The sequence below is a fragment of the Tasmannia lanceolata genome, unplaced genomic scaffold (assembly GCF_043159265.1).
Source record: "Tasmannia lanceolata isolate RefF3 unplaced genomic scaffold, GAP_Taslan_0.1 ptg000011l, whole genome shotgun sequence".
NCBI classification, from domain to species: domain Eukaryota; kingdom Viridiplantae; phylum Streptophyta; class Magnoliopsida; order Canellales; family Winteraceae; genus Tasmannia; species Tasmannia lanceolata.
The window spans coordinates 23,655,806-23,798,248 of record NW_027518688.1 but is presented as its reverse complement, the minus strand read 5'-3'; the positions used below and the strand labels follow the sequence as shown (position 1 = coordinate 23,798,248).

General features: G+C 39.4%; 8 protein-coding genes, 2 long non-coding RNA genes and 1 pseudogene across 17 annotated transcripts; 6 read left to right on the top strand and 5 right to left on the bottom strand.

Annotated features, from left to right (window-relative positions):
* Positions 1–5,490: 5,490 nt before the first annotated feature.
* On the top strand, positions 5,491–9,303 carry LOC143886061 (disease resistance protein RPM1-like; annotated as a pseudogene). The gene is made up of 2 exons (XR_013253676.1): positions 5,491–8,344; positions 8,864–9,303. The product of XR_013253676.1 is annotated as a disease resistance protein RPM1-like (transcript).
* Positions 9,304–25,260: 15,957 nt separating this feature from the next.
* Positions 25,261–27,417, top strand: LOC143886287 (glucan endo-1,3-beta-D-glucosidase-like). Its single transcript, XM_077390219.1, has 2 exons — positions 25,261–26,666; positions 27,254–27,417. The coding sequence occupies exons 1-2, from the start codon at positions 25,310–25,312 to the stop codon at positions 27,283–27,285; spliced, it is 1,389 nt and encodes a 462-aa protein (XP_077246334.1). The 5' UTR covers positions 25,261–25,309; the 3' UTR covers positions 27,286–27,417.
* A 4,941-nt stretch (positions 27,418–32,358) lies between these two features.
* GLR3.3 (glutamate receptor 3.3) lies at positions 32,359–39,818 on the bottom strand. 6 transcript variants are annotated; one of them, XM_077390803.1, is made up of 7 exons: positions 38,550–39,435; positions 36,572–37,926; positions 36,177–36,454; positions 34,568–34,599; positions 34,072–34,478; positions 33,079–33,510; positions 32,359–32,729 (listed from the first exon to the last, which is right to left on the bottom strand). In XM_077390803.1, exons 1-6 carry the CDS (start codon positions 38,812–38,814, stop codon positions 33,079–33,081), a joined length of 2,769 nt encoding a protein of 922 aa, XP_077246918.1. In that variant the 5' UTR covers positions 38,815–39,435; the 3' UTR covers positions 32,359–32,729. The 6 variants fall into 6 exon arrangements, with proteins under 6 accessions (XP_077246918.1, XP_077246919.1, XP_077246921.1 ...); XM_077390804.1 differs by having other exon boundaries at positions 32,359–32,725; XM_077390806.1 differs by lacking the exon at positions 32,359–32,729 and having other exon boundaries at positions 32,840–33,227; positions 33,324–33,510; positions 38,550–39,440.
* Positions 39,819–44,569: 4,751 nt separating this feature from the next.
* LOC143886286 (uncharacterized) lies at positions 44,570–46,871 on the bottom strand. Its single transcript, XR_013253732.1, has 2 exons — positions 46,058–46,871; positions 44,570–45,962 (listed from the first exon to the last, which is right to left on the bottom strand). It is a non-coding gene; the product is annotated as an uncharacterized LOC143886286 (long non-coding RNA).
* Positions 46,872–52,959: 6,088 nt separating this feature from the next.
* LOC143886712 (putative protein phosphatase 2C 27) lies at positions 52,960–56,771 on the top strand. The gene is made up of 5 exons (XM_077390801.1): positions 52,960–53,049; positions 53,870–54,194; positions 54,392–54,592; positions 55,005–55,210; positions 55,928–56,771. Exons 2-5 carry the CDS (start codon positions 53,997–53,999, stop codon positions 56,481–56,483), a joined length of 1,161 nt encoding a protein of 386 aa, XP_077246916.1. The 5' UTR covers positions 52,960–53,049; positions 53,870–53,996; the 3' UTR covers positions 56,484–56,771.
* A 1,922-nt stretch (positions 56,772–58,693) lies between these two features.
* Positions 58,694–80,256, bottom strand: LOC143886711 (TLR4 regulator/MIR-interacting MSAP protein). The gene is made up of 9 exons (XM_077390800.1): positions 80,111–80,256; positions 69,278–69,304; positions 67,236–67,315; positions 66,328–66,400; positions 66,045–66,102; positions 64,147–64,198; positions 62,573–62,597; positions 61,513–61,604; positions 58,694–59,026 (listed from the first exon to the last, which is right to left on the bottom strand). Exons 1-9 carry the CDS (start codon positions 80,219–80,221, stop codon positions 58,981–58,983), a joined length of 564 nt encoding a protein of 187 aa, XP_077246915.1. The 5' UTR covers positions 80,222–80,256; the 3' UTR covers positions 58,694–58,980.
* Positions 69,277–79,534, bottom strand: LOC143886710 (uncharacterized). The gene is made up of 2 exons (XM_077390799.1): positions 70,125–79,534; positions 69,277–69,344 (listed from the first exon to the last, which is right to left on the bottom strand). The coding sequence occupies exon 1, from the start codon at positions 77,818–77,820 to the stop codon at positions 76,321–76,323; it is 1,500 nt and encodes a 499-aa protein (XP_077246914.1). The 5' UTR covers positions 77,821–79,534; the 3' UTR covers positions 69,277–69,344; positions 70,125–76,320.
* A 3,314-nt stretch (positions 80,257–83,570) lies between the features above and the next one.
* On the top strand, positions 83,571–84,827 carry LOC143886285 (uncharacterized). The gene is made up of 2 exons (XR_013253731.1): positions 83,571–84,239; positions 84,675–84,827. It is a non-coding gene; the product is annotated as an uncharacterized LOC143886285 (long non-coding RNA).
* Positions 84,828–104,429: 19,602 nt separating this feature from the next.
* On the top strand, positions 104,430–107,270 carry LOC143886709 (F-box/kelch-repeat protein At5g42350-like). The gene has a single exon (XM_077390798.1). It carries the CDS (start codon positions 105,155–105,157, stop codon positions 106,985–106,987), a length of 1,833 nt encoding a protein of 610 aa, XP_077246913.1. The 5' UTR covers positions 104,430–105,154; the 3' UTR covers positions 106,988–107,270.
* A 788-nt stretch (positions 107,271–108,058) lies between these two features.
* Positions 108,059–115,298, bottom strand: LPA3 (Low PSII Accumulation 3). 2 transcript variants are annotated; one of them, XM_077390796.1, is made up of 12 exons: positions 114,884–115,298; positions 114,180–114,210; positions 113,991–114,083; positions 113,744–113,806; positions 113,441–113,552; positions 110,155–110,240; positions 109,410–109,468; positions 109,208–109,310; positions 109,076–109,136; positions 108,778–108,860; positions 108,610–108,690; positions 108,059–108,378 (listed from the first exon to the last, which is right to left on the bottom strand). In XM_077390796.1, the coding sequence occupies exons 1-12, from the start codon at positions 115,204–115,206 to the stop codon at positions 108,319–108,321; spliced, it is 1,155 nt and encodes a 384-aa protein (XP_077246911.1). In that variant the 5' UTR covers positions 115,207–115,298; the 3' UTR covers positions 108,059–108,318. The 2 variants fall into 2 exon arrangements, with proteins under 2 accessions (XP_077246911.1, XP_077246912.1); XM_077390797.1 differs by having other exon boundaries at positions 113,991–114,073; positions 114,884–114,990.
* Positions 115,299–122,682: 7,384 nt separating this feature from the next.
* LOC143886707 (uncharacterized) lies at positions 122,683–130,298 on the top strand. Its single transcript, XM_077390795.1, has 2 exons — positions 122,683–122,996; positions 126,076–130,298. The coding sequence occupies exon 2, from the start codon at positions 126,202–126,204 to the stop codon at positions 127,741–127,743; it is 1,542 nt and encodes a 513-aa protein (XP_077246910.1). The 5' UTR covers positions 122,683–122,996; positions 126,076–126,201; the 3' UTR covers positions 127,744–130,298.
* The last annotated feature ends 12,145 nt before the right edge of the window (positions 130,299–142,443 follow it).

The window sequence follows — 142,443 nt, the reverse complement described above, 5'->3', positions numbered from 1 at the left end:
AAGGTATCTAAAAAGGCTTGGAAAGTCTACTAAATAAAGAGGGGAGCACTACTTGGACTGAGCAAGTCCCCTAAGAAATTCCGGTCCACAATAAGTAGAATAACCAAAACATGGCCTCATTTAAAGAACCAGATTCAACACTCCAGCTTTATCAAGTAAATATGAAAAGCATGCCATTAGATAATAGGAATATCAACGCATTCTGATCTGCTCTAATAGCCCAAGTGACTTAGAAATTTAGCATACAATAAAGATATCATATCAAGCTTTTTATAACAGACAACCTCCTATTACCACTTTCCAACCTATTTTCCACTATCACCATTACTCTTAAAGAGTGTATTGAATAGTCACTGAATCACAACATGAGTTATATAAACAAAAGCAATAAATATTTTACCAATTAAATGGTATTTCCACAAGAACTATGTATTTCCAAGACAACATGTTTCCAAGCTCACGTAACTGATCCCATTAAAACAACTCAGTAATACAATGGTTATTCTTAAGCACAACAACTTTCATGTTTTGGCTGAAATGCCTATGTTACAACGAACTGAAAACGAATATAATACACTAGTCTAGAACTTCAGCATATCCTTGTCTATAATTCTATTATTCATCAAAGTCTAAGCTTGTATCAGAAATCATTAAAAACAATCATTTCACGCCCTAATGCGTGGGTCTATGCTAGCATGAGACAGAACATTGCGCTGATTTTGAAATCAGAATAGAGTAGTGTAGATACCAGCCCTTATATAAGGAAAATGCACACGTTCTTTTTATATTCATATACCTAACAGACCCATATTCATTTCACTTATATTCTCACTTATGCTCAACAAGACAGGAACACAAACCAAAACTTAACCAATCAAAGTTAGAATAAAAAATACAGAGCTGTGAAAGAAGAGCATTTCCATAATTTCAAAACCTGCTAGATCAAGTAAAAAAAAACTTCAGATGCACATGTTCATAAAGTTTAAAACAGACCCAACAGCTGACTTAATATTATTAAAACAGACCCACCTGTGATATCTCCTATGCCATAGACCATCCCAAGAACCTCCTCTTATAACAGAAGTTTACCAAAAACTTGTTAGAATACACAAAGGAAATTCATTTGGACCGATTATTGAGAAGACATATTGGAGCTATACAAGCTTCAAAGCTAGATAAACCAAAGAAAGAAGGTGAAATCAACACCACTCCAAACCATTTTGTCTTTCAAAACTCAAAGAGTCTTTCTAAATGATTTCAAAAGCTTTCAAAGGCTTCAAAAGGAAACCACTCTACCCTTATTTCATTTGTACATTTCCTTAACTCATATGGATATTATAGCAATTCATGAGAGATTTCACCGTATCAATTACGAAGCAAGGTATCAAATATTAAACTCTTGAATAGGAGTCCTCTCAACAACTAAACTGAAATTTCCAATAAAGCAAGCATCATTCCCTAAAAAATCAACCAAATTGTTTGTCTTAGAAGGATTTGCTTTTAGAGGGGACAACGAATCCACATCATCACACAAGTAACTATTACATTGGTGAAATCCAAGGGAGTCCAATGCTATTTTGGCAACCAAACATGGAATGGGATGCCAAATCCAAACCAAATTCCAACGGCTGCCGAGCTTTTATGCAACCAAACGAAGAACTCCTGAGTCATGCTCTCCAACTATATTCCCTTTCCCAGCCACCTTGCCCTTCTCCCATCACTAGGTAAACTAGCATTGGAAGCAAAAAACTTTCACGGCTGCCAAACACGGCCTAATTAAAGTGTAAATATAAGCTTAAATTTGTTTTAAGCCCATTGAAAGAAACGGAGCCCACGTGAGACTTGTGTCATATGTGGTCCTATACTTTATCTTATGGGGATTTTTAGAGGGGAAATGATGTATTTGCCACCCTTCTTTTACTTGGGACAGTCACCGTAGTGTATTTATGAGTTATGTGTTATACTTTTATTTTCAATGCTTGAAGGGATTGTCCCAAGAAAAAAGGAGCGAATTTATCACTTTCCTTCTTAGATAAATCATACCATTACGTGTAAAAAAGGTCTAATGATTGAAGGGTTTAGGTTCATATATTTGGAGAGATCATATGGTGCACGGCCCCAAAAGACATTGGGGCCCTTCCGACATTGTTTGGGTGATCCAAACCATTCATTTGTTGGGCTCTGACAACGATAAGATGTGCCAAAAAAATCTTCTTCATTTGCCGATTATAGATGTTTAAAATGAACGGCACACATAGAAACCTCCATGGATCGAAAGGTTAGGAACATCCTACGGGGTAGAATTTCCGGGCACCCTATCTACATTAGGGCCCAATAAATGAATGTTTGGATCACACAAATAATATGAGATCCACTGTTTTTTGGGGCTGTACGGGCATGTACGTCCATCCACCACCGTGTAAATTCTCACATGTTTGGGGATGAACCCACATTTCTTGTGATGGCTGGCATAATATATACAACACCACATCTAATTTCGTTTACTTATGCTGGGTGTACTTGTTTTTTGTTTTTTTTTGTGAATAGGTGGAATTTTACCAGAAAGAAGAACCATGACCAAGGCGATCAAGGAGATGAGCAGTACAGAACAACAAAAACATAGGTAAAAGATAAATGTGAAGGCAATCAAAATATAGCAAAGCCTCTATAACCACTCCTGATCAAGCAAGGCGATCCACAACTCCTTTCACTCATCTCCAAACGTGATGAAAACCGACTAGGAGCTCTCAATCTTATATGACCCTCAATTTGATCCAAAATCTCGTCAAGGAGCTCTCAAAATCTCCAAGGATCGGCCATCCAACCATCTAATGACGTTTAGAAAATCTCCTTTCACTATGAGAATGACCAAATCATTTTGCAGCAACAATCTTATACCCTGGAGGATAGCCCTCACTTCTGCTTCATTCAAATCCATAAATTGTAAATTGTAGGGACTATTTATCTGATCAGCCACGTCTCAAAATTGTAAATTGTAGCACGGAGCTACCTTTCGACCTTTCAAAAATTATTTGTACATAATCTTATATGCCAATGGTTTTGAAGTCAACTATGATTATTTACAAATAATCGTTATAATAATTTTTGAAATGGCATAGTTAATTGCGTCCAATGAATCTCTTAGTCATCTCATCAATAACCCGAAAGATTTATGTTTGGAGAAATTTTAGGAATATTTTTCATTTCTAACTTTTCTAAGAAATTCCTATCTTGGTTAGATTGCAAGAAAATTTCTCTGATGGAAAATTATTTCAATGGAAATTTTTTTTCATCGAGGAATTATGTCTGATTAATTCAAAGGGATAACATCATAAACCGACTGTCCCTAACTGAAAAATTGAATAGGGTTGGTTTATCTGATCTTTTTTTTATGTGTAAGAATAAGAAATTTAAGATTTTTTTTTTCTTTCCTTGCTTTTGTTTTGGGAATAAGAACTAGGGTTTGGCTTCTAATCTTAGAAGAAGAAGAAGGGAGAATGTCGAAGGGAAAGTCAATACTGGAAGAGATGATACTGTTGCTTATTTCCTAGTTTTTTCCAAAAATACGGGAAGGGAAATCAAAAAACGGATTAAATGGGTTGGGGGTAAATTTGCCATTTTAAAATTTTAAACGGAGAAAATTGAAGTTCGTGAGTTTTAGGGACCTTTTAGCAAATATTTTCTAAGAGTAGGACTATTTAGCTAATATGCTTTTCTTAGGGACTAATAAGCAATTATTTTGCCATGTAGGGACTAATCAGCAAAATCCATAATTTGATTAAGGTGAAGCAGCCTCGACAGTTAAACAAAAGGGGTGGAAGTGAGATAATTTTCAAGAAAAGACAAATAATAAGGGTGAAAATGCCGAGAACGAAGGTGGATATATCATGTCCCTTCTCCTTTTCCATTGAGAAAAAAAATGCTAAAAAGAGTCATCACCATCAATATTTCTTCTTCCTACCGATGACTTTTAATATGATTAGTCCAGTTGATTGGGAAGTTTTGGCTTTGAGTGGGAGTAAAGGTAAAAAAAATCAAGATTTCTTATGAATGAAGCAACATGCAGGACGGGTCTACCTTGAAGAACACCATTCTCGGTTTTTTCATTCTCCGTCGCTAAACGGGTCTAGCTTGAATAATCAGTTTGGACTACTTACCTACCATCTTCCAAGTTGCTTACATTTAATGCGCAACGATTGACTTACTGCTTCCTCTTTTAATATGTTATATTATATTTTGCCGTGTGCACAAGTTAATGGAAATTGTCAAAGATCCTTATTAATTATATATTGTAATTTAAGGTCACAACTAAAAAATATATTATATTGCAGAAGAAAATAACTTCTTGTAAGATGTTTCCGGTAGGCTATATTACACAAAAAAGCTATTATAGTTTGCATGCCTGCGATGACAAATTGTTCAAAAAGATTATCCTAGTTTGCGTGTTTGCGACGGCAAAATATCTCAAAAAAAAATAAAAAATTGCTTCTTCTTTTAATATGTTATATTTTGCCATGTGCACAAGTATGGAAATTGTCAAAGATCCATATTAATTCCATATTGTAAGTTTATGTCACAACTAAAAAATAAAATATATTGCAGTAGAAAATAACTTCTTGTAAGATGTTTCTGGTAGGCTATATCAGTGTTCAAAAACTCCTTGACTCGACAAGTAACTCCCCCGAGTCGACTCCTTTTTGCCTTGGCCGCGTTCCGCATTGCACCACATCCGCATTCCGCGTTTTGCCCTACATAATCATTAAACTCCTTCGACTCTCCCAAGTTATGACCGCGTCAACCTCGTCAACCGCATTCTTGGCCGCGTCCGCGTTGAGTCGACAAGGATTTTTCTTGGCCGCGTTCCACGTCAAATCCGCGTTTTTAAACACTGGGCTATATTGCACTAAAAGGTTATTCTAGTTTGCGCGTCTGCGATGACAAATTGTACAAAAAGATTATTCTAGTTTGCGTGTTTGCGACGAGAAAATATCTCAAAACAAAAATATTGCTTCCTCAGTTAATGGAAATTGTCAAAGATCCTTATTAATTCTCTATTGTAAGTTTATGTCACAACTAAAAAATATAATATATTGCAGAAGAAAATAACTTCTTGTAAGATGTTTCATGTAGGCTCCGAGCTCAATCCCAGCTTACCTAACAAAAGAAATCCATGGAATCAGTTAGAGTAATATATAAGAAAGTGAATGGGCTGATCTCGGGGAGGTGAAACAAAAAAGGGATGGAAATGCGATCATTTTCAAGAAAAGGAAAATAAAAGGGATGAAAATGGCCACATTGGAGGTGGAAATATCATGTCCTTTTGCTTTTTACTTTAAAAAACCAAAGATGCTAAAAAATTACTTCCAAATGATGACTTTTGGGCTTATCATTGGTCCAGTTGACTCCGAAATTTTGGATTTGAGTGGGAGTATTTGGATGGTAAAAAATCCGCTTTTGACATTCAGAGTTTGTTTCGAAAGAGGAATAAAAGTCCAACAAGGGACGAAACCAGAAAGAGCAAAGTTATATCTTCTCTTTCCATTCTACTCTGTTTCAGAGGAACACTACGTATGAGAAGCAAGCAAGAACAGGAATGGGTTCTGAGCGTCTTGTGCACTTTCTTATCAGCGAGTTAGAGTCCCTGCTTAGGGAAGAAGCAAAATTGTTGAGTGGTGTCAACAATGAATTCCGCAGAATCAAAGACGAATTAGAGTTTGTGAAAGCCTTCTTAAAGGATGCAGATGCAAGGGCGGATAGGGGAGAAGGTGTGAAAATTTGGGTGAAACAAGTAAGAGACGTTTCCTATGACATCGAGGAAGTCTTAGACGAGTTCCTGCTTCACCTCACACCGCCTTCCGGACATGGGTTTCTCAAATTTCTTCGTCAAAAAGGTCGATTCATCAAGCACCTCAGGGTTCGCCATCGCGTAGCCACTAGAATGCAAAATCTCCAAACCCGGGTCCACGACATCTCCACTAGAAGAGGAAATTATACGCTCAGTAGAACAGAGCAAGGGTCAAGTTCATCCTCTACATGGGATGATCCGCGAGTGAATGCACTTTTTGTGGAGGAAGCTGAACTTGTAGGCATCAACAAGCTTAGAAATGAATTGGTTGAATGTTTAGTAACCGAAATGCAGGAACTTAAAATCATCTCAGTGGTTGGGATGGGTGGCTTGGGCAAGACAACTCTGGTAAAGAAAGTCTACGACAACGAAATAGCATCGGGGAGCGTGGAATGCTATGCTTGGATCACTGTTTCAGAGTCAAGTACAACTGAGGAGCTTCTGAAAAGCATGGTGAAGGAATTCTACAATTCGAGGAAGGAGCCAGTACCAGAAGGACTAGATTCGATGAAAAGTGCCCAACTAATCGACAAACTTCGAGAACATCTGCAATCCATGAGGTATGCGATTGTTCTTGATGATGTACGGCAAGCAAATTTATGGGAAGGTGTTAAATATGCATTACCTGATTGTCAATGTGGTAGTTGGATAATGATCACAACTCGTAGACAAGATGTAGCTAAATCATGCGAAGGACACATCTACAATCTCGACCCTCTGCCTTTCGAAGAGGCTTGGGATCTCTTCTGCAAGAAGGCATTCTTGGGGGGCGGATGCCCTCCAGATTTAAAAGAGTTGTCTGAAAAAATAGTCAATAGTTGCGGAGGATTGCCATTAACAATTAACACAATAGGTGGGCTTTTGTCGAAGAAGGAATCGTCTTGGGACGAATGGAATAAAATACATATAAGCGTTGGTTCGGAATTAGAGACAAATGACCGCCTTCAAAGCATGAAGAAAATACTGTTGCTTAGTTACAATGATCTTCCTTACTTCCTAAAATCTTGTTTCTTGTACTTGAGTATCTTTCCTGCGGAGTATTTGGTTAAGAGATTAAGAATTATTCAGCTGTGGGTTGCTGAAGGGTTCATAGAAGAAAAGCAAGGTATGACAATAGAAGAAGTTGCAGAGAGTTACCTAGAGGAGATCATCAGTAGGAGCATGGTACAAGTAGTAGAGTCTTATGATGATGGGAGGGTGAGAAGTTTTCGACTCCACAATTATGTACGTGAAATTGTTCTTTCCAAGGCTAAAGAAGAGAATTTTAGTGCAATTTCTGTTGAATTGGCAACGGGATTGCCTGACAAAATCCGACGCCTATCACTCCATAAGAATTTCGAAAGCATGCCTGAGAACATGGCCTTCTCCCGTCGTCGCTCATTTTTCATGTTCGGAATAGATAAATTGCCTAAACCCTCAATGTTTGCCTTTTTCACTAGGTTTAGACTAGTGAAGGTTTTGGATTTGGAGGATTCACCGATAGAGGAGTTCCCAAATGAAATTGTAAATCTATTCCATTTAAGATATTTAAGTTTGAGAAATACAAAGATTAAAACTCTCTCCAAGTTCATAGGAAAGCTTAAAAACCTAGAAACGTTGAATCTTAAAGGCACCAATGTATCAAAGCTGCCAGATGAGATCCTCAAGCTCGAGCATCTACGACATCTCCTCGTGTATCATTATACTAGTGAAGATTATACATCTTTTCATTACATGCATGGTGTTCAGGTCCCTACACAAGTTGGGTGCCTAAGGTCGCTACAAAAACTCATGGTTGTAGAGGTCAACCAAGGGAATGGCTTCATTAAAGAGGTAGGAAGATTGACTCAATTGAAGAGGTTGGGCCTATAAAACTGAGAAAAGAAGACGGGGCTGAACTATGTGCTTCCATCGAGAAGATGAGGGATCTCCGCTCCCTCTGTGTACAATCCATAGATGAGGATGAACATATCAAACTACAATCTTTATCATCGCCGCCTCCACAGCTTCGACGACTGTATTTGAGAGGACGTTTGGAGAGGTTACCGAACTGGATTCCAAAACTTCAACACCTGGTCAAGATAGCGATTAGGTGGTCTAAATTATGGGTGGATCCACTAAAATCCCTTCGATCTCTACCCAATTTGTTGGTGCTCGAGCTCTCCAACGCCTACGAAGGAGAAGTGTTACATTTCAGGGCAGGATTCCAAAAACTTAAGACGTTAGAACTTCGCGAAATGAGTGAATTGAATGAAGTGAGAGTGGAGGAAGGAGTAATGCCTAAACTTCAGCAATTGTACATTAATCACTGTGTGGAATTAACGAAGGTACCTTTAGGCATTGAATACCTCACTAACCTTAAAGAGCTCCGATTGTTGGATATGCCTGAGAAATTTATTGAGGGGCTGCGAGAAAGGGGAAGCGAAGATAGCTGGAAAGTTGTGCGCATGCCAGTCATCCAATCTCATTATTATCGGATATACATCGAACCGGTTCATGAAAATGTTTCATGAAGCTACGGTGAGCTTCTATTATTTTTCTTCCTCTTACCCTTGAATCTATTCTTTTTCACTGCTAAATTTTTCATTAGTACTTCCCTATGCTCAACAACAATTATTGAATTTCTATGTCTAAAATTTTTCCATGTGAGAAATCATCACGAATCATGTCGTTTTGTGAATATATTTTGGACCTATAGTTTATTTCTATTTTTTTATTCAACATGAAATGTACTGCTCTGTAGCCTCTTTTTGCGATTTTTCCTATCCTGATTTAAGCTGTTCTATCCTTTTCCTTATATTTTCGAACGAGATTTCTTCTCTCCTAAATTATGAACTTCTGGAAATGGAAGTTTGAGATCAATTTCTTTCTGGTGAAACTTCATGGTTTTAATCTTATGGTAAAGAATTAATTGCCCATCAAATTATTTCTCGGTTGATGCATTTAAATTTCTTACTGTAAGCTAATTTTTTTCCTCAGAGAATTTAATTCCTATCCTATTCTTATTTTGTGAAGAACTTAACCTGCTTCTAAATCCAGCCCCTCAAAAGCAGGATGTGGTGGACTCCTGCAGACTCGTCTGGTCAGTTCTTGAGAGGCTTTGTGAAGAGATTTGGTCTGCTTACAATTCGGTGGCTTAAACTCTGCCAGTTCTGTTTGGCATGCAATAAGTTATTGTCTCTATAATCATACTTATTCTGGTTGATCGTAATTGGAAGATTTCTCATATTTTCCGTATGCGTAGTTGAAGTGCCAACTGGTTCGTGAACAAAGAAGTTACTTCTAGCTTCTTCCTCGACCCACCCAAGGAGATCCATTGCTGGCTTAAAGAAGATGTTTGTGTTGCAGCTGGGCATCTTGATGTCATTTTTTCCTTCCCTGTTTCTTGACTGGAGGGGGCTTTTTTTATTTCGATTGCCTCGTTATTGTAGTTTGCTGTATCTTTGTTTTCTATGTATAAATTTGTATGGTTTGTTGTATCTTTGTGTTTTTTGTATTCCTTTGTCTCTTTATTCAATGCTTATTTAGCTAAAAAAAAATCCCATTCTAATTTTGAATTTCTAAGCCATCTAGGGATAACAAGTTTCAAAGTTCACACTTATGCCCTGTTTGTTTTGGATTTTGAGAACCGATTATGAGCCCAAAACTGATTATTGGACTCAAAGTCTGTCACCCAAGAATACCAAGCACATAGAGCTTCACTATCATTTCATTCATGAAAAGCTTCTCCCTGGATTGATTTCCAATGCTTGTCACCTCCCTATTGACTTCTTATTCCACTACTCTCTCAAGCCTATGCCGCGTGCGCATCCAAACATACCCGATATGAATACAATGGAATTGGTTTGGATTGAGCTGTTGTGCGCAAATCCACTGGACCGTCTGGGTCCGTTGACACCCAAGTAGCTTATAAATCAAAACTAGGGAAATGATGCCCGTACCTCCTTGTTTTGATAATGGCACTTGTCTTTTTGTTTTTTCTTAATTCCCATTAAGGCCTGTTACAATTCCAAGAAGAGCAACCCATCCATACCCAATTGGAAATTGCTTTACTGCTAGAAGTGTCATTATCAAGAGAAGGGAGTGCAGTTGTCGATCGAAATGCAAACCATCTAGAAGATCCCAGCCACTCATTTGTAGCCAATGAACATCAGAGGGTAAAAAAGTCATTTACTTATAAATTTAAAAGGTTTGATACCGTGAAAACACTTGAAGTGTAAAAAAAGTAGGTATGGCCCACTTTGTTTGATGATCCAAACCGTTCATCTGTTTGGGCACAACGTAAATAGGTTGTGCCCCAAAAATCATTTCTACAGGATGATCCTCACCCTACGATCTGAACTGATCTGAATATGGAGATTTCCAAAAATCATTTATGGAATCTACTACAGATCGGAGGGTTAGGATCATCCTATGGAAATGATTTTTGGGGCACAACATATTTACGTTGTGCCCAAACAGATGAACGGTTTGGATCATAAAAAAAAGTGGGCCGTACCTACCTTTTTAGACTTCACGTGTTTTCACGGCCACCCAACTGGTTCAAGCCGATTTTCTCTCATGTAAGGTTGGTCGGGTCGGGTTGGGTTAGGGTTGAGGCACTGGCCACTCAACCCAATGAAAAAATCCAAATTTTTTAGTCTTTTTATTGATTTTATTTAAGCTGACCCCAACTAGTTTAGGACAAAGGTTGAGTTGAGTTGAGTTGAGTTGGGTTTTATTGATTTTATTTACCCTGTTCATTTCAGATTGTGCCAAGCGATTGTTAGCTCCCATCTGATTATTGGACCCCCCGTTTATTTAAGATTACTACAACCTATTGTGAGTGCCAAACTGATTATTGGACACAAACTTACGTTTACATTTGAGTCCAGTAATTGATTATTACAATCTATTGTGAGTGCCAAACTGATTATTTTGAGCCAATAATCGGATAAGGGTTCACAATCTGAAACGAACAGAGTATGGTTACAATTGTAATAATCATAATCATTAAGGGTAAAACTGTAAAACAAAGGCCTCTCTCTCATTATTGTCTCCATTAACAATTAAAGTTAGGTGTTGTTACGGTGTGTGGGTGTGCGTTTATATAAGATTTTATATGTTAAGTGGGTGCATAGATCAGTAAGTGGGGCTCACATATGTAGATGATGTAAGGTGTGCATTTGTTGGTCTCCGTCGTGGGTAGGGCGTACCCCAAAAATCTTCTCTATAGGATGATCCTGACCCTTAGATATATTTAGACATTTAGTGTAAAATGGATGGATCAGAAAGTTAAAAAAGATTATGGTTTAGAAACCTTTGCAAATTATAGGGTTAGGATCATTCTATGGAGAGGATTTTTTTTGGGCATAACCTTTCTATTGGGTCCCGTGCATCATATCAAATTTCTCACACACACATATATATATATATATATATATATATATATATATATATATATATATATATATATATATATATATATATATATATATATATATAGAGAGAGAGAGAGAGAGAGAGAGAGAGAACATTTCATGCACACTTGTGTAGGTAAGTTACCTACACACTAGCTTAAAATATAGTGGGGGCCCATATTGTTTGGGTGATCCAAACAATTCATTTGAATGGTCCTCACATAGATAGGGTGTCTACAAAAAATCAGATCCATAGGATCATCCCAACCCTACGATTTGTGGAGGTAAAATGGACGTGTATAAACCTCACAAATTAGTCCATTTTTTGCCTCCATAGTTTGAATGGTTAGGATGATCCTATAGATCTGATTTTTTGTGGACACCCTATCTATGTGAGGATCATTCAAATGAATTGTTTGGATCACCCAAACAATATGGGCCCCCACTATATTTTAAGCTAGTGTGTAGGTAACTTACCTACACAAGTGTGTAGGAAATGTTCTCTCATATGTATATAGGTAGATATATACCTTTTAACACATATATCTTTTGGTTTTTTTACGATTGTTTCATCCACCATTTTAATTGTTAAGTAGAAAAAGAAGCCATGCAATGCATAGCTAATTCCTTGGAGTCTTTAATCTCCCTGAACGCAAACCAGATTTAGTTTAAGATGATCATTAAAAACTTGTAGAAAACAAATTTAAAGTTGGGTGATATTGCCACCCAGTTGTTGCTATCTTTCCATTGATTTTTTTTAAAAGATGTTTACAAAACTTTACCTTGGGTAAGGTTTCATCCCAGTATAAGAGTGATGCCGCGTGTTGTGCCATCTTTGCATAGAAGAAAGTGAGCAATTAGTTGGAAATTATCTGCATGAAAAATAAAGAACTGTATGGAAAATGTGTATATGTTATATATCAAGAGGGGTTGGAATAATATGGATCAATGGTATAATTAACCAAAGTAATGTGTGAATAATTAGAGGAAAGAATAGCTTAACTTGACCTGATCAAGAGCATTTTTTTAATTGAATTATTTCCTACGATAAACTAAATTATAGAATGGTTTTCTTGAAAGACAGGTTGGGGATGTGGTAGTTCTTCAAAGTAGAAAATATGTTTTCACATGTTGAAAGCCACTAAATATTTTCGAAGATGCCCCCACCTCTGTTATCAGTTAAAGACTACCTTCCCCCTCTTTTCTGCTCTTCATGTTTTTCTTTGTTTACTTGCTTAAAATGAAACCTTAATCTGCATTCAAAACATTCAAAGTCGATTAAGGACTTCATCACTGTAGATAAGCTATGAATCTCGATTAGCTTGACTTTTCGCCCTTATAGATCTTAAGTGTGCCCTATTATTTTATCTTGTCTGCTAAATAAATTATTGAAAAAGAAGTATCCAAAACCAATTGAAGACTTCCTCATTGTGGATAGCTTGTAATAATTGATTAGCGTGACTTTTTACCCTAATAGATCCTATCTCCTATGTTTTCCATATTATTGTAGGAGTAGCTCCACGGGCTCCAACAGCTCCATGGGCTCCATGAGCACCACAGGCTCCACCGACTCCACCAGCTCCATGTGCTTCATGTGCTATATCGGCTCCATGGGCTCCACCAGTTGGCTCCGGCTCCACGAGAACAACAGGCTCCATCAACTGAGTAAGGCGCTCGGCGAGAACCAACTGCTACATATCCCTTGACTATGCAAACTCCACCTTTACAGGCCACCTTTTGAAGCCTTCATGGAAGGAAAGGTGGAATCCATCAACGAACTCCTTTAATCTCCCAACCGAGGGGTTGACTATAACCCTTCAACTCTCTAAGCACAATCTGACGACGGGGAAGCCATAAGCAAACCCCAGATAGAGATATTGGCTTGAGTCTTCTTAAGCTTGAGTCTTCTTAAGCTGACGTAAAAGACTCTCTAAACAAACTTATATTACATCGGTAACCATCAGCGACCACATAAGATGTGTCCCATTTGAAAGAGTATAGAGAACTACCTCATTCCTTTGCACAAAGAAACATGAAATCAATGGAATGTAGATATGTAAACTCTAACCTTGACTTGAAGAAAAATCCCGAATCCTCAAGGTGCCTTTGGATGGAGAACCCCTAAGTGGCCTTCCCAATGAAGCATATTCTAGAGTGATGTACTCCTTGTGCGGTTTGGGAGGGTGGAACCAGTCGTTCGAGCTCCAATTTCATAAGTCCATCTCCGCAGAAGAGTACACACTCCCTCTTAGACCTTATTAGTATAGTACAAAGTTTAAAGCACCCCTTACGTGATGAGGGCCCCTAAATGCCCTATTAGCAAGCGAGTCGACAGGCTCCAGTAAATTATGCATTTACTTTTGCTCTTCTATAATTTTTTATAAAATTTTGAAAATGAGGAAGATAGTGTATAAAAATTGCAAGTAAGGCACTAGAAATTCATATGATTTCTATACTCGATGCATAGCAGAATTTGTCCAAAAAGTCGATAGAATAGTGCTTCATAGCAAAATGTGTCCAAAAAAAGTTGGCAGAATAGTGCTTCTGAATTATACTTCTAATGACAAATCTGATAATCTGTTATTCATTAGTTCATAATATACTGATTGGTTGCATATCTGACTTCATTTCCAAGACATATTGGTATCATATTGATTCATCTGCATTGTGAACAGAAAATTGTAATCCACACGTTTTCGTCTAGAATCTACTGAAATCAAGTGTAGTTTTAGTTCTGTTGCTATAATGAAACTTGTGAAGAAAAAAACCAGATCTGGTTCAGATATGTGTTACTGCATAAGAAGTATTAGATTGACTGAGATTTGTGGAGACACTCTGTTCTGAGTTCTGACACTGTGAATTGTTATGGCGATATTTCAGTTGTTAGAAGTGCTGAATATTTTGTCTTGACATTTCTGCTTGAAGCGTCATACAGGTTATGGTCCCCAATTGTTAAAATCAAGTATTGTTTTGTTCTCTTTTTGGACCGAACTTCATGAAAGAAATTAGATATCGATCAGCCCTTCTAAAAACCTCTAAATTTAGTTTGCAATAGAAAAGGATACTTGACTGAAAGCTAGGCTTCTTCCTAGATATTATGCTATATCAAATCACTGGGATCGGAGCAGGATTTCTAGCTGAAAATTGGATTGTTAGTCGTCACTTTTTGCTGCTAAAGTTCCTGCCATTCCCACCTTGATTCATAGATCTAGCCCAGATCTATAATATGACACAAGATTCATTGAAGTTCAGCAGAAATCTTCTCATTTGGATTTAATTTTGGTGGAGAACAACCAGCCAAGAACCAGTCTTGACTGAAATTTTATGCTAATTAGTATCTCTTCATAGAAGAACCAAAAGCCGATCTGAATTCCAGTCTTAGTTCTATGCAGAATTGGAATTACAAATCCTACTGCCCTTTTGGTTATGCTTGGGACTGTCTGAAAAGAAACTTTCAAGATCTGTTACTGGTCTGAATTCAGAAAACTAATTGTAACAGCCTCTCAATTTCTGCAGCGTCTTGGATAACTGATCTGTCACTTCCTGCTTCAAGTTAGGTTTAAGTTGGATTCAATCTCTTCTGCTGGACTGTTAGTTTGCAAGAACTGTTCAATCACTCACCAATCACAAAACTTTGCTTCCACCTGTGCCAACAGTGGTACCAGGTCTGCGGTTTGTTTCGATTTTACCCATGTTTTAATTCAAAGATTGCCTTCCCATTCCTCTTTTTTGCTCTTCCTCTTTTTCCCTGTTTGCTTGCTTTAAGTGAAACCTTAATCCATGTTCGAAACCTCCAAAACTGATTGAGGGCTTCCTTGTTGTGGATAGCTAGGAATCATTGATTAGCGTGACATTTTGCCCTTATAGATCCTTAGTGTGCCCTATTATTGTAGATATAGATGGTGTATGTTGTGGAAATGGTAATGCATTCTTCATTAGAATCTGTGAATTTTTTTTTATGAGGATAGGGATTTTGCTTCTCGAGTTCTCAATTTGGTTCTTAAAATTCAGGATTTTGCAAAAAAGAAGCTTACTTTCTAATGGTAGCTCTAGTTTTTCATTGAAATAGGAGGTTTGAGGCTCAAATCCTAACCTTTGTTGAACATTTTTGATAACATATGATCACGTAAATTTTAAGTTCTAGTGTACCTATATGTTTTCCAATTCTCATAGGCTCTTACAAATTAGAGGATGTTTACAAATCTTTACCTTGGGTAAGGTTTCCTCCTAGTATAAGAGTGATGCAAGGTATTGTACCATATCTGCATAGAAGAAAGTGAACAATTAGTTGGAAATTATTGGTATGAAAAACAGAGAACTGTATAATAAATGTGTGTGTATCAAGGGATGGGGATTTTGCTTCTGGAGTCCTAGATTTGGTTTTTAAAATTCAGGAATTTATAGAAAAGAGGACTACTTTCTATCAAAAGCTCTAGTTTTTCATTGAAATATGGGAGGTTTGAGGCTCAAATGATCGTGCAAATTTAAGAACATATGATCACCTTTGAACATTTTAAGAACATATGATCATGCAAATTTTAAGTTCTGGCTTTCCTATATGTTGCCCATGAATTGGATTGTAATCATTAACATATTGATATATGGGATCTTTGGATAGGAAACCAAGTTCGCCAGCCTTGCCAGCCTGCTCCCTTTATCAGTGTGCACTTTATTACTCTCACTTTGATTCAAGTTTTCATGCGGTTGCTTCTCCCTTAGTCTGAGCCTCCCTGATATGAAGGCCTTTAGCCATTAACGTTCTGTTATTTGTGTTATAAGCGGCACAAACAACTTGATGGTGCCTGTGGACCCCGATCCTAAGACAGAGGTGAGGGACGAGCCCCCAATAGCCTTTTGGATCATCCACATGTGAAGGAGAGCTCTACCAAGGAACTCTCGAAATGGTGCCACCCTCATAGCATAGCACGAGTGGCGATAAATGAGATACCTCTTGATCTAAGGATAAATCCTCAAACCAAAACGTACCTAAAATAACTCAGAGTCGCCATCCATGGATAGGCCATGGAACCCCAAAAATAAATCCTCTGTGCAATAGATAACCAGAAATATATATGTGCTCGTGCTTGGTTACGAATGGAGAAGGTCCGAAGAGCACCCCCAATTCGTCCGAGGGCAAGCACTTGGCCTCTTATGCCATTTTCATTAACTTCAAAGAATTTTGGGCAAATCATGTGAATTGGGAACAAATATCCCCAAGTGGACGTCTACCTAATTATGCATGACCGGGGATGAAATAATAAGCACACACAAAATAAAATAAAACGATGTGTCACCTAATGACAACTAGGTTATGAGTGACATGCCTAACTGGTGTCTAAGTTCTGGTGAACAAACACATACATGCTACAGCTAAAGGTATAAGTCTACACAAGAAAGTAAGAGAACACAACAAAATAACACAACAAATCATAAAACTCTAAACGATTTAACCCAAGTCCTTGGATGGTCTGATGTTCATCCAAAGAAGCCTACGTATCCCCGCCTCCACGAGAATCAGAGCAACGTAGTTCTTCGCGCATATTCTAAGCTAGGATGCCTAAGACACCTAGACCTCTATCCTATACTCGACCTAAAAGACCGGACTAATTCTTAAAGCTTCTTGAGCGATCATTTAGATTTCAGTGAATTGTAGATTTTAGGACACCCTATATGCCCTAACTAAATGCAGGTTAGCCCTAAGCTAATGCAAGTGGTTCCTACAACCTATGTATAACTAGGCTGTGTTTCCTAAGAAAAACAAAGGGCGGACTAACGCATCCTATTCTAGTCATCAGTCGGTGATGTGGATCGGCAATTGACCGGACGTAGGCGCTCCTATAACTCTAGGACAAACCCCTAACTCTAAAACAAGCACACAACAAATCAAAGATTAAACCCTAACTCTAAAACTCTCTATCTAGGACAAAGTCCTAACTCTAGAGGAAGATTTTTCGCAAACACGTTTATGAAATATTTTTGTACTTTTTAAAGAGTTTGAATGATTTATTTACAAAGTTTGGCTGGACTTGGGATATGGATCCCAAGCTCCACTACGTACCTCGTGGAAGTGGATCAAGCCAACGTAGTTCGAAGATCGAACTTTCCTAACTACCACTAAAACCTAACACTCCAAATGATTTAGGGCTTTCAATGTTTTCAAATGTTTTTAATGTTCTAAATTTTTGATGTTTTTTGAGATTTTGAAATATTCAACTTTTTTTGGATTTAAAATTTCAAGTGTTTTTTAGATTTTAAATTTGGTAAACTAATGTCAAAGACAAGAAAATAATAGGATCCCAAAAGGTAATGCTCCAATGAGATTGTGCTAGTCTCCAAAGAAGAGAAGCGGCGACAACACTAAGGAGAAACTCCGACCGGCGAGAATCCGACCAGAGGAGGGTTTGATGATGGTAGAAAGGTTTGGGTGAAATGGGTTTTGAGAAGAAAAAGATAAATGGAGATGAAGAAGAAGAAGAAGATGGTGGTCGGTCGAAGCTCCGGCCGGAGATGGGGTTTGTGGATGGTGGTTTGAGAAGAGGGTTTTAAGGGTGGTTAGGAAGAGAAATGAAGAAGATGATGGTGAAATGGGTTTGTGAAGATGGCTTTTGGTTTGGCAAAACAGAGAAGGTGATGAAGAGAAGAAGAAAGTGGAGGAGGTTATAGAAAGGAGGGTCAGATTCAATGGAGCTAGCCGGATTTGGGTCGGAAAGGGCCAGATTCCGGTGGTAATGGCCAGGGAAGACGACCGGAGATGGTGAAGAAAATGGTGGATTTGCAAAGATCAGAAATAGAATGGGTTTGGATGGAGATTAAGAAAGAGGGGTTTCCATGGGGATCAAGATAGCATAGGTTTGAGGGTGAGGGTGGAAGAGGGCTAACAGCTTTAATGGAGCTCTCGGTTGGAGCGAGGTGGGCTTGCCGGATTCCGGCCGGAGATGTGAAGATGTCAGCTCTCCCTTTTTCCCTTCTCTCTCTCTCTCTCTCTCTCTCTCTCTCTCTCTCTCTCTCTCTCTCTCTCTGCTATCAGAAAAATCCAAAAATTTCCTTCCCTTCTAACCCTAGGTCAGTTAGGTTTTGTAAAGATGGATGATAAATTTGACCTCCCCCAAACCTCCCTTGGACAACCACCTCCAGTGTATTTACGGCTACTCATTTGTACCACTAAGGGGTGCCCGGGGTAAAAGCGGAGAACACCCAAAAAGGAAAATGATATATATCACACCCCTTTCCTTTCTGGACAACCACCTAATGAATTTCTAACAATTTTTTATACTAAAAAGAAAAGGCTCGAGTAAAAACATGGGGGGGATAATTTATGAAAATATCTCATTTAGAAATGATCTCAACCCTCCAAATCCCCTTTATGAATCAAGTGCTGAGATGAGGGCCTTTTAACCCTAATATTTCATCCCAACTAATCCATGCCCTAAACCACTACTAATCCAGATTAGGCTCTAATCATTACTTGGAAAGGAATAAATGAATCTTTCTTAATTACAAAATTGCCCTCCTCTCGGATAATGCACCCCTCATTATGCTATACACTAATCGGCGTACCCATATATCTCCCTGGACAGCCCATTACAGTAAATTTGAACAGGTTTTTCAGATTCCAGCTCAACCTCTTTTCTGGCTAAATTGCCCCCCCCCCCCCCTTATAAATTTGTACTACGACACTTACCTTGGCTCGTTTACTAGGCAAACATACTCGGATTCCTACGAAATTTTACGGGAACTTCAGTGGGACCCTAACCTAGTTTGGGAACAAATTTGGGATCCTAGAACGCTAATTTAATAGGATTTTAACCAAATAACACTATCAAGGGTACGATCAAAATGAGGTGTCTACAGTGCCAAAATCTGTATCCGTGATCGTGCGGCTGGTAGGGAACCTCCGCTGGATACCTACAATCACTAAAAAGAGGGGGTCAGGGGGTCCGGGATTGATCCCGGACGACCACTTCAACACCCAAGTCAAATTTTAACCCAACCAGATAAATGAACAGCAAGATGATGGAGTGGATAACAAAGTTACCGAACTCAACTAGGGGTTCTTTCTAGGGTATGAATGATCAAGGATGAGCGTAGAGTCCGAGGAAGGGGAGTGTGGGCGTCCAGCAACTTTTCTCCTCCTTTCCTGTAGTTATACCAGCCTTAATGAGTAATTAAGACCTTCCTTTAATGATGAATATTCCTCTGGTTTGTTTTCCATGTTCCCAATGGACAAGGATCGATTGGTAGATAAAAAACCTCCTCTTTTGTAACGTGCTATCACGCACATATAAGCTTGTCTCCTCTGCATGCAACCTTTTGTCTTTGTATGCAATGTGCACTCTCCTCTTCATATGGGGAAAAGGCTTCAGATTCTCGGATTGGGTAGAGTGCCGGTTGCCATAGGAGATTAGTAACATATGTAGCTTGTTTATTATGCGTGTGGATAACATATTATCGTGATGATGGATAATCATGAAAGATCTTTTAGTGATAGAAAGAGGACACGTGGCGTCATCCTACTGTCATACTGTTTTCTACCCATCACAACCCAAAAAAATCAATTGATTTCTCAAAAACAAAATACAGAACAACAGAGATGATGATCTTGAAAATTATGGAAACCGACAATTAATCTGCCAAATCGAATTAAGAACTGAACTTTACAAATTAAAGAATAACTCATAGGGATGGAATGTTATTTAAACTTGGAAGCAAGAATGAAATCATATTTATATTTATGAACGAAATAAAAAAGGGCAGTGATAAATCGACCCCCTATATGTCTTTCTGTCTCTAACCTAGAGGAGAGAGAAAGACACACGGGGAGTCGATTTAAGATATTTGGGGGTCGATTTATCATTGCCCAATAAAAAGAATGAAATCATATTTACATTTTGAGGAATGATAGATGCAAAGGCTCTCTTTATGCAAGGGCCGGAGAAGGGCCCTTAAATAGATCCACATTTTTTACAAAGTCAGTTGAGAAACTGAATTCGGTTCCACTTAATGATGTAGATCTATTCAAGGGCCCATCTCCGGCCCTTGCAACATACAATAGATAATATGAAATGAGTGCTAAGATATCACGGGGGAAGAGAGAGAGAGAGATTGATATCAAGGGAAATCAGACACTTCACTCTTTGAGCTTCAATGATTCCATTCCTACATAGAGAATGATCCGTGGATTTGACGAATAGTAGAGAAGGAAAAGAAAATGAACACCCAAAAACAACCTAATGAAGAAAATATATGAAAGTAGCCTACGGAATAGAGGAAAGCCCTTCCAACTGAGTGAGAGACATCCACTTCTATCTTAACTTATGAAAGTTGCCTATGGAATAGAGGAAAGCCCCTCTGACGGGGGGTGAGACATCCACTTCTAGCTAAACTGTTAGAATTTATGAGACATATTGTCCTTTTTACCAAACCTGCTGAAGTAAAAGAAAGAAGAGGAGTTTGGCAAAAGATCACACAAGAAGGGAAACAGAGGGAAAAGAAGAGCAGAAGAAATAACAGGCATTATTGTGTTTGATACACTAACCACACTAAATCCATAGCATATCATAAGTAATGAAATTATTCACTAAAACATAAAAAAAGGTCACTAAAAACATATTATATTCCTACAAAAACATTCATTATCTTGACTTTTCACTTACTGAAAAAGAACACTCACGTGATGCACGGGGCGATAAAGAAAAAGTAAATAAAGAATTAAAAATGCATTAAAACGATGCAAAAAGGATTCTACTATACGATTGGCAAGGACCAAATGAAAGAAGTAGAAGTGGCAATTAAAACTTTGTCACATCTTCTAGTTCTTTGCCCCTATCTTATTGCCTATGAATGAATATCATAAAAAGCTTTGGAGTGGAGTGGTCACTATAAGGATCCGCCAAGACAACAATATTAGAGTGGAGTGGCGGACCTTTTGGTGAAGTTGATATCCCTATAGCCATTGATATCGTATGCAATAATTTGGCATATATGAAAAGAAAGAAACAATAAGATCTTCAAAGACCAAAAGGGAGGTTGGGTATGATCTTACTTAATATAAAAACTAACCTCATCGAAGTAGAAGGGGCAATGATACACCCGGCTATGATCTTGGGGAAATAATCAGAAATTGGAAGGTGATCATGCTTGAAAGAAAGAAGAAATCTAAGGTAATGCTTAAATGGAGCCCACCGCGTACCAAGTGGGTCAAATTGAACTTAAACGGTTGCTCGAAAGGTAACCCAAGAAGAGCGGGGATCGGAGGAGTGTTTAGAGACTCTAGAGGGCGAATGATACTTTCTTTTCAGGATCAACATGTATGTGTAACTCTAATGAAGTGGAAATGAAAGCTCTCTTATGGGGTCTTAGAGTGGTTTGCCGCATGGCTCCGGACCGCTAATCGTTGAAGGAGACTTATCAAATGCAATAACATGCGCATCCGGCAAAGCGGAAGGACCATGGGCATTAGTAGATACTGCGGTGGAAATTAGGGATTTGGTTGCCTTGATAGCCCTAAAATTTCAGCACATGTGCCGGTCCACCAATGAAGATGCTGATAAAATGTTAAAACATATTTGGATATTGGCTCTAGGACCTCCTTTGGAGATAGACGTCTCATTATATTGCTTTATTCGAGTAATTGTTTATCATCACCCCATGTTCACTTGGAGGGAACTTTTTGGTAATTGCTCGAATTAGTCTCTCTATTTGCACGTGCTCAATTCTTCTAAACAGTTATTGGCCACCTTCCCATGATCGGCTACCCCAACTGTGGTAGTGTCATGGTAACTCCGTCGTGCAACCGATTGCCTCAAAGATGAATATCTTCTGAGAGGTTTCGTCGAATAACTACCCAAACCATCCTTTTGGCTCGAGGTTATGCACTTTCTCCCATACGTTTGTCAATTGTTAGTTTGGCATATAACTTAATCGACTTAGTCCAAAGGGGCCCCACTTGACAACTCAGTCTTCTATGACCGACTAACCCAAAAAATGGGTGTAAACAGCTCTATTCCCTTCACAACTCCAGATGATTTGATGGTCTACCATCACTTTCCCCTTTTTCAGATGATGGGCGGTTAAGTTCTTAGAAAATTAAAACGGATACCTTTGGATCAGTGGCTAGGATCATCAACTATGGTGGCATTTTCCGTTCCCAAAACAAGGAAAAAATTGTTAGAAGGCCGGGTATCTTGGTCATGCAAAGGCATTTCCCTCTTGTAAACGAAGAGACAAGGAGTCAAAATTTCAGGAAAGAAAAGTAAAAAAATTTCACTTAGCCAAAAGTAAACCAACTTTGATTTTCCCTCCTGATCTAAAAAGAAATGGATTTAAATAATTTCAAATTTCAAATTTCAAATTTCAATAATTATGTTGGCACTTCGGAAACAAAATGACATGGAGAGGGCTGCGGGTCATATTTTTAACAACAATAAATCAATAATACCCTTCTTATTTACAAAGATGGGTTGTTTATAGCCAAGATATTGGTTCATTTTAACCTTTTGCTACTCATACTCACACTACCATGTTTTGATAATTGCACTAAGTCACATTGTCTTTTCTTTTTTAATTTGTTTGTGATCGAATCGGATCCACCTATGTCTTGGTCGGAAAACATCCCATTATCGGTGGTTCCATTTTGTATACCATTACCACATACATCAGATCTGCCGGACCCTTTTCTAAGTCTAGGTCAAGATCCAGTTCTAAACTTCTAATCCCTTTTCTAAGTTCTAGGTCAAGATCTAGTTCTAATCGAACCGTCCATCAGAACATCCTAGTGCCTATTTCCGTTGTACAGAGTTAGGGTTTAAGATGCATGGAAGGAAGAGGGAAGAAATTCGAGAGTATCGAGAGTCATCGATATAAAAAAATTGAGAAATAAAATATTATTTATCTTTTTTAGTATGATTTTTAAATGTTACGAAAATACTCCTCCTGAAATAGACATAAATTAAAAAGAAATTACGAAGGATAATTTTGTGCATCAATGCCCTTATACGGATCTATATTTGATGCTGCATCAAATTTGTGATTAGGTCTATTTTGCATCTCCAAAAACCTTGGAGCTAAGCACTGTTTGGTTCTACAAACTCTCGTTGGCCATTGGAATTTTGATAGAATTTCATATGTCATTCCTCGTATAGTTACCAAATATTATATTAACTCACAAGAGACCCCTTCACATATTTTCGAAGTAATTATTGCATGTCTACTGAGGTAGCATTAATGTCCCCTCCTCATAACTTTCAAACCAAATTCTATAAAAATAAATTTTTAATTGAAGAATCTTAGGAATGGTGCTTTTTTCTTTATTTCTCTCTCTTCGCCCTCTATATTAATAATGACACCCTTATTTATTCCCCTACTCTCCGAGTCTATGCTGTGCAACCGAAAACTACTTACCACTGTTCTATGAGATTATTGTAGACAAAGCAAATGCTTGTCTCCTCCCTATTGACTTCTTATTCCACTACTCTCTGAGAGTGCTCTACATCCAAAGATACCCGTGGGATATGGATACAATGGAAACGGTACCTTCTTGTTTTGTTAATGGCACTTGTCTATTTGTTTTTTTAATTAGCCATTAAAGCATGTTCGGTTTTAAATTTCAGTTTCGGAGTAAATTTTGGACCTTGCCATAACTGAAATTTTGGCCGAAATTCGGTAAAAAGTCTCCAAATATCAGTATTTTGGGCAGATACCGAAAATTTTGGAAATTTCTACCGAATTTCTGTAAAACAATAAAAAATAGTTTTTTTTATCGAAATTTGAGCCGAAATTTCGTACATTTTGGAAGTTTCGGTTTCTGTACGTTTCAATTTCGGTTTAAAACCTTGGTTACAATTCCTAAAAAAGCAACCGATACCCAATTGAAAATTGCTTTATTTTCAGAGGTGTGACTGTCAGGAGAAGGGAGTGCAGTTGTCGATTGAAATGCAAACCATGTAGAAGATCCCAGCCATTCATTTGTAGCCATGAAAATCAGAGGGTAAAAAAGGTTTGATAAAGTTATAGTGTATTTTAAGCATTCGACGAATGAGGGTATTTTGGTAATTTCGTTGAAGAGGAATAGTCAAGCACATGCCTTTCGAGCGCGTGTACGGTAAAGATTCTCTGCTTTTGTAGCCGTTATGATCTTCAGTACTTTCCCACCAAATACAAATTTTCAGCTTGACCAAATGCCTAATAATAAAGCACGGGATGATAAATTCGCACCCCTTATTTCACGTTATCAAGGGTGCGAATCATCCTACAGAGGGTGCGAATATATCTCATCCAAGCACTAATACAAAACTCAGACCTCTACTAATCTGATTGTATTCGCTTCCCTTTTCTTCCCTGTTTATGACTAATCTTTTCACACTAAGGCGGTGGCCCGGGGAATAAAAGGGGGCCAAATTATAGTTTCCCGACTGAAATTTATACGCCCCTTTTCTTTCACTGGCCACCCACTTGAGTGTATTTATGACTACTCTTTTTACACAACAATGGGGTGGCCGGGGAAGAAAAGGGGTCGATTATATAAATTCAAATAGAAGTGGGCCATATATGTGGGTCCAGAGTCTCATCTAGTGTTCTGACCATTGATCGGTTACCTCTAAACCTGACCATTGTGATTTCTCTCCAGCTGAATGTGGAGATTCATGCCGTTGCAATACTATCAATATATGCTATTCATAGATCCTGTGGTTAGGATTATTGGATAAAAGTCATTTTGTGTGTTCATGGTAGGCCCCGACAAGTGGAGATGATAGTGAACGGCATGGACCCATGGGGACCTGTATGGTGATCAGGCCCATAGAGATTGGTCCCACTTTCATCAGATGATCCCAGCCCTTGATCCAAAGGTGAAGAAAAATTAGGATTTTCTTAAAATTAGGGGAAAATAATATCCGAACTCTGATATTTGATAATGACACCCCTCTCAGCAAATTACACTTTTTGACTTTAGCTATGGACATCCAATCAGGAAAAACTTTAAATAATGAGTAGAGTGCCATTATCAAAGTGCCGTAACTTCACCTACATCCGATAATCTACATATATTCCCTCTAGACCAACCACTTTCACTCCCAAACATCCAAAAACAATGTCTCCTCCCTTCCTATTCCAACTCATGTCCATGCTCATCTTCATACAGCTCCTAACTCGTAACGTATCGGGTGTCGGTATCAACTACGGCACGCTCGGAAACAACCTCCCCTCCCCTAAGAAGGTGGCCGAAATGCTCCAATCCACCCTCATAGACAAGGTCAAAATCTACGACACAAACCCTGAAATCCTCACCGCCTTCTCAAACTCCGGCATCGACCTCATTGTCTCCGTCGAGAATGAAAATGTAGCAAACATAAGCTCCGATACATCCGCCGCCGATAAATGGTTCGCCGAACGCATCTCCCCATTCCTCCCCGCCACTTCCGTCATCGCCATTGCGGTTGGAAATGAATTTCTAACCAATTCTGCGCCCGCATCCGATATGGGAGTCTTAGTCCCCGCCATGCGTAACCTTCAATCGGTCCTCGTCTCACAGGGTCTAGACCGGAAAATTAAGGTCACCACCTCACATAGCATGGCCGTCCTCGCCTCGTCATTCCCTCCCTCCTCGGCCTCCTTCCTGCCGGACCTGATTCCGACCATGACGCCCCTCGTTGAGTTCCTCGCCGACACCGGTGCACCTTTTATGGTCAATGCGTACCCTTACTTCGCGTATAGGGACAACCCTTCAAAGATTGACCTAGAATATGCCTTACTAGGGAATGCAACTGGGGTACATGACTCTAACGGGTACGTGTACACTAACATGTTGGACGCGCAAATTGACGCGGTTAGATCGGCGATCAAAGCGATCGGGATCAATCGGACGGTGGAAATCATCGTATCGGAGTCCGGGTGGCCTTCGAAGGGAGATCCGGGGGATATCGGGGCGACGCCGGAGAATGCGAAGACTTACAACACTAGATTGATTTTACGTGGGGATTCGCCCGTGGGAACGCCCATGAGGCCTAAGGAGAAGGTGGATGTGTTTGTGTTTGCTTTGTTTAATGAGAATCAAAAGGAGGGGAGTGCAAGTGAGAGGAATTTTGGGATCTTTAATGGAGATGGGTCTAAGGTGTATGAGGTGGATTTGAGTTGCAATTTTTGTAGTGGTGGGGGAGGGAAATTAGGGTTTGGGGAGAATGTGGCTAGTGGGGCTCCGAGGGGTGCGTCCGTGTGGTGCGTGGCTAAGCCACATGCGGATGAGAAGGTGGTTCAGGCTGTTTTGGATTTCTGTTGTGGGCCTGGAGGGGTGGACTGTAAGGAGTTATTTGAGAAAGGGGGTTGTTTTGAGCCAAACAAGTTGCATGCACATGCTTCTTATGCCATGAATTCTTACTATCAGATGCATGGGAGGAACTACTGGAACTGTGATTTCAAGGGGACTGCTCTTGTTACATTTAGTGATCCTAGTAAGTGCATTTTTTTCTTCTGAATTAATGATATTTACACCCTTTTTCACAGCTTTTTCACCACTTTTTGTTTGGGTTTTTTTTTTCCTCCTGAAAATGACCATTTCAAGGAGAGAAAACAGAAGAAGAACAGTTACTTTTAGAAAAATGCACAAAGGGGTGGAAAGGTTGGTAAAGGATTTGGAAATATCATTTCCTTCTTTGTTTTTTATTAAGGATATTTTTTTGGGGGAAGTGATAAATTCTCCCCTTTTCTTCCCCAGGCCACCCCCCAAGTGTAAAATGGAGTAGCCATATAAATACACTAGAGGGGTGCCCAGGGAAGTAACTGTGCAAGGGAGTGGCTTGGGGAAGAAAAGGGGGCAAATAGATCATTTCCCTTTATTTTAAACTCTCTAGTATGCAAATAATGTCCCAAATATTCCTTGAAAATTATAGGAGCTTCTAACATCTAAATAGGAATATTTAAGTAAAAAGAGGAGTGCCATTACTAAAACAAGTGGGTGTGTATACCACTTTCTGCATATATATTGCATTGTTTACTCTTATTCATCGATTCAGTGATCCTTCTGTCTTTTATTTTTCAGGTTACGGAACTTGCCGATATCCTCAACAGTAAATATGTCACTATCGTGAATGAAAAAGGCTCTTCGTGGTGATGGATTTTGCTTAATCCTCTCTTTGTCTTCTACATTTTTCTATGTTTGTTTTAGTGAGAGATATTGAAAAGTCCTAAAGATTTGGCTGTCTATGAACCGTGTTATGTTGTTAGTATGTGGTTGATAGCTCGCTTTGTCAAGAAAAGGAGGGCCCCAATTCCTGTTTACAGGGGGAAGAGAAAGAGGAATGATGCATGATTTCCCCTTTTCTCTCCTTCATCAATGGCTTTAAGATTTTCAAAAAGCTCCCACCCTTTTTTTTTTCCAAAATCTTCAAAATTCAAACATAAAGTTCAATCACAGTTATTTGCTGGATGCCATTTGTGTGGTGTAAAGGATTCTACAGTGAGTTGGGTCCACTACACTGCTGAAGCCTGAAGGTGCCACCTGTGATTGATCTGACTCATGCAGTTAATTGGCCTTGCTTTGGGTCTCCTAGGGAAAATTACTCAGCAACGAACACTAGGGATGCCTAAAATGTCACATCTTAAAGTGCCTCTGGCCCTTCTAGGAAAGTCCTTTCACTGCCATTTTATATGATTCTCTTTTCCTTTTCCTGTTCCAAAAATAGTGGGAGACAGCTGGCCTCTTGATGGAATGTGAAATGCCTGAAGATGTTTGGTTGCCAAGTTTGTGCTCAAATTCCATCTGACTACCCAACATTAAGGGGACATCATTATTACAGTTTTTCCTAGGTGGGACTGATGTGGCGGGACTTGTCCTCTCCACTAACATTCAAATTTCAAACCTCCTTTTTGGAGTTTTTACATGAGAAAAAGAGTGGAATTTGTTTTTCTCATATAATCATTGTTTTTTTCTTTCTTTCTCTCTCTTCCACCCTCATTTTGATAATGACACCCTAAAAATTTCCACACATCTTCTAGCATCAAAACACCTTACCATTTTTTTCCTTTTTGACTACTAATCTTTTCCCAAGTCAAACCTACACAACTTCCATGCTTGTCAACTTCCCCTTTGACTACTTCTTCCACTAAAATCTCACAAACCAAACAGGGCCTTTAGGGAAATGATATCCCCCCCCCCCCCCCCCCCCCCCTTAAACGGATAAAATCTCCCCCTCTAACGGTTTCTGTGAGAATGGTTCACAGCTTGAGGATAAAGCCTTAGGGTGCTTTGATCCTTGTTTTCTACATATTATTCCCCTTTTTCTTACCGGCAAAATTAGCTAAAGAGTCAGCAACCTGGTTAACTTCTCCAAATTGATGTGACATTTTCAGCCTTAACTCTAAAATCAAAGATTGAAGCTCCTGCTAATAATATTTAATAGACCATTGGGGATTCTTCTTGTGACCGTATGGATCAAGGTTTTACTATCTGCTTCAGGTCAAATATTAGATTGACCAAATAATTTACAGTACCTCAGCGCATCTAACATACTTTCTAGTCTTTGTCTGGAAAGGAAAGTTAGTACCGTATCATAAAAATGAGAAAAAGCAAATAAAATCTCACCTTTATGGTTTATTATGATTCCTCCTTCACTTGGTAAGCCAGGTTTGCCTTTGGACGAACGTCCCGAACCATCTGTATGTAATTTGAACTCATTCTTTTCAGGATTAATCCACTTCACTTGACACGTCCTCAAAATTTTCAACTAGTTAGGCATCATATCAATAGCCTGAAGGGCCCAATCTCACCTTGCTTTGGATCTCTAACGGCTCAAAAATTCGTCAACCATCTAATGATGTGTAGTGTTTGTCGTTGAAGAGGGAGGTGGAAGACTACGTATCGCCACGTTATTGGGTATCAGAATTGAACAATTAATTTGAAATAGACAATTTAAATCTGTCCACAATAGAGTAGAGAGGCATGCCTCATTGTATTAAGGATCAATTACCGATGGGGCGCAAAAATTAGGTGGAATTATCAAGAGGACTCATGCTTTTCAGAAATTATCAACGAGGGACAAAAGAGGTCTTGTCATTAAAAGCTGGACAAAAATGTCATTTTCTTAAGCAACACGTTTTGCTTTTCCACTTTTCCCCCTTCTCTCTTCTTTCCCTCTTTTTTTTTTACTTTTTCATTTTCAACTTTGTTTTTTTCACCTTACAAGTCATCTTCTTCATCATTTAGCCACCATTGGAGGTGGGAAAACTCAAAAATTCGAAACGTGAGTTCATTCCCATCTATCTTTCAATATCTAGGTTTTGTTTTTCATATGCTTTAGGGTTTTGCATTTCTCCTTCTCCCTTTCAATGGAGGATGAGGAAGATGAATTGTACGGTAGAAAGAAAAAAAACGTGAAAATGAACGAGTGAAAAAAAACATGAAGTAAAAACGTTTTCATAAGGAACTTGATAAGCCCATTCGGAATTTGGTAACCCCATTTTAATACTAAATAACCCCAACCCCAGAGACTTGAAAACCCCCTTCCAAAACTCCAATACCCTTGGGCAATTTTAAGGGACTTAATAAGCCCATTCGTAAATTGGTAACCCCATTTTGATACGAGGTAACCCCAATCTCAAATACTTGAAAACCCCCTTCCAAAACTCTAGTACCCTCAGCCAATTTTCAGGGACTTGATAAGCCCATTCGGAAATTGGTAACCCCATTTTGATACTTGATAACCCCAATCCTAGAGACTTGAAGACCCCCTTCCAAAACTCCAGTACCCTCGGCCAATTTTCAATGACTTGATAAGCTCCTTCAGAAATTGGTACCCCATTTTTATACTAGATAACCCCAATCCAGAGACTTGAAAACCCCCTTCCAAAACTCTAGTACCTTTGGCAAATTTTTAGGAACTTGATCTCCCCATTCGGAAATTGGTGAGCCCATTTTTTATACTAGATAACCCCAATCCTAGAAACTTGAAAACCCTCTTCCAAAACTCCAGTACCCTCTGCCAATTTTCAAGCACTTGATAAGCCCATTCGAAAATTGGTAACCCTACTTTTGAGAGTTACTAACCCCCTTCCAGAGAATTGATAAACCCCTTCTACTACAAAACCCTCTGCCTATAGCAACTATTCTAATGGCATTATAATTCTGCTCATGATAGAAATAACAAAAGAAATGGATGTTATATTCATTAAATGTGCTTCATGTATTACATCCCAATTTGTGTATTACAAAAAAAAAATAAAAAATTTAAGTAAATCAAAAAATGTGTAGCCATCCATTCATGTATTACATCAACTTTTTCTTATACAACCACTTGTCTTCCAAAATAGTGAGTGAAGCCATCCATGCATTATCTCCAAAACTCACCCTAAAAAACAAATCGCTTAAACCCTAACAAGATAAATAAGAAACAATGGAATAGTGCAAAACCCTAAACAAAAAGAAAAGAAAAACGAAACCTAAATACAAAGAGATAGATGGTAAGAACTCAACATTCAAGTTGAACAAGGAGGAAGTTGACTAGTAGGGTAAAAAATCAAAAATGTGATAAAGGAGAAGTAAAAGAAGAGGGAAGAAGGAGAACACAAGGTCAAAACGTGTTGTAAATGCCAAAGGGTATTTTTGTCCAGCTTTTATTGACAAGACCTCTTTTGTCCCCCGTTGATAATTTTTGAAAAGCATGGGTTCTGTTGATAATTTTGCCTAATGTTTGTCTCCCATTGGTAATTGGTCCTTGTATTAAAGTGAGTTAGGATGTCCTTAACTTTCTTCCCTACAGAGTGAAACTACCTTCTTCATTAAATTTTTAAATATTGAATTTTGAGGTAGAGCATGTAACCTCCATTTTTAGATTAGGTCGTCCAAATTATCTGTCTGATTGGACTATCACTCAGCTAATTGGTCAGGGCATGCTGAATCAGAGGCCACTATGAGCAAGGAATACGATAATGATTATCCCCTGATCTAAAACAGGGTCAAATATACAAAGAATAATGAACTACACAGTTACTATGGCAGCTGAAAGTTAAATGAAGGATGAAGTGATATGTTTAAGAAAATTTACAAGCAGAGCGGTCAAAACTAAAGAGGTGAACTACTCATGTCAGTGTTGCGTTTGACTGATCTATTTCTCTTCTCTTGGAGTTGCTATTCGGTAACTGATAGAAATGTTTGGAGGCATGCCACTTCGAAGTAAAGAGATTGGATTATTAACGAGAAAGATGGATTTTACAATACCGGAATATCTGCTTTTCGAATAGTGAAACTGAAGTTTACACTAGGCCAAGATCTTACCACACCGGAATATCTGCTTTTCGAATAGTGAAACCGAAGTCTACACTAGGCCAAGATCCACAACCTAAATCAAAGAACAATCACTGACAAGATGTACTCCAATATTTGATAAAAGAAGATGACTACAAGAGAGAAATATAAGAAAAATAAGTCTTCAAAATATGGAGTAAATCGGGCAAGTGGGCACTTTGCTTCACATCGCAGGCTTGCAAACAATAGCTTAAATGGAGATCTTCCTAGTGGAAAATCTCTACAAAATAAAAGTAAATGAAGATTAGATTAGTCAATACGAAGTGGAGAATCCATGTTACATAGATTCTTCTAAATTAATGGGTGAAGAATCTGTGTCGGACAAGTCTAGGATTCCAATACTTCATGACTCTCTGAGACATTTCTAGATCTCTTTTATTTGTTTTTTCTGAATACTGCTACTACAACTTTACAATTACGGCATGTTTTGAGTTTTACCCATCCTAATAGTATGTTTCTTAAATGGAAATAAAATATTACATTGACTGTACCAATTAAAATTTTCAATATATTCTTATTTATCATAACCATATTTTTATATAAAAAAATAAAATTTGAAAATTGATTAAAATATTTTGGTGAATCCATGAATCGTTCTTTTTGAGGTTTGCCGAATCTGACACTCGATACCCGTGTCAGATTCCGGCACTCGTATCCGTACTAATGCAACATAGTGGAGAACTCATTAATGGCTTAGGTAAGTGGTAGTGGGCATGGAAAAAATGGAGATATAATGGCTTAGGAAAGTCACGTGGGTTTAGAGTTTCAAGGAAGGGTTTAAATTTGAAATAGGAGGGAAGTAGGAAGGGAAAAGATAAACATGTGTGACTCATACACGTGTAAGGTAGACTAACAAAATGACCAAAATGCCCTTGACACAAAATTACATTTTGTCCTCACTGTGTCTCTCAAAAATAAAAATAATATAGAAGTAAATTAAACAAAATGATTTTGCAAAGATACAGTTTAACAGTTATCTCAGCAAGTATAGTCTAAAATGGCGTGTCATCATTAAAAAGTATATGAAGAGAGCTACACAGCACGGAATACCCCATATGAGAAAGAAGGCCCCAGAACCTCTTGAAATGAAGCTGGTCTGATTCAATCTCGGCTGTATGCGAACTACGATCGCTTCTTGTCAGTCACTTGTCATGGATCCTTCAGAGATTATTGCCTTCTCTAATAGTATCAAAATGGACCCATCGAGATAACCTGTCTAAGGACAATCCAACCAGTCACGTCACCCCGATCCAGAAGTAAATGGCAATTCATGACACAAAACAGATATGTGCAAACCAGTTTCCAACAGAAAAACTAGAGCAGAGAGATTGAACTTTGGTTCTTTTGTTCATGATTCTAAATTCTAACTCTGGAACATAATCCTTTTATTTTCGTATAGACGTTTAACTCACTGATACATCAAAGACAATCTATTGGAAGTGGAATTCACATCCAAAGTATAATGAACTATACAGTTACTATAGCATTTGAAAACTAAATGAAGGATCAAGTGATCGGTTACGAAAATTTACAACTAGAGCAGCAAAACTAATGAGGTAACATACTCATGCTAGTGTCTCATTTGACTGATCTGTTTCTTTTCTCTTAGAGTTGCTATTCAATTCTTTGGCTTCCTTGTACCTTCTCTTTGAATTTTCTTCTTTCTCATCGGCGAAGGATAGAAATGTTTTGAGGCATCCAGACCCCGAACCACCTTGAAGAGAAGAATTGGGTTCTCTCTGAAAGTATCGGCTAAATTGGAGTATAATCATAATGAAGTATATGAAGAGAGCGACAAAGCACACCATACCACATATGAGAAAGAGTCCCCAGAAGCTCTTGAGATGAAGCTGATCTGATTCAAGATCAGTTGTCTGTGAACTACAATCACTTCTTGTCAGCCACTTGTCATGGATCCTTTGGAGATCACCGTTCTCTGATAGTGTCAAAATGGCAGTTGACAAGTCGACGGCTAAGGGAGAGTCCCGTGGGAATGCCTGATAAAAATGAAGAAACATCAAATCCTCTGCATTACCTGGACATGAAACACTTATGCCCTGTTTGTTTTAGATTTTGAGAATAGATTGTGAGTCCAAAACTGATTATTTGACTCAAAATTAAAAGTAAATTTGAGTCCTATAATCAGTTTTCGACTCGCAATCAATTCTCAAAATCCAAAACAAACAGGGCTTTAATCTCTTGGTTTCATGAACATAGACATGACTTTTGATGTAAGAGAATATATAACTATATTTTTGGGCCTGTATATTTTTGGGAAATGATTAGCGCTCCAATGTTTTGATAAACATGTGCTCACTTGTTTGTCGTGTAGTATTTAAAGGGTTTTAAGAGCTTTTTGAGAACCGTAATATCCTCTGACATCCCTTTAAATACTACACGACAAACAAGTGGAGCGCATGTTTATCAAAACATTGGAGCAAAGAAATCATTTCCCAAATTTAGTCATGTTTTATCACAATTAGTGATAGAAATACCATCCGATTTTCGAGTGTCCAAACAATGAACAGAAAGGGTCTGAAGTTAAACATTTTACTTACAAATCCCCACCCACTTTTGGTAAACTCCTGTCCTAAAATTTTGAATTTGCACTGGCGGGAAAGGAACATTTGTACATATGGAAGCTCGTCTACCACAGCAGCAACACCCCCATTGTTGGGCCCACGCTGGAGGGCGTCAGCATAGGCTTCTGGTGTCCCAAGAGAAACGAGTCTAGACGAGGAAATGCCGAGTTCCTCAATCAGATAATTTTCAACAAAGGAACCCACTTGAAATCCAATAGGCTCCTTGCCGTTAATCAAGCTCTCAATTCCCTTGATATGTGATGATAGCTGTTGGACGGTGAGGATTGAGGTCAGACTTGCTGTGTAACTCGACTGAACTATCAGAACCACAAACAACCATATGATGAGCACGAAGCGCCCAAGGGTGCTCACTGTGTTCTCTTCTGTAAAAGGAGAAGTCTATAAAATTAGAGAAGCTGCCTCTATGGCTTTGCCACTGATTGGGAGAAGATATTAGCATGGTTTCACTTACTATGGGCGAAAAACAAAGTTGAGAAGCTAAACCTGCAAGGTGAGAACACAAGTTTAAAATCAGACACCAAACGGTTCCAGGGCAAAAAGATTCAGATTCTATTTGAAGGATTATGAATTGGATAAATGCACATTACATTTAAGAAAAAGGGATATGTCCCTTTCCACAACATTATAGTTTTATTGGTCTAGAGGCAATATAGCAAGGGAAATGATAGCTGTACGGCTGCACCTCACAATTTATAAAATGTTTTTATCATTGGCTGTTGGTAGCATTTTGATAATTGTAAAAGCATTTAACAGCTAATTAGAGTCTCATAATTTGTGAAACAACCAATTACCCCAAAAGCTTAAGCCATTGGAGAAGGTGTTATTTAATCTTTTATACTTAAACACTCCCCCTCACATGTGGCCCCTCTTTTTTAGGGTTGGCCTACACGTGGCACATGTGGCGCCCTCTTTGTTGAAGTATAAATGATTAAATAACACCAACTCCAACAGCGTAAGCTTTGGAATAACTGGTTGTTTTACATGGTATCAGAGCAATTGCTTCATGGGAGGTCATGGTTTCAAAACCCAACAACTCCTTGATATTAAAAATCTATGTGTAGGGTTGACCCAACAGTGGGGCCACAAGTGAGGGGTAGTGTTGAAGTGTAAATGATTTAATAACACCAACTCCAGCAGCTTAAGCGTTTGGAGTAACTGGTTGTTTTACATGATTGAAACAAGGGAGCGTGGATATCATTCTCTGTAGTAAATATGCTTTGAAACAAGGAAGCAAGCATGTCATTTTTCTATGTCCAAAGAGCATTAGAAAAACAAATGATATGGCCTGTACATTTCTGATTCCGATAAATGTGAAAAAATTGTTTTAAATTAGACCTAAGATTCTAGTATTGTACATTTCCACCAAAACCATTCATAAAATCATCTGGTAGTTCTCTTCTATAGCTGTCTTAACATTTTCTTTTCCTAAACTCCTTCATCACAATATTGGATACATCAATGTATTTAGGCACCATCATGATTTTTTTCTTTTCTAAGACAAATTTATCTGCTAGGGGGAGAAAAATCAGACAAGATACTCTGTCATTCTGTGTAAATTAAGCAAAAATGATAACCAACTTCATGATTCTTGAGAAATTTCTGAAAGTTGGACCTTCAATAACTTGACAGATTACGAAGTAATCACCAATTACTGATTGTAGAAAGATTTTGTTTACATGAAAAGTAGAAGATTAGCTTATATTGGGAAGTTGGACTAATGGAATTTATTTGCCTTGAGATTTCTGTCATAATGTGATCAGCAAAAAGAAAATTGAAACAAATGAATAGCATGTTATCCAAATACAAATAAACTCACACAGAAAATCATAGTCTAAACAAAGAAGAAAAAAGCTACAAATTCAAACATTTCTAGCATGATCACATTATTTCAAAACCCCAGCTTGCAAGTACCTAGATCTGATGACATTGATGGGCATTAAAGTGTAATCAGAGGCAAGAGACGCGTCTATACTCAAAAAAATATTCTACACTTACTCTTCTTGTTCTTTTGAATGGTAATATTCTACACTTAGTGCCCATACTTTATTTTATATGCTTACCATAGAATAGTAACAACTTGTTTTTTAGGTGGACCACGGAACTCATCATTTATCCTATGCTCCAAAATCCACACAACTACTCCAACAACAAGGAAGAATGCCCCCGTGACAAACCACATCTCAACAGTAAATGGCCGCAAGAAAGCCCAAGCACTTGTGTTCGACTTCCTAACAGGGGCCAATACGACAAGGCCAGACTCAATAAAGGGCTGTGTAAAATCCAGAACCTTTGTTCGGCTTGTGACGATTGCAATGTCACCTACAACGGCATCAAAAACCTACAAAAGACAACGTATTATGGAATCATTGCAAATAACATAAACCATATATTTATAATGTACAGAATTGCTCTTAATGTCATTCATGTTAAAAAAATAATTGTATTATATACTCACACCCGTTGTAACCAAATTCACAAGCTCTTTGTAATTTGGGTTCTTTAGACCATCTCCGAAAGGGATGAATCTATAAGGAACAGCATATGGCAACAAGTTTACTGCAGCCAGAAACACATCTATGCAGAACCCCTTTACCATGTCAGTACCTGCAACTTGTGAAACAAATTCTCGATAACTAGCTCTATTGGGGATTCCAATGTTCAACTGCCTACCATTATTCGGAAAAACCCACCCACGAGGTAACGTAACTGTGTCCCCGGGCCAAATGACACTCAACAGATGTTGGTTCTCACTGGAACGATTAGGTGGCATCGTGTAGAGAGTTTCAGGAGAAACAACCGATAACCCAGAATAGTTAGACCAGTAACCAATGTTCCGGTAACCATTTCCAATTACACTAATGATATCATACGCAGGATGAATGAGGAACCCATCTGCATCGAACTTAATTCGGCCACTGACACCCATTATGTCAGTCTGCAATATATTCTTAAGAAAGTGCTTTCCTTCATCAAAGATGCTCATAGCTTCAAGGTGCAGGGTCCCACCTTCTACATCACTAAACCTTGAATCATTAGAAAATGATATGGTCCCACCCTCATTGAAGAAATTGTTAACTGCATGAGCGATTGTCCATACAGTATCATAAGCGTATAGGCCGTATGCATTCAACCCCAAATTATCAGTCCCCTCTTTACTAATCAATTTATTCCACCTAGAAACAAAAGCCTTTTTTCGTCCTGAATTTTCCGTATGTAGACGTAGTGTAAGAACACCTTGCATTGAATCTGTGGCCTCCGGAGGGAGTGTTTCCCAAGAATTTAAAACAGAAGACAACCAATCTGTAGCTATCCACACATACCCATTCCCCATCATTCCAAGATAATGTGCTACAGACAAAACCGTGAGCCCTGAGTCGGGATTCACATTTAAGACTATAACACGAGGTTCCATCAATTCCACCTTAAGCAGAATATCTATAATGCTACTTCTAGTCAGTTCGGGCCCAGGTGGTAATGCAGCTTTATAAGTTATCTTACAGCGTCTTTCTTCAAGTTTATCTCCTAGTGCAGCTACCCCATTTCTTCCATAATCGTCATCAATGAAGACTGCAATTACCTGTTTCCAACGATAGTAATCGACCACCTCGGCTATCGCGGTCATCTGAAACAGATCACTCTGTGTTGTCCTAACGAAAAATGGGTACTGAAGTGAAGACAGGGTGGGGTCAGTGGCTGCAAATGAGAGCAGAGGAACTTGGAGTTCATTTGCGACATGTGAGATTACGTGGGCAGTTACAGAGGATTGGGGGCCGATAATAGCCACAATATTGGTCTCCATGAACCGTAAAGCTGTTATCATTTATGAAATTCAAAGAGAGGATTAGATTTCATTATAAATATTGGATAAGTAGATAATAAGAGGACTTGCAATTGTGCATTGAAAAAAGATGGAACAGTGATTAATCTGTAAGATCTTACGTGGGTCTAAGATTAACAGTCTAAATTGATGAATAAGGTTAAGTGTGAAATAGCCATTTCAAAAGAAAAAGAAAAAGAAAAAGAAAAAGGGTTAAGTGTGAAATTACTGGAGTTAACCATTGACCAATCACCAAAGTGATTAGTAAAGGGTATAAGGGTAATCAGTACATCTCATCTTATGGAGAGATGGATGACTACTGTAGCCCTAAGTTCAACTACATTAGGATAAGTAGTTGGTTAATTTGATAAAAACAATTAGAGCTCTATTATGTGTGGAACTCTAAGAGGCCCATTTTTCGATAAATAAGGGGTTGTTCTCTGTTACCATCTAAGTGACCAAAAGTAGACCTTCCCCATCAGAGATCATGTCGACCAGAGAGGCAATAGAAGATCCAACCCACATCGATCTCCACCATGGCCAATCAAGATACGCAATGGATTCACAATTGAACTTAAATAATCAACCAAAATATGTTTAAGAAGAAAGAAAGTACTTTCAACAATGCCAAGAAATCCGCTGCAATTGGAGTCCTGCATTGTGAGAACCAGCTTTGTTCCAACAAGAACACTGGAATTTGCATTGATATCTTCCACAGCAGCATTAATGGCAAGCTTTGCAACTCTCCCAATGGTCGAGTCGAGAGCGAAAATAGCTCCGATGTGAACAACAGAAGGCCTTGAAGTAACATTTCTACTAGCCCCATTTGAAAATACTCCAAAACAAGAAAGCAATAACCCAAGAAGCCAAACCAGTTTCATATTGGGAAATGGAAAGTAAATTACCAAACTCAAATTGTATCACCAACTTATATATATCTGAAACAAAACCCACTCATCAAATAGAAAACGAGAGAAACAAAAAAGTCCACTAATAAAACACCCATGGAAATCAAGAACCACAAGTCAAAGCCCTATACAACAGAAGTGACAACCAGACGTTTTATAATATATTGGTGAGGAATTATAGAAACTCAATATCCACCAAGGAAGAAGGGATAATAAGAATAACCCGGAAACCAAAAGTTCAAAAAACCAATCAACCACTCATAAATTTAAAAAAATCTCATTAGAGGACAACAAGTACCCATCAAAGACCATAAACATTATCTCTTGAGAAAACAATGAGCACCAATGAAACCTCTAAGCAACAGAAACCATTGAAAAATGTCATGGGGAAGAGAATAAGCACTCATAAAGGCTTTAAGCAACAGAACCAAAAATCAATTGTTTCCAGTGTCAGATATAAACAGATTGATGAAGGAGAAGGTATGCAGAATTAAAACCCAAAAACCCACATCTGCAAGGAACTAAAACGATTCCAAAAAAACCCAGAGACCCAAATATTAAAAACCCAAAAAACCCAGAGCATTTGCGTCTAAGCCATAGAAGCTCTTTTCAAAAGAAGTCAAAAGCAGGTGCTTTCTGAGTGGCCTATAAAAATAAAAGAAAATAAACCTAGAATCAGACACATGCGTAAATATCACAACATTCTTTTCCTTTGCAAAAGAGATGCTAAGGAATGAAAACAAGGACAGACTCACGTGGAAAAGCTTGAATTGAAACAAAAAATGTGTAGTTCAAAACTCCAAATGTATCATGTATGGAAGTAGTAGCTTCTTACCTTTAGACAACTATTCCTTTTCATTTGTGAATTGATAATAAGTGCTGAAAAGAAAGAAAACCAAACTAATGGCTAAAAGAGGCAACAGAGTAAATTGGCTTGTTACTAAATTGCGGAGACAAATAGAAATGTCTTGTACGATCGGCTGACATAATTAAGTGGTTTGAATTTCTGAAAAAAAGTCATGGAGCTATAGGGTCACTAGAGTAGGAATATCAATAGTAGCATTGTAAAAGCAACACTATGACATAATTAGGGATGCAACTTCGGCCGCGCTCAACCCGAAATTAGGGGTGCAACTTCGGCCGCGCTCAACCCGAACCCGATGGGTTGAACCCGATTTCAGCTCGTGTTGTGTTGAAATTTCATCATTTATATATATATATATATATATATATATATATATATATATATATATATATATATATATATATATAGAGAGAGAGAGAGAGAGAGAGAGAGAAAAGTGTTTCTAGTCCGGCCGACTAGAGATCATTCTCTAGTCCGCCACCCAAAAACACATGGGTCCCACATATTTGGGTGATGCAGAGCATTCATTTGATGGACTCTGACATAGAGACGGTGTCCACAAGAAATTAGCTTCATAGGATCATCCCAACCCAATGATTTGTGGAGCTTAAAATTGACGGCTATAAACCGCCACAAATCTGTCCATTTTTTAACTCCACAAATCGAAGGGTTAAGAAGATCCTATGAAGCTGAATTTTTGTGGACATCCTATCTATGATGAGGCCTATCAAATGAATGCTTTAGATCACCCAAATATGTGGGACCCATGTGGGATGATCCTATGAAGCTAATTTCTTGTGGACACAGTCTCTATGTCATAGCCCATCAAATGAATGCTTTGCATCACCCAAATATGTGGGACCCATGTGTTTTTGGGTGGCGGACTAGAGAATGATCTCTAGTCGGCCGGACTAGAAACACTTTTCTCATATATATATATATATATATATATATATATATATATATATATATATATATATATATATATATATATATATGAGAAAACGGTTCCTACACATATGTGTAGAGAGTTCTCTACACACTAGCTTAAAATACAGAGGGGGCCCACATTGTTTGGGTGATCCAAGCCATCCATTTTAAAGGCCCTCACATAGATAGGGTGTTTACAAAAAATCAGATCCATAGGAGCATCCCAACCCTATGATTTGTGGAGGTAAAATGGATGTCTTTAAACCTTTACAAATTAGTTCAGTTTTTTGCCTTCACAGTTCGAATGGTTAGGATGATCCTATGGATCTGATTTTTTGTGGACACCTTATCTATGTGAGGGCCTTAAAAATGAATGGTTTGGATCACCCAAATAATGTGGTCCCCACTGTATTTTAAGCTAGTGCGTAGATAACTTATCTACACATGTGTGTAGGAACAGCTAGCTCTCTCTCTCTCTCTCTCTCTCTCTCTCTCTCTCTCTCTCTCTCTCTCTCTATATATATATATATATATATATATATATATATATATATATATATATTTCAATTTTTCATTTTGGACCAACCCCAACTTAACCCAATTTGGAATAGCGGGATTTGGAGAGGGGTTGGGTCTCTCGATCTGAGGAGGTTAGGTCAGGTTAGGATTGAGGGAATGCTACCTTGAGTTGAACTAGGGTTAGGCGCAACCCGGTCCAACTCGGCCAAGTTGTGCCCCTACAATATGTAAGGGCAATAGGGCATTGATGTGGGATGTTGATAATCATCTTGATGGAGTCATGTGTGGTACATGGTGATGAATGGCGACATGGGGATGAATGATGATAGTAGAATTGGATGCTTCATTGCGTGAAGGAAAGAATGAGGAAGAAAAGGTAGATTGTAGAATGAGAGGAGCATTTGTGGATGCTGTCTCATGGGCTTTATTAGTTGTCCGGTTAAGATTACGAAAGGACTTGGACTCATCTTCCTCAAAGGAGAAATAAAAAGCAACGTTTTGTTGGTTTGCATTGGGATATCACTCGATGGGACCCACGAACACATTTGGAAGGGAGAGGAAATAAAAAAGGCATTTCCAAGTGGAGGTGAGGGTGAAATCCCTAAAAATAGGAAAAAAAATCGGAGATGATGGTGAAATCCCTAAAACCGCAGCAGGAAATGCTATTCATACAGTAGTGGATTAGGGTATGCAACGAGTAGGAGTCATGATGAAGGGTCCTGGTCTCAGAAGAAATGCACCATTACAAGCCATTCGTAGAAGTGGTATACTAAAATCCCCAAAACTAGTATTTCCAATGATTAAAAATCTAGAAACAAAAAACTCTACTCGATGTATCATAAGTTGCTAAAAATCCATATACAAAAAAACCTACTCAAAACCACTTTTCCTTCAGCAGCAACTCATCACTCCAAACACTAGTTTTTTGGATTTTGTTTCTGATTTTTAGGGGTTTCATCCTCATCTCTACTTCGAGATAGCCCATTTATTATGAAAACAAATTTCTGGCAGCCAAACGTGCTACAAGTGCAAATCAACAGGCGAAGATATTCAAACATACAGAAGGGATCTAGCACCTAACATGAGATTTTATATGCTGTGTGCACGCAAGTCCAATATTTTTCATAAAGTATAGTGGGCCCACTTCATAAGATGATCTATATCCCGTAAATCATCATGATCCCGACCCTCCGATCTGTAGCGGTTTCTGTAATGTGCAGTCCCGCTATAGATTGGAGGGTCAGGATGCGGGATGCAGCCTAGTTATGTTATGTCCCAACAAAGGAACGTCCGGACGATCATCAAGATCATTAGCACTTCTAGAAATATGAGAAAAAAGAGAGGGAAATGATAACGGGGTTTGGATATATCACTCCCCAAAAAGAAATCTCACCCTGTAGGAAAATGTTTAAACACCGTACTTGGGAAAAAAAACATTTTTTTTCGCTAGCCCATCATAGAAGGCATTTTGCAGTTCAGCTGTTTTGTCTTGATTCACAATGTGGTTGCTCTCAAATGCAACAGGCCATCCGCGAAATGCCTTATGCGATGGTCGCTAGCAAATCCCTTCTAAAATAAGATACAAATAGCCGAGTAGGAAAGTGTTAATGAAGTGTTGGTTACCATTAATAAACTAGGGAGTGCAGATATCATTTATATTTATTATTTGAGAATTATTAGGCAAAAGGTCACATATACGATCAAGATCAACAGTTGAAGGCAATTTTTGTGTCCTACAAGATGAATAGAGGGCAAAGGGACATACCGTGCCAAGATTAAGTGCTACAAATATCAACCATTTAGAATTTTTAGCAGAATCCTAAATGAGGCATGATGGATCAGTTGTGGCCGAAGATCATCCAATCAAATGGATGGTTTAGATTATTCAAATGTAGGGTCCACAGTGCGGTAGTGAGAATACTTCATTCTATTACAAAAACTCGGTAGATTTTGGAATTTGGCTTGGATTTGGCATGTCATTCCATGTTTGGTTGCCAAAATATCATTTGGCTTCCCTTATGACTCCCTTGGATGTCTCCCATGTAAATAATTGCTTGCCTGCTGACATGGATCTTGTGCCCCTTCCTTGTGACTTCTAAACCAAAATTTTCCAAAAGCAAGGAATTTTGGTTGAATTTCTAAGGAATGATGCTCTCTCTCTCTCTCTCTTTCCTCTCTCTCCTCTCTCCCTATTTTGGTAATGGCATCCCTACTTATTCTCTTGCTCTCCGAGTATATGCCGTGCAACCAAAGACTACTAACACTATTCTCTAAGGTAATTCCAGAGAAATCAAAATGCTTGTCTCCTCCCTTTTTACTTCCTATTCCATTACTCTCTGAGCCACCCGCGTGCAACCAAATTACATTTAGAATGGCAGCATTTAGACTTTTTTGTTTGACTTTTCCTCAAAAAAAATTCATTTTCAAGAAAAATAAACAAACAAAAGGGTTTGGAAATGCTGGAAAGTGGGTGGAAATAGCATTCTCCAAACAAAATTTTGAGGAGTATAGTATCTCCCTGTTTGAACAACATGCATTGTTGTGTCCCATATCACTTGGATCTTAAATAATCACTTAAAAGTGATTAGGGCCTTCTGATTTTGACCGAGAACCAACTGTGAGACCCAAACTGATTAACTGACTCAAAATTAAACGTGAATTTGAGGCCACTAGTTTTGCTTCTTTGTAGAAGGGTAATAGGGTTTTATTTCTCTTATTTTGTTATCTTGATGGGTTAGAGGCAAGGTTCTATGTCCTCCTCTTGTAACTATTTTTCTTATTAATAAAATTTTAGGTGCCGCACCAGGTTCCTAGATAAATTCAGGTTAAAAAAAATAAGGCCACGAATCAGTTTGGGACTCACAATCGGACCCATTTATTCTTAACAGAAATTTGCGCTAATCTACGATGTATTCAAAGAGAAGCAGAGTGGCTCCACCATATTCACTTTTGCTCGTTTTGCCTTCTCTAGAAAAATGGGAATGAGAGGTTTAGAAGAACAGGCAAGCCAGAGTCTCTAAGGCTCCATTTGATTATTTTTTCTAAGGACTCCCTCGAACGGAAAGTATAAGTTAATAAGGGACAGTGTGAGAGAGAAAGAAAGTAGAGTGGAAGTGAGGTGATGAAAGTTGTTGTCATCCTCAGTAAGGAAAGTGAAGTTGGGTGTCATTATAAATAAAAGAAGGATCTAAATTTGGTTTTTCTCCTCATTATAAATGGGCATCTTTATCAAAACTGAGATTAGCAAAATCTCCACCAAAAACTTATTCTTTGAGGTTTTAACCAGAGTTTTCGAAGAAAAAGACCTGAAATTTGAAAAAATCCTTCCAAGCTGAATGCCTAGATGATACATATCCGAGGCTTTTATTCATAACAGATGGTATTTCTCCTGCTGAATTAAAATAAAATGAAAAATGCAACCAAACTTACCATTTAAAACTTAAGAACATTACATCAGAAGTACAGGATTTATGGAACTCATTAGGTTAGGCCCTAAAACCACTTTGGACCGTATCATTCCATCATGCTCTGCAACTGACATCGAGATGGCCAAACTCTGAACTAACTCTGATGACTTTCACTTTGGCTGTTGCAAGTAGCCTTTTTCACAAATCGCACTTTTATTATTGCTCCGGGTAGCATTTTCCACAAGTTGCTCATATGCGACTCGAACACGAGACATGGTAATAGCTTTGATACCAAATTTTGGGTACAAAATGGTACACGTTGCATGATCAAGATGTATAAGATCACTCTTTCTCTTTTGCTAAAAAAAAAGTCCCCGACACACCTTACCAAACAATGAAAACACTCACTCCATTCTTGCATAATGCATTGCATTTCACCCCTCTCTATCTTTGGGAAGAGTACCCTGTAAGATAGTCCAATGGACGCGACATAGTGCAATGGAAAAGCTTACCTTGCATACCCGCATGCATGTAAGGAACATAGAATAGGCAAGCTGAACATATTCTAGACCACTCATGGTGAAAATCGCAAGTAAAGGTGCTCCTAAGTTGCTTTCTCTTGTTCAAGGATGAAAAAGCTGAGTTGGAAACTCCCCAGTTCTGGAAATAATCCATCATCTAATCTCATATGTAGAAACCTCTGCCTCCCCAAACCGCGGACCTCCTCCTCATCATGTCTAGATCAATCATATATGAATCATGCTTGAATCAGTTTCTAGGGTGTTAGGCCTAAAATTGGTAAAAGATACGGCAGTGACGTAAGAGCTGAGCTGGAGGACCCGAGGAGCCGAAGTGAAGGAGCTGAGTCCTGCGGAACCGGAATGAAGGAACTGAGTCCTGCAAAAGAGCAAACGAGGTCAGAAGACCAACCCGGAGTCGTTACTCCGGACAAGCCCTTCGACACTCAAGTCAGTATGAGCAGGAGTGCAGAGCTTGTTTTTAAGAGTGGTGGGTGAGAAGTTATTACCCTCGATTCTGAGCCCTGGGAGGCCTTTTATAGAGGAAAACCGGGCGTGGTTGGATTACCTACCCCAGGACAGGTGTCGACCTGTTATAGGTTTAAATTTACCTACTCTTCAGGAAATTACCAGATTGCCCTTGTGCAACAGTTGGGCCTGTGGTGGGCCATCTCGGGGCCACGTGTCGACAGCTAACTGGCTGCTGTTTTTCATGCCCCATCATAGGGTATCCTCCCCAATATGCTAAATTTAAAACCCACTCTATCTCCTTCAAGTGCATGCTAAATCTAAAACCATTTTTATCTTCTTCACGTGCAGTGGTCGTTCACCATTGCTCTCAACGGATGATGAATAGTGTGCCAAAGAAAATTGTGCACCCGTCTACCCAAATCCCAGCATTGTTGGAAAAAGTAAAATAATTAGTCAAAGAACTCCGAAAGATCAAAGAGAGTAACCTCAAAGGCATGAATATAAACCTGTACAGGTGTGGCTCTTTGGCTTAAAGTCTTGGGTATGCTCCCAGAGACGAGAGTTCGAATCCCCCTGGGCTTACAAGATGCGCGGGGTTTACAGGTGATTGTGTGCATCCGGAGGGAAATAGTCTCACTCTACAAAGTGGGGTGGGGACACCCAAAAAAACAAAAGGCATGAATATCGACAGACTGAGCCAGTTCCCAGAAATCAAACTGTGTAACAACTTCAAATAGTCGACTTTGAAAAGTTTGATGGGACTGGCTGCCCTACCATCCATTCAAAATGTTTGTCGGCCTCCTCCGACCCTAGGGCCTAAGAAGTGAACAATGGCCCACATTTTCCAACTATCCCTAACCTGAGCAGTTCACAAATGGTCCCTCATGCTAGATTGGTTCAGATATAGATCCTAGAAAGACATTACTGCCCAATTCGTCAATCAATTTTCAAAAGAAATATGATTTTAGATAAGCCGTAGGGATCTAGAAGCAACATGGTAAGATGACAAGAGTCATTACATACCTTCATCTCCTGCTAGAGGGAAAAGGCATCTCAGATGATTGACAGACTGGCCGAGAAGGAACAAATCTAGATAGCCCTCAAGAACCTCTCTCCACTACTATCCTAACTTCAAGGTATTGTGATTTCCAATTATTTCTATGATCTCCCCTAGAAATATGTCGGGGTCAGTCAACCTTTGAATAACCCATGTGGAGAAAAAATGAGTCTTGTCAGTGCCCAAAATGATAAACCCACATTACAGATCACAGATGTACAGGTGCAAATATTATCTTGCATGATTTGCCCTACTGTCTCAAAAGCAAAACAAAAATTAGTTTCTTGAATGAGTTTCATAACAATTAAGTATTCTCCATGCCTCAACTTTTTTCTAACTGATTTCGCATAGAATATGCATGCTCAATATTCCATGATAGTACACAACTACACATGCTTTACGTGGGAAAACTGCTAATAGAGCAATGTATGGTGTAGAGCAATGTATATGGTGTGTTAGAGCACCAAAGATAAACCAAACCTAATATTCTGGCATGATTAGCTCTTATAAAAGGCTCATGTCTCCACCAATTTCTATTATAGTGTGTACAAATGAAATTAGAAAAGAATGCAAGCAATTGGTGAAGTAATATGTTAAAGTATCAATTGAGATATTGGAAGAGACTAAATAAAATATTTCTTGTTTGGATATCTATTAGTAAACATTAAGGTAATTTTCTGATTTAATTTTTTCTATTTAATTTTGCTAAATTTTTTTCTTCAATATCTTTATTAAATTTATATAATTAATTTTCATAAAAAAATCCGCATCTCTTTGCTTGATTGCATAGATTGCTGTTGATCGTCAACTGGAATTCTTTTGAAAGAGCAATCCCAAGGTAATCTTGGATTTTCTAAATTAGTTTCTTGTTTTTTGCATTTTTCTTCCATTTTTTATTAAATTTCTTTAATTTTGTTATAGATTTTTAGTATCATCAGAACGTTTGCAATGACTGTCAGTACAAGAAAAAGGACTTTCACCGATGGTCTCGACCGTCGGTGAAGATAAGGTTGAACGTCAGTGAAGTTTTCCCAGAACGTTGGTGATTCTCGCGTCCCTAAATGCTATTACCGACGTTTTTTCAAAAATAGTCAGTGTATTGATTTATACTGACATTTATTATCCCTCAAAAGAAAAAACAAGCACTAGAATTAAAGTATACACCGATGTTTATGTACACCGTCAGTTTAACTGTCACTAAATACCCATTTTGGCATTTTGCAGAGAAGATTTACCGACGTTTTTACCGTCGGTGTATGTTTTTTTTTTAAATCACTAAATTTTGAATTCTCCCTAAAGTTGGGATACAAGCAGCTGTAAACTATTTAAACATGTATTCTGTATCTACGAAATTATTATAATGGTACACCGGTGTTTTGGTTTGCAAGAATCCCCAAATAGGGGACATAAACATGATTTAGAAGCTATTAAAACTAACATGTAGTGTAATGAAAGCATGGAATGTCCAACATGAATTAAGAAACTTATATTTCATCCATCAATACATCTGTGTACACCATCAATACATCAATACATGTCATTTATGATGCAAAAGTGAAAATCTCAAACTAGGATGCACTTTGTACTCCATCACTAACTTATTCGAAAGTCCAATTCTGACTTTGAAGTCTATGTGGCTGACACTGGTGAGTGTATGCCCACCTGACTCTGAAGAGCAAATAACTTCTGAGCTTCATTCTAATACATTAGCTTGATTCACACTTCACTTTAGTTAATCAAGGCATTTACTCCAATTTTTATTCAAGAGTTCCAGTTTGGCAGGAATACATCACTGACCATTCTTGGACCCTCGACATAACAATGAGTTCAATCATGACTTGCAATCAACATCCAGCATGCAGGCACAATAACATGAAGTACTCCCCTGTGAAGCAACTTCATCCAGACATTTTGCAAATTATAGTACATAAAATAAAGGAAAATGAAATCAGCACAACTATGTTTTGATATCTTCGCTAATGCATCTTGTCTTTTAGTATTTAAAGATCCGTCAAAGGTTATTACAGTTTCCAAAAAGCTCTCACAAGCCAATTAAATATGAAAAGACAAGCTGGGTTCGTGCAATTATCAAAATGTGGTTGTGGTCATATCATTTCCCAAAATAAAACTGCGTTATCACAGAAATGGCGGAAAGTTTCCACTACCACATGAGAAGTGTTGATGGAAGAAGAGAATTTAAAAAAATGTACTGTAGAGAAAATAGTATTAGGAAAAAGCAATCCACCAACATAACTCACCCAAATATTTCGAACAAACTCTGAACCAACCACACGTATAAAAGCAGCAGTTGTATGATTAGCTACAGCTTTTGCCGGTACCCTCCAATATCATAAATCAACCAAAGAAATAACTAGGATGAGATGATTCAAATCTAGAAGAGGCAAATTTGAAGCAGAGTAGCATAAAAAAAACTAGCTCAAGAAAGCTAGCTCACACTATGCAACAAAACTTTGAATTATGTATAGAGCACTTCCCGATTTTTTTCTCCAAAAATGCAGCCAATGTCTCTAGGAACGAAAGATACTGCTGCGCCCATTGAATAAGTTTCTGGTTACAATTCAAAGAATAAGTTAGGAACAGATCACACACCCAAAAAAAGAAAAAAACAAAGAATCCCCGGTTTGAAATGGTTCCTTGTGTAAATGGGAAGACAGAACAAAGATACAAGACATTGTCAAAGATTAAAAACGAGAAATGATCGGTTGGGTTGGACCTTCCAAAGCAATTTTAAGACCACAAAGTTACAAGAGGCCCAACATAAGCTATCACTCCTTGGTTCTCCTCATTGTGGAAGACAAAACCAATACATCCAGCATGTTGTTATCTCAAAGAAACTATAAGTAGAGTATCATTTTTCAAAAAGAAAGAGAAAACCCTACTAAGTATTACTTTGGTTGCAAGTGGCTACCTTATTAAGTTAATCACTAACAATAAAAATTGAGACTTTTGAGTTTGACCTTAACTACCGGTAACTAGTTTGATTAAAAAAAAGTCACCCTTATGTTTAGTTTGCATTACCACAACAGGGGATTGTTTCTTCATTACTGAAATACATCATCGGTTGACACCGTGAGTCCACTCCACTCACGACACCAAAGGAGAGCACCAAAGCTATTAAAAAAATTTATTCATTCATTCTTTAGAAAGATGGTTGAAGCATACAAATTATAGAGTATTACATAGGGTTGCAACACAGGTCGGGATGGTTTGTTTTTTTTTTTTTTTTCCTCTGGAAAACCCGAGATTCATAAACCTGACCCTACCTGAGATAGTTTCTTGGGTCAGGTTGGGTTTTTCAATCACTTAGGATGGTATCATTCCATCATGCTCTGCAAATGACATCGTCGATGGCCTAACTATGACGACTTTCACTTTAGTTGTTGCAAGTAGCCTTTTTCACAAATCCCACTTCATTATAATTGCTCTGGGTAGTATTTTTCACAATGTGTGACTCAAACACAAGACGAGCTTTGATACCAAATATTGGATATGAAATAGTATATGTTGCTTGATCAAAACATAAGAATAGGATCAAACAGGTTAAACGTGAGAAGGTGATTGGACATAAATACCTCTCTCCATGTTTTCATGATCCTTTAGCAGAAAGACTGCGCTCGATTCTAGGAACATACCTAACTTCTGCAGAAAATGACAAACGGCCAGAGGTGATTGTCTACTTTCTCAACACAAACCTTGTGTTGATTTTCTACTCTCTCAAATAAGCTTACATTGGGCTCACACGCAACTAACACATTACCATAATCATTTCAAAGAAGATATAGGTGACTAAGGTGTTCTCACTTCAAACTGTAGACCATAGTGATCACTAATTGTCCATGAGCCGATTTGGATTACTCTTTACTATAATCAAACATCCTCCATTAGCCGGTTATTATAAAAGTAAAACATATGCTATGTAAATTCCACTAAAATCCAAACATCTAACCAGTACCCAAGTAGAAATCGATCGTTGGAACGGGTTAGGCCCCATTCTTGGAACATTCATTCCCCTCGATCTCGGCAACACTGAAAACAACTGATTCTGAGAACTACATCATCGTCAAGCTCGAAGACACCCTTACTGCTTGAGCACTGAAAAGAAGGAAACATATGACAATCAAACGCATAGTCAAGGGAAGTTTTACAAATTTTTTGAGCACCATTCAAGTTCCTTCCTAAATTGATGCAACCACACAGGGTTCAAAAGTCAGGAAGTGTGAAGTAAAGTGGGCTCCATCTGTGATTGGCTCATTAGATAAACCATATAACAAGTGCCACCCAATATGAATTAAATGAATCAGACAAATCCAGCTATGGTGGCTCTCTCTCTCTCTCTCTCAACTTCATTTTTCCTTTTTCACTCTCATTCCTAATTTTGCAACTCGGCATATGGTAAGGCTCACACCTCATGCTATGATGATGTTGAGCCCGACATTGAATGACCATGCCTAGCTTGAGTGGGTCCCACCATTTTACATCCTATATTTTGTTTCGTTGGGCCCACCAATTTATAACTCATTTTATTGATAGGATGGGCTACCGCTTTACACCTCATGTTTTTTTATGAGGTGGGGCTTACCATTGTACACCTCAACTTTTGATGGGGGGCCCACCAATTCTACCCAAAATCTATGTATTAGTGTGGGCCCATCATTTGCACCTAATGGTTTGATGAGTGGGGCCCATCAATTTACAGCCATGCATAGTATGGGCCCGGAATACAAAGTCTCTTAAAATAGGTGTGAGAAATTAACTAGCACTCGTATTTTTATTATTTTAAGAGATTGACTGGGAAACTAGCAGGAGGCTCTAGTCTCGTTCAACAAAAGCAACACTTACTACACACGTGGCATGCATGTGTGGTGATCGTGACCATTGATCCATTGGATCATGGTGAGCCCCAATAGTCTAGATCCTGATGCTGCACAGAGATCTCATTCCCTAGTAGGGGTGTAAACGGGCCGAGCTTGGCCTGGCTCGGCTCGGCTCGTTAAGCTCATGAGCTCGGCTCAGCCAGGCTCGCGAGCCTTACCGAGCTCGGGATACATTAAGACAATGATATATTCACACCCCTCATCTTCTCTGGACAGCCCTATCTAGTGTAATTTGACTACTCTTTTTACACCAAGGGGGGTGGTCTAAGTAACAAATGGGGTTCCAAAAAAAAGTGACATATTTTGCCTCCCCTTTCACTCCCTGGACAATCCTTTTAAATCCTTAACAAGCCGAGCCGAGCCTGGCCTAGCTCGGGCTCGGCTCGACTCGTTAAGGATTCGAGCTGAGCTAGAGCGAGCTTCTGAGCCCTAGCCAAAATTGACACCCTTATTCCCTAGATTTTATTCATTAATTGAAAGGAATGATCGTTCAACAAAATTTCACTTATTTTAATTGTGTTGGTAGAAGATTATGATTAAGATTTAAGAAAAGCATTTCCAAATTTAAGTGTTTGAGTTCATAAATTAAAAGTAAGTTAGGTGAACTTTCTAATACACGGTCATGCCTCAACAACCAAATTAAATCCGTTTACTTCATGGGTTAGTCTAAGAAAAAATTAGGTGACCCATCTAAAGATCTTGACCAGCCCTAATCTCCACCGTACATGTGGCTTCACCTACCCCTCGGAACAACATCGCCTTTGATGGGCCGCTTCGATCAATGTGATGAGTGGATCTATTCAACGTTCAATCCAAACCGTTGATCACTTAAAATTTTGACATCGATTTATCAATTGTATGATTAGGATGATTTATACGGTAATGCCATATGCACTTGGAGAGCTGTGGGACCCAAGAGATGATCACAAAACAGATTGCATTAGAGTCGAACGATCTGGATCGTGCACCAATTGCATCTAGGATGATCTGAGCCCTTAGATTGACAGGCAATGATAGTGCCCAATTTATGTACGGTCCAGATCATCCCTTTTTCAATTGGGGTCTTTTCGTCATTTCATCACGAATGAGGACAAACCCGCCATTGTCACTAACATATATAATCTGTGGAAAACCGTTGCCTCTCAGCCACAAAATCTTATTCACCCAATTACATTACTCCACGTGTAATCAACTAGAAGATACATCTCCACCGTCCAAATCCCACATAAAAGATCCAACGGCCAGAACAATCAGCCGCACGGATCCAAGAAAATAACCCAAGGCTATCCGGTCAAGCCTCAAGAGCCCCATCCCCGTCTCGACACGTGTCAGTCTATGATCGGCTCTTCGGCAGCCACGAGGCGAGAAAGAGACAACCGGGGAACCTGCAATAGCCGGTGGCAAAAAATATGTCATTAATATAAGAAAGAAACGAAAGAAATCAGTTCTTTTACTCCCCATTCATTTCTCTCCGAAAGCTTTTGTGGTTTGCTTTGAGCGATCTTTTTTAGGGTTTTTTTTTTCAGAGGCCTCAAATCAAGAAAAGGCAAGTAAAAGCTATCACCGATCTGTGTAAAGTTTGAATTTTTCTTGATGAATTAGGGTTGAATGTTCTAAATTTGAAGCGAATTCGGGTTTTTTCTATTTAATTTTCAGTTTTTTTTGGTGGGATTTGATGAAACCTAGGTTTTTTTTGGTTCGCCTATGGTTTGATTGTTGTTTAGAAGATTAATTATCTAGAATACTTTCGGATTGATATTTTTGTCAGATCCGTTTATTTCTAGGGTTTTTATTGTTTTTCTTGTTCTTATATTTTGTTAGGGTTTGTAATTTGGTGAATTTGCTGATTTAGTGTGTGGATTTGAGGAATTTGAGAGAGAAATTGTAGTTTGAGTGTTTAGATGGGTTTTGTGTGGGATTTTTGTATCTGAATTGGTGGATTTCAGCGAAAAATTGCAGTTTGTAAAGGGTATGTGTTGTTTGATAATTTTGAATTCGGTTGGGAATTGAAGGATTATGATGTTTATGAGCGTATGAAGCATATGAACTGTTGATTTTAGGGATTTGGTCTATTTGTGGTTCTCGAGGGTTGGGGAATTGATGGGAATGGAAGGAAATTCAGTGGTTTTATGTTGAATTGTATGCGATTGGTAGGACTTATTTGATTTGAGGATTGTTGTATGGTTTATCTGTCTGTGAATTCCTGTGGATGTTTGATACTGAAGCTATGTTATTTCATGACTTTTGAGGTTTGAAGATTATAAGCGGATTGACAATTTGATTGATTCAGTCAGCAAATCATTGTGCTTTTTTGGGATTTATTCTGTTGACATCAAACGATCGGGTCTCTGTCACTATTTTGGCAGGTTTTTTCTATTGGGACCAGCTTGGAATAACAGGATTCTGGAAAGGATCTAATCCTTCAAAGGGCTCTTTGGGTTTTCGGTTTTTGTTTTGAAGGGATTGAATTTATGTTTTTGAAGGGGATATGATATGTCTGTAGGGACTGATTTATCGCATCCATTTACTGTATTAGAAGGTGGGTATGGTAAGGAAAATGGGTCTTCCATGGATGATGAAAATTCTGAGGCTTTGGGAAGTTTGAAGCAGAAAAATGGGAAACCTCCACGGCACCTATCAGTTATTCGGCATTGCATGAGTAGCGTTCGTTTGGTTGCTGAAAGCGAATTGGTGAGACGTTGATATTTTCCCTTGTGTAGAGTTTCATGCCTTTTTCCATTTTAGTTGTCATGTAATTGAACTGTTTTATTTGAAAATCTTGATATGCCACAACATTTTCTTTTCTGTTGGGGATTAAAAGCATGATGACGTTCTCCATTTTCTGAAATATACTGCAACTAACATTTTTGCCCCACATCTACCTGTAGGAATTGGTTATTGGTGGTATTGGTGCAAAATCACCATCAGATGGACAGTCTGGTTCTGGATTTTTACCGGTATTTCGTTCGGGTAGCTGTTCTGAGAGAGGACCAAAACAGTACATGGAGGATGAACACATCTGTATAGATAATCTACTTGAACATCTTGGTGAATCTATGGATTTTCCATCTCCAGGGGCTTTCTATGGGGTGAGTGAGTTAGTTGTTGCTACTGAACTCGTGTAATTTAACCATCTTATAAAATTATGAGTCCATGGTCTTTTTTCATTGTTTGGGTATATCTTGTTTTTAATCACCAGTGGTAATTATTTCTTTTCTAGTGAATGGGTTACCATGTCTTGTACTTTCAGTTTCCTTTTTCGATATTTGTCAACCGAGATAATGGGTGCCTCTCACATTCCATTATTCATGAAATTTATAGAGCTTATGAAAGGTGAAGTCCTGTGTCAGGTTGAAATTTGCTTGAGGATCGTATTAAATATATTTATTACCAAGATATGGTGAGGTAGTTCGCACATAGTATAAAGATAGACTTGTGGACATGGTTTATGTTGGTGATAAATATATGCAACACCTAATATTTAGTAGTTTATGCTGGCAGGTATATGATGGGCATGGTGGTTCCGATGCTGCATCATTCATCCGAAAGAACCTTCTTAAGTTTATAATTGAGGATTCTCAGTTCCCCACCTGTGTGGAGAAGGCCATTAAGAGTGCATTTGTGAAAGCGGATCATGCATTTGCTGATGCCCGTTCTCTAGACAATTCCTCTGGCACCACAGCGCTGACTGCCCTTATTTTTGGAAGGTATGAGCCAGGATTTTATTATGAAATCTACCCATCTATTGTTAATTATAGCTGCTTAAAGTGGATATCATAATCATGATTGTTTCTTGTTGGTATTGTTTTATTTTGAGACAGTTGTACTTTAATCAATGTAAGCTGCCTTATTTTTTAAGGCCATGGATGCATGGATATTCCCCATGATTCTTGGCAGAATGGATTGCTAAAACCTATACAGTCTTTACTACTATTTTTGGCAACATTTTTCTTTAAGGAAGCGGGGTCGTTCTGGTTATGGTGGAAAACCAAGCATTTGCTTGAAAAGAAAGTAGTAATAGTCCTAGCTTTTCTAAAACGTAAAGATGAAACCGTTGGATGACCTATTATTTGTGATGAAGGCAGAGATTAACTTGTCTGCTTATTATCCATGATCTTCTGTGTCATGACTTTTGGGTAATTTCTCCTGATGTTCAGATTGTGGATCATGGGCGAACAAAGGACAGGTACCCTGAATTGAAAATCATGGGTTTGGCATACCATTGCACCCTGATCTTAAAGCCAGGAATATATTGCCCGTCTTCTCCACTTGTTAATGTGTTTCCATATGACAACAAATGCTTCACTTATTACTTCCTCTCATTATTGATATGTGATCTAACACTTCCAATTTTGTTCATGTTATATTTGGGAAAGAACTATGTGAAAGAATGTGTTTCTAACACATTTCTATTTGCTATGCAGAAACATGCTTATAGCCAATGCAGGTGATTGTCGAGCTGTTTTGGGGAAACGGGGTAGAGCAGTGGAACTATCCAAAGACCACAAACCCAACTGTACCAGTGAAAAACTAAGAATCGAGAAATTGGGTGGTGTTGTCTATGATGGATATCTTAATGGCCAGCTATCAGTTGCAAGGGCTCTAGGAGATTGGCACATGAAGGGCCCTAAAGGATCTGCTTGCCCTCTAAGTGCAGAACCAGAGCTCCAAGAGGCAAGTCTCACAGAGGAAGATGAGTTTTTGATAATGGGTTGTGATGGTTTATGGGATGTTATGAGTAGTCAGTGTGCAGTCACGATCGCGAGGAAAGAGCTCATGCTCCACAATGATCCAGAGAGATGCTCACGTGAGCTAGTAAGGGAAGCCCTCAAGCGCAACACGTGTGATAATTTGACTGTTGTGGTTGTCTGTTTCTCTGCGGACCCACCTCCCCGAATAGAGATCCCTAGATCGCGCGTTAGGAGAAGTATATCAGCGGAGGGTCTGAATTTTCTCAAGGGGGTTTTGGACAGTAATTAGTAATGTATGAGTTAGGAGGACCTGGAGAAGGCTTGGATTGTTGGGAGGATTTGTCTCTTGTATAAAATGCTTTGGGGTGGGGGAAGGTTTCATGAACTTTGCTGGCCTTGGCTGACATTCAGCCTTGTTCAGGAATAAAAATATGTAGGATATTTGATTTTTTTTTTAGGGTTCGAGTTTACCATGTACATTTGAGATTAATTTAATTGTACGAAGATGGGAATCATCCATTGTTTCTTTTGTAGGTTTCATTGATTTCTATTACAATAAAGAGCTGTTCTACATGCCTTTCAATCCTCTTACAATAGAAAGCTGCTTTACAATCCATCACATCTCCGTGTATATGTTGGACTCTTGCTCTCTTCCTCATTTAAGAATTTCTAAGGAGAATGGTGGCTACCATTTGGAGTCCTCATTCCTGTTTCTTCAGCAGTTGTGAACATAGTTAGCAAAAAAGTGATATGGGGCCGGGAAATTTTCAAGTGTGGTTTAAAAAAAGTAGTAAAAAAAGGCCAAAAAATAAAAACACGAAAATTGTGGTTAATATGTTTTCAATTTTCATTTACAAAATGAGGAATTCTAGACTGAAGGGAGCCCTCGCAAAAAGAGGTGAAAGGGCTCCCCCATTAGCTGCACATCACGAGGTGATGTGCAGCCAATGGAGGAGCCCTTTCACCGAGGTGATGTGCAGCCAATGGGGGAGCAGGTAATGTGCAGCCAATGGAGGAGCCCTTTCACCTCTTTTTTGCAAGGGCTCCCTTCAGTTTAGACTTCCTCTTACAAAATATAGCGGGGGTAAAATAAGAAAGTTGGTAAATAAGAAGAATTTAATACTACAATGTGTTTTCAACGTTTTCCTTAAAATAATTGAGTTTTTTGTGGTAAAAAGTTTTAAATGAAGTATTGAAAGGAGTTGTTTTCATTAAATAAATGCACTTCGTTGATTTTCTATGCGCACTTAGTAGAGATGGACCGATGAGGGTGCCCTTGTAGCATGTTTTTGCAAGGGCACCTTTCATTCTACCATTCCTCTATTAGGAGAACCTACAAAACTCTTTTTTATTCAAAAAAACACCGTTTAGAATTAAGTTTTTGCTAACTATGCTTATGAATTTGCTAGCTAAGTGGGCCCAATAGTTGCATGGTGTTGGAATAATCAAGACAATTCATGTAATGGGACCCAAAACGAAGATGCTGAAGCCTAGCCCCACCGCCTTATTAGAATATTAGATGATATACTAAAATCTGTTCAACAGACCATTCTTACACAGTAGATCATGTGATGAGGGAGCTTTCTGGTCTTGGGATCTCCAAGATGGGACTGATCAGATGAACGGCCAGGATCATGTGGATGTCTACGTAGGTGGGCCCAAAATAAGGATGTCTCATATACAGTTCTATCTTACAGTATTACATTGGTCTAAGTTTAGCAATATAACCAATTAAAAAAAAAACAGTTTAGCAGTAAGCACAAAGCAAAGGCCAGCTGTGCCATGTTCATTTGGCAGATAAGGCCAGGTTGTCATCGTTCTTGTTAAAAAATGGGTATTTTAATACTTATTCCGTTGAGGTGTTAACAGCTTGTTGGGGATAGGATAATAAACAAGTGGAAGATTCAAAAGCCAGTGAGTTCCAATGTCCAGCAAAACCAGAGTAGTGCCAGTATCAAATTCGGGCCAAAACTGCAGTTTCTATTTATATTCAGTTTCTATCATGTGCACCTACTTTTTAATGAGTTGGATTATCAAATGATTTATCTGTCTGTCCCCTAACGAATCCTCCTTGCTAATCCTACTTTGGCACAATTGGTGGTTCTGTTGGGAACATCCTTGACAAGGGTGTCTTACCAGCAGCTCTCTATCAATCCATATTTAGTTTCTTTTTATTTTGTTGAAGGAAAAATTGGAATCGGTTAGAGTAGTTTTAGGAACATCTCAATCAATCCATAAATTGAGATGGATTCATCTCAACCATCCGCCGATCAACTGATATGATGGTGCAATTTTGGATATCATATGATCCAAAAAACTATGAGGATGATCACACGATCAAACGTCCGATAATGTGTACTGTTCAAATGGACAGTTCGGATCAATCATAGGTGGGACCCACTGTATAAACTACAAGATAATATTAGTGAAGGATGATAATCCACACTCTCTTGTTTTGTTATTGCTAATCAGAAAGGTTTAAAATATAGGAACTGTTAGTAAATCAGAACTAATACTTTCTTGATGCTGATAATTATGACATGGGAATAGTACATACTGTCTGAATATTGGAGATGATAATAATGCATACAAGAAATTATAAGCAAAAATTTTAAGTTACCAGTTAAAGACTGCAAAAGTAGTGATCTGACAAACTTTCACTTCTAAAATAAGTTTAACTATTTGACCTGAGAACAGGATTCATATGGGAGAAATATATGATGGGGCCTTCATGTAGTCTTTCTTGATGGCACCAACAAAGAATCTACTAATTGTTCAGCTTGTCTTCAGAGATCTCTGTCTGAACTATCTTCAATTGAATTAGAAGAGAATCTGTGCATGGTGAAAATAATCCATGGTCAGCATTCAAGACGTAAATAAATAAACTAAGGACTTTCATTGTTTGTTCATTTATAATCATTGAAATATGAAGAGTTGTGGTGTCTAAGAACCAGCGGTCTAGGTTAACAACCAAATCTCAAGGCTACTTGGTTGCTGCAAATTAAATGGTACTCAGGAAAAACCCAAATAATAACTGCTGGTTACTCAATGTTGTTGCTAAGTGCTAACCCAGGATTAATATAAATGGCTCCAACAAAACAAGGACAAATCAATTTTCAATATGTACGACCTTGGATATGAATGTAGAGTAACAATGACACGGGTAACACTTGAGAACCTTATTTAACTTAGTTTACCTGTTTTCAGTACTATGTATAGAGTTTTAGTGCAAATTCTATTTGTCCAGGTATATAGGTCTATATTTTGGATCCTGTGTATGAGTGGGATAGGTAAGCTGCCTGTCTTCATTTAAACCACTGGATCAACCTTTCTAGAGAAACAGGTTGTTTTTTCAGTTGGCATTTTGGTAATTTTGATAAATAGGCAGGTCAATACAATCTTATTTATTAAGTAAAAGCACTGTTTCAAAACGAGGATATGAGTCAAAATGCGGGCAAAGCAAATCCTAGTCGACTTAGCTGTGAGGCCAGCCATGTTGTACTGCTCAGAATGTTGGGCCACCAAGAAGCAGCGCATGTGCATAAGATGAGTGTAGCGGAGATGCGAATGCTTAGATGGATGTGCAGCCACACAAGGTTAGAACGGATTAAAAATGAAGACATCTGTAAAACGGTAGGGGTGGCACCAATTGAGGAGAAGATGAGAGAGCACTGCTTAAGATGGTTTGGGCATATCCAATGTAGGCCTTTGGATGCTCCAGTGAGAAGAAGTGACTCGTGCCAAGATGATGGAGTAAAAAGAGGTGAGGACAGACCGAAAACAACTTGGGTAGAAACAGTGAGGAACGACTTAAGGGCTATGAACATAATAGAGAACATGAACTTGTATAGGAGAGAATGGAAGAAAATGATCCATGTAGAAAAACCCAACTAGTGCCAGGATTAGACTTAGTCAATTTAAGCCGGGTAGAACCTTTCAACTTCTTCATGAAAATTTTCTAAAGGATTCATTAGCAGACCCCAACTAGTTTGGGACAAAGGCTTAGTTGAGTTGAGTTGAGTTGTTTTTTAAAGATAACAGTTTTATTAAGTGAGCCCAAAATACATCCAGATGGGGATTAAAAGTCCCTCCAAATCCTACATCAGCTCCCTATATGTAGTGTGGGGTAAAACCTCCCCAAAAGTCGGGAGGTTGGCGTCATAACCAAAGAATCAAAGGAGTTTTGATTGACTTTTTAGGGCAAAACACCGAATAGGACAAGAACGTGGCTAAGGTAAAAGGGAGTCGACTCTAGTTTAAACAACTAATTTCAGTTGTCTAAAACAAAGGTATACTTGGGGGGTCCACGATGATGCAGGGGAGTTTTGAAACGATGGGTGAAAGAGTTGCAAATCTTTAGAGCCATTTAGATATACATAATATAAAAGTAGAAGCGAAACAGAATCCCGTTTCTTTACTTCCCTTTTTCTCTTGATTTGAGAGGGAAGAAACAGCAAAAAATGGTACAATTTGGAAAATTTACAGCCGGAAAGGACTGTCATGTGAATAGTCAATGGCAACCAAACAATGCTAGGAAAAGGAAATTATGTTATTTTCCTTACATTTGGTGCTATCAAATGGACCTGTAGGAACTTGGGTTTTATTTCCACAGTTTGCAGCTGACAGATAGGAAGCGCCAAAGGAAACTGAGGAAGGAGAATGAATAGAAGGATAAAAGAACAATACTAAAAAACTCCGAATTTATTTGATTTAAGCAAAGTCAATTGGGTAATATGTGTTCATAGCATTCTTATCTAATAAATATGTGTTCATAGCATCTGGGTCGTGTGCATGCTTATTCTAAGGATTATTTCTGTTATTGATTTTCTAAAATATATATGACATCATCTTGTCCTTCGAGGTATAAAACATCATTATATAGTAATAGAAGATCCACACTTTAAATCTCCATGAAAAAAAATGGGAAGCTGTGGACTCAGCAAAGAAACATGGGTCCTTCCTGTACTCCTTTTCTTTAATATTTCCCTCCTTTTTTTTTAATATTTCCCTCCTGTATTCTTTTACTTCTTTCATCCTCTTTTTACTAAGAAATTTATCCATTGACTCTTCTATTTGATGTGTTACCAAAACGAAGTTTTTTTCAACCGGTTTCTGAGATCCAAGAATATTGACCCACGAGATGGATAGGCAACTTATTATCCCACACGCAGAGAATCCATGCTGTTATATATTTCATATGCTCTTATGTTTTAGCGATATCATGTAACTGTAGAGATGATTAGCATGCAAAGTTTCCAATATCGCTATTATTACTATCTGTCTCAAAGGTAAGTGTCTGGGTTTTGATTCAAGAGTACCTTGTTGGGATGCAGTGCTTGCTGAGATCTTCACATAAAAACTTCTTTACTTCCCCTGATCTAACAGATCCTCTCTTTATCAATTCAGCTAACTGAAAACAATAATTGAAGCCAGAAATTAAGTTGCAATGAAGAACAATATATTAGTTCAGGTCATATGAAATAAGAGAATCATGTTGCTTGCCTCTAACAACCTGTAACTAAAATCAATCATGAACTATGCAATGCCACTTAAAGAAGCATCTTTGGAGAAGCCACATGTGATCATTCATGGCAGCCCAATGCATATTAAAAATACATCAAGGGATCTTTTTGCCATTAAAAAAAGAAAAAACAAGAGGGATCTTTTTAGTTGGTTTCTGCTTTCTCGAGGAGCCTTCCAAGGATAATTATAAATTATTGGTAGACATTCCATCTTTTAGCTTTAGGGAGGATGCTAAAATGAATCACGATCCATGCACCTTTAGTTTCTATTGATCAAATTGGAATTTGCTTCTATGATTTATTCCGATCAAGGCTATTTTAGTCTTTCTCTGCATATCTATGCCCCTAATCCCATGATTGTGTGATCCTTTCGAATAGTTTCAAATCACACCAAACTAAGCTCCACTACACTTCCTCGGTCTCCATTGCATGATCCTTTTGAAGAAATTCATGACCGAGCAGCAGGGGCATGTATATCATTTAAGCATGTGAGAAGATCGGCCAATGTCGAGGGAGGCTGATAAATTAGCCAGGGCAGGAGTTGTTGGAGCCTCCTTGGAGGTGTTTGATTTTCTTCCACGTTGAGTTTTTTTTTGCCTTGCTCTTCTCCCACTTTGTTTCTCTTCTTGTCTTCCCTTTGACCATCTTGGTCCTTCTGTATTTATCGTTTTTTCTTAATAAAAGCTTTACCATTCAAAAAAAAAAAGCTCCACTACACTTCCCCGGTCAAGGAAATCAGAAAAATTCAATGCTTGTTTCATTAGAAGTTGCAAAAGATGAGTCACGCTACAATAGACATGCAACAAAGAGAATCAATTTAACAGTGCCTGAAAATAGAAAAAAATAGATCACTCACCTCATCTTCTGTTTCCTCCAGCAATCTGTGCCAACAAAGAAATAAAAGTTACGATAGGTTGGGGGATGGTGTTACATACCATACTACTAGTTCACATAATAAATACGAGCAGTTAAGAATTTCACAATGAACTTTAAGCTTTAATGAGCATAGGTTGCATTCTTCTTCTTTTTTTCGAATGGTGAGCATAGGCTGCATTCTATAGCAGATTTTGATTGAATAGGAATCATAGGTCGTTGAACTGGCAATTGAAAGAACAATTACATCAAAGTCTAATAGATCACCTGCAGTGTAATTCCCTTAAATAAATGTGAACACGATCATTTGATGATGCATAGGGCTCGCGTGAGGTCTAGGATAAATAAAAGGCAATTTGGTAGATGACGTCATGGCATGAGTTGATGTTTGTGTATAGATGTCAACCATCTAAGCCCATAGCATCTTATTATTCCAAGTGATGCTTTGTTGGCACCTAAAAGTGCTACTAAAGATGAAACAAGGGTTTTAAGACCTTGATGGGTTTCTGATCAGCCTGTGCCCTTGCAGTTAGAAGGTAATAGTCATTATGTTCAGCTAAGATCATAGGCATAGGTTTATTCTAGCTTACCCACTCAGAGACTTGTAGTGTTAAGTGGAGGAGAGTGGCACAAACAGTTCCAGAAAGGAGGAACAACACTGGAATACTTTTGTAGCATTACTGGAAGCAAAACTTCTTGATTCAAAGGGACATATTCTGTAGTGTGTAGGATGTGAATAGAGGAACCCAGCTCCTCAAAAGGGAAAGAATATTCACCGTCAAACTATCACCATATCCAAGAGTTCGATATTGCAAACATCAGAGCTGTTTCGATGAGATCGATATTTTTGACGAAAATCAAACTAACAAAGTACAGAGAGAGAAGTTGATTCTAAGCTAGTCTTTAGTTGGTTGACAAGGGGAATCTCATTCTCCGTGGAATTTATCCATTTTCTTCAAAGAGAAGGATGTATATTCAAGAGATTGTGTTGTATATCACTCGGTGTTTACAAACGCGGGTGTGACGCGGAACGCAGCCAGGAAAAACCCTTACCGACTCGGTGTGGACGCGGCCAAGAACGTGGTTGGTATGGTCATAACTTGGGAGAGTCAAAGGAGTTTTTATTGACTCTATAGAACAAAACGCGGAATGCGGATGTGGTGCAACGCGGAATGTGGCCAAAAAAATCCTTGTCGACTCGGGCGAGTTCCTTGTCGTGTCAACGAGTTTTTAAACACTGATATCAATTCCACACATTCACAGAGAAGGAAACTCGTTGGCAATTGGCAAAATTTGGAGTTTCTTCTAGCGATAGTGTTTCTTGACAGTATATACATAATATCTAAATGGTTTTTGGTTTTGGGCCAGCCTTGACATTTGTGTTTCTTTGTATTATGTTATTCTTGTTTAATAAAATCCATTTGCTCAAAAGAGAAAAAAAAGTGCCAAGAGCAAAAAAGTGACAACTAAATGGTCGCAAAATGTCATGATAACAATGCATCTAAAAATAGACAGGTCATATAAAAAGTACAAATTTAGATCATTTTATATATTTACCTTCCACAATAAGAAGATATAGCTTTTGCATGAGCCCGTGCTTCTTGTTTATCTATCACGACATGAAAACAATTTCAGAAAGACCTCAAAGAAAAAAACAGATATTGATTGATGTCGATTACTAGAAAAGAAAGGAACTACCCGTATGCACACATTTCATAGAACCAAGAGAATTATTCAAAAGAAGATCTTAGCAGTAACCGAGCGCCTTAGGCCCAAATTTACAGAAATAACACCAGTATCCTCAAAATAATGTCCCCGCCTATGTGCCAGTTGTCCATTACAATTTTAGTTTTTCCCGATATTATCTCGGACAATATTTGGAAAGATATAATCTTGATAATTTCTCGATTAATTTAATTTATCATGAGAAACACACATAAATTTTCATATTGCGGTATTTGTCATTCCTTATAATAGATATACATAATATTGCGTTATAAGTCATATGCCAATACTGTTTCGATGGATCTAGCATGGGGAATCTTGGGCCTTTAGGTATTGGAGGTCTGTTGAGAGATGAAGAAGGGTAGTGAGTTGGGCATTTCGAGGCCTGATTGGGGAGAAGGATGTGAACGAGGCGGAAGTATTTGCCATCCACCAAGGTAGCAAATTGTTTCAAAATGTGGATTTGAACAAGGATTCCCTTAACGTCATTAGGTGGTTTCGAGGATCATTCGGAGTCCCTTTGAGATTTGCAGCATTATTTAATGAAATCCAGGACAGGATTGGGGTATATCGATTCTCTTTAACCATGTAAGGCGGTCCGCCAATGGTGAGACGGATAAATTAGCTAGAGAGGGAGTATCTATGGAGAGTTTAGAGCTCTTTGATTTTCTCCCTCCCTAATTTTTTATTCCTGTAATTTTTTCCTTCTTCCGGCTCACAGCTTTATCATCTGTTTCTCTTTAAGGAAAGCCTCTTACCATTAAAAAAATTTATTTTTAAAATTTTTATTTGCGATTTATTATAATAAGTATACATAAATTTTAGTTTTTATCTTTTATCAATTTTTAAAATTTTATATATTTTAATTATTTCTTTTGTGATAGTGGGAGACCAAAGTATAATAAAGGGATCTTTACCTACAATGAAGAGCCAAAGTATCACCTTACCCAACCCCACATTGACTCTCATCACCATTGATTTCATCAAGTTTATCCTCTGCCCTAAGATCCCGCTTCGAAACATCTAACAATAGCCTTCAAGTGAAAAGCGTGATCCGTCAAAGCACCACATAAAGAAGTGTCATCAGCAAAGTGGATATGAGTGACTTGCATCTCTAAATCATCCACCTTGAAATCCGTGATTAAATGGCCTCCTGATGCTTTATCAATAAACATGCTTAAGTTCAACCACCAGATTGAAAATGAAGAGCGGAAGTGAATCACCCTCTTGCAGGCCTCCAAAACTTCTAAACAATCCTTTAGGACTTGGGAGACACATTCGGTAGGATGGAGTATCCAAATCTCAGATACATTTAAAAGATAAGCACCCATCCCCAAGAAACAGATGTTGATAGTATAATACCAAATGAATTATATAACGTCACGGTTTAACTAAAGGCAGCTTAAGACAACATTCAAATTTTTTTAAGACAAAATTCAATCATTTTGTAAATCCAGCAGTGACCTTTAAGATCATTAACCATATCTACAACCAGCATTCAGGTACAATTGAGCAAAATTTCCAAATGGAAACACAATGAATAATGACCATGTAAGCAGAACTAATATGAAGATCTCATTTACATTAAATCGCCCATATCTGCAGACAGCATTATAGTTGTGCTCGTGCAACATTTCCAAATGAGAACACAATTAGTAGGAATCATGTGAGAAAATGTAGAACAAAGATTTTATTTAAATAACCCAATGTAGAACCAGGAAAGTCCATACCAGTTTTAAGGTTCTCCCAGTCATCTACTTTGAACCATTCCTGTTCGGTCACATCTGACTGCAACAGAGTGATATGTTTCAGCTTTTAGAAAAGAGATCTATTAGTTATTCATTAGAAAAATGAAAGAAGTTAGTTCCAGAGCAACTAAACAGCTTGTAATTGGATGTGAACATAGCTCAACAAACATGATTATCAACTCGTACAGTACACCTTCAATAATAATTATAAGATTATCAAAAGACAACCCAGTTTCACCGTGGTTGACTCGGGAAGAAGAAATACCTTGATAAGAGTATAATCCTGCATTTTATCACAGAGACCATCCAAGAGTTCAACTACTCTCAGTTCACTAACTCTAGTAAAAAACACAATCAGTGTTAGTCATTAGGCACCTATAAAGAGGCAGATAAAATCGAAATCACACCAATTAATTCACTATTCGATAAGAAAATCATATTAGCAAGAAGTTTTTTAATTTTCATGATACATCAGAACCAGCTCAATAGAAACAAGCTCTTCTACAATACAGATAAACGTACAATCTCATTTATGAGCTACAATGTCAGAAACTATGTTTTTAGAAGCCAAATAGAATATATGGCACATAGATGTAATAAATACAGGAGACTTTATATCACATGTGTGCATGTATTTCTGTCGGCATGTATTTCCGTGGAAATTTGCAGGCAGAAAAAAGTACAGTGGGTTTGCCAATTTATATGATCTAAACCATTCATTTGTTGGTCCCCACCATACATAGGCCGTGCTTGAAAAGTCTCCTCCATAGGATGACCCTAACCCTCCGATATAATTGTTGTAAAATGGATGGCTTGGAAAGTTTAAAAAAATAACAATATACAATACAGAAACCTCCACAAATCAAAGTGTTAGGATCATCCTATAACGGAGACTTTTCAAGCAAGGCCTATCTATGGTGGGACTGAGGACCAAGAAATTAATGGTTTAGATCATCCAAATAGGCGGGCCCACTGTACTTTTTCTGCCCATGTATGGAAATACATGCCCGTGTATAATATAAAATCATCAAGCACACACCTGGCTCATTTAGCACAGCATTTAGCACAAATAAAAACATATGATTTTGGCATTTACACGGCAAGTTAGATCAGTGGTAGTCATTAGACATCATAAATATGGTTCTTGACCATCCAACAAGATAAGAAGTGTACCTGTAATCAATGACTTTCCCTTCACGTTGCCCTTTAGAGTCCAAACGATGCCGCATATCCAAATGGTTTCTTGGCTTCTCCTAAAAAAAATAAATGATGACAGTGATATTATTGGATACAGTTCTATAATATGTAGCACCAAATTGCAAATTTAAGCACCGCTATGAAATAGAAGTAGAATATGGCAAACAATGATGATATCATAACTTCTAAACATCGAATGAAATGATAGGTTCAATAAGATAAGCTTCAAGAGGAAGAATGTTTACAATTTTGTGAAAAATATAAATTTTATCATGTAACTTATAGTTGTGAGAGTTGAGAGGCTAGTTTCGTTGCATTGCCATCAGCCATTGAATTAACTGAAGTTTGTTTCAATACAAATTGCATAAGCATACATCAATATCCATAATGAGAATAGCAATTTTAAGAAGTGAATGTACCCTCGTTGAATTTTTTTAGCCTCTCAATTTTGTGGGAAATGTAAATTTTATCATGCAGCTTATAGTTGTGAGAGTTGAGAAGATAATTTCATTTAGGGGTGCAACTCGGGTAGGGTTCAACCCGAAAAAAAAAAAAGAAAAAAAAAACCCGGGTTGGGTCGGGTTCTGGTTGAGTTCTCCCAACCCAGGTTGAGTTCTGGTCGAGTTCTGGTTGAGGGTTTGGCAACCCGACCCGAGTTCAACCCAACATTTTTTTTTTGGTAAGCTTAAAAATTCAGGTTGAGTCGGTCAGGTCGGGTTGAACCTCGTCAGGTTGGAAATCGGGTCAGATTCGGGTTGGAAAAAAGGGTTCCTCGGGTCGGATTGGGTTGAACCTCATCGGGTTGGAAATCGGGTCAGGTTCGCCTCAATCCGACCCAACCCGACCCGAGTCGCACCCCTAATTTCATTCCATTCCCATCATCCATTGAACTAATTGGATATACAAAATGCATAAGCAGACACAAATATCCATGATGAGAGGCCAATTGAAATGGTGTTATTAGCAATTTTAAGAAGTGAATGTACCCACGTTGAATTTTTGAGACGTTTACGGACTTCTTTTATGCATATTCAATGGTATAAACTACTTTGCAATGTCATTTACCTACGTTCAAGCATAGTTCTAAATTTCCACTTAAACCGACAGAGATTCTGAAATGTTAGCTAGCTGGAGCGAGCTTTCCTCTGGCAGTCCCATTGCAGCCTTTGACCGTCCGTCATGTCTCATCTTGATTTTGTTATACATACCGAAATCGAAAAGCATAGAGAACCAAAACCATAAGGGGCCGTTTGGATACGCGCATTATAGAATTCAGGTTTTTAGTTTGAAAACAGTGTAAAAGAGGGTTCATGATCAAGCTGCTGTATGCTGTCCTGACAGTGTTTCTTGGATTTTAAGTGAGAATTTCAGGTTTTAAAAATCTCTCCTGCATCCTGAGATTTCTAAAACCTGAAAATATGGGAGGATCTGCTACTCTCTTGCTGACGGAAAGAAGGGCGAGAAGTAAAAAACAAGTCAAAAACGACGGCTGGTCCGCTTCTTCTCTTGTATCTTAGCTACAATTTTGAAGAAATCCCGGATTCTAAAATCCACGTATCCAAATGGCCCCTAAGTGTATTATTGGTATATTATATCAATATGTGTTATATAATTACATTTATATGAATTGCATGTGAAATGTAGTGTAAATATCATTTATAAACATTTATATGAAGTACATGTGAAATGTGGTATGTAATGAAGTATTAGACATGTGTGACAACGCACATAAAAAGGTGTTTTATGTTCTTAACCCATTATGGGTAGTTTTTTTTTCCTTATGCGATAATTTTTAATATGTATTTGTGCTTATCCTAGCACTTCCTGAAGTTTCATCATAAACACATAAATTCAAGATTATGATAGTTTATATTGCAAACTATACTTGCAGTATGGAAGATCAAAAGTAGTAAAACTCAGCATTATCCACCATTATACATGCTACATACCGTACCTTTAATAACTAACAATAAACATAAAGAAAGTTGAATGGAAGAACGAGTGGTAAGAACTCTTACATTAGAAAGTCCAAGCTCGAGCTCTGCCTGCAAATTGTTCAGTATGACAGTCAGTCACCAGATTCATCTATCCAGAAAATAACTCGGGTTATTCCTCAAACAAGTACCAATAATGCATATTTTGAATTTGAAACCTCTAGATTATCATACAACAAAATCTACCCTCGCCCGTGTCAAAATAATAGAAACATACGGATACAGGCTTTAATGGGTTTTTTTTTTAATGGCTGGATACAGGCTTCAATGATTCAAATAGCAACATATATTATATGTATATGTGTGTGTGTGTGTGTGTGTGTGTGTGTGTTCTCTGAATTAAAAAAAACAAAAAATATGTGTGTGTTTTTGTGCCAATTTAATTTTTTAAATACCAAAAAAGAAAAGATAAATGTAGCACGATGCAAATCCAGCAGTTTTACAATGCCCTAAAGTCCCCTCATGAGGTCGAAAGGCATCATTCCAAAGTATTTTTCACATTTGCAGATATGTGATGTATTCTTTTAAATTTGGACAAAATATCACATAGCTCATCTGCCAAGGGTTCTCCCATTAAGTACACAGATCTGGACCTTTGTTTCCAAAATCTGGAACTAGTGCGTGATAATTGTCTTGGAAAATTAGAGCTTAATTGCCTTTCATTTACTTGAATAAACTTTACTACAAAACCTAATTTACAGCTGAAGAAAATGTTCACATGATCACATCATTAGCTTCAGTTCAGAAATCAGGAGCTCGAAATGAAGTTTTCATTAGAACAGTAACATGTAAAGCATCTATAGGAACATTAAATCTAGAATACAATCTGGCAATGACAAATGACCAATAGAAGGTTTCTTTTCATTTAGACCTCAGTCAGAGGCTGGTGATGATTTGAGCTGTGAACTTAGTTTTCAGGAACCCAAACTCCACGCCAGCATCTTTCAACCCTACTCCACATAAAGAAAAACACAAGTACAAATTTTGTGACATGACCCATAAACTGCATACAAGAAAGCTCCAACATATTTTACAAAATCTCTAGATTCAGAACTTGGGATTTGGACTTGGCCATGCTCCTAGGCTTAGAAGTCCTGAATCCCAAGTGATATGAACTCAACAGATCCTTACATATTTGAGGCTTGGATTCGTTTGCTAAAATAATCCTAAGGGACAAATGTGAGCAATTTTGAATACTACCACCTTCCTTTAGAGTTCCCAACCTAAATAAAGCAAAGAATTCTATCTAGCAGGTTAGGGATAAAAAATCAACTGATTTACGATGTTTCACCATGAGATAACAATAGTCCCTAATCCTTACCCACATGCCACGATGCAAAGCTGTAAAAGCCCAAGCCTACAGCTTCATAACTTAAAAGCATAAAAAACGCCAATTTTAGAGATAGCCAATAGCTTTCATATCAGAAAGCCGAACCTAAAGATCTTTCATTTCACTGTCTTCAAGAAGCATTGGACAATGGCAGAAAGAAAAAAAAACTACAACCAGTTATAACTCAAGGGCTCTCAGTGGCTGACCAAACAGGCAATAACCTGGAATTAAATTATGATCCTTTTGAAGTTTAAACAATGGGCACTATAGCATAGCCATCTTGGGAAGATTCCCGAATCAAATAGAAAACTTAAATGTGCCATCAATTAATGGGTCGTCGCATTACGCATCGCAAAGAAAATGGTTCCAACTAGCCATTTCTCTAAAAGTTAATTTGCGAAGATCAAATTTTCAAAATTTTCAAATTCAAAACAACATCATTTAGCCATGAAACCCAGCTCCCGGAGCTCAGAGAACTTCTAAACAACATCAACTCAACTCAACTCTTTGTCCCAAACTAGTTGGGGTCGGCTAATGAATCCTTTAGAAAATTTTAATGAAGAAGGTGAAAGGATCTACCCGGCTCAAAATTGACTAATTCTACTCATGACCCTAGTTGGGTTCGTCTGCATGGATCATTTTCTTCCATTCTATCCTATCCAAGGTCATGTTCTCTATTATGTTCCTAGCCCTCAAGTCTTTCCTCACTGTTTCTACCCAAGTTGTTTTCAATCTGCCCCTACCTCTTTTTACTCCATCAACTTGGCACGAGTCACTTCTCACTGGAGCATCCAAAGGCCTACGCTGGATATGCCCAAACCATCTTAAGCGGTGCTCTCTCATCTTCTCCTCAATTAGTGCGACCCCCACCTTTTTACGGATGTCTTCATTTTTAATTCGATCTAACCTTGTGTGACCACACATCCATCTAAGCATTCGCATCTACGCTACACTCATCTTATGCACATGCTGCTTCGGCCCAACATTCTGAGCCATACAATATGGCTAGCCTCCCAGCTGTCTTATAAAACTTTCCTTTCAACTTGGTAGGTATTTGACGATCACACAGAACTCCTGAAGCATGCTTCCACTTCAACCAACCTGCTCTTATTTTGTGGTTAACATCCTCTTCAATCTCTCCTTCCTTATGTAGGATTGAGCCAAGATAGCAAAAGATATCCCTCTTAAGAACTTTCTGTCCTGTCATATTTACTACATCCTCGCAATGCCTCCTTACATTTACTAAAGTTGCACTCCATATACTCTGTCTTAGTCCAGCTCAGTCTAAAACCTTTAAATTCGGAAGTAGTTCTCCATATCTCTTACTTAGTATAAACTCATGCTTTGGTTTCGTCAATTAATACTATGTCATTTGCAAATAACATACACCATGGCACCTCATCCTGGATACCCTCTGTAAGTTCATCCATAACTAGAGTAAAAAAATAAGGGCTTAGAGCTGATCTTTGGTGCAGTCCAATTGTAATTGGAAACTCACTAGACGTGCCATCCGTAGTTCTGACACTAGTTACTGCTCCATCGTACATATCATTAATCATATCAACATATTTAGCAGGCACTTTTTTCCTTTCAAGGACCCACCACACAACACTCCTGGGAACCCTATCATACACGCTTTCTCCAAATCAATGAAAACCATATGAAGGTCCTTTTTATTTTCTCTAAATCACTCCATTAACCGCCTAATCAAGAAGATAGCTTCTGGAATGACCCAAACTTACTGTAATTCTATGGCCCTTTTCACCCACATTGTTAGCTACAATTAGGGGATGCACATTCACACACACATTTAAACAAACACCTTAAGTGCACCAACTCATAGGGGACTGTTTTGCAATTCTTTTTCTGTCAAACACCAATAATGGCTTTACAAAAGAGAATAGAGCTATGCTCTCATAATATGGAAGATTGGGAAGGTTCCAATCACCAATAACAAACTGAAAAACAAAAAAAACAACATTTGGTATTGGAATGGAGGTTGAAGATGGGAAGCTTGGTTGGGCATTCTCTTCAATGGCTGTGAAAGATGGAGATCTCCAAGGGCACACTACCTGTTGGAAGGAGGAGGAAAGATAGATGGGGTGCCCACTGCACCGGCCAGTTGGAAGACTCACTGCCTTCAAAACTGGTTGGCTTCACTAGCCAAGGAGGGAAACTTGTATTTGTTAAATCTTTCTTCTTTTTTTCTTTTCTCATTCTACATTCCACATTTAAACACCAAAGAGTTGGGTGCCAATACCGATTCTGTTTAAGGCAAAATCAGCCCCAAAATGCCCATCTCATAGCCTCCTTTAAAGGCCTTCCCCAATTCCATCGTTGAGTGCATATAAAGAGTGAGAGGGTGCTCATATCATTTCTACCCCCTTAGCAAATAGTTCACAATATGGCCACTCAATGACCCATTTGACCATTAGATGGCCCCACGGTCGATGTCCAAACACAAAAGAAGGACCCACATGGCCCTAACCCACAAAATTAGGCACCATAATCTATGCTCCTAGAAGGGGACATGACAAATCTCCCCCTCTTGAATTGCTTGCCCTCGAGCAATGCAAGTGTGGCTGCTGATATAGAATGTTCTCCCTTTCCCATGTGGCATCCTCCGTCGGTGAATTCTGCCACTTCACCAAGTATTCCGTGATGGTGTGGCTCCTCAACCTTCTTTGTCGCATGTCAAGAATGGCTTTGGGGTTGAGTGTGACCTTTCCCTCATCATCAAGAGGGGTCAGAGTACGAGAGGGGTGAATGTTCTGCCCAATGGCACCTTTCAAACATGACACATGGAAGACGGGGTGGATTCGACTACCCTCTGGAAGATCCAAACAATACGCTACACTACCCACCTTAGAAGCCACCTGATACGGACCATAGAAGCGGGGTTGAAGCTTATGAGCCCCCTTCTTCTTCAATGAGGATTGTCTATGCGGCTGCAATCGTAGATACACCATATCCCTCACCTGAAATGAACGGTCGGATCTCTTCCGATCAGCGTACACTTTGTACCGATCTTGTGCAAGCTGCATGTGTTGCTTGAGTTCTTTGAGAAGGTCTTGGTGGTGTGTAACTGATTCCTTGGCTGCGGGCACCCTCGTCTCAGGAAGTGCTATGTCAACAAACTTAGGGGCATCGTAACCATAGAGGGCACGAAAGGGTGTCATGTCGATTGACATGTGGTGGGTGGTGTTGTAGCAATACTCACCCATGTATAACCATCGTGGCCAAGATGATTGTTGATCTTGTACATATGAGCGTAAGTAGCCCTCAATCCACTTGTTCGTAACCTCAGACTGCCCATCGGTTTGGGGGTGGAAGCAAGTGCTCGAGGTCAATGAGGTGCCCGTCAATCGAAATAACTCCTGCCAAAAGGCACTCATGAAGCGACTGTCCCGATCACTCACAATGGTGCTTGGAAGCCCATGCAAGCGAGAAATCTCCTTGTAAAACAACTCAGCAACTTGGGGAGCCTTGTAGTCCGCCGGAAGGGAAAGGAACTGGGCGTATTTGGTGAGGCGGTCGATGATGGTCAAGATGCAATCCTTCCCCCCCGATCTTGGTAATCTGGTGATGAAGTCCATGGATATGCCATCCCATTTCTTGTCGGGAATAGGTAGAGGTTGGAGCAACCCTGCAGAAAAGACTGTCTCATGCTTCATACGTTGGCAAATTGAACACCCACGGATGTGCTCCCGAACATCTCTCTTTAAGTGCTTCCAAGAGAACCTCTCCCTAACCTGGCGGAAGTCTTATAGAAGCCCTGATGACCAAACATTGGAGAGTCATGATACGCGTTGAGAACCTTCTTCTTCAATGCAATGGATGGAGGGACATAGATGCGTCCCTTACGTAGGACAATGTCGTTATGCACATGGTACTCTTGTTGGAGCTCAGGGCCACATGACTCATCCATGACCGAACTGCATAAGGGATCTTTGGCAAAGGCAGCCACTAAATCATCACGCCATGGGAGATCCACAACTGAAACGGCTGCCACCTCTGCCATCTAGAGAGGGCGTCTGCCACTGTGTTATACTTCGCCTTCTTATACTCTATCTCAAAGTCAAAGGCCTGAATGCGACTCACCCACCGTTGTTGTCTATCATTCAACTCCTGCTGAGATAAGAAGAAGCGGAGGCTGTGGTGGTTGTCCTCACAACAAACTTTCCGCAAATGAGGTACTGTCGGAACTTCGACAAGGCATGCATCAAAGCAAGCATCTCCTTATCGTACACTGAGAGATGCAACTCTGAACCCTTGAGCTTTCTGCTCTCGAAGGCAATGGGATGACCCCCCTGCATTAGCAAAGCCCCTATGCCCACACCAGATGCGTCACATTCAACAATGAAGGGTTGGCTGAAATCTGGAAGGACGAGAACTGGGCATGAACACAGTCTTCTTGAGACCCTCAAAAGCCTCTTGAGCTCAGTCGGTCCGGGTAAAGGCATTCTTTTTAGTCAGCTCAGTCAATGGGGCAGCCAACTGGGAGAATCCACTAACAAACCTCCTGTAATAACTACACAACCCTAGGAACTCTTGTAACTGTGTGAGTGTAGAGGGAGTCGGCCACTCTTGAACGAACTGAATCTTCTGTGTATCTACACGCACCCCCTCCGCGCTAATGACATGTCCCAAGTAGAGTAGCTCGGTCAATCCAAACTCACACTTGCTTGCCTTGGCCCTGAAGGTGTGACTTAGGAGAAGAAGTAACACCACCTCAAGATGCTGCAGGTGATCCTCGCGAGTTCGGCTGTAGATGAGTATATCGTCAAAGAATACCAAGACAAACTTCCTCAAGTGGGGGCGAAAGATGTCATTCATTGTCGCTTGAAATATAGCAGGGGCATTGGTTAACCCAAATGGCATCACCATGAACTCATAGTGTCCATAATGGCATCGGAAGGAGGTCTTGGAAACATCCTCAGGCCTCATTCGGATTTGGTGTTAACCAGAGCGAAGATCAATCTTGGAGAACCATTGAGCACTTTGAAGTTCATCTAGTAACTCATCAATCCTGGAAATAGGGTATCGATTCTTGATCGTTCTTTGGTTCAGCCCTCGATAGTCAATACACACACGCATGGTTCCATCCCTCTTCTTGACGAGCACTACAGGGGACGCAAAGGGGCTTGTGCCAGGTCGGATGTGCCCCATATCAAGCAGTTCATGTATGGCCTTTTCTATCTCCTCCTTGTAAATTCGAGGATGGCGATAGGGCAGAACCATGATGGGCGAGGTCCCATGCTCCAACTCGATGACATGTTGATGGCCACGATCCGGCGGAAGCCCGTAGGGAAGCTCCCCGAAAACTGCACTATACCGGTCTCGGATGTCCTGTACATCTTCTGGATGGACCATGGTAGGCTCGGCAAGCTGGGGCATCCCTTGGATGGCAAAACACTCAGCTGCCCAAGTGACTTGATCCCTCCTCATTACTCTCTCCAACTGATCTGCTGATATAGATTGGGTGGATCCTGCGGGAAGCCCTTGCAAGATCACCTCTTGAACCCCTACCATGAAACAGATGGTCATGCTTTTGAAGCTTTGCATGAACTCCCACGCCTAGGACCATATGAGCAGCTGATATAGAGATGACATAGAAATCGTCCTACAAGGTATGGCCTTGGATGGCCACTGACAGTTTCCTCACCACTTGAGTGCAACGCATGATGGAACCATTGGCAACGGAGACATCAAATCCGGCAAAGCTTTCAACTGGCAACTACAATGTTGTGACCACAGACTGATCAATGAAGTTGTGCGTAGCTCCGGTGTCAATCAAGATCACCAAGTGGTGCCCCTCAATCCTTCCCTTAACCCTGAAGGCGTGAAAGTTGGGTACCCCTGAAAGTGATGCAAGAGAGGTATGCAACCTTATATTGTTGCTTTCCCCCTCAACAGATGGGACTTGTTGTTGCTGCAACTCGGTGTCATCTTCCTTGACTTCATCCCTGTCATTGCCATCAATAATATCAGTCCCACTCTCTGGATGAACCTCCACAATCTGAAATTGGGAGCACTTGTGACCAGGCTCCCATGGTCCCCTACATTTGAAACACACCCTCATCTGCCTCATTACTGTCCTCGACATATCTTCAATAGGGACAACACCCTTGCTTGGAGAATTAGTGCTCGGTGGCCCGAGTTGTTGTTGAGGGTAGGGAGGTCGGTGACCTGTTGGATTCAAGCCAAAGTTGCGTCCTTGTTCAAATGAGGAAGGGGGCCTAACCGGATTGGGTCGGTTGGGGGTGGTGAATGAGGCGGAAGCCTCCATGGTCAATGCCTTGGCCATGGCGGGCTCTAAGTTAGGGGGGTCAAAAGCGGACACCCAGCCCCGTAGAGGCTCCTTCAAGCCTTGAACAAACATGTAGGACAGCCAGATAGCACTCAGCCCATCAACCATAAGGGACAATTGTCGAAACTCATCAACATAGGCACGTAGTTTGGCTGTTTGCCTAAGGTCTGCAAGCTCCCTAAAATGCTGCTTTGTAGGGACTTGATCAAACATTTGCAAGAGTCTTCTGTTGAAATCGGCAAAGTGTGTCACTTGGTCGTGATCCAAGGTCCTTCTCCCTTGGTGCCACCAATCATGTGCTGCACCATCTAAGTGTAGGATGGCGTAACGGACCTTGTCTGCCTCAAGCATCTCATCCACCTCGAAGAAGACCTCCAACTTTTGCATCCATGAGCGGGCTGCTCTTCCTGGGGTGCCATCGTAATGGGGAATAGGAACACGGTTAAATCTGTCCGTGGCGGTCCTTAGCTCGATTCCGGCTCGTGGGATGCTGTTCTTGGCTCTCCATGTGCAAAAGTCCCTGAAAGACATCAGGTCCCTGAACTCTTGGCGAGTGGACATGTAATCAGCCATGAGAGTTTCAGCCTCTTCTTGCAACTCAATCAAGCCTCCTCCTCGACCCACCATCGGTATCTCGGTGCGATCAACTCCTCCGCTAGGCCCAACAGACAAACGCTCGACGACATCACCTCTAGGCCCAATGGCTAAACGCTCGACGGCGTCAACAATGGCCCTCTCCATTCTGAACAAAGGTGAATCAAGGGCGGTGACCAGTCTCCTCACCAACCTGTCCTCAGTACCATCGTCATTTGTTTCTTCCCTTCGAGGTTCCATGGAAACCTCGGGCACCCCGTAGGTGTCAACAACCCTCTCGGCTTGGTTCCGGGTTAGTTCTCGGTGCTTGGCCCTCAATTCTCTTTTGCTCATGGGCAGCACCCTCCTCCCAACTCGGAGTGCAAGGGCTTGACAATGGGAAATGTCCACATACGCCACGCTATGCTTGGAGATTAAACAAACAATTAGCGAGCAGTTTTTTTTTTTTTTTCCTAAGGTGATTGCCCTGCTACTCTTTCCTCCACACAATGATAAGCTCGGTGGATCAAACTTGTCTAGCACATCCAACTCCCAACATCAAGGAGATTCCAACAGGGCAGACTACTAATGCCAAACACTTGGGAGGCGTCTTCGGGAAGGACATCTCCACCACCCATAGCTGGCCAAGAGGAGCTTTGATACTACTTGGAATGACCCAAACTTACTGTAATTCTATGGCCCTTTTCACCCACATTGTTAACTACAATTAGGGGATGCACATTCACACACACATTTAAACAAACACCTTAAGTGCACCAACTCATAGGGGACTGTTTTGCAATTCTTTTTCTGTCAAACACCAATAATGGCTTTACAAAAGAGAATAGAGCTATGCTCTCATAATATGGAAGATTGGGAAGGTTCCAATCACCAATAACAAACTGAAAAACAAAAAAAAAAACATTTGGTATTGGAATGGAGGTTGAAGATGGGAAGCTTGGTTGGGCATTCTCTTCAATGGCTGTGAAAGATGGAGATCTCCAAGGGCACACTACCTGTTGGAAGGAGGAGGAAAGATAGATGGGGTGCCCACTGCACCGGCCAGTTGGAAGACTCACTGCCTTCAAAACTGGTTGGCTTCACTAGCCAAGGAGGGAAACTTGTATTTGTTAAATCTTTCTTCTTTTTTTCTTTTCTCATTCTACATTCCACATTTAAACACCAAAGAGTTGGGTGCCAATACCGATTCTGTTTAAGGCAAAATCAGCCCCAAAATGCCATCTCATAGCCTCCTTTAAAGGCCTTCCCCAATTCCATCGTTGAGTGCATATAAAGAGTGAGAGGGTGCTCATATCATTTCTGCCCCCTTAGCAAATAGTTCACAATATGGCCACCCAATGACCCATTTGACCATTAGATGGCCCCACGGTCGATGTCCAAACACAAAAGAAGGACCCACATGGCCCTAACCCACAAAATTAGGCACCATAATCTATGCTCCTAGAAGGGGACATGACAGCTTCCATAGTTGATCGTCCGGGCATGAAGCCAAACTAATTCTCTGACACTTTAGTCTCTTTTCTTAGTCTATGCTCAATTACCCCCTCCCAAAGCTTCATGATGTGACTCATTAGCTTAAGTGCAACTTTGAATATCCCCTTTATTCTGATAAATAGATACTAATGTACTCTTCCTACACTCATCAGGCATCATTTTAGTCTTCAAAATATTATTAAAAAATCTAGTTAACCAAACCAAACCCACATCCTCCAAGCATCTCCAAGTCTCAATAGGAATACCATCAGGCCCCATAGCCTTACCTAATTTCATCTTTTTCATAGCTACTCTTACCCTCTGATGTTTGGATTCTACGTACAAACCTCCGTTTTGTATCATCAAAAGCGTTATCAAGTTCTCTGAAATTCGCTACAAGTTCTCCATTAAACAATTTATCAAAGTAACTTCTCCACCTCTGATTAACCTCGTTTTCTTTTACTAACAATCTTTGATTCTCGTCTTTGATGCATCTTATATGATTCAAGACGGGAAATTTTCCAAAATATATAAGTTCCCATCATTGATGTGGTCAAGTGAACAAAGAACCTAGCAATCAAACAGAAGAAATCATATATTCCATCAGCCCTACATCATTTGGAAAAGGTAGATCAACTGTCACAGTAAAAATCCAAGCTTTCTTTCTCTAAGCTACATTGCTTGGAAAGAGAAATGAGACTCTAGAGCATTAAGAAAAATAAAAGGGAAACGAATGACTTGTCATCCTCAAACATAATGAAGTTCAATTAATTCCTTGTAAGAAAATTGAACAAATCCAAAATGCAAAAACCCATGAACCAATTTACAAATAACATGAACAGTAACTAAATCCATGGAAAATAAGAAATAGCAAAACAAAACAAAAAATCATCAACCCATTTGCAGATACAGATCGATCTACTTCCTCGTTATTGTCATAGCAACAAACAAGGAAAAAGACCTAGAAGCTTGAACGGATGGATCTCAACTAGTAGGAATAACTTTCACATCATCCCAATACAAACTCAAAACTCCACAAAATAATTCATCACCCGCAAAAGAGAATTCGAAGTGTCGAGAGAAGATAGAATATACAGGCTCTGATTGAAAGAATCTATGGGATCAAAAATAGAGAAGCAAAAGGATTTACCGCAACAGCACTACAAGCTGCACATTTGTCGTCTATGCAAGCAGCAGTAGCGAAAATAGAGAAGATCACCATGACCCAGATGAGAGATTGTGGGGTTTTTCTCTTCTCCATCCCCCTGATTTCTTGTTCCTTGTTTCTGTTCTTGCAAAAGAAATCCCTCGCAGGGTTAACCTTATATATGCATCGACATGACCATGGTTCACTGCCATCATCACCGTACACGTGGGGTGGCATCACTTTTGGTCCTGGGATGTTGAGTTGTACTAGGGGTACAGCCGTACAGGTGCAACTCGGGTTGGGTTCGACCCAAAAATATTGGTTCGGGTTCTGGTTCGGGTTCGAGTTGGGTTTTCCTAACCCGGGTTGAGTTCGGGTTGAGGGTTTGGGCAATCCAACTCGGTGAAACCCAACATTTTATTTTTATTTTATTTTATTGTTTTTAGTTTTTAGTAAGCTTAAAAATAGGGCTGGTAATCAGACCAGTGAAAAAATAGGGATCAGCCCCACCCCACCTCGTACGGAGCGAGGATTGCCCGATTTAAGCGGGGATGGAAACGAGGATTTAAAAAATTTCCTAAAGTGTACATAAATATAAATACCCCTATATATCTTTAATATTATGAAAATACCTACAGGAAGTGTTATGTTTTAATTTGGAATTTTGGATTCTTATTTAATTTTTTTTATTAGGATTAAAAAAAAGTACATATTGTTATTGTCACAGGGTCATGGTTTAAAATTTCAGTTTCAGTCACCGTTTAGGACCCCACCGAAAACCAAAATTTCAGCGAAATCCGAAATTTTGTAATTTGGTTCGAAATTCCGGTATGAAATTTTGAAATTTCGGCCAAAATTTTGTGTTACTTTTTTTTTTTAATAAATAATGGCATTTAATCAAAATTTCAGTCCGCAATTTGGTACATGGCGAAAAATAGAATTTCGGGAAATTTCAGTTTCAGTTTACACCAAAATCAAAAATTTCGGATTTCGGTCGAAATTTAATACCATGCACAGGGTGAGGAATTTTTCCCAATAGGATGCGGGGCAGGGATGGGGATTAGATTTTCTCAGTGGCGTTGGGGACAGGTACTACCCACCATCATCAAAGCGACGAGGGGAAATTCCATTGAGGCAGGGATGGAGATGGGGAATGCAACATCCGGCCCGGCCCCTCCCTGCCTCCTTAAAAACTTGGGTTGGGTTGGGTTGAGTCAGATCGAGTTGGAACTCGGATCGGGTCGAGTTCAGGTTGAGTAAATAGTTCCTCGGGTCTGGTTTGGGTTGGTCTCAACCCGACCTGAGTTACACCCCAGTGAGATCATTATTTGTTGGGATCTTGAATCATCGGTGGCACGAAATTTTGAAATGTCGGATGAGACCGATCAAAAATTAATGTCTAAGGGGCTCCGTGCAACAGAAGAAAAAAAAAAGGGAAACCAAAAGTCCAAAATGCCCCTGAGGCCTTTTTTTTATCTTGTTTCCCCATTTCATTTCTCATTTTTCACTCTTCCCTCAAAGGGTTTTTCGGCGCAGTTGTGTGTTGACAACCACATGCCTCGCACTTAGGGCTGGCAATTTCACCCGAAAAGTGGGGATCCGCCCCGTTTGGGGGTTGGGATTCCCCGATTTGAGAGGGGAAGGGGATTTTAAAAATTCCCCGGTGCGGGGAGGGGAAGGGGAAAGGGATGGAGTTGTCCCCTCCCCGCCCCGCCTCGCCCCGTTAATCAATGCCATTTTTTTGTATATTTTTAAGTGTTTTTTTTTTTAGGAAAACTACTAGAAACTCTGTGGATCGGCTACAAGATTCCCCCAAACATAGACTTAGCTTGTCTTTTCCTTTTAATTAGCTTCTGAGAGCATTTTGGGAACTACAATAACCTTTTGACAGATGTTGAAATAATAAAGATAAGCTGAGTGAGTGAGTGTATGCAATTATCAAAAAATCGTAGTGCCAACATCGGTAGCCAAAATAAATTGCATTTTATTATTAAAAGTATAGTATGGCCCGCACCATATGATGATCCAAACCATCCATTAGATGGGGCACACCCTAAATAGGTTGTGCCCCAAAAATCATTTCCATAGGTTGATCCTAACCCTCCGATCTATAGAGGAATAGGATCATTCAGTACCTCTACAGATCGGAGGGTTAGGATCAACCTAAGGAAATGATTTTTTGGGCGCAACCTATTTACGGTGTGCACCATCTAATGGACGGTTTGGATCATCCTATGGTGCGGGTCATACCTTACTTTTAATAAAGTCAGGAGTGCGATCATCAGAATACAGTAGTGCTCATAACATTTCCCAAAATTAATGATCCAAAATGGGGTCTGGATGTTGGATACTCTAAGTGGCAGGCTATGATACCACTTGATCTAAAATTGAAGTTGGATCGAATCAATTAGCAATGTGCGGAAATCCCATCATCCAACAACAGCTACTGTCGGTCCAATGGGTCCATCCATCCATCGTCCACACACAAATACCGAATATGGATCTGCCCTCTCTTATTAAATCTTCAAGTAAAAAAACAGTGCAAACAAGTGAAATCTGGACGTTCGTTGCTGCCCAGCATTTCAATCAATATATAAAGAAGAGAAGACAAACTCCTTATACCAATCTCTTGTTAATTTAATTAACAGCTAGCCTATCGATTGTTAGTTTATAACATTTTTATATATTGAAATTGCATCAAGTTGATTAGGGACACCCAGCATTAGTGTATCAATGACTAAAGAGGGGGTGATGTTGGGGCGGGGCGGGGCGGGGATTTTGTCCCCGAAAGATGCGGGGAGGGGAAGGGGATTAGATATTCCTCGCGGGGAGGGGAAGGGGATTAGATATTCCTCGCGGGGAGGGGAGGGGGATTCCCCACCATCCCCGCAGAGGGGAGGGGGGAAATTCCCCGCAGAGGGGAAGGGGTAGGGGACCCCAACATCCGGCCCCCGACCCGCCCCTTTGCCAGCCCTACTCGCACTTGGCTTAAAGACCTTGGTTTTGGATACATGTGATGCAGGCTGATCACGAGAGATGGGCTTATACCCAACAGCAGGGGCGATGCCAGAAATTTTGCACAAGGGGGGCAAAAATTATAGTAATTTTTTTTCTATCTTAAAATTAAGATAGAAAAAATTTCTATCTGAAATTTTGCAGAAGGGGGCAAAAATTATAGTAAAATTTGCACAAGGAAGGGATATAAAAATGGTAAAATTAAAATTTTAAACTTATTTTTTATCTTAGGGATGGTTGGAAAGGGGGGCATATTTTTTAAAAAAGGGGGTAAGTATAAAAAAATATTAAAAAATAAAGGAATATTTTTTTTCCCCAAAAAATTAATGCTCTGTTTGGTTGTCGAGTTTTTTTTGTTCCTGGGAGTTTTGTGGGAGAGTAAGTTAAATTTTGGTCCCATCCCATGTTTGGTTGCCTTTTAGCACTAGGTTTATTTTAATCTCACTCTTGTAATGATTACTTGTGGGGTGAATTTTTTAATCCCACTTTTGTAATGATTGCCTTTTCATCCCATCCCAAGATAACCCCAGGAACAAAAATAAACTCAGGAACCAAAAATAAGCTTGAGAAGAATTTTTTTTCTACCCAACAGTTCAAGCAACCAAACAAAGGTTTTTTTTTTTCCCACCATATCTCCCAGGGTATTTTTTTCTCCCACATAACCAAACATGGGATTTTTATTTTACCAGGATACTTCTAGGACTTTTTTTTTCCCACCTATCTCCCAGGGTATTTTTTTCTCCCACATAACTCCTAGGAACAAAAAAAACCCGGCAACCATACAGAGCATAAGGGGGGCAATTGTCCCCATTGCCTTTCAAGTGCCATCGCCCCTGCCCAACAGCTCTCTTTAGCTAGGGTGAAAGAAACATAGGCTGCAAGGAAGCAAGTTGTTGTCAACAGCTTGGAAGTCATTCTCTCACGCACCATCGTGAATCCCCCATTTCCAAAGTCGCTTTGCATCATTCCAGCGTGAAATCAAACCACAAATTACCAGGCAGCGACCGGGCAATCCACAACAGCATCATTCTTCGGCCGTGCAACTAAGGAACAACTCTATTTCTTCCGGCCAACTCCATATCGTCCATCCAACCAGACCGTCTCGACAAGAAAAAAGGTATAACCCTTTCCTCCACCCTACGTACAACCAATCGTCGTTCCGGAGAAGAAAACGAGTTTGTGTTCGTTTCTGTAAAGAAACATCGTTTTCAGGGTCAACTCAGTCAGACTCGGGTTTATCTGGGTCTGATTTGGTGTTATCTAGGTTGATAACCCCAAGTCAAAACCAGATAACGCTGAATCTGACCTTGATAATGCCGAGTTAGACCTGAGTCTGACGTAAATAACCCTGAGTTAGACCTTGATAACCCCGAGTTAGACCGGATAACTCCGAATCACAACATGATAACCCTGATTCTTACCAAGATGATCCCGAGTCTGTAATTTTTAGTACTTTTCACATGTTTATTGGTTTTTACTATAATACATCATGTTTTTCAACTATCTGTGTTGTACGTTTTGATTAAGTGATGAACTGTTTCGGCATTTTTAGGGAAATGCTCTTAGCAGAACCATATTTTGATAATTGCACAGACCTAGCATGTCCTGTATGTTTTAATTGTCTTTGTGAGGGCTTCTTGAGAAATGTAAGAACCTTTTGACAGCTCATTAAATGCTAAAAGGCATGTTTTGGTGATTGAACCGACCCAACTTGTCTTTTCTGTTTTAATTGTCTTTGGGAGGGCATTTTGAGAACTGTATCAACCTTCTGGCACCTCTTTAAATACTAAAAGACATGTTTTGATAATTGCACAGACCCAGCTTGTCTTGTCTGTTTTAATTGTCTTTCTAAGGGCGTTTTGAGAACTGTAATAACCTTTTGAAAGTTCTTTAAATACTAGAAGACAAGGTCGGTCTGTACAATTATTAAAACATGTTTTTTCTGATTTCATGTCTCTCTTTTTTTATTATGAGTAGTCATTAGTAATATGGTTCTTAAGTTCTGATTTTCGAAAATGAACTTGAAACGATGGATGCTACAATGTGAAACTAACAGTTTACTCCAAAAGCTTAAGCTGTTGGAGAAGGCGTTATAAATCTTTCAAAATTGTTTTGGAGGGAACATCATCTACCTCAAATCCTCAGCAAGGTGGGTCAGAGAGTAGGGGAACATTTTCTTAGCTTCCCGTGTTTGTTCCAAGGGATTCTCACACAAACCAGTTCTCTAGATTGCCTTGAGCCTTCCATTTAATTTCTGGTTGGGTTTCTTTCATATTGGATCAGGAATAATTCAATGTCATGATGGAGTGGGAGAGACAAATGTCTAGTTCAGCAGACCAACATTCTATCTGGTTGGTAGTTGTTTTTTTTTCATAGTATTAAGGAACTTTCTTTTTAAAACATCACAAAACCTCATAGCTACACATTTTCTTTGAGATAGGAGTATTTTGGTAATTTTCTATGAGACAGACAGGGTTGCTCGAACGACGTGGATCCACCCTTGGATCTAGTAAGGGCGAACTTGGCTTTATCATTCTTCTAGATGAATTTTTCATAGTACTACATGGAACAAACAATTGACAAAAATAGTTCCAGAATAGAAAACAGAAAATAAAGTTGAGAAATAATAGCTAAACTAACAGCCCCATTGATTTATACCAAGAAATGATATCCATACTCCTTTTTTTTAATGGGTTTTGCTAACAAGTGCCCCCTTAAGATGCATTGGAAAAGAAATTTTACACATATTTTAATAAAAAGTACTCGGAATTTGTAAAATTCTCAAAGGATGTGTAAACTGATTGTAAAATTTCTTTTCCAATGCACCTCACTAGTTAGCAAATCCTTTTTTTAATATAGGCACCCTTTATTTATACCTTCCAAATTAGTTGTCGAAGTCCAGTACAATTTCAAAACCTTTGAAGGTCCTCGATAAGAGACTGCAGTGTGATAGTTAGGAATGCTAGAAAGGAGGTGACGTCCAGCCAATGGTAGAGCCCTTTCACTTGAATTTTGCAAGGGCATCCTTCAATCTAGCATTGCTCAATAGTTATTCATTGTTTGTCACACAACTATATCCATGATAAAATCTATCCCAAAGAAATACTTTTGTCTTCAGAAAAAAGAGGATAAGAGTGATTCCTTGTCCCAAAAAATTGAATTTCAAGGATAAGAATTATTCATTGTTTGTCACACAACAATCCATGATAAAAATCTATCCTAAAGAAACACTTTATATTCAACAAAAAAGGGGATAAGAGTGATTCCTTCCTCGCAAAAAGTGGAATTGTACTTATCCTTGTATTTTAAGATAGTGTTTTTTAGAGATCAAAATGATATGAGGAATGCTAGAGTGAAGGGAGCCCTTTCAAAAATGACATGAAAGGGCTCCCCCATTGGCTACACATCACTCTAAAATGTAAAAATACAAGAGTGTTAAATTCACTTTGGTGATGTGAAGCCTATGGGAGAGCCCTTTCATTTCAGTTTTGCAAGGGTTCCCTTTATTCTAGCATTCCTCGATATGATATACATATAACTTATCCGGAAAAACCTATGCTGGAGTATAAAAGCAAGACTCAAGGTCTTATCAATGAAATGTAACTTCCAATATCAGTAGACAGAAATTATATGGTGCCCAACCTTCAAGTCCCTCGTAGGTGGCATAATGAAAGTACCATCCTTGATATTTGATCCAATAGAAGCCTCATAAAATGTGGGCAGCTGTTGGATCAAATATTGATGACTCAGTTGGGCTTCTCGCTGCCTGGAAAAATGCTGTTGATGTGCTGCATTATCCTGCTCTTTGATCCAGGTCCTGGAATGGCTCCTTCTGCTTCGAGACCCCTTCTCCTTTCTGACATTGCCTTCAGTTGCGCTTGGCTTCTGTTGCCCTCTACTATGGCCAGCTTCTTCTCCTCTATATCTAGTCTATCTGATAGATGCCGGCTCGCTCTCTACCTGGTTCCTGGTTCGGGGCATTTGACTTTTGCTGACTTCGGTCTGCTTGGTGATTTGTTTTTTCTTTTGGATGTTTCTTTTCTCGCTTGGCGCCACTTTAGGCCCTCTCTATAATCTTTGATCTCTCTCTCTCTCTCTCTTGAAAGATGACTTTTATTGATACTCAAGAGGTTACATGTGAAGGGACAAGGTGTCCCAAATCAGCCCATTAAAATATAATACAGAGATTGAACTTTGATGTCTCTATTTTTCTAATATATCTGGTCGGGGTCCGCCTAACCCCAGCTTACCCAAAAAAAAAATATCAAGGGCAGTAGCGCTAGCACGGTACCTACGGTCCGCCACCATATAAAAACTCAAGTAGAAAACCCAAAAATGTTTAGTAGATAAGTGCCATTAACAAAACAAGTAACTGAAGATACAATTTCCCTTTAAATGAACCATAATTTAAACCATAGTCTCTAATGCAAAATGATCAGTGGGTTTCCATCAAAACAAAATTCAACTAGTTTTCTTACTATCAATTCAAATGAAATCTGAGCCGTAGAAACTCTCACTATCTAAACATATTAGTGACATAAGGAAAGAAATTACGGCAATGATCAATCCACGGATCCCATGTCTTGATCTTCTCCATCATTTTGATATGGATGTTATAAACATGAAATTTATAGTTGGTTCCGCCGTCCGATCTTGATGGCCACACAATCCGTTTGCCATCGTAGAAAAGCGGGTAGAAAACGTGATTCAGTTGTGTTATCCTAACTTTTGGTTTCATCCTCCATCGGATATTATTATAGTCCTCGAGTACCCAGATCGTTATTATGTTGGGTGAAACTTGAACAAGATTTATAAAACCTTCGCTTGATCCGAACCATAAGTCCGATAAGTCGCTCTTTTAGGTGGTGAATACTTTTTGTGGCAACTCAACCGTCCTAGGGAGCTCCTTATCTACATGGAATGCAACAATGTCCCCCCTCTCTCGAAGCCAATGCAGGGCCCCATTCAAGTAAACAGCACAATTCCGATAGACAAACTCGCTCGGAGGACACGACAAGGTGTCACCAGAAAATCTCCATGAACCAGTCTCCGATGAAAAAAAATCTTAAATTCAAATACGTCGTGACCAGGAACGTATTTGGATTTCTTCCTAATGATACTAACCACCTTATAGTGACACATTCTGAACTGATGAAGATCAACGGCTAATCCAAACCGAGTGTTAAAGCTCTCAAACTCAAGACTAGGTAGTTGCTGTAGGGTCCTTTGACTAGGTAGTTGCTGGCGGGTCCTTTTGGTGGGGTCACACACATAGTATCGATGATAACGTGGCAGAGGAGTAACCCGTGACAAGAAGCGACGATCGAAATTCGATTATCCAATGGTGGAGGGAATCCGAGAGTAGTGTCGGGAGCATCGGAGCCGTAGATCCTGTCATCTTCTATAGGAAAGTACATGACCCTACCACCCCCGGAATGTGCAGTCACTTGTAAGAGTCCTAAGACGTTTTGGTTGGATCTTTGGGCCTGGATGGCTATGAAATAAGGGTCAGATATTAACATAGACCACCTAGAGTTGATGCACTTGAGTCGACCTAAGGTCTTTGCTGGCAGTCGTGAGAGGACAACCGAAAGAATGTCATCTGGAAAGGAATCCATGGAGAATTCAGCAAATGGATGTTCGGGGATTTTGCTTGTAAATGGGACTTGATGATGGCTATGTTGCCAAGGGGGTTGTTCATATTAGGGCTGCAACTCGAGCCGGGTAAAACCCGACCCGCATCGACCCGACCCGAAAATAGCCTGGGTCGGGTTCAGGTTTCATGGGTTTCAGGTCGAGCCGGGTTCAGCATTCAAAAGCCCGCATGAATCTCAGGTCGAGCCGGGTTTAAAGGGGCCCGACCCGACCCGACCCGACCCGAGTTACATAAGTTATAGTATGTACATTTTTTTCTATTGTTAGTTAAAAGTTAAAGGGATAATTACATTTACACCCCCTCTAGTTTCTGACACATCCACTTCCACCCCTATAGTTTAAAACATGACAAATACACCCTTGCAGTTTCAATTTGTTTAAGGTAGGCCCCCTCAGCTGAAGGTTCCTCCATAGATTGAAGGGTTAGGATGATCCGATGGAGCTGATTTTTTGGGCACACCCTAACTATGTCAGGACCCATCAAATGAACGCTTTGGATCATCCAAACAATGTGGGCCCACATTATTTGGATGATTTTTTGGTAGTGTTTGGATTCGGGTAGGGGCCCACATTATTTGGATGATCCAAAGCGTTCATTTGATGGGTACTGACATAGATATGGTGTGCCCAAAAAATCAGCTCCATCGGATCATCCTAACCCTTCAATCTATGGACGAACCTTCAGCTGAGGGGGCAAACCTTAAACAAATTGAAACTACAGGGGTGTATTTGTCACGTTTTAAATTATAGGGGTGGAAGTGGATGTGTCAGAAACTAGAGGGGGTGTAAATGTAATTATCCCAAAGTTAAAAGTGAAAACCCACGCACCCACTGTTACTGTATGTGAGTGTAATTTCTGCTTCTATGAGTTGAGTTGATTCAAGTGTTTCATTCAGCATTGTTTGATTGTAATTACAACATTGTTTGATTACAGCATTGTTTGATTCAAGTGTGATGAGTGTAATTACATCATTGTTTGATTCAAGTGTAATGTGAGTGTAATTTCTGCTTCCATGAGTTGAGTTGCCTTGCCAAACAAGAATTTTCCTTAAAAATTTGCGTCAACGTGAAAAAACCCGACCCGACCCGAGATTTATCACGGGTAGGGCCGGGTTTGGGAATCGTGGGTTTTCCGAAAAAAAACCCGACCCGACCCGACCCGAGATATTTCTCGGGTAGGGTTGGGTTATCCAAAACCCGACCCGCCCGACCCGAGTTGCAGCCCTAGTTCATATGGACCACCCAGCAACAGATATTTGTGTTAGAATTTTAATCAAATTTAAGTGGAAATCGATTGTTACCTCTGGCCATAATGATCAGATTGAAGTTGCCGACTATATGGGTGATCCCAAGGTTGAAGAACCTCTCTGATTAAAACCCTAATCCTTTTACTTTATTGATCAAAAGGAATGAGTTAGTTTCTTAAATTTCAGACTCTTACTAACCTTAGACTCTTGTTGAGAGTTATCTTTAAGAATCCAAAAACCTATAATTAGAAATCATTTAAACTTTCCCTAATTAACCCTAATTAACTAGGAAAGTTCATCTGACGTGTCACCTAAGATTCCCCACAATCAGCTAAATAACGCAACTCCAGGATTCCCTGATTTATCGCCATCCGAAACCTAAACCCGAAACGAATAGGTAATTTCAGGATTCCCTAATTTATTGCCTATTTTTTTAGGCGATTACCTTCCCAAACACTCCTACCAATTTCATTGGGCCTATTTCAAGAATCAAATATTTTCAGATTTCGAGAACAAATCTTGAAAACGACCATTGCCTGATAGGTAGGGCTGCAACTCGGGTCGGGTTTTGGAGAACCCAACCCTACCCGAGAAATATCTCGGGTCGGGTTTTTTTTCTCGGAAAACCCACGATTCCCAAACCGGGCCCTACCCATGATAAATCTCGAGTCGGCTCGGGTTTTTTCACGTTGACGCAATTTTTTAAGGAAAATTCTTATTTGGCAAGGCATCTCAACTTATAGAAGCAGAAATTACACTCACATTACACTTGAATCAAACAATGATGTAATTACACTCACATTACACTTGAATCAAACAATGCTGTAATCAAACAATGTTGTAATTACAATCAAACAATGCTGAATCAAACACTTGAATCAACTCAACTCATAGAAGCAGAAATTACACTCACATACAATAACAGTGGGTGCGTGGGTTTTCACTTTTAACTTTTAACTAACAATAGAAAAAAATGTACATACTATAACTTATGTAACTCGAGTCGGGCCCCTTCAAACCCGGCTCGACCGGAGATTCATGCAGGCTTTTGAATGCTCAACCCGGCTCGACCCGAAACCCATGAAACCTGAACCCAACCCAAGCTATTTTCGGGTCGGGTCGATGCGGGTCGGGTAAAACCCGGCTCGAGTTGCAGCCCTACTAATAGGAAATGATATTCCCCCCCTTAACGGATAAAATCGTCCGGGGGTGGATTTTATCCCTCAGAGAGGGAAAATACTAATTTTCCACCATTTTGTTTGTCCTTTCCTGAAAATGACTGAAAAGACAAACTCTTTTCCAGAAATGACTGAAAAGACAAACTGAAGGGTAGAAATGTAACCGTATTTGGAAAAAGAAAAAAGACAACTAAAAAGGGTGGGAATATCATTCATCTTGCATAATTTGTGACTTTCCAAATTACACAATTGATTTGCTGGGCTAAATCCCCATATCTCGGTTGGAAGATGCCTCATGCCTAAACCACGAGGTTGTAGCTTCAAGCATGCTTAAAAAGAGTAAATATAAAGGGATGTGACATATCTGCCCCTTTTCCCGGGGCCACCCACTTTAGTGTATTTGTATTCATGGCCACCCATTTTAGCAGGGTGGCCCAGGGAATGAAAAGGAGTCGAGTATATATCATTTCCCAATAAAGATCATTGATTTACAGGGAGAAAAAAACAATTCATCCCCTTGAATCAGCAATAGGAATCAAAGACTGCCTATCACTGTTCATTCAAAGCTCCGGACTCGAGTCCAACCTCAAAATATCAGAAGTGTTCTTCACTGGTTCCTGTTCTCAACCCAAGGAAGCCATTTGTAGTCTGGACATCTCCCTATCAAATATCTGGGCTTACCTCTGATTACTCCAAGACTGACGTTGAAAGATTGCCAGCCACTTATTGGGAGAATTTGTAACAAAATATCAAGCTGGACAAATCTTCATCTATCTCGAGCAGGTTTGTGAAGACTGCTCAATGCTTTTTAAATTTATTGGTCCTCATCTTTTAACCTCCCAGCTGGAATCCTATCCACTATTGAAAATTAAACTCCTTTATTGACAATTAAACTCCTTAAAGACTCCACAAAAAATATCAACCCATTGCTTGGTCTTTTTTCTGCAAACCAAAGCAAGGAGGGATTGGATTAAGAAAACTAATAGACACAAACAGGGTCTTTGGATGATAAATTTTGGGCGATGATAAACTCGCCCCCTTTAGGATAAATTGGCCATTAACAAAACAAGGGACTGAGGATATATATCATTTCCCTTTAAATAAAATCATAACCATAGCTTTAATACTGATCAATGCAAAATTCAGTGGGTTTACATCAAAACTAAATTCAATTGGTTTTCTTACTATCCATCCAAATGAAATTGAGCCATGGAAACTCTCACTACAAGGAAAGAAATTAACCCGGGTGTGGCTCTTTGGCTTAAAGTCATGGGTGGGTGTGCTACCCAGTGAGAGTTCGAATCCCTGGGTTTATCCGATGCACGTGGCTTACAGGTGGTTTCGTGCATACATAGGGAATAGTCCCACCCTAAAAATTGCGGTGGGGATACTATGTCATCAAAAATAATAATAATAATAATAATAAGGAAAGAAATTCTGGAAACAACCCAATGTCTTGATCTTCTCCGTTTTGATATGGATACTATAAACATGGAATTTACGGTAGGTTTAGCCGGCCGATCTTGATGCCCACACGATCCATTTGCCAGGGTAGAAAAAAGCAGGAGGCTCCTGTGGTTCAATTGTCTAATCCCAACCTTTGGTTTCATACGGATATTGTTGTAATCCTCAAGCATTGACATTATTTTCCCTGAAAGTGAACCATTTTTGCGAAATCCCCCCTTTCAAAATTTGTTTAAATTAAAATACACAAACCACCTTCTAGTGACACATTTGGAACGGATGGAGATCAACGGCTAATCCAAACCAAGGTTATCTTCTAGAGGAAGGTACATGACCCTACCAAACATGGGATATGCATTCATGTGTAGGAGTACTCTAAGACGTTTTGGTGATATTAACATAGACCACCTGAGTTGGTGCACTTGGGTCTTTGCTGGTAGTGGTGAGAGAATATCTGAAAGAATATTATCATAAAAAGGAATCCATGACCCTTCATTCGACTCAGAATTAAGGAGAAGGTGAAAATTTTATGAATTTCACTAGACTTGGATGCTATTACAAGAGGATCATTGTGTGCTTAGAGCTACCAGAAGGTGTGTTAGTAAATTTATAGGTGTGTTAGAAATTTAATCCAAATCCTTTATTACCTCGGCCATGATAATTATATTAAAATTGCCTGTGATGCTACGGGTGTAGAAGCTCCCTAAAGAAAATGTTTCGGATGCAGTCTTCACATCTAGACATGCCTCTTGATAGATCAAGGAGAAAACCCTAAAACTTTTAGTTTATTGATCAAAACTCCTTTATTTAAACGTTTTAAGTTTGGGCATGCTAACACTTCTCATTGTGGCCGAGTTAAACGGATGAGAAGCGGATTCATGTGAATCTTTGGAGGACTCTGAGTCGCTCTAAAAAATCTCAGCTTTTACTTGAAATAAAAGCTGAAAAGCAGGAAACCGATTCTTAGTGGGTCAGTAGCCGAATAAGATTTTCGATGTGTTTTTGCTTTTGTTATACTCCAGATCTTATAAACCGGGAGAATCAACCTTAAAAAATGGTTCGGGGTCAGTAGCCGAATGAGATTTTCGATATTTTTTTGCTTCTGTTATACTCCAGATCTTATAAACCGGGAGAATCAGCGTTAAAAAATGGTTGCAGAACATGACCTTAGTTTTCCAGATTCCAAGACTTAACCCTAGATTCATGTTGAGTGTTAGAATTTGTGTGATCCAACCATTGGATTAGGTGTAGATCTCATGTTGGATTATCTTGGTGGCAGATTAAGCATGTTGGAAAGATGAGGTTAGTTAGATATAGTAGTCAACCGGATTCGATTAGGTTAGTATGTTTTCATTTTTATCTCTTCTCCACAAAAAAATGTTTTTCATTCTATATTTATCCTTAGTCTATTTGTCTTGCAAGAAAGTGGTGGGAAGAGATGGAAAGTAAACCATTTTCCATGTTTCCATATGTTTCCGTTGTTTCTTTGTATAAGGAAAGCAAATCCACCATGGACTGGGTTTTTCATTTTTTTTTTGGGATATGCTCAACATTCCCGAATATCTTTCACTCTCAAAAGGTGGGAGGTGTAAAGGAAAGAAGTATCGGGGGCAACTCAAACTCGCGCAAAGCTTCTTCCCAAATCTAAAATTAGCATGTTCCCATCGTCAACAGCAATCAATCAATCTCTCTCTCTCTCTCTCTCTCTCTCTCTCTCTCTCTCTCTCTCTCTCTCTCTCTCTCTCTCTCTCTCTCTCTCTCTCTCTCTCTCTCTCTCTCTCTCTCTCTCTCTCTCTGTTGAAATATAAAACAAAAGCTGCTTTTTCTCCCTCTAATTATGAAGGCCGAAAACCTCTTGTTGGGTATATAATATAACCCATGTATGTTCTAATATAAGCCCAATAAGATAATGCCCACCCAAATCAAGTTGGGTTTGTTTTGATAAAAACCTCACCCCTCATTTTTAGTACTTTTCACCCCGAGTGCTTGTTGTACGACTCCTAAGGAAAAGTGTTATAAAATTCCGTGGGAATTTTTATACTAGCGCCTTGCCCGTGGCTTTCCTAGTCGGCTGTTTGTTTTACATGAAAGGTTTATGATAGACAACACTATTTGGGACCGAATCACTATTGGGGTCGAATTCTTGGAATTTGGATATTGCTGGCTGAATCCGAGCTTGTAGCTGCAATATCTTGTGGCCGGATCTTGCGGGTGCAGCAAAATTTGGTGCTCAAATTCCCATTGCCCAATTCAAGATATTGGCAGCCCTCCCTCACCGGTTGCATTTTGGGTTCGCTTTCTTGTTGGTCGGCCACTCTCTTGGATTCGGTTCTTGCGAATGGTTCACACGGTTCGGTTCTTGCCGTCGTTCTTGGATTGGGTTCTCGCAATTTGCCAATCAGGTGCAATCTTTTCACTTTTTATTTCATATAAATAATACAATGGAAAAGAATGGTATGCCTTTTGAGATGGTCAAACTTCAATCATCTGGTGGGACTGAGTTTAATTCACGAATGCGAAAGACTCAATTCGGTGTACAATATATGAATTGTTTTTACACCGTTTTGAGTACCTTTGCTGCCTCAAATGAAGAAGTTGATGAATCTCAATGGCATTCTTTTAAAAATGAAAAGTATAGGAAAAAGGTGCAAGTGGGACTGGATGATCTCAAACGATTCTTTCGAATCAAAGATGAGAATCGAGCCAAGAATAACTTGGAGATGGTTAGACAGCAACAGTCTGCTACTAACACGGTAACATATCCCAAGAACTTTTCTCGAAAATCCAAGTCACCTAAGAGTGATATCCCCAAGTTGGAAGCCAAAAAGACTGTCTTTAAGAAAAAGAAGGGAAAGTGCTACAACTGTGGGAGATATGGTCACTTTGTAGCAGATTGTCAACAACCTAAGAAGGCTAAATCTGACACACCATAGAAGGAAGCTCATATGATGATGGGCAGTGCTGAACCTAAAGGTTTTGTTGCTATATTGGGCAACAGTAAGGCCAGTACTTCTTCCGACTGGTGGTTAGATACAGGAGCCACTTGTCATGTTTGTAATTCCAAGAAACTACTAGTTGATATTGTTGCCGCAAAAGAGACCGTTACAGTGTCTAGTGGAGCAGAGGTAGAGGTGACTCACGCTGGTACTGCGAACTTGATCCTTTCTTCAGGACAAATACTAACTTTAAAAAATGTTAAAGTAGTTCTTGCTCTTCAAAATAATTTAATTTCTATTAATCTTTTAGACTATGCTGGCATATGTACTTCATTTCTGTATGGTAGAGTAACTTTTGATTGTTAACTCATACTATTTTGATTGTGCATATTTGATAGATGGTATGTTTGATTTGAGTTTAGATAATGAGACTGTTAGTTAGAATTGTTCATCGCTAATTGCTCATAAGTTGTTACACAACCGATTGGGACATGTGCACTATCAGAAAATGGTCTCCACTTACTAATACTCATAAGATACCATTATATATGTCCATTACATTTGACAAGTGTGAGAGTTACGAGTGATAGAGAAGGAGAAGATACACATTGATGGGGTTCAAGGAATTCTGTGCCTCTCAGGGCGTAATTCTTGAAACTTCTGCTTCTCTCCCGCCTCAATCAAATGGCATAGCTGAGTGTACGAACAAGACGTTAACTTAAGTATTCAACTCCATGTTAATGTCAGCTAGCATGCCTAGTTGCATTTGGGGAGAGGCAGCTTTGACTGAAAATTACATCCTGAATAGAGTGTCAAACTCAAAATGCTCCTCCACTCCGTATGAGTTATGGCATAAGCATCCTTGTAGATATGACACTCTTAAGATTTGGGGCTGTATTGCTTATGTAAAGATACCAGACCCTAGGAGACCTCAAATGGGAACTAGAACAAACACTTGTGTTTATTTTGGAGATGCAGAAGATAGTGCTGCTGCTCGGTTTTTGGATCTATCAACCAATATGGTTATAGAATCTCGAGATGCAGTTTTCTTTGAGAATAAATTTCTCAGAGATCAGGGTTTGACCATACCAGGCGATACATAGATGGTTACAGAATTGCCGGTTGAGTCTGAACTAGTTACTTCTGACACTTGTCCCAATCTGATTTCTAATTTAGTTCCTGTAAGAGTTTCTACAAGAGATAGAGTACCCAAAATTTTTGGTGAGGATTTTGTGACCTATCATTTAGAGAATGATCCATCATCCTATAAGGAAGCGATGAGATCTATGGCCTCTTTGTTGTGGGCAGAAGCCATTGATGATGAAATGGGCTCTCTGTTGCAAAATCTAACTTCGCAGCTAGTCGATTTGCCAAAATGGGCTAAAACTGTGGGCTGTAGGTGGATATTGAAGAAGAAACTTAATCCTGACCGATCCATAGCTCGATATAAAGCACGTTTAGTAACTAAGGGCTATACTCAATTGAGTGGGATAGACTACTTTGATGTCTTTTCATCGGTCTGTCATTTGGCCACGATAAGAATTCTTCTTGCTTTGGCATCTATTGAGCATTTTATTGTGCATCAAATGAATGTAAAGACAGCTTTTCTCAATGGAGAACTGTCAGAGAAAATCTACATAAACCAACCTGAAAGGTTTGTCATTGAAGGTTTCGAGAACAAAGTTTGTAAGTTACACAAATCTTTGTATGGTCTTAAACAAGCACCTAAATTGTGGCATAAAAAATTTGACAAGGTAGTAAAGAGCTTGGGTTTTCTAATCAATTACTCGGATAAATGCATTTACTATCGTTTTGTGTCGAATAAGGTCATGATTATTTGCTTGTATATAGATGTTTATTCTTGTTTCCAATCTCTCTCTCTGGTGAGTAATGTGAAACTAACCTTGGGTAAAGAATTCGACATGAAAAACCTGGGTGTTGTTGACACCATTCTTAGTATGAAAGTAAGTTTTGACAGGCAAGGGATTTCCCTTAGCCAAGCCTATTATCTTGAAAAACTACTTTCTTTATGGGGATGCAGTGAGTGCAAACCGATTGAGACACCATTTGATTATACCAAGAAGCCGATCTCTAATGAAGGAGACAGTGTGAATCAGTTAGCTTATTCTCAACTGATTGGTAGTCTCATGTATGCTATGAGTTGCACTAGGCCAGACATAGCCTTTATAGTTGGCATGCTGAGTCGTTTTACTAGTAATCCTGGCCATGAGCATAGAGATGCCCTTATGAGGCTGATGAGATACCTTTCGTGTACCGAAGAGTATGCTCAAAACTATGGTGGTCATCCACTTCTCGTGGAAGAATATTCTGATGTATCATGGGGATCAGAATCAGGGGACAGCAAATCTACTGCTGTTGTGTGGAAGTCGAATTGGAACTTTATGCTCTAGCTTCAGTTGCAAATGAAAGCATATGAGATAAAGCTTTTGATTATGGTTATGGACATTCCACTGACCCAGTTAAGGATTAGTTCCTTAAGTGTGTTGTGTGATAATCAAGCTACAATTACGATTGTGAAGAACTCACTCTTTAATGGTAAGATGAGACATCTTAGGCTGAAACATGCCATGCTGAATTATCTCATTGAACACGGGATTATCACTTTGATTGATGTGAGATCAAAGGATAATATGGTCGATGCTCTCGCCAAGGAACTGAACAAAGATCGAATATTCAAAACTGTGGGGGAGATGGGGTTAAAGTCTGTATAGACAAGGCTTAACCTACATTCATGTTATTTTGAATTTTCGAATCTCCCTTTTGGCCAAGATAGGCACCTGATATGTTTTGATGATGTTTACAGTTGTTGTGTGTCATTCCACATTTGATGACATGTCCTTTTTGGGAAAGGTTGTACATTCCAAACTTGATGATACAGCTTAACTCAAATATGGATAAGATGACTGTAACATTCCAAAAAGAAACATGAAATGATTCTTTGCAAAAGAAACTATTAGGTCTTGTTCTTTATTGAAACTTGACAATGATGAATGGTTCTTTGCAAAAGAAGTTGTTTAGGTCTTGTTCTTTATTGAAACTTGACAATGATGCTTATGGAGAGAGTGATACTGATACTTTTTCAGCCATTTTGAAATTGTACTAAGTTCTTCTTTAGGTAGAACTAGATACTTTCGTAAATTATGAAATTCCACTAAGTTCTTCTTTAGGTAGAACTAGATACTTTCATGTTTACACTATTGGTTGGATTTATTTTCATACAATCCATATTTGGTAATTCACAGGGATTGGCGAAAAATGAGGAGCTTGTCTTGATTTGGACTTTGATGAAGATGACTTACTTAAATCTTCTAAAGTCATAAAGACTATGCTTTTATTTCAGTATGTATAGAGTTCACCTTTTTGTGGAACTTTATTTTGGATCTCGATGAGAATCATACCCCATAAATGAATTCCTCTAAGATCAGTGTGGTTCACTTATATGTGAAACTACCTTTTGGTTGAGTTTAGCTTGTTGTATATCTAGAACTCTTGGTTTGTCATAAAAGGATTCGTGTTTTCAGTTGGATTACAGATCTTTTATGATATAGACCATATGGTGATGTGGATGTTTCAATATTTTGTTTTGAACATTACACTATCTATCTATTGGATTGTGCTATATGTAGAACATAGGAGGAGATTGTTGGCTATATAATATAACCCATGTATGTTCTAATATAAGCCCAATAAGATAATGGACCGGTGTAGTGGGCCTATTTGGGCTAGAGCCCACTAACCTATTAAAACCCTAGTGTATCTAATATATATAGGAGCTGGAGGCAACAAACTTGGTATTCCAAATTAGATACCTTGGGTGTAATGCTTCAAGCAACATCTTGCTTGACTTAATTACTCTAACACCTCTAAGATTACTTGAATCTTGCCGGAACCTCTATTTTTGAACTCTGCTCGAAGAATATTGTGATTTCTCCAACTTAGAGCCTGAGTTTTGCGTGAAATCTATTCTCGTAGCTAGTGCAAGTAAGACCTCTTACAAAAGTTATAATCTATTGTTTTCACATCGTCTCTGTAGAGCAAATATTTTCACATCGTGTTTGGAGTCACGCCACTTGTTTATTTCAGTTTTTAAGTGCTTAATGAAGACATTTGAGATTTGACATACTGCAAATTTGTAGAATTCATACTATAAAAAAAAAACACTACAATTCTCTAGATTGGATTGTCAAATCTGAAGTTTAGTCTAGTAGCACTATACACCCTAATATATAGCAAGTAGATGATGGGCTTGTGGTCTTATTATATGTATACATGTTAACATTAGAAATTGTAAATACATATTCAACTAAGTTGAGCAAAACACTTTCTATAAAAGCAGATTGTGATCTTACTATATGTATGCATGTTCTCTTTAATGCATTAGTTTGTCATCAACATGCAATGTATCATTCAGCAATAGCTTTCCCTTGAATATTATATTATTCCTACAAAACTAGGACACTATCACATAAGCAATTTTGCATTCTTATGGAATTAATGTATGTTTAAGACATTGTTATTTTTGCATTGCTTGTACTATACACGAAAATATTGTTAATTTATTCCTCTTTTTTCTTAAAATGTCTGCATTTTTTATTTATTGCATATTTGATCCCATCCAATCCACTTTATATGAGATTTATCTTTATAATTGGGACGTATCAGTACAAATAGTTAACCGTTTGAGTTCTGAGATGGAATCTACCCTCTTAAATCTTGATTTAGTAATCCTCTTTTTTTTTTTGTGAATCTTTGATTTACTTAACTCCAAAAAAAGAATTGACACCATGGCTTGAGGAGATTGTTAGTTAGATACATAAAGTAATATTGTTGCCATATACCCTCTTCTTATAAAACAAACTTGAAATAACTCAATTAACCAAGACCTTGAGAGGTGACAAAAGACATCAATATATTGCTAAAAGGCACTAGGGTGATCTAAACCCTTCATTTGCTAAGCTACTATGGAGATGACAATATTAGAAATTTGTACAAGTCAATGATACCATTGTCCACTCAATGACTTGCAAAGTGATAGTTATAAAAAATTAGTAGCTTTCAACATTCAAGGTTAATTATCAAATAGGCATATTGTACAAAGTTATAGTTATTAAATGGGCATATTGTACAAAGCTACTGATTTTAGGTTATGTCATCTGCAATGGGCGAGCCATATTTCTATTGGTCATGTATATGTTGGCCCATTACATGATGTACTCAACTAATTAGGGTATGGGACAAAAATTGTATGCACTCCAATTTAGCATGATGGAATAAACTCTGATAGTGTGATCAATCAAACACGAGAATAATTTGTCTTTGTTGTTTATTCATGCCATTGGAGTCAAGTAGAGTTGAGTGGATATAAGAACGCCATTGAAACTTCCTATTTACTTCTTCAAGGAGGAGAATCTCTAATTTATTTTCTCTTTTCAGATTTTACAGGTGTAAGAGAAAGAGGTATCATCTTCAACGTCTTAAAAAACAATAAATTATCATTTAATGAGTCATTTTTTCGGCATTGCTTTTTAATCATCTATTTTACTTCTTTTCAAAGAAATTTTAGATGCTAAGAATTACTTAAAGACAGAGATATTGGAGGGAACTGAAAAAACCCAAAGACCTAGACTCGTATATCTGAAGCTGTAAGCATATGGGCAAGTTTGTCTGCTATGATACAGTTTAATAATCCCATATACATGTCATTCTCCTAGTAACCTGCTTTATGGTTTAGTTCTATGCAACTAATATAATTTTCAACAATAGGTGTTCCTCAACTTGCTTTGATTTAAAAAATATGCCTCTTCTAAAATTAGCAGAATATTCTTATCAAATAACTTTTTTTTATTCAGAACAAGTTTTAGGTTTTGAATTTTGGAAGAAATGGTAGTTGAAAAAATTTATCAGAGATCTTAGGCAGTTTATTTTTTCTAATTTTTTTTGCTGTTATAAGTTTTATTAACATTCTCCATTTAATTTATTTGATATGTTTTTTTCTTCACCTTCTTGTAGTGATTAAATTTACTCTACCCGGGAAACTGCTTTTTTTTTTTTTTGAAAAGGGCAATAGAATATATATATATGTAAAAACAGAACCGAGGTGGTCCTGAAGGAACAAAGATAATACAAAGATAGCAGTACAATAATTCAAGGAGGTAGATAGTCAAAGCACTCAAACGCGGCCCGAAAGACTCCTTTCTTGGCAAGGGTGTCTGCTTCCGCATTGGCTGATCTCCTGACTTGGCGAAAAAGTATTGAGGAGCCCTTAGCTACTATTCAGTATTGAAAAGTACCCGGGAAACTACTACTATTCAGTATCATCATTGGCAAGATATTTGGTGTGGGAACGAACCATTGAAGGAGGTTTTCGGATCCCCTCACTTTCTAGAGTGTCCTCATGAAAGTTTTTAGTGAGGCTGAGACTTTTAGACGAGTGGAAGGATCAGTGGTATGGGATTTCAACTTTAAGAAGAGTTTTTTCTTATTGGGAATTGAACACTTTAACATCTTTCCTCACAAGAATTAATTTGTCTTACATAAAGAGGCTAGGAAATGATAAAAGGTCCAAAAATCCGATCCATCTCCAGCTAGATGTGCTTGGAAAGGCAAAACTCCTGTGAGAGTCGACACCTTCTGTTGGGCTTGGTGTCTTAATAAGATTCTCATGATGGATCATCTTTGCCATCGGAAAAAGCTAATCGTCAACCATGGTTCACTCTGCCTCGCTGATGCATTCTCGATTGGCCATCTCCTTCATCATTTTCGATTTACGTGTAGGATCTAGTACTATGTGTTTGGATTTTTTTTTGTCAATTGGGTTTTCACTTGTCATATTGCTGTTCCCTTTGAATCCTGAAAATTTGCCTCATGGTATTTTAGAGGTAGGATCTTGTTGAACTTGTTTCATGTTGCTGCTCTCTAGTTTTTATGGAAGGAAATAAACATGAGAGTGTTTAAAGGGATATCAAAAGGTGTGCGCCCCTAGGGGGAGGGACGCTTATCTTTAGCTAGGGTTGGGTAAGTGTTACGGTTTCTTAGGTAGGAAACTCCATTTGATGTGTTAACAAATCTTTTCTGTAGTGGTCCGTTGGTAGGGCTGGCAATTAGACCTGTAAAAATTGAGATCCGCTCCGCCCCGAACGGGGGATTACCTGATTAAGCGGGGACGGGGAGATGGGGCAGGGATGGGGATGATTGTCTTCAATCAATACAAAATTGAGAATGGAACACCTAATAAATTTATTAAAGGTCTCGTAAGATAACTTTAAAATGAGATAAATAATAAGCTATAGATCTATATAAACATGTCCAGTATATTTATGGAGAATTTATATGATGGGTGGCACGTGAAGTTTGAAAAAAGTAGGTACAACCCACTTTTTCTGATGATCCAAACCGTTCATCTGTTTGGGCACAACGTAAATAGGTTGTGCCCCAAAAATCATTTTCATTGGATGATCCTAACCCACCGATCTGAACTGATCTGAAAATGGAGATTTCAAAAAATTATTTATAGGATCTTCTACAGATCGTAGGGTTAGGATCATCCTATGGAAATGATTTTTGGGGCACAACCTATTTACGTTGTGCCCAAATAGATGAACGGTTTGGATCATCAAAAAAAGTGGGCCGTACCTACTTTTTTCAGACTTCACGTGTTTTCACGGCCACCCATCATATAAATTCTCATATTTATGTATTCCTTTGTGTGCCTTTCCAAAAGAACCTTCTCCAACCAGCTCTATCACATGGTGTAATTTTGTACACCCATCTTTCACATCTACAAAATAAAATATATAGTTCATGTATCTAAATTTTCAAAATGTCATTCGCTTTTTCCAAGGAAATTTTTTCATGAAAAATATTTTCCACTGCACCATGTTTTGATGGGACCGCCCATATTTTTTACCCAAGAGTAGCATGGGTGGGGCCTACCATTTTACATGATCTTGTGGGCCCATCTACTCTTTCCAAACCCACGTATATCATGGGACGCACTATTTTATGCCTCATGCTATGATGGGTAGGGCCCAATATTTAATGACAATGGCTAGCACGGTCTCTACCCAAACCTATGTATAAAGTGGGGCCCACTATTTTACACCTAAGGTTATTCATGAGGTGGGGTCCACCGTCTCTGCCCAAATCTGCCATCTGACTAGAGCCCACCATTTTACACCTCATATTTTGATGGCTGTGGGGCCCACCATTTTCCACCCGAGCATAGCATGGGATTGAGAAATGGAAACTACAGCCATGTCTTCAGGGAAGAAGAGAATAGAGGGAAATGGCTTACGGGTAAACCCAAACCATTCGGTTTTACCACTTTTTAATCTCGTCTCAAAACGATCAGACGGCTATGGCATGGGCGAGTCGATAACATTAATCAAATGCATCATAGAGAGGTAGGGCCCACGCAAACGTAATCAGGGCCGTTCATCTTGTGGCTCCCACCCCGTGACTAGTGCAAACATAACAGACGCATGTGTCCTAGGCTCTCAAGCAGAGAGAATAGGAAACCAACCAGATTCAGTGTCACAGTGACGTCAGACCCGACATATGGGACCCACTATTAAATGACTAATAAACCAAGGAAAAGGATAAATTCGCCCCCCTGTAGGATTATTCACACCCTGTGACGTGATTTGCCGTCAAAAAGCGCTGACTTTTATTTGGCCGTTACCCTCCTTTTTGACGTCAAATCACGCCAACAATGGAGCGAATAATCCTTCAAGGGGTGCGAATTTATCATCTCCCTAAACCAATTGTCAAACTGTAAATATGCCTCTCTCTCTCTCTTTCTCTCTCTAGATCTGAACTGGGATTTTTGGCAAAACGAAGGGCTAAAATCGCGAAGATTGCGTGAAATTTGCTTTTATGAAGCGAAAATTGGCCAAACTCCTGTTGGGGATAGCTGGATCGAGAGATTCCAGATCTAAAAGCACTGTGCTGCTTTAAAAGGCAAGTTCTCGTGCTTAATTTTATTCTCTTTTGTTTCTTTTTAGGGTTTGACTGTTCAGATCTGGTAATCTTGTTGCGCTTTCCTGTATTTGGATTTGATTGTACGATAAGATTGATTTTAACACCGTAGATGGTTTATTTGGGGGTTAAAGGATCCAGATCTGGTAATCTGGCCAAGATTTAGCATATTTTCTAAAAGAGTTTTATTTCTAGGGTTAGGGTTTTAGGGTTCAGATCTGGTAATCTCGATTTGGTTTCCTGTATTTGGATTAGATTGTACGATAGATGGTTTGTTTGGGGTTCAAGGATCTAGATCTGATAATCTAGACGCCTGCATAGAAGATATTTGTTGCATTTGATGGAGGAAACTGTTTTGTGGAGTTTCATTTCTAATTAGGGTTAGGGTTAGGGTTTTTGGGTTTAGGCAATTTGTGATGGTGAGCCTAGGTAGATACAAGAGATATGGTAGTAATGGCGGGATGGATTTCCTTCCTAACAATTCAGGGAAAGATGTGGAATTTCATTTATAAGTAGGGTTATGGTTTTAGGGTTTAGGTGTGTGGGTGGTTTGAGATGGCGAGCATTGGTAGTTACAAGAGATCAGGTAGTAATGGTATGACGATGCTCCTTCGCAACGATTCAGGGAGAGGTGTGGAGAGTGGGATTGTTGAGAGAGTGGTTGGAGAAGCATCGCTTCGAAAGGATTTTGAGGGTTTGAGTGTGTCAAGAAGGCTTGTAAGAAGTCTCAGCCAGAGGTTGAAGAAAAAGACATACAAGGGTGATGAGGAAGAAGATGGAAATGAGAGGAGGGTTTCTTCTGGGTGCCTCTGTTTGGTTGGAAAAGGTGGGGGGTGTAAAGTAGGTGCCGCAGATACATCTGAGGAGTTTGGAGATGGAAATGGTAGAAGGAAATCGAGTGCGGGGGAAGAATGTACAGGATATAGTGCAATTTCAGGGATCGATGCAGTAAAGGCCGATTGTTTTCCGTCTCGAGTTGCTGAGAGGTTGTGGAGAAGGAATAGCAGAAAGAGGAAAGAAATTGAACGACACCCATTAAGTGATGGAATTCAATTTTCACTTCCAGATGATGTTCTTGAAATGTGCTTGGTGAGGCTCCCACTGAGCAGTCTCATGAACACTCGGCTCGTCTGCAAGAAGTGGAGATCCTTGACAACCTCACCCCGTTTTATGCAGATGAGATTCGAGGGTTTGTACCAGAATCCATGGTTGTTCTTGTTTGGTGTGGTAAAGGATGGATGCTGCACCGGGCAGATACATGCATTGGATGTCTCTCTTGATCAATGGCACAGAATTGATGCTGATATCCTAAAGGGTAGGTTTTCGTTCTCTGTTGTAAGTGTAGGAAATGATGTTTATATTGTTGGTGGTCGCACTAGCTTGAGTAACAATGGCAGGGTTGATAAGAGCTTCTTCATGACACATAAAGGGGTGCTGGTGTTCAGCCCATTGACTGGATCATGGCGTGAAACTGCGTCAATGAGGTTTGCAAGATCAGAGCCCGTTTTAGGAGTTTTTGAAGTCAATTCTGATTGCTTGATCTTTCAAAGTAGGCATGATCGGCAAGATCAGCGCCGGTCCAAGTCGAGGGCACGTGGTGTGTCCGATGTCTATGAGGATCCTCATAGATTTTCACTAAGACGTCAAATTAGAGATGCTTTGTATGAAGGCGAGTCTTCATCAGAATCCAGAAGAAAACCTTGCAAGTTTGTTAACCAAGAAGACAATCAGACCAGTGCAAAAGACTGTAGGAAGTTTGTTTTGATTGCTGTTGGAGGACAAGGATCTAGGGATGAACCTTTAGATTCTGCAGAAATTTACGATCCAGTCTCTAACAAATGGATGGACATTGCCAGATTGCCTAGAGATTTCGGAGTTGTCTGTTCCGGTGCTGTTTGTAATGGGATATTTTATGTTTATTCCGAGACTGACAGGCTTGCAGGCTATGATCTAGAAAGGGGTATTTGGATTAGAATTCAAGTTGCTCATTCACCTCCTCGTCTTAATGAGTACTACCCAAAACTCGTATCTGGCAATGATCAGCTGTTCATGGTCTGTGTGTCGTGGTGCGAGACAGACGAAGATATAAGTAGGAGAGACAAGGCTGTAAGAAAGGTATGGGAGCTAGATCTCACATTACATGCCTGGACTGAGATCTCAAGGCATCCAGATGCCCCCATGGATTGGAATGCTGCATTTGTAGCAGAAAGAGGTAGGATATTTGGAGTCGAGATGTTCAAGATATTTGGTCAGGTGTTGGATTTCATCACCATGTGTGATTTATCTGGGTCAGAACTCATGTGGAGCCATATCTCAAGGAAGCATGTGGCCCACGAAGTGGATGCTTCTTCGTGCATGACAAAGTCAATTACGGTGCTGTATCTGTAAAATTTCTTCTGTCTCATCGTCAATTTGTACAATCGTGTACGCCTTCGCGGATCCAGTATTCTTAACATTACCATTCTTCACGGTGGAAACTCTGTTCCTTGACGGCTAATTGGGTTGTGATTGTGTAGATTCAAGATGTATCATGTGTTTTTTTTAACTATGTTCCTTGACGGCTAATTGGATTTTGATTGTGTAGATTCAAATGTGTGACAGATGTATCATGTGTTTCTATCACTTTTTATGTAGCACGGCTGATTCATCAATGAAATAATTTGATTTTGTAGTTCAGATGTCACTTTTATTTGAGGCAGGTTTTTCTTCATTGATCTCGTGATTTTAACTTGAGATTTATTCTGTCTACTTTGTGCCTTTGGTTCTCTTTTCTGTTCCTTCAAGCTTCAGGAATGAGGTTGACTACATTTGTATGGAATTCTTACTTTATAAAATACATAATTTGTCTTTTTAAGCAGGAGAGTTGAGCTTTCAAGGCACATATTTTATTTTCAGCCATACAACTCTGACTGTATCCAATGAGAAGCTGGAAACACTAGGGGGCCGTTTGGATACGCAGATTTTAGAATCTTGGATTTCTTTAGAATCCTGGATGTGAGATGAGAAGGAGACCATCCGTCATTTTCTTATTTCTCGCCCTTCTTTCCGTCAGCAAGAGAGTAGGAGATCATCCCATGCTTTTCCAGGTTTTAGAAATCTCAGGATGGGGGAGAGATTTCTAAAACTTGGATTTCTTACTTAAAATCCAGGATTCTAAATAGAAGCGAAACGACGGTCTCCTTCTCTTGTCTCTTACCAAGATTCTAAAATCTGCTTATCCAAAACGGCCCCTAGAGAACTAGTTTGGCTCCTGGAGGCAGTACTAGATTTTTGGACCATCGGTCTGGTTTCTTAAAACAGTCCCAAAACACACTCCTCTTGAGGTCCATGGGCAAAAAAACAGTATATTTTCCTTCAGTAACTATTAAACTCTCTACAACAACCAGGGTACATGATACGTTTGCTACACACCACCAGTTTCTCAAATCTTCGAGTATCCCAGATTTTCATACTCATATAGAAGTGCATGCTCATATTTTTCTTAAATAAAAGGGACCAAAAGGAATAACTACATCTGGAAAGATGATATACAAACCCTAAAAAATGTGGGTAGAGATATGGAATTAAAACATACATGAAAGACAACATTGCAGCAGTAACCCGTTTATCATGACATTGCTTGATTTAAGATCTTTGATCTATTGGAAAGCTGGGGGCGACTGTCAGCAATGGCAACATTCATCTCCATGTTCTGTTGTTTAAGAAACATTTGCTACATCTCAACTCCGCCACGCAGAAGACAACTCCAAATCAACATCTTCTTCCCACCAAGTTGCTGTCTGCAATACCAATATACACAGTAAAATGCAAGGGATCCTTAAATCACACTAGTCAAGTAGTCATAACAGTTTTAAAACTGCTAAATCGCCATAGGAATAACACAGATGAAGCATTATACTAGGAAAATTCTAAAAATTCTTATAAAGAGGATAAAAGGGATTTAACATCTTATTAAATTAACCATGTAGAAAAGAAGCTATACTGAGAAGAGAAAGCAACAGCTTTCGAACCTTGTAGCCTCTTCTGAGAAATTCTAGCGAGCTTCCTTGTTCCTCTTGTAGTCCAAGAACCCTCAACAGTTCTTCCTTGGTCTAGATAAGGGCAGGCCATTTGAGGTTAAAACAAATAAAAAATATAGGAGAAAGAAATTGAGTAGATGGGTCAGACAAGTATTATACTTCACCCAATGTGAAACGAGTTGCACTTTCAGCTACACAAGCATAGGAACCATCAGTTTGTTTAAGCATCACTTGCCACGGGCCTGCATGAGCACAATAGATAGTGAACATGGAAGACTAACATTACTGCCTGTTATAGGTGCGCACTGCCTGTTATAGGTGCGCGGTAAATGGTTTAAAGATTCTGTTTGAATTGATTTGCGAGTATAGGAAATGAATCTGAAGAAAATAAATTTTGCTTCTAGCACTAAGTAAAGCATAGGATCTGTGTAAATAGTAAACTAAGCAAATTTTTTACCAGGATATTGGCGGAACAAGGCTCCACTGTAGTTTACTATGTAAGGTGCAACCCCAACTGTCTTCAGGAGTAAGAAAACAAAGGGGTTATTCAATATCAATGGCGATCATAGAGATAGAAAATGATCAATACCTTTGAATACTCCCTTATTCGAATATAGAATACAGGGGTGAATTGAGAAAGGAACCGATAATGTAAATCTTTGGTAGGAAACCCAAAAAGGCCTAAGTCAGCACTGCAAAGTTAAACGAATTATTGTTTACAATAGGAAAGAAAATACAGTAAACTGAAAGGTAAGCATGTATTTGAAGTCTGGAACCAAATGCAGGCATACCGCAAAGTGTCCAGTTCGAGATTAAAAAGAAGAACTGGGGTAGATATGGCAAATCTTTCCTGCACATCCCAGACATGAATGGAATTATTATAAGTATACAGTACATAATCACAGGAAGATTAGAAATATAACGACCAAATTAATAATTTTATGGGTCATCAGGAAAGATAACATCACACAGATCTTGAACTATACGAACCAGATACCAGGTAAAGTTCCACTAGTTTCTAACGTACTATTTATCTTTTTAATCATCATTTGAGAAAAAGAAATCTGCAATATAATTTGATATAATGATATTTTAGTGGTTTGTATAGGGTGATAAGATCTGTTCTCCACTTAACTTTGTAAATCTATATAAACTAAGTTGCTGACTTGGTGAGATGCAACATAACTAAAGTGCCTGCCTACATAAAGACCGGCAAACTTAGCAGAATTAGGTATTTACACACGAAAATTCACCAGACACCACTGAACTAGTAGTTTTAGTTTTTTTAAAGGTACATTCATTATGTGTTAATCAACATAAGAATATCTTTCAACCAAAAGTTCACTAATCTATGTTCTGGAAATGTCAAAAAGATTGTATAAATGATCACCCTATATATACTCTATAACGATTACAAAACAACAAAAACAATAAGTGGAGATTTTCTTATGGTAAATTGAATTTCAAGATTATTCACATTTGGATACTTCCAAATCATCAGTCAAGAGAGAGCTTATTAGAGCAAAGACACCATACCATATACTTCTCTATAGCAGAAAGGTCACGTGTGCTACAGTTAATAAACATAAACAATGATGGTGGCTCATCAGATTTCCACCGATCTGCACTTGAAAGAGATGTGATAAAATGTCAGAAAAAGGTAGTCATTTTGAAGGTACATAACTGAAGAAGTAACAAGCACACATGACACCATCCACACAATTTTCTGTACTATGCATTTAATTTTTAGGGCCTGTTTGTTTTAGATTATGACAACCGATTGTAGAGTCCCCAACCGATCATTGGACTCCAATTTAGTGCAATTTTCGATCCAATAATCGGTTGGGGACTCCACAATCGGTTGTCATAATCTAAAACAAAAAGGGCCTTAGTCTGAAGGCGAAGCTAAGGCCCGGTTCATTTAATATTATGAGACAACCGATTGTGAGTGCCAAACCGATTCTTGGACTGAAATTTACATTAAATTTGAGTCCAATAATCGGTTTGGCACTCACTATCGATTGTCATTATCTTAAACAAATAGGGCCTAATCAATAAATGTAATACATGATAACATGGACGAGAGCACCAAAGGAAAGACCCAGGAATAGGCAATTTCACAATCAATTCCTTCTTTTTGTCATTGAAAGAGTTGAGAGTTACATTGTTCAAAAAGAATTATGGGAAAAGAGTTATATCATCCAAAGATCAGTATTGTCCTTTGGCATTGATCTCATGACATTCGAAGAGTCACCTCCAACCAAAATGGTGTATATACACATTCCATTTGTCAACAGCTCAATCTCTATAAACACTAAAGTTGGTGGTACCAAGCACTAACTACTAAGAAGATATGCCTAGCATGTGACCACTGTTTCCTCATTTCTAGGAAACTATGTTGATGCTTAGAAGATCTGGCTTCCATAGCCATGACCAGAAAACATTAGCATCAAACACCCTGAAGTACAGTAATCCAAACAACTTGAGTAGGAACTTAACAACCTCTTGAAGATCCATGGAGAGCTAGTACTCATTTAGATTTATGAAAGAAACCTGCTTATAACGTCCCCGAGGTCTCCCCTGGAAGATCAAATGCTTCCTCTCTTCAAATGTTTTGTGAAAAATGCATACAACTACAACTTCTGTAGGAATGATGCTAGGTCTTTTCTGGGGAGTCGCCTGTAATGGCAAGAATGTATTTGTATAGCCTAAGGGAAAATGTACTCCACCTTGAAAGGATCTACAGAGTCGGGCTGCACCTGGTCGTTGAAATAACCGTAAGTGTGAAGAGCCATATACTCATGTTATGCAAGAAATGGAGCTTATTGGAACTAAAAGCCATGGCAGGAGATGTTTTTTCAGAAATATGTGATACATAAGCAGTGAACCTAGTAGGCTTTAGACAGTGACTAGTTATACAAACAAAAGTCAATTCATATTGACAATGTTGTATCGATCAAAGTGACTAGGTTATACAAGCAAAATTCAATTCATAATTTGATCGTGGATAAATATTATCCCAATTGTTGGTTCAGTTTATGCATGGCGACAAGGAGCATTGGAATGGTCTTATCTCGTGAATATTCAAACAATCAAAATAAAAAACAAAGAAAAGATTACACTGCGACAGTTATTAATTCTATTGAGTTTCCGTTACTTGACCGAACAACCCAAAATTCAGTTATTTCAACTACATCAAATGATCTTTCGAATTGGTCAAGACTTTCCCGTTTATGGCCGCTTCCCTATGGTACAAGTTGTTGCTTCATTGAATTTGCTTCATTAATAGGCTCGTGATTCGACTTTGATCGTTATGGACTGGTACCAAGATCAAGTCCTAGGCAAGCTGACCTAATTTTAACAGCCGGCACAGTAACAATGAAAATGGCGCTTTCATTAGTGAGATTATATGAGCAAATGCCTGAACCAAAATATGTCATCACGATGGGACCTTGTACCATTACAGGAGGGATATTCAGTACGGATTCTTATATTACCGTTCGGGGAGTCAATAAGCTATTTCCTGTGGATGTCTATTTGTGTTCGAGGGGAGCCACATATTGTACCATATTCTACTAAATAGGTATCTGTATTATGATCCAAGACCAAGTGTTGAAATCAATTGATGAGATTTAGTCCCATCGGATCCAAACAATCTTGTTTTTTTGAACATGAAGAGATAAAGACGCCATTGCAATTGCTGGAAATACTAGACCCACTAAAGGCACAAAAATAGAGGGTAAGTTGAGATCTGTCCTACCACACCAATTCCCCAGAAAAAAAGTCCATTATTGGCTCATCTACAATTCCCTTTCAGCGACCTTAGAATAGAGCAAAGCTGAGGCATCTTTATTAAGCAGAGAGCAACATAAATGGAAGTCGAGTTCTACCAACAATTCCAAAGAAGCGCCTTGCTAAAGGCCCGGATTCTCCTAAACATATCCCTCCCTCTCTTTTACTTACACGTGCTTAATTAATCAAATATCCCTGAGATACCAAACACCAAACAATCCCTCTATTTTCTCTCTACTTTCCCTCCTGTGGTTGTTGGAACCATGAAATAGAACATAATAAGTTGGACATTGATACTGATGTCCTTGTCCAGCATGATAAGACCCTACATCGACACGGATTGCCATTCCATTTTGCTATTCAACGCCCAAATTCTCCTATCAAAGCATACTATTGACACCATACCTGCTCAATTTGGAGAGGAACATATAACTAGTTCATGACGTATGCACTTGGATTCATTAATGATAGTTCCTAATGAAAGACCTGACAATGGATGCTTTCTAGAAGATTGTAATTTTCAAAAGTGTATTACCATTTCAGTAACTTGCATAAAGTAAAATGGAAAAGGATCAATCATCCAGATTAGTGGTGGAACCTTGATCTTTATCAGTTAGAGCATAAGGGTCCCAATATTGTTTGTGGTCACAGGTTCAATCCCAGCTTACCACCAAAGAAAAAAAAAATCATCAGACTGCAGTAGTAATATATGAAATATTGCCCTCATCCTGCTCAATTAACCAGCGACTTAACAAGCCCAAAGACCTAATGATCAACAAACTGGGGATTTGATGATAACAGAAAATTAATCTGATAATTCCATTAAAGAATATTTCCAAACTAACTGGACTTTTTGACTGACCAACAACACAAGCTTGTCAATTTTGTTTAATATCCAATAATGATGCATTTTAATTCTCATGTGAAAGGTCCAAGAAAAAAAAAAAACCATGCGTATAAGCTATTTAAGAATATGAGCATAAAGCAAACATCCTCAAAATTTTCAATATTTGTTTGAGCAGAGATCAACCTTCATTTTCATCTGCAAAATCAAAGTCTAAGGTATCTCTTATAGATTTGAAGAAATTATTGACAGGCCCACTGGGTACATCATCCAAGGATCCAATGCTTATGCCATCAACCTGAATCAAATAATAGCAATCTTTTAATAAACTGAAGAATCAAACTGAAACACCTGCTAATCCAAGATACAAGAGCAGTTTGAGTCCCCTCCATGAAAAGGACCACCCAAAACAAATTACACGATGACTGAGATCTCTAATATCTTCTATTTATTTCCACAGATCAGATAGATGGAAAGAAAAATTCTTACTGTGTCAAGAGCTGCCCGGAACAGCTGAGAAGCCCTGCGCTTTTCGGGCTTGTCAGGAAACACCTAAATTTTTATAGCACAACCCTTGTTAGAATAAAATATTAGCAAGATTTGTACCCAATAAAAACCCATATAAAATACACATCCAATTTTTTTTTTAAGGTAATCTGAGACTGATCCTATGATCTGAAGGTTGGGATAGGTTTAATTGAGCTACAGACCTAACCACAAAACAGTCCAAACTTACAATGCAAGTCTTGGTTCCCTTCATTTCGCGGAGCTTACGGACGACAGTTAATGCTAGTTGGATGTTAGCATCAATGAACTCATCTGAAGTTCCCTTCATGAATTTAGGAAATTGAGAAGATCAGATACTTTTTTGGGTACCACATGCATACAATTCATCTTTTACAAAGCAGAAATTCAGAAAGAATACCTTGTAAGAAGAAATGTTGCTGGGTAAGGGCCTGATTACCAGATTCAACATAAAAAGGAAATGGAAATGGGTATCAGAATAAAACATGAAAATCCACTCAAAAGCAAAAATATTAAATCAGAGCGACAGAAAATAAAAGAAAAGAAAGAACAGGGTGTAATGGATAATTTCAAAAGGCTGAAAAGTCACTCCCTCTCAACAATATCTGAAGGGTACTGATCTGATTTTGGCACTACCATGTTTTAATAATTGCACAAACTCAGCTTATCTTTCCTTTTTTTAATTGAGTTCTGACAGCATTTTTGAAACAGTAAAACCTTTGATAGCCATTTAAATAATAAAAGACAAGCTGACTTAGTGCACTAGTAAAAACATGATAGCTCCAATATCATTAGCCTATCTGAAATGGGTGTTATAGAGCAACTTAAAAAACACAAATGGGTCTCACAGAAAATCTCAAAGATCCATCCAAATGAGCCACACATCTCTTTTTTTTAATTGGGTTCAGACAGCTTTTTTTAGACTGGAAAAACCTTTGAGTTTGTACAATTATAAAAACACAGTAGTGCCAATATCATTAGGCTATCAGAAATGGGTGTTACAGAGGTAACAGAGCAACTTAAAAACTCAAATGGGTCTCACAGAAAAACTCGAAAATTCATCCAAATGAATCATACACCCAACAAGAGAAAAGAAAAACTCACGGAAAATCAATTTCGAGACGGGTCTTTCCATCTTCAAGAGCATAAGAAAGAGAATTAGTAGCATCAGAAAGAAGAACTTCGTAGGATTTGGGTTTGTAGACTGAAATTCCAGCCTTTGGATCCACACCTGGAGCTTCTCTGTTGCTGTTTCCAACCTTTGCATTGATCCTTGAGAAAGCACGGACTGAAGGGAAATCAAAGGAAAGTGAAGGAAAGAGAGAGGAATTGAATTGGAAAGAGGGAGATTGGAAAGCGCGAAATTGAAGTAAAGGAGATGATTGAGAATGGGAAGGAGGGGTCGTCATCAGACAAGAAAAAGCCATAGATTTGCGTTAGAGAGAGAGAGAGGGAGAGAGGGAGGGAGGGGATAAGATTTTTAGGATTTCTAAACCTCTGTGCTGTGAGAATCGATTGGTTCATCAGGTGGGGCCCATCAAGACGATGGGAGTATCCAGACCGTTCGTCTATTTTGCTCCACCATCATGTGCAATGGCACATTTGAGGAAGTACATTTGTCTGTGTAATTATCCCAATCCATGGTGGGCCCTATCTTGGTGTTATGTTGGGGCAATTTTTGCATGAGAATGAAGAAAATGATTCATAGAGTCGAACCCAACTGGGGCAGGAGGATTAGACTTAGTCAATTTGAGCCGGATAGATCCTTCCACCTTCTTCATGTAAATTTTCTAAAGGATTCATTAGCCGAACTCAACTAGTTTGGGACAAAGGCTTAGTTGAGTTCAGGCCTGTTCAAATAGGCCCCACCATGTGAAGGATCTGGACCGTCTAATTTGTACAACCATGTGTACAAGATGGTTGGTTTTGCATCATTTTCCCATAATTCCACCTCCTTTTATTATTATTGCAAAAATTTTATTTCATTATTATTGCAAAAAATAGGGATTTGCTAGGGACCATCGCAGAAGGCATTTCACCGACAGGCTGAGATGAATTAAATGAATAAGACAAAATCTGTTGAACAGTGAACCTAATATGGGTTGGTGTATTTAAAGCAAAGAGAGGGGAATAGAACTGTTGAAGATGAAAGATGTGGGTGGAAGGAACCAAAAACAAGTGGAAAACGATGGGCATTTTTGTGTCCCACAAGGGGACATAGGCTGGCATTTATGTGACATCAAGACCGTTGAACTTGGTCCCATCTCAAACATAGATCCCATGCATAATTAAAATGACTACAAAATCTACGGTTTAGTTTTTCTTGGCAGAACTATAACCGTGTGTGATCTAGGCTTGGTTGGATCAATGGCCTAGATCATCCTATCTAGGTGTTCTCAATGCCTTATGGTTTGGATTAGCTATAGTTTTAACAATTTGACGGAGGATTTTATTTAAAACACGTATGAAACGTAGGAAAAACAAACTTATCTTAAATTTAAGAATGAATAAGAACTTAGCTTCCGAAGCGATCTTATCTTCAAACTAGGAAATTTTTGTTAGCTATAGTTTTAACAATTTGACGGATGACTTTTATTTACTTTCCATAAGTGGATATTCACCATATATGTAAGAACTCAAATATTGCACACCTGAATAACTAATCTACAAATCCACCACTCTTATGCAAGATAAAAAAAAATTATTCAACCCTACTTAAATTTTATACCATTTGATAGATGTCGACCAAATGTGATAAGATACTTAATCTCTTTGTAGCCAACTTATTGATGCAGCTACAGAGTTTATTTAATGAAAATCTTATGAAGATTATAAATTCCCTCCTATGGGACCATACATCTCATTCTAGTGCTAATATTTTCTAAAACATTTTAGAAAATAGAGGAAAAGGATTGTACGCTCGAGCGTACCAAGCTTATGGTACGCTCGAGTGCCCAATCACATGTGTCCCACGTTTTTTTATGGTGATCCAAAGCATTCATTTGCAAGGCCCTATCATAGATAGGGTGTGTACTAAAAATCAGGTCCATTCAATCATCCTAACCCCTCCAAAGTGGAGGGCAAAAATGGGCAGGTTTGTGGACAAACAGTGTCTATCCATTTTGACCTCCACAAATGGATGGGTTAGGATGATCCTATGGAGCTGATTTTTGGTACACACCCCATCTATATAAGGGCCTTTCAAATGAATGCTTTGGATCATCCTAAAAGTGTGGACCCAAATGTGAATGGGCACTCGAGCGTACCATAAGGTTGGTACACTCGAGCGTACAATCATTTTCCTCTTTATTTTTTTATGATTTGTTAGGGAATTTTGCAAAAAGGCATTTCACAGCTAACTGCTACATTAGAGCAGCCACTTCAGATGAATCAAATGAATATAAGAAAAAACCTGCGGAAAAGTGGGCCAGTGTGGCTGCTCTCTCGTGCAACAGTTAGCCGTGAAATGCCTTTTTGTGATGTCCCCTAGCAAATCACTTATCTGTTTCCTTATTTTTTTTTCATATTTCTCAACTCAAATGAACCCCTTAAATGCTAAAATAATACAAATACTTACAAAATCTAAAATGTACAGTAAATTGATGCAAATTTACCAACCTTCTGTGTGGTTTCCTCCAATATCTCATTTATATTTAAATAATTGTTCAATAATAACCTGATATATAGATAATCAAACAAGTATAAAAGTTAGAACATTTTAATACTATAAATAGGAATAAAATGTAACTTTTAAATGACAAAGATAATTTAAAGTATTGCTAGTGTAACCAGAAAGACTTTGCATAAAAGAGAACTTATAATAACAAATTTTAATGATACGATATATCTAAATTATTTAAAAAATAACCTCTTGAACAAACTAACTTACTTAAAATAACTATGTCTCATTGCAATTCTTAGCATTAACTGCACTCAAGCGGCATTTGTATCACATTTAATGAATGAGTTGAGTAGGGCTTGTTCTTCTTCCATGCTCCTCGTTCTCTCTTTCAGAGTGGGCAAAATGGGAATCCGTGTCCTCATGTTGAATGCGTGTCAGAGTGCACACATTCTGTGAATGCTACAAATTTCGCGGGCCGGCTGTTGCATGAGAGTGCAGCCACCTCCCTTAAGTAAAAATTGAATATAGTTGGTTGAAGTTATCATCTTCGCGTCTAAAAAAGGTTGGAATTTTCCAAAATATTTTTCTCTTCCGAACTTTTCCGAAAAATTCTTGCAATCCAACTGTTTGGATTCCAAGAATTTTATGAAAAAGTAAGAAGGGAAAATATTTTTAAAATTTCCTACTTTTTTTTCCACATGAATAGAGATGAGAGATGACTTGAACCGGATCTATTCAGTTTTGACTTGGACAGACTTTCAATTTATGATAATATCCCTCCAAATTAACCATAGTAAAATAATTTAGAGTGTGTGGAAGACCGGTGGAATCGTGGGCGGAGGACGGTTAAAGACTGGTGGCCCTGGGCCGTGCTTGCGGGCGGAGGAGGGTTGAAAATTGGTGGACCCAGCTAACTACGGTTAGCGATCACATAACCAAATCAGGATCATCTCATTGTATATGGGGCAATCTTTAGCTCTGCACTTTAATCCTTTTATTATTAATAAACTTGTATTAAAAGTAATGTAGAAAAAAATTGAATTAATAATTAGAAAAAAGCCCTTCTCCCCTCACTTTAGATCGAAGAGATGGATTTTGAATGGTGGGATTAGAGCAATGTAAATTGAGATCTCAATGCCTCTTGTTGCCCGTGGGATTCTAGTTTTGTGACTTTCCATGCTACCCGTAACTCTTAAGGAGAAGTCAGGAAGGTTAAAAAATAAAAAAACAAGAACATAAATTAGAAAATCCTAAATTACTGGCAGAGTGTAACTGTAAAAGCCACAAAAAAAACGTCTAGCAGTTTACCAAAGAAGAACGAAAAGGAAACTTAAAAAACATGACTGAGAGAGAACCTCTGCTTCTTCTCCTCAAGTTTCAAACTCAGATACTTCACATATTCTTCTACCTTTTTCCATCTCTCGGAGTCATTTTCTCCTTCACTTGTTTGGTAAAGCTCTTTGAGTTTACTAATGTAATCTTCTCGTCCTCCTTCCATTGCTAGCTGACAGAGACAACTTGTAAAAGGCACAAAAAAGAAAAATGAAAAGGGAAACTAAAAAACGAGAATGGTGGTGTAGACACCCTATTTTGACCGAACCCTAATAGAGTCGTTAGGGTAGAAACCATTTTAAACTAGTGTTTTAATGTCTCAAATTTGTTCCTAGAATAGGTTAGGGTCTCATTTAGGTCCCCGTAAATTTTCATCCGGATCCGTCGCGGTTTGCCTAGCAAACGGACGATGTTTGTAGAGTAGTGTAGTGTAGGAATAAGGGTGGCGACTTAGCCAGAAATAGGGGTGCGCGTGAGCTTAGAAATCCAGTTCAAATTTTCCGTAATGGGTTGTCCAGGGAGATAAAGGGGTGTGCGGATTAGTGTGTAATAAAATTAGGGGGTGTATTATCCTGAACCAGGGCACTTTCGTAATTTGCAAAGATGCTTTTCTTCCCCTCCAAGTCACCATTAAGCCCTAAGCTAGGTTAGTGAGATGCTTAAGACCAGGATTAGTTAGAGGGAATCTTAGTTGGTTAGGATTTCTTTGATCTTAACCCTTGAATCAAAAGGTGATTTGAAGGGTTAAGATCAAAGGGGGAGAAGATATTTTTTTGCAAAGATTATTTCCCCCCTGTTTTCTACGTGGTCCCCCTGCTGGTATAAAAAGTAATTATAAATACACTAGGGTTGGTTGTCCATGGAAAAGGAGGGGGATCAAATTCATTTCATTTCGCTTGGGTTTGTCTTACTCGAGACACCACCCCGTAATTATGGATTAGTTATAAATGCACTGCCAAGGGAGGTCACCTGGGAAAGAAGAGGGGTCGAATATATCATCTCCCTTTCTCCTTAAATCCCAGCGAAATGGGGTTTGAAAGGAGGATTTTTATTTTTGCAAGAAAAAGGGAAGGAAATCACAGAGAGAGAGAGAGAGAGAGAGGAGAGGAGTCTGAGCTTTCTTCTCCGGCCAACCCATCGATTCTGACCAACTCCCCACCACCATCTTCCTCCTCCTCTACAATCCAAACCACAACCATCTTCTTCTTCTTCTTTCTTTCATTTACTTTTTTTTCTAAAACCCAAAACCCATTCCAAACCCATCTACTCCGGCCGGCCAACCTCCATTAAATCCGGCATCACCATCTTCTTCTTCTACCTTCTTCCTCATCACAGCCACCATCTTATTCTTCTTCTTCTTCATTTGTTTTTTTTCCATTCCCAAAACCCATTTTGCCCGACCCCTTTTACCACCATCAACCGACCAAACCCACATCCACCACCATCTTCTCCGGTGAAAAATCCCCAAATCCGACCGGATCTACCATCTTCAACTCCACTCAGATTTAAGCCCATTCCATCAAACCCATCTCTGCAACTCCGGCCGGCCACCTCCATCCCAAACCCTCTTCCATTTCCGCCCAATCCGCCACCTCCATCTCCACCTCATCTTCTCCGGTAAATCATTGCCGGAATACGGCCATTCCTCCGGCCAGCCATAGCTTTTCCTTCCTTTCTAATTTTGTTCATCATCTTCTCCGTTCAACCCACATCAAACCCATTTCGGTCAAATCCCAAAGGCCAACCACCCTAACCCTTCTCTATTAACACCATCCCTACCCTGATTTTCTACCCTCTTCTTGTCTCTGCCGCCAACCCATAGAATCCGGCCATCACTTCCATCAAATCCGATCATCTCCATCTTGTTCTCCCAAACCCTCAAACCACAGATATAAGCCATCGAACTTTTTTTTTATTACATTTAAGAAATTTTAGAGAAAGGTAGAGAGAGCATTTGAGAAAAACCCATTTCCCTCTTCTTCTTCTCACCGAACCATAACCTAGCCTCCATTTTTCTTGGCCAGACTCCGACTGAGCTCCAATAGTTTTTCGATTGTACTTCGATCCGGGCATTCTCACCATAGATTCGGATAATCTCGGATCTGAGATTGAGAAGGAGACGAGCAAAAACAAGAGAAAAATTGAAGGCATTGAGAGAGAAACTAAAGTTGCAGCACTTGGATCTTCATTCAGCTATTAAAGTTTCTCTGCATAGATTTGTGATATTATCCCTAACGATCTGTGATCTTGTGTTCTTTATTCAAGTAGGCCATTTTTGTTAGAATTTTTATTTTCTATTGAAAATTTCTAAAATCCTATTCGTGTATTATTGATGTTGATGCATTTTCATTTGACATGATTATTGCCTGGATTCGGTTTTTTTTTTTTTTTTTTAAATGATGATTTAAATGTGAATATTCTAAATTTTTTTTACACAGCGTAAACCTCTAACAAGAAGTGTTACTCATTTGTTGAATGATTCCCTATGCTTAGAGTTAAGCATTTGCCTTTGTCTTTGCTGTTTTGAATAATTTTTCCAATCTCTTTTGAGGATACTCATGACTGGAATAGTGCTGATGTTGGCTCTACCATGCTTTGTATAGATTTGTGAGACTTGATATGAGGATTCCAAAACATATGGATTATATATATACATATTTTGTTTCTGTTGATACTACTTGTATGAATGTAAGGGTTATAATTATGTGGTAATGTGTATATCTCATTTCTTTTCTGCACTCAAAATTCATAATCATGTAATTTCATATGGATGAAGCTTTCAATGTTATAGTGGTATTTCTGTGTTTCCATGCTAAGGCTTATAAGTTCAAACCTATGTATACCAGTCCCTTGGTTCTATGAGCTTGAAGATGGGCTGATGAAATATTGAAGCATGGTTGTATTGATATTTAATTTCTAAAGAGGATTATAGGGGCTGACATCTGTGTTGTTTCTCTTTTTAACAATGGCACTCTCATTGAGATTATGATCTGTTTCTGCAACTGGTTGGGGGAAGTCGTCTTTCTACTCAAAGAGTAAAGACGAATTGGTTTATTTACCCCATGGCATGTGCACAGGCATGTGATTTGATTTCATTCCCCACTACATTTCTTGTCCTTTACAAATCCATTTCAGTTCTGTCATATGGATTGAATTTGTGATTTATTTTGGTTTCACTAGTTATGTCAATTTTAATGGATATATCATCTAGTTTGTTTAATTTAAAGAAAATCAGGTTCGCTGTGCAATTCTAAATTCTATTTTTGAGCTGTTGGGTTTACTTTGTGAAATAACTGTCATGCTCATTGCATACCATTACACTACTAGCCATGTTGAGCTAGGGCTGATTTTTCATATTGGTGATTGGTCCAAAGACCCATGCTTTGCTTTATAATTGTTGCAGCTGCCATGATATTTGACATACGGTTAAGTGCCTGTCAATAGAATCTCAAGGATTTTCCTTTCTACTCCAATCACAATTCATATTATTATGCAATTGTCTCATTGGGATTGCACAAGGTTGAATCTGTTCTTCATTTCATTGTGCACTTCACTTCTTAATCTTGATCGACAGGCATTGTAGACACCCCATTTTGTTTTGTTTTAATCAACAAATAAATTAGTGTGTTAAATCCATGTGAGAACCCCCTCTATCATTGATTTATATGTTTTAGGTCATTAATATCTTGATCTGACTTTACGGATCATCAATCGGGACAAAATAAGCTAGGGTCACTTCATAGCCCGGACCCTGATTCCATTCCGAGACCCGATTTCCGTAAATCGTTAGATCAATGGCAGATCTTGACCTGGGTCTAACCATCCAAAACCACCTAACCTCTCCTCTCATCCTAACCATCCAAACCTCACCTAACCTCACCTAACCTCTCCTCTCATCCTAACCATCCAAACCTCACCTAACCTCACCTAACCTCACCTAACCTTACCTAACCCCACCTAACCTTACCTAACCTCATCCTCTCATCCTAACCATCCAAAACCACCTAACCTCACCTAACCTCCTATCCCATTCTCCTATAAATACCCTCTCATCCCACCATCCAAGAGAAGAAAAAAAGAACCCCTCTCTTAGAAAATTCATCCCTCTCCCTCATCTCTTCAAGGGTTCGGCCATCCTTGCCGGATCGGGTGATTTTATACGTTGGGTGATATATATCAAAAGCAGTCATTATCAAGCAAGGAATCATCTTCAAGGAATTAACATCAAAGAAAAAATCAAACACAAAGTGGGTTTCCAAAGAGGTAGGCATTTATTTCAATTCTATGTAGGGTCTGTTTTCATGCATATCTTTTACTTTAAAAGAAAAACCATGTTAGGAAGCATGTAGGGTCCGTTTTCCCCCTGGTTAGCCTCTGGTTAGACCCTGGTTGCACCCAGGTTCGCTGCTGGTTGCACCCAGGTTCGATGCTGGTTGCACCCTGGTTCCCTGCTGGTTGCACCCTGGTTCCCTACTGGTTGCACCCTGGTTCCTCTGCTGGTTGCACCCTGGTTCCCTCCTGGTTGCACCCTGGTTCCCCTGCTGGTTCGCACCCTGGTTCCCTGCTGGTTCGCACCCTGGTGCACCCTGGTCCGCACCCTGGTTTGTACCCTGCTTCCTCCTAGTTAGACCATGGCTAGTCTCGGGTTTGCTCCTAACTTAGACCCGACTCACTTGACCCTAACCATTAACCCAATCCAACCAAGTAATATCCCAACACAATCCGAGTCGCATGTCTGAATCCATTTGGCCGAATCTCATAAGCCCGCCCATTTTGAATTCCCAAAATTCAAACCCTTGATGATTCCTATATGCTCAATTCTTTGATGCAAATTCCCAATTCCAAAATCCCATTGATAAATCAATGTTTCTGAATCTCAAGTCCAATGCTCAAATATAAACCCGATTCCTGATCCAAATACCAATTCTGTTTTCCAAAATCCAAGTAACCTCCCCAGTGGAACCACGTGTGGCTTGATCCCCATCACGGGGTACGTAGGCAATTTGGCACTCCCAAGTTCAGTCGCACCTTTCTCTATCTTTCCCATTCCCTCACACTATTCATCATCTCGATTCATCTCGTGTCTCTCGGAACCATTGGATTATGGTTTCCGTCGTAAGAACCCTTAGAACCCAATTTAGGAACAATGGTGTCGTGTCGTGTTGTGTCCTAAGTTTTAGGGAGTCCTAGAGTTAGGAGTCCAGCCTCATCACGGACGCTTGCTATGTATAGCAACCGTGCCATAGGTCAAGTTACACTAATCATCCAGTTTTTCCCTAGGACAAGCCTAGTAAACTAGGATGTAGGCTAACCTGCATTAGTCTAAGGGACAACTTGCATTTAGATAGGATCATATAGCATCTTCGATGAAATCCTAAGATAATAAAATCCTCAACTTGAATTAAATAACTTCTCTTAAAACTGTTGAAACAGTCAATCCCGTCTAGATCGATGTCCTAGTTGAGTTAGGCATATGTAGCTTAGCTTAAATGCACCGAACTACGTCGACTCTGATCCCAGTAAGGCTTGGGTACGTAGGCAGCTTGGATGTCTGATGGCATACCACCCGCGAGTCGGCACCACAAACAAATTGTGGTGTTTTGTATATTAATTTTCTTGTAAATGCTTAATCAAATCACTTAGGATTTTCCATGAAATTAGAATTCTAGGAGAACTTTCACTTAGATTGAATCCAGACAAATTAATAAATCAAGATACACATCTAGGATTCACATTGAAATTAGATCATAGGATGCATGTCACTTAGTTCGCACATTAACATAGAGTTGAATGAGCCATTTAAAATAAATTTAAAAGAGTTAGCTTTTGGAATCGAAGACCGATTATCGGGCAGGAATGGTGCATGTGGCGGATAACTCCCCATACCTTCCATTCTCGTAACCAGGTAGCGAGTCTAGATTTCTGGTTAATTACGGGTCCTAGATCCCACATCTAGGTGGCGACTCTGTCAGTCTCTTTCGTGTGGAATTTGGATTGCCTTAGTGATCCCAAGTTCACAGGAAAGATTAATTCAAATCAATAATTAAATGCACACGCCAATCGCGTGGGTACGGGAGACCAAGAGAGAGAGCGCGGCGGCTCGCGCCCCACCCCTCTCGCGGGATCCGGGTACCACAGTCTGGCGACTCTGCTGGGGATCACCTAACTTCATTAAAACTTCAAAAGATAATTCATTTGAATTTAATTTTAAATGGCTCATAAAAACTCTATACTTGTTAGATTAGTTTGTCTTGTTTTATTTTCTCATCACATTTTACTCAAACTTAATTTAACAAAACCTGAAGGCATCATAGATTGCGCAAACATATTGCACACACTTACATCACTTGCATCTAAACTCTTGCATCTCACGTGCACACACGTCCTATTTTAGGAACCCGGAGTGTTATCTAGCATGGTTGACTGGGATTTCATCACCTGGTGCCTCTGTGCTAGAGAAGCATTCCACCCTTAGCCTAGTACCTTTATGGTACGTAAACGGATCTCTTGTTCACGTACTGATACGCCGGACACTGGTACAGTATATCGAACAGGGATTCGCGCTAAGGGAACTCTTGGCCTTACCCCTAGATTAACCCACACATGCATGTAGTATACGAACACATGTGCATCACGTGTGTGAGCCTAGTTTAGGATATCCTACCCATTGGTGTCTAGATTAGGCCGTGGTCCATCTTCCAATGGTCACGATCGGTCCTTAGATACACGAACAAAGTCATAAGTCGAGATTCTCTCTCCACTCCGATAGATTAGGATTAGGGTTGATGCCTTCAGGTAACACTGATAAAATGTGAAAAAAAAAAAAAAAAAAATTTCCCTTTGGGTTAGGATATAAATCCCATCATTTCCAAAGATCTCATAGGATTAGTCATTCATGATCTATCCGTTGAAAGCAATCCTATGCTATCTCATCTAATCTCTTGATCGTGCGTCTTTCATTCTTCTGCCATACGATTCGATCGTATCTTCATGCCATCCCCTAACTGGCAGGAGCACAATCTCACAATCTTTCGATTATGCAATCTCATGATCTGATCATGCCTGGTCCAGATGATCCAATCTTGCTTGTACTCTTAGTCTTTCTTACTCTAAGGACAACCTTCTTCGAGAATATTTTGCTAAGTCCTTCAGAGTTCACTCTCATGATCCATGAACTAGGGGCATTTCCTTATACGATTTTATTATCATTGTCATATCTTGGTCTTTTGGGATTCACTCTATTGTCCCAATTACTTGCTTAAATGAGTAATCTTTGTTTTTGAGAATGAACACTCCATGAATGTCAAGCTCATATACCTCGTGTTCATTATTTCCATCACAGGAAGTTGGCACAATAGCTAACCCCACTGCTCCTTGGGTTCGGGTATCTTCACGATTGGAGAGGAATTCTGTCTCTCTACCATCCTCTCTAAGAACCCCAGCGTCTCCTTCTTTCTCATCCTCACCAATGGCAGATAACCAAGATGGCCTTCCACCTGCTGCAATTACCGATACTCTTACCTTAATTCTCCAGCAGCTTCAAGAACTCAAAGAAGAAAACCAAGTTATCAAGGCTCAGCTTTCTGAAAAGTTGGGACCATCGTTGTCCAAGGATAAAGGGCCTATGCACCAAGCAGCTACTTCAATAGCACCTGCCCATCCAGTGTTCATCAATATCCATGATAAAACCGAAGAAGATTTGGAAAAAGAGCAATATAGCGAGAATCGCAGTAGGCCTTCTCAGTTCATGGTTGATAAGTCTGTTATGGAGAAATTAGAGACTCTTACCAGGAAAGTTCAAGACATTCAGTTTCAAGACCAGGGTGGTTTCAATCCCAGTGATCTTACTCTATTTCCCGAAATCCGCCTTCCTGCCAATTTTCAAATGCCCGATTTCGACAAATATGATGGTGTGGGTTGTCCAATCACACATTTGCAAATGTTCACCATTATGTGTCAGCCTCAGGGCTTATCTCCTGAGCAAATGGCTCAATTGTTCCCAGTTTCCTTAACCAAGGTTGCTAGGAGATGGTTCATGGTCTTGGACAAGACTCGTTACAGGACATGGAAGGATATCGGCGAGCAATTCATCAGGCAGTTCAAATATGATGATGGGACAGAAATCACCAGAAAGGATTTAGAGAGAACAAAGCAAGACTCGAGGGAATCCTTTCTGATTTTTGTGAAAAGATGGAGGAGAGTAGCAGCTCAGATGATGGAGCGCCCGTCTGAGGAAGAACAGGTCCAGATAATCATGAAAAATATTTCCCCCCAACTCCAATATCACATGTCGTTGCAGTATTATCCGGACTTCAAACACTTTATCGTGGCAGGCACCCAAATAGAGGAGGCTATGGCTCAAGGTGTATTCAACCGAAGTAACCCGAATACCAGAGAATTCAGGAAGTCTCCATCAGCTGAAATTAATAACCTTTCCCGCTCCAATCCTCAGCCTTCCAAATCTCAGAACCCCATGGTGATGGACTATACCCAACCTGCTGTCGCACCTCGACCACAGGCCCAGACAAAATTTACCCCTCTCCCTCTTCCACCATCTGAGATACTCAAGGAGTGTCTAGCCTCAGGTCGCATAATCCTGCCCGACATTAGGGCTCTTCCCAATCCTTTACCAGCAAATTGGCGAACAGATCAACACTGCGAATACCATAGAAATTCCGGCCATCTCACTGATAATTGCATTGCCCTAAAATTCAGGATCCAGAGGTTGCTCGACAACAAAGATCTTGTGTTCGAGCCAAAAACTGATAACTCATTACCTGGTCATGCAAACCCTGCTGCTGCTGTTAATGCTATAACCATAGGGGACCCAAAATTTGATCCTCTCACTCTTATCTGTGCCTTAGAACCTACCTTTGAAACGTCTGGGTCGGAACCTTTTGAAGAAGAGGAAGATGCAGACAGTGGAGATGTTCTAGTAGCTGCTATCCCGATACGAGCCAGCCTTCGCCGAGCCTTCAACGCCAAACAGTTGCAGCAGTTAAAGTTTTAGTCACTTACTATTTTATGTTGAGTCAGTCATCATGGTCAGTATAATTGTTGAGTCCGGTCTTACAGTTCAAGGTCAATGCCTAGTCCAGGCAAGTTATCTTCTGTTTCTCTTTAGAGTTGTGAATCCTGAGCATGTTCAGGATAGGTCGTCAAATGTAATAGCTTTTCTTTAAATAAAAATTTCAGTTCCAAATCCTTAATGTAATTCACTTGTGTCTGTTTCTTAAGTATGCTTCTGATCTTAAAGTAAGACTCCCTCCTCAAATGCGAACAAAATTGACGAAACTCCACTTGAGTCAGCAATTACTTGAACAAGAGGAGGAGCGCCAATCCCAACCTTTCAAAGATGAAATTGAAATGATAAACATTGGCACTGAAACTTTGATTCAGTGAATGCCGATTGAAAATACATTACCCTCTGAAGAGTGTGAAGAATTGATAAAATTATTTCAAGAATAAGAAGATTGTCTAGAAAAGCTACAACCGATACCAGGGGCAAGACATGGATGGAAAGCTCAAAGAAAATGAAGAAAGTGAGAAGATATATGCTATACAAGGGGCATAGAGTGGAAACAACTTTCATATTTTCAATCAATGACCTTGGTTCTCAAATTCATAACATAAAGCCAACAAATTCAAGATAAGAAGTTCAAGAGCAAGCATTGAAAAGTGATCATCAGATATCAAGAGTACGAATCCATAGATGGAGGATGTCAAAGAACAAGTTTCGCTCTATGAAAGTCTAAAGCACGCTTTAGAATCTTGGAAAAAGAAGATCCATTATCTCTTACCTGGAAATGCCGTCAAACTCCGTGAAAAAAAAAAACAACAAAAAAAGAAAAAGAAAAAAAAGAAAAAAATAATCACTACCAGACGGACTCTAGTAACCCAGATCGATTCCCAATCTGAACATCGAAAGGCCTCCTTTGGCCGATTAAATCCCAAAATCAGAACCCAATGTCAAAAGAATACCGGTTTGCAAACCCTTCGAGCCTGAATAAAATTTTCTTAAAAACCCATCAAACCAGGGGCATTTCCCCGAACTACGCGAGACCTGATCTCTATACTGGGGTACGTAGGCAACTCGGTTGAACCGAGTTCGGTCGATTCAAAAAGGAAAAGAAATTCAATCCTTTCAAAAAAAAAAGAGAGGGACAAGTTCCAAAAGAAGAGAAGTTAATTGTTCCAGAAAGAAAAGAAAAAAGGAAAAAAAAAATCAAACAATTTATCTTCAAACTAGGGGCATTCGCCCTGAACTACACACGACCTGATTCCTACCTTGGGATATGTAGGCGACATGTTCACAGGTTCGGTCGAAATCTTTGTTGAGCCTTAAGCCATTCTTTGAAAAGCCCTATCCTACCTATAAAAGTCCTTCTGGTGTTCAGAACTAATGAGCTAGGTCCTGAGATACAATAAAAAAATGAAATGATGATGAATAAGAAAAATAACGGAGTTTGAAGATCTGCTAGACTGAAAACCTGAAAGGGCGGTCTAGGCAAAATTTAAGATCATTCCCCTGCTAAGTTGAAAACCCGAAAGGGCGGCTTAGGCAAAAGCTAAGGGGATAGCCTGCTGGATCGAAAACCTAGAAAGGTGGTTCAGGCAAAAGTTAAGGCTAGCGCGGTCCGCCAAGTTAAAAACCCTGAAGAGGTAACTTGGTCACGGTAAGAGAATCAGTATAAGAAGGCTACAGCCGGTATCAAGACTGAAGATCAACTGAAATTCAAGCAAATTCAAGTGATATCCTCAAAACTGGGGGCATTGAAGCTAAGCAATCTTAAGGGGCGTAATTAAATCCTTGAGGCATTACTGTTTCAAGGAAGAAGTCCCATGTGCACCAATTGAAAAAAAACATTCCTTGAAAGGATAGACTTACCAAATAAAATATTAACTAAGTCAGAAGTATTACTGTGTCTGTCAGTGTAGTCAGTCAATCTTTGTCATTCTATGTTCACTCCTTCAGAGCTGCTCAATCTTTTGAGTAGTGCATTTTATCTAAGTTTTCTCTTTAGAAAGAGTCAATCGTCGTCCTGGTGTCCAAATGATGCAACTGTCTCGGTGAAGAAGGCCCAGCCTCGTCAGCTCCCTGCGATCGTATGAAGGAGTTCGAGAATCTAGTCAAACAGCTACATTTCAAAGAAGATCAACTCAGAAGAGTTCAGAAGTAGAAACATCAGAAAGCCCAACTTTCGTAAAAAGATCATACCCCAGGAAGGCACCTTAAGCTTGGAAGAGCCCCAGATGCAATGGTGGTTGAGCCAATTTCTCAGAAAGATGAACCATTAAAATTCGGAATCTCCTTCCAGTTGTTAAATACTATCCTGGTCAAGAAATGTTTATCTAAACACCTGTCAAGAGGCAAATCCCACTTTTCCATGATTATATCCAAGAGAGCCATTGTTCTAAATTACCAATCTCAACTGTCTTGTTCAAGGTTTCAGTTATCAAAATCCCCAGAAGACAAGACCAACAGTCTCATTGAGAAAAATCTTGTTGAAGTTTCATAAAAGTGTTCCTAATCCATTCTTGTTACTAATGGTTCTTCGTTCATAAGGTTGGTCGTCTCATCATTCGTCAAAGTCTTGGTTTCCAATATCTTTACTGGGCACGATCTATAATGTCCCCGATTTCATTGAGTTCAAAAAAAAAAAATCTAAAATTCATCAAATCCAATTCTACGTCAAATTCAAATTCATGAAAACCTCTAAATTCTTCGAGCCCATTTGTGAACGGTGCCTCTTTTCTCGAGGCCATTTGTGAATGGTCTCATCTTCTCCATGAGCCCGTTTGCGGACGGTACCTCATTTCCCAAAAATAAAAAATTTATCAAATCCAAATCCTTAATTCAAAAAAAAATCCAATCCTACGAAAAATCTCATGTCCTCTTTGAGTCCGTTTGTGAACGGTGCCTCTTTTCTCGAGGCCATTTGTGAATGGTCTCATCTTCTCCTTGAGCCCGTTTGCGGACGGTACCTCATTTTCCAAAAATAAAAAAAAATTATCAAATCCAAATCCTTAATTAAATAAAAAATAAAAAATCCAATCCTACGTCAAATTCAAGTTCATATAAAATCTCTAAATTCTTCGAGCCCGTTTGTGAACGGGGGCCGCCTCATTTCTCGAGTCCATTTGTGAATGGTCTCGTCTTCTTCTTGAACCCGTTTGTGAACGGTGTCTCATTTTTTTGAGTCCATTTGTGAATGGTCTCATGTCCTCCTTGAGCCCGTTTGTGAATGGTGCCTCATTTCTCTAGTCCATTGGTGAATGGTCTCGTCTTCTCCTTGAACCCGTTTGTGAACGGTGTCTCATTTTCTGAGTCCATTTGTGAATGGTCTCATGTCCTCTTTGAGCCCTCTTGTGAAAGGTGCCTCATTTCTCGAGTCCATTTGTGAATGGTCTCGTCTTCTCCTTGAACCCGTTTGTGAACGGTGCCTCATTTCTCGAATCCATTTGTGAATGGTCTCGTCTTCTCCTTGAGCCCGTTTGTGAACGGTGCCTCATTTCTCGAGTCCATTTGTGAATGGTCTCGTCTTCTCCTTGAGCCCGTTTGTGAATGGTGCCCCATTTCTCGAGTCCATTTGTGAATGGTCTTGTCTTATCCTTGAGTCCGTTTGTGAATGGTGCCTCTTTTCTCGAATCCATTTGTGAATGGTATCGTCCTCCTTGAGCCCGTTTGTGAACGGTGCCTCATTTCTCGAGTCCATTTGTGAATGGTCTTGTCTTCTCCTTGAGCCCGTTTGTGAACGGTGCCTCATTTCTCGAGTCCATTTGTGAATGGTCTTGTCTTCTCCTTGAGCCCGTTTGTGAACGGTGCCTCATTTCTCGAGTCCATCTGTGAATGGTTTTCTATCCTCCTTGAGGCCGTTTGTGAACGGTGCCTCATTATCCAAGTCCATTTGGGAATGCTTCTTATCCTCGTTGAACCCGCTTGTGAGCGGCGTCTCATCTCCTTCTAAAAACTGTTTGAGAGCGATCTTTGTCCTTTCCCTTCAGAATCCATTCGAAAATGATATCTCATTCTCTAATTGCCCGTTTGTGAACGGCGCCGCATCGAGTTTTTTTTATTATTCAAGTTCTAGGGTTTCATCTAAGGTTTTGCATTATGTTAAGGTGCGTTGTGTCTAGAGAGTCCTTTGTCGATTAAAGCTACGCAAAATGGTTCTGTCATTTTTAACTTTGGTATTCAATGACTACGTCATCTCTACCAAAGAGGGGCATCTGTAGACACCCCATTTTGTTTTGTTTTAATCAACAAATAAATTAGTGTGTTAAATCCATGTGAGAACCCCCTCTATCATTGATTTATATGTTTTAGGTCATTAATATCTTGATCTGACTTTACGGATCATCAATCGGGACAAAATAAGCTAGGGTCACTTCATAGCCCGGACCCTGATTCCATTCCGAGACCCGATTTCCGTAAATCGTTAGATCAATGGCAGATCTTGACCTGGGTCTAACCATCCAAAACCACCTAACCTCTCCTCTCATCCTAACCATCCAAACCTCACCTAACCTCACCTAACCTCTCCTCTCATCCTAACCATCCAAACCTCACCTAACCTCACCTAACCTCACCTAACCTTACCTAACCCCACCTAACCTTACCTAACCTCATCCTCTCATCCTAACCATCCAAAACCACCTAACCTCACCTAACCTCCTATCCCATTCTCCTATAAATACCCTCTCATCCCACCATCCAAGAGAAGAAAAAAAGAACCCCTCTCTTAGAAAATTCATCCCTCTCCCTCATCTCTTCAAGGGTTCGGCCATCCTTGCCGGATCGGGTGATTTTATACGTTGGGTGATATATATCAAAAGCAGTCATTATCAAGCAAGGAATCATCTTCAAGGAATTAACATCAAAGAAAAAATCAAACACAAAGTGGGTTTCCAAAGAGGTAGGCATTTATTTCAATTCTATGTAGGGTCTGTTTTCATGCATATCTTTTACTTTAAAAGAAAAACCATGTTAGGAAGCATGTAGGGTCCGTTTTCCCCCTGGTTAGCCTCTGGTTAGACCCTGGTTGCACCCAGGTTCGCTGCTGGTTGCACCCAGGTTCGATGCTGGTTGCACCCTGGTTCCCTGCTGGTTGCACCCTGGTTCCCTACTGGTTGCACCCTGGTTCCTCTGCTGGTTGCACCCTGGTTCCCTCCTGGTTGCACCCTGGTTCCCCTGCTGGTTCGCACCCTGGTTCCCTGCTGGTTCGCACCCTGGTGCACCCTGGTCCGCACCCTGGTTTGTACCCTGCTTCCTCCTAGTTAGACCATGGCTAGTCTCGGGTTTGCTCCTAACTTAGACCCGACTCACTTGACCCTAACCATTAACCCAATCCAACCAAGTAATATCCCAACACAATCCGAGTCGCATGTCTGAATCCATTTGGCCGAATCTCATAAGCCCGCCCATTTTGAATTCCCAAAATTCAAACCCTTGATGATTCCTATATGCTCAATTCTTTGATGCAAATTCCCAATTCCAAAATCCCATTGATAAATCAATGTTTCTGAATCTCAAGTCCAATGCTCAAATATAAACCCGATTCCTGATCCAAATACCAATTCTGTTTTCCAAAATCCAAGTAACCTCCCCAGTGGAACCACGTGTGGCTTGATCCCCATCACGGGGTACGTAGGCAATTTGGCACTCCCAAGTTCAGTCGCACCTTTCTCTATCTTTCCCATTCCCTCACACTATTCATCATCTCGATTCATCTCGTGTCTCTCGGAACCATTGGATTATGGTTTCCGTCGTAAGAACCCTTAGAACCCAATTTAGGAACAATGGTGTCGTGTCGTGTTGTGTCCTAAGTTTTAGGGAGTCCTAGAGTTAGGAGTCCAGCCTCATCACGGACGCTTGCTATGTATAGCAACCGTGCCATAGGTCAAGTTACACTAATCATCCAGTTTTTCCCTAGGACAAGCCTAGTAAACTAGGATGTAGGCTAACCTGCATTAGTCTAAGGGACAACTTGCATTTAGATAGGATCATATAGCATCTTCGATGAAATCCTAAGATAATAAAATCCTCAACTTGAATTAAATAACTTCTCTTAAAACTGTTGAAACAGTCAATCCCGTCTAGATCGATGTCCTAGTTGAGTTAGGCATATGTAGCTTAGCTTAAATGCACCGAACTACGTCGACTCTGATCCCAGTAAGGCTTGGGTACGTAGGCAGCTTGGATGTCTGATGGCATACCACCCGCGAGTCGGCACCACAAACAAATTGTGGTGTTTTGTATATTAATTTTCTTGTAAATGCTTAATCAAATCACTTAGGATTTTCCATGAAATTAGAATTCTAGGAGAACTTTCACTTAGATTGAATCCAGACAAATTAATAAATCAAGATACACATCTAGGATTCACATTGAAATTAGATCATAGGATGCATGTCACTTAGTTCGCACATTAACATAGAGTTGAATGAGCCATTTAAAATAAATTTAAAAGAGTTAGCTTTTGGAATCGAAGACCGATTATCGGGCAGGAATGGTGCATGTGGCGGATAACTCCCCATACCTTCCATTCTCGTAACCAGGTAGCGAGTCTAGATTTCTGGTTAATTACGGGTCCTAGATCCCACATCTAGGTGGCGACTCTGTCAGTCTCTTTCGTGTGGAATTTGGATTGCCTTAGTGATCCCAAGTTCACAGGAAAGATTAATTCAAATCAATAATTAAATGCACACGCCAATCGCGTGGGTACGGGAGACCAAGAGAGAGAGCGCGGCGGCTCGCGCCCCACCCCTCTCGCGGGATCCGGGTACCACAGGCATGCATTGGATATTGAATTTGAAATTGTTTTTATAAGGCTTGTTTTTGCGTTGGTTGTAAATTGGAATAAAAATGCTAAAACTGTTAATGAGTTTTGCTGAATGCATTTTAATCATGAAAGATTAGCGGTTATTTTCCTTTCAGTATTAACTTTATGCTTGATTTGTGTTCATAGAGTTCTGTTGGAATCATATTGATGTGGAATTAGAGTTATTGTATCATCGGTTTTTTTTATATGCCCCTTTCGTGTTTAAAATAATCTTTTTTGGAGCAGCAATAATATAAAGAATTATCCATTATGTTGGCGAAAATGCTATAATGCTTATTCTTTGGTTTCGTTGGCATTAGTAGCTCCTTTATTGCGGGGGCGATGAAGGGGCTAGCCCAAGCCCATCCTTAGGGGACTTGCTCAGTCCAAGTAGCGCTCCCCTCCTTTGTATATATGAGACTTGCCCAGTCTCATCGGAACCCTTGTCTACCTCATTTGTGTCTCAGAGACAAGCCTTGTCTCACATAGAGAGTTTTCCCTTTAGGAGGCTTACCTAGCCTCATGTTAGAGTAGCCTCCTCTTTTAGAGCGAGGCTTTGACTTGGTAGTGTTATTAGAGAGTCTCTGACTCATTTGTACTCCCTCCCTAGTGTTATTAGATAGGCGTTTATCCTTTAAGATGCTTCCCTGCTTGAGATCTTAGATTGTTTTCTCTGTTCTTGGGGCACTAATTTTCTTGTTGTGGATTGTCTCTTTGAGACGCTTGTTGTTTGTTCGGGGTTTCCCCTTTAGATTTAGGGCTTTGCCCTAGTTTGTGGTGTTACTTGCGTGTTCCCTTTAAGATTGAAAACATTTAAAGGTCCAGAGTATTGGAAAAACTTTAAAATCCAAAAACATTAGAAATTTAAAACATAAAAAACATTTGAAAACATAAAAAACCTTAAAAAATCTAAAGTGTTGAGTGTTTCTTTTAGAAGCGTAGTTTGAGAGTTCGTTTCGAACTACGTTGGCTTGATCCTCTTCCACGAGGTACGTAGTGCAGCTTGGGATTCATGTCCCAAGTCCAGCCAAACTTTGTAAATATTCTTCAAAATCTTGTTTTCAACAAGATCTTCCTTTAGAGTTAGGAGTTTGTCCTAGATAGAGAGTTTTAGAGTTAGGAGTTTGTCTTTGATTTGTTGTGTGCTTGTTTGTGTTTGTTTTAGAGTTAGGGGTTTGTCCTAGAGTTATAGCAGCGCCTCCTTCCGGTCAGTGGGCGATTCATATCGCCGACTGATGACTAGAATAGGATGCGTTAGTTAACCCTTTGTTTTCCTTAGGAAATACAGCCTAGTTACACATAGGTTGTAGGAACCACCTGCATTAGCTTAGGGCTAACCTGCATTTAGTTAAGGCATATAGGGTGTCCTAAAATCTACAATTCACTGGAATTTAAATAATCGTTCAAGAAGCTTTAATAATTAGTCCGGTCTTTTAGATCGAGTCTAAGATAGAGGTCTAGGTATCTTAGGCATCATAGTTTAGAATAGGTGCGAATAACTACGTTGCCTTGATTCTCGTGGAGGCGGGGATACGTAAGCTTCTTTGGATGAACATCAGACCATCCGAGGACTCGGGCTAAATCGTTTAGAGTCTTAGGATTTGTTGTTTTGTTATGTTGTGTGTTTTGTTATGTTTTCTTACTTTCATGCGCAGACCTTATATCTGTAGCTGTAGCATGCATGTGTTTGTCTACCAGAACTTAGACACCAGTTAGGTATGTCACTCATAACCTAGCAATATTTAGGTGGCACCTCTTTCATATTTTTTTTATGTGCTTATTATTTCTATTCTCGGGAAATGCATGCTTAGATAGACGATTCCTGAGGATTGTTCCCATTTCTCATGATTTTTGCCCAAAACTCTTCGAGGTTAATAATAAATGGCATAAGAGACCAAGTGTTCGCACTCGGGCGAATTGGGGGCGCTCTTCGAACCTTCTCCATTCGTCATCAGGCACGGACCTTTTGTATCTCTGGTTATCCATTGCAAACAGAGCATTTGTTTTGGTTCCATGGCGCATCTATGGATGGCGACTCTGAGTTATTTTTAGATATATCTTGGTTTTGAGCCCTAGCTCTGGATCAGGATGTATCTCTTTCTTTTTATATCGCCACTCATGCTATGCTGTGAGGGTGGCAACAGTTTCGAGAGTTCCTTGGCAGAGCTCTCCTTCACGTGGATGATCCAAGAGAGGATTGCAGGAGGGATCTCGCGTCCCTCGGCACAGTCCTCGGATCAGGGTCCACAGGCGGCTATTGCAGAATGAAAAGAGAAGATCCTTCTCCTTCCATTGCTTGCAACAAAAAAAGAAAAATGAAAAGGGAAACTAAAAAACGAGAACGGTGGCTTTTACAAGTTGGAAATGACACCGAGAAAAAGGAATGAGAAAATGAGAAAAAGGTGTTTGGTTTTGAACATTGGTTGGAAATTTTTTCTATCTTCACGAATGGGGCTCAGTTTCTTTCAACGTAAAATGGGCGCAAAAACAAATTTTACTCCCAATTTTGCACTTGAAAGTTGGACTAAAATTTGTTTTACGCCCATTTTACATCCAAATAAACAGAGCCTTGAGGTAAATTTTCAATGAAAAATTTCATATTTCAGAAAGTACTAAATTTTACTCATGTTTTGATGGGGCGAGCCTACCATTTTACATCCATGGGTGGGGCCACCATCCATATGCATTAGGGTGGCCCCGCCATTTTATTTTTTATGAGTGGGGTAAGTTAACGTATCTCATTCAAGATAACCATGACATACCTTCTATATAGTCAAGGCATCATGACATCATGCTGAATCATGAAATCTTCCATTCTGCAGCAGCCTAAGAAGGAAGATATCTCCAACATAATAAGATAAGGATTGATGATGTCACCCTTGACTAGCCAAAGAAGGAATGCCTTTCCAATTAATGCCATGTTGGGAAAGAGAATATTTTATTCATTCTTTGTATTTTATATTCTTCCTTATCTTGATTGATTGTAATCATGAAATCCTACTGTCATGAGATATGACATGCTGTACTCTTCCATGTATAGAACACCCTATTCATTATAAATATAGAGTGGCAATCCAACAAATGGATATGCAACATTTGTCTTAATATTTTGTTTTCATGGTATCAGAGCATTAACAATCCTCTATTGCTAGTCAAATCGATCCTTCTCTTCCTAACTCTCCTTCTTCTTCACTTCATTTTCTCTCCTTTTTCAATGGCTTCTATTGTATCTGCCACTAGCTCTTCTTCCCTCCCACCGTCTGATTCAACAATCATGCCCAATGCTGGAATGGCTTCTACCATATTTGCCGCTAGCTCTTCTTCCCTCCCACCGTCTGGTTCAACAATCATGCCCAATGTTGGATTGCCTACCAATACTCATCTTGTCTCTGTGAAACTTGATAGAACCAACTACTTATTATGGCATAGTCAACTTCTCCCTATCCTTAAGAGCCAAGACCTCTTAAAATACGTTGATGGTAGTCTCTCGGCCCCTAGTCCGTTTATCACGCAACCTGGCGATGATAATGATGTCCTCACCATCCCAAACCCAGACTATGCCACATGGGTTCGCATTGATCAAATGCTCCTCAGTTGGCTCAATGCCACTTTGTCAAACACCGTACTCGCTCAAGTTGTCGGTCTGCCTACTGCTCGTGATGTATGGCTCTCTCTTGAATCCACCTTCTCCTCTCTCTCCAATGCAAGGATCATGAGCCTTCGTTACCAACTTCAGTCTGCTCGCAAAGGATCCTCCACTATCACCAAATATCTCCAACAGTTGAAGGCAATTGCCGATGCTCTTCCTCTTATCCGTCAACCTGTAACGGATACTGATTTAATCCTTTACGCTCTTAACGGTCTTGGATCGGACTATGAATCCTTCACCACTGCTATCTCCATAAGAACTGATCCCATCTCTTTTTCTGAACTTCACTCCTTGTTGTTGCATCATGAACAACGCCTCGAGCATGCCCAACAACACTCCTAAGTCCACGCTCAGAACACCGCCTGTAGTGCATATAACAATCGTGGTCGAGGCCGTGGCCGCGGACGCGGACGCGGCCTTTGTCGTTCCAACACCGTCCCACTCCAGCCCCACCACTTGTCAAGAATGGCATTTTGGGAGCAGCACCACATAACTCAACCAATCAAACATCTCCTCTAACTTGCCAAATATGTCGCAAGCGTGGTCATGAGGCCCTCCACTGCTACAATTGTTTCAACCAGTCCTATCAGCCTGATGATCTTCCTCAATCCTTTGACGCCATGAGTCTTCATTCTAGTGACCAACAATGGTACCCCGATACTGGGGCCACCAACCACATGACAGCCGATCTCAACAGCATGGCTCCTCACTCTAACTATTATGGCTCTGATCATATCATTGTCGGTAATGGTACTTCTCTTCCCATTACTCATACTGGTATGGTGCAACTTCAAACACCTCTCTCTACTATTCCCTTGCATAATGTTTTACGTGTTCCTGCTATTAAAAAGAACCTTCTCTCGGTTGCGCAACTGACACATGATCTCAATTGTGTTTTTACATTCCATTCTGATGGGTTCACCATAAAGGACCGAGCCACGGGGAGACTTCTGCACGCCGGACCGAATAATGGAGGCCTCTACCCAATTCAGCCCAATGGCATTCCACACTCACTGGATCATTTCGCTTTCCACGGACGTCGTGTTTCAGGAGATGTTTGGCACATGCGATTGGGACATCCTCATTTTCATATTCTTAATTCACTAGTCAACCGTAGTAGCATTTCTCTTACTAGTTCTTTGAAGAATAATGAACTTTGTTCTCATTGTCTTGCTGGAAAAATGTCTAAATTACCATTTTCATTATCTACTTCTATTTCTCATGATGCACTTGAACTCATACACTCGGACTTATGGGGTCCGGCACCTACCGTATCTAATGATGGTTTTCGATTTTACATGGTTCTTGTTGATGATATGTCTCGTTTCACTTGGCTATACCTTTAGTCCATAAAAGTGATGTACTTAAATGCTTTATTCATTTTAAATGAAATGTTGAACTCGCTCTCAAAAGGCCAATACGGGCCTTTCAGTCTAATGGTGGAGGGGAGTACACTGGGAAAATTTTCACTTCTTTTATAGACTCTTTTGGCATTGCTCATCGCATGCCTTGTCCTTACACACCCCAACAAAACGGTGTGGCGGAGTGCAAACATCGTCACATTGTAGAAATGGGACTTACCTTGTTGCATCAAGCCAACCTCCCACAGTCCTTTTGGGTCGAAGCATTCCAAGCTAGTGTCTATCTCATCAATCGGTTACCAACTTCAGTTCTTGGAGGAATTTCTCCCTACGAGAAACTTTTTGGCAAACTACCCTCATATGATCATCTTCGTACGTTCGGGTGTGCTTGTTATCCCTACCTTGTTCCCTATAACAAAACTAAGATGGATTTTAAAACTCGCCAATGTATCTTCCTTGGTTATGGGGCTCACCACAAAGGATACAAGTGCCTTGCTCCCACAACTAGGCGCCTGTATATATCCCGTCATGTTGCATTTGATGAAACTAAATTTCCCTTTTCAGTTCCTTTCTCCTCGTCCATTCCACCGACCAACAACACCACTTTTCTTCAATGGTTTCCACCGCTTGGCCCATTCCATAGTCCATCCTCTCCATCCAACCCTGTACCCGCCACAGCTCCTTCATTATCACCCATTGATTCTGCTTCCTTCGACTCATTGTCTCAGGTGGTTCCCTCTAAACCTCTCCCCACTGCAGATCAAGAAGGTCTGCCCAATGCCTCCCTTCCTGATCCCCTACCTGAACCTCTCACTGGACTGGCTCCACCTTCCCACGGTTCCACTCACCCAATGATAACAAGATTGAAAGATGGAATTAGAAAACCTAAGGCTTTCCTTGCTGCCAAGCATCCTATTCCACTTTGCTTCACATCTCTACTTTCCCCTTCCACCGATCCCACTTGTTTCTCACAAGCTGTTAAAGATTCCCATTGGCGTTTAGCTATGCAAGATGAATTCAATGCCCTAATAAAGAATCAAACATGGGTTCTTGTTCCCCCACCATACCAGGCCAATCTTGTCAGATGTAAATGGGTTTACAAAACCAAATGCAATGCTAACGGTTCTGTGGAACGATACAAAGCTCGCTTAGTGTCAAAGGGATTTCACCAACAACATGGATTAGATTTTGAGGATACTTTCAGTCCGGTGGTTAAGGCTCCCACCATTCGCCTAATCCTTGCCCTTGCATGCTCTCACCAATGGTCACTCCGTCAACTCGATGTACGGAATGCATTTCTCCATGGAACCCTTCAAGAAGAGGTCTATATGCAACAACCGCCAGGATTTGTCGACTCCATACACCCTGATTATGTATGTCGCCTACGAAAAGCAATCTATGGCCTAAAACAGGCCCCACAGGCTTGGTTCCAACGTTTCAGCTCAGTTTTGCGTGAGCATGGATTTTTTTGTAGTCGCTCTGATCCTTCTCTATTCATTAGACATATATAGACTGGCTGCATCTTCTTACTTCTATATGTTGATGATATGATCATCACGGGTAATGACTCTACAGGTATCACCACTTTGATAAACTTCTTGGCCTTAAACTTCGATATGAAAGATCTGGGCTCTCTACACTTCTTTCTTGGGATGGAGGTCATCCGCTCTCCCTCTACACTTGTGCTGTCCCAAAAGAAATATGCATTGGATCTTCTACAACGAACTTCAATGCTTGGTGCTAAACCAGTTACAACACAATGGCCTCAGGAACTAAACTATCAGCACTGGAAGGGGAACTTCTCCCAGATCCTACCACATATCGCAGCATTGTCGATGCATTACAATATTTAACCATGACCCGACCTGATCTTTCTTACGCAGTAAATCAGGTCTGCCAGTTTATGCATCAACCAACCACGTCACACATGGACGCAGTAAAGCGCATCTTGCGTTATCTTAAGGGTACTATTGGTCATGGACTTTTCTTTCGGGCCTCTCCCTCTACAGCCTTGATTGCTTATTCTGATGCGGATTGGGCAGGATGTCCTGATAATCGTCGCTCTACATCCGGTAGTTGTATCTATCTTGGTCCTAATCTCATACTTTGGAGCTCTCGTAAACAACCCACTGTCTCCCGTTCGTCAACAGAGGTGGAATACCGAGCTCTTGCCACTACTACTGCCAATTTATGTTGGTTGCAATATCTACTGCGTGACATAGGTCTCTTTATCAAGCACCCTCCGCTACTATACTGTGACAATGTGAGTGCTACTTATCTTGTTGCCAATCCTGTCTTACATGCCCGAACCAAGCATATCGAAGTTTATTATCACTTTGTTAGAGAGCGGGCTGCTCTTGGGGCTCTTAGAGTGTTTTTCGTCAATAGTGCCGATCAACTAGCCGATAGTTTTACAAAGGGTTTGCCCATCAAACGGTTTCAATGGCTACGTGACAAGCTGAACGTCTCTACCGCCCCGTCCAACCTGCAGGAGGGTGTTAACGTATCTCATTCAAGATAACCATGACATACCTTCTATATAGTCAAGGCATCATGACATCATGCTGAATTATGAAATCTTCCATTCTGCAGCAGCCCAAGAAGGAAGATATCTTCAACATAATAAGATAAGGATTGATGATGTCACCCTTGACTAGCCAAAGAAGGAATGCCTTTCCAATTAATGCCATGTCGGGAAAGAGAATATTTTATTCATTCTTTGTATTTTATATTCTTCCTTATATTGATTGATTGTAATCATGAAATCCTACTGTCATGAGATATGACATGCTGTACTCTTCCATGTATAGAACACCCTATTCATTATAAATATAGAGTGGCAATCCAACGAATGGATATGCAACATTTGTCTTAATCTT

What these genes read in the sequence shown, in the direction of transcription:
- LOC143886287 (XM_077390219.1), top strand. Translation starts at nt 25,310, where the DNA reads ATGTCTCCTCCCTTCCTATTCCAACTCATGTCCATGCTCATCTTCATA. An exon ending in TGTTACATTTAGTGATCCTA is followed by an intron (nt 26,667 to 27,253) that starts GTAAGTGCATTT and finishes TTTATTTTTCAG; the next exon opens with GTTACGGAACTTGCCGATAT.
- GLR3.3 (XM_077390803.1), bottom strand. Translation starts at nt 38,814, where the DNA reads ATGAAACTGGTTTGGCTTCTTGGGTTATTGCTTTCTTGTTTTGGAGTA. An exon ending in ATTTCTTGGCATTGTTGAAA is followed by an intron (nt 37,927 to 38,549) that starts GTACTTTCTTTC and finishes AAATGATAACAG; the next exon opens with CTTTACGGTTCATGGAGACC. An exon ending in CAAGTTGTTACTATTCTATG is followed by an intron (nt 34,600 to 36,176) that starts GTAAGCATATAA and finishes CTCACCTTGCAG; the next exon opens with GTTTAGCTTCTCAACTTTGT.
- LOC143886712 (XM_077390801.1), top strand. Translation starts at nt 53,997, where the DNA reads ATGTCTGTAGGGACTGATTTATCGCATCCATTTACTGTATTAGAAGGT. An exon ending in TGGTTGCTGAAAGCGAATTG is followed by an intron (nt 54,195 to 54,391) that starts GTGAGACGTTGA and finishes ATCTACCTGTAG; the next exon opens with GAATTGGTTATTGGTGGTAT. An exon ending in ACTGCCCTTATTTTTGGAAG is followed by an intron (nt 55,211 to 55,927) that starts GTATGAGCCAGG and finishes TTTGCTATGCAG; the next exon opens with AAACATGCTTATAGCCAATG.
- LOC143886710 (XM_077390799.1), bottom strand. Translation starts at nt 77,820, where the DNA reads ATGAGCAAAAGAGAATTGAGGGCCAAGCACCGAGAACTAACCCGGAAC.
- LOC143886711 (XM_077390800.1), bottom strand. Translation starts at nt 80,221, where the DNA reads ATGGAGAAGAGAAAAACCCCACAATCTCTCATCTGGGTCATGGTGATC. An exon ending in GGGAAAGTCATTGATTACAG is followed by an intron (nt 66,401 to 67,235) that starts GTACACTTCTTA and finishes GTTTTTTACTAG; the next exon opens with AGTTAGTGAACTGAGAGTAG. An exon ending in CTGGGAGAACCTTAAAACTG is followed by an intron (nt 64,199 to 66,044) that starts GTATGGACTTTC and finishes ATGTCGTGATAG; the next exon opens with ATAAACAAGAAGCACGGGCT.
- LOC143886709 (XM_077390798.1), top strand. Translation starts at nt 105,155, where the DNA reads ATGGCGAGCATTGGTAGTTACAAGAGATCAGGTAGTAATGGTATGACG.
- LPA3 (XM_077390796.1), bottom strand. Translation starts at nt 115,206, where the DNA reads ATGGCTTTTTCTTGTCTGATGACGACCCCTCCTTCCCATTCTCAATCA. An exon ending in CTGCTATAGAGAAGTATATG is followed by an intron (nt 109,469 to 110,154) that starts GTATGGTGTCTT and finishes TGGGATGTGCAG; the next exon opens with GAAAGATTTGCCATATCTAC. An exon ending in GAATAAGGGAGTATTCAAAG is followed by an intron (nt 109,137 to 109,207) that starts GTATTGATCATT and finishes TTACTCCTGAAG; the next exon opens with ACAGTTGGGGTTGCACCTTA.
- LOC143886707 (XM_077390795.1), top strand. Translation starts at nt 126,202, where the DNA reads ATGGCAGATAACCAAGATGGCCTTCCACCTGCTGCAATTACCGATACT.